Source organism: Eubalaena glacialis, chromosome 3 (genome assembly GCF_028564815.1).
Source record: "Eubalaena glacialis isolate mEubGla1 chromosome 3, mEubGla1.1.hap2.+ XY, whole genome shotgun sequence".
Lineage (NCBI taxonomy): Eukaryota > Metazoa > Chordata > Mammalia > Artiodactyla > Balaenidae > Eubalaena > Eubalaena glacialis.
In genome coordinates this window covers 98,659,600-98,795,997 of record NC_083718.1, presented here as the reverse complement: position 1 = coordinate 98,795,997, position 136,398 = coordinate 98,659,600, and the positions used below count along the sequence as shown (strand labels likewise).

Genomic DNA, 136,398 nt, shown 5'->3' with positions numbered 1-136,398 from the left:
CTGGGAGCAGAATTCAGGAGGCAGGGAGGGCTGAGAGGCTGGTGGGAATTGAAAGGTGCTCAGTGACTAGGTACATCCTAACTTCATTCCTCTGGGCGGTCTCGTGTTTTTCCCCGTCGGAAACGAAGCAACTACTCATACTCTAGCCAGCTGTGTGCTCTGCCACATTACTTCTGTTCCCAAGTTTTGTGTTTTTCGAAGGTCTGTTCAACAAACTAGATAGGGAGTTCACATGGGGGCCACAGAGGGGAGTTGTTAAGAACACAAACCCTGGAACCAGACTGAGTGACTTAATCTCTCTGAGCCTTAGTTTCCCTGCCTGCAAAATGAGGATGATAATGGTTTGTGCCTAACTGAGCTTTTATGAGAATTAAATGAGTTGACACATGTTAGTGCTTAGAACAGTTCACAGTGCATAGTAAGAGACCAAGAAACCCTGGCTTCCTTCCCTGGTGCTACTGGGTGGGGGGCGTGAAGGTAGAGTGCATAAAGAGAAAAAACAGAAAGCTCGACCCAAACGGAAGGAAGTAAGCAGGCAGTGAACTAGAAGGGCAGCCATGGAGGGCAGGCCTCCTCCCCCGCGGACGCTGCCTCCTGAACGTTGCTTAAGCAGATCTGCAGTGGGACTGGAGGGGCAGTTAACGAAACCCTAGACTGACTTAGAGGGCAAAAGGAACATGCCTTGCCTTGTCCTCTTCGGCCACCAGGTGGCAACAGCACGCGGGTCTGCTGCTTGTTTTGCCTCGGAGGACCCACCGGGGCCTGGCTCACACGCAGGCCACACGAACATGCCATCTGCTGGCCACACCTAAGCGTGTGCCCGGGCTTGCCTTCTGTCAGACACCAGTGCAGGACGCGGTTGGGAGACGCACCTGAGGTCTTCTTGCCCCTGCCAAATTTTCTCCAGAGCCAGACACTCAGTGTCTGTCTCCACACACCCTCCCCCAACTCAATGCTTGGAATCCCAGAGGCTCAGGGAAAGGTGAAAGTGTAGGCAGCTGTCACTGTGATATAGGTGAATGTGTTAAATGAACCTTAAGATCAGCCATAAAAAGAAGAAAGCCACGGGGGGGGGGGGGGCCCTGGCCCAGGAACAAGGGAAGGGCCTTTTAGTGCCTCAGAAGGGGGCCTATGGGCATGTAAACATGGGGGGCGGGGCACCAGCTGGAACTCACTCCCTTGGCCCAGTTGCCTGCTGACTTCCTTAAGTCAGCCTGGCCTCCAAGGAGGAAAGTCCTCTCAAAACTCATAAGGAATTGGGCTGGTTCTGGCATTTCCAAGAATCGAAGGCTGTGAGAAAAGGGAGACCCTTAGTTAATCTGTTAAATGAATCTTTTGTCATTCATTTAACAAACACCCCCCATCTTGCACTCAAATATTTTTTCAATAAATGAATAGAACTCTCCACCACATACAAATCACAACATTAGGCACTGCAGAGGTTTACAAATCCTGGCGCCAGCCCTCAAGTCTAGTAGGGGAAAGAAGAGGAGAACACCAACAATTCTAAAGACGTAAGGCAGAACATAACAAGGTGTTCAGGCATCTTCTGCCTGAGGCAATCAGCAAACCTGAACACCAGCGTACCCACCCGAGGGCCCCCTCATCCCATAAGTACAGCAAACAAGATGCTGAATTCCTAGGAGTATCCATTCTCTTGCCAGGAAAGGACACCCACGTTTAGAATATAAATAATAATTTACCAAGACCCTGGTTTGATAGCCTCACATACTGTGAATTAAACCCTTCTTAAGTTGATCTGGACCTTCTAATAACATATGAAGCCTGGAAATGCCTAGAAAAAGGCAGCCTGTTCCCATCGAATGCCAACAAGGGGGCTAGTCATAGCCTGATTAGCTGGAATCTCAAGGGCCTAGGGCCTATTCAGATCCCTGCCTGGGAAGCCCATCCTGGCTCCCTCATTGGAATTACACAGGAGTTTACCCCAAATTTGTTAGAAATTGGAGCAGGATTTATTTTCACATGCATACAGAATATAAAAATATACTCATTTTATTTTAGAAAAATGCAGACCAATGGAGTAAGCTTATCATAAACTGGCCTGTTAGGAGTCATAGAATCCACAGGAAACAAGTTCTGGAGACCAGATGCCTGCCTCTGCCTCTCCAAACAGGCCTGAGTCCAGTAGAGGATGTTATTCAGGAGGACTGCTCCTTGGAGAGCAGGGAGGTTAGCTACAGAGGCCATTCACATGTAAATGTCCAGCGAACCAAAGCCTGGGATGAAAATCAAACTCTGTGGAGCTGGACACAAGAGCGGGGGTGGATGAGGACAAACCACTCTCGAGCATTTCTTATTTTCTGTCTAACTTCACCACTGGGAGGCAACCTCTTTTTCCTAACTTGTTTCAACTGAGAGTTTGATTCCCCTCCAGCTCAACCCTAATCCACCCTATCTCCCATGGTCTCTACTCCTGGGGCACCAGCCATGGTGGCAGCTCTTCCTTCTATCCCTGGGCCAGAATCTGCTGGAGTCAGGCCCGCCTCCAAGGAGAGGGCTTGGGAAGCTGATTACAGAGGTGAGTCCAGGCAGTGACTATGGTGGTTTGCTACTGAATTCTTGCTTGCTGTCCTGATCTCTTTACCTAAAGAGACAGAAGAAGGAACTGCTTTAAATTGCCCTTCGTTCACAAGCCCATTTGTCACCAGCTGAGTTCAAGTTCCTCAGGGTAGGAAGAAATGGGACTCCCTGCCCCTCCAGGCTCCCCTCCTCATCCCCATCAAGGGAGAAAGAGACAGCATCTCAACCTGTCTTACCTGGTAGGTCCTGGGACGGCAACTTTCCTGGGGGGCTGCAGACTGCTGCGACCGGCACCAGTGATGGGAAGATTTGGTCGCTGAGAAACAGGAACTTGATGGGTGTTAACAAAAGACATGAGTTAGCAGAAGGTTCAAGTGACCTTCTCAAAAAGAAATACTGGATGAAGGCGGAGTGAGTTTGGGATTAGTGCCTTTCTTCCCACCCAAGATAAAAAACATAAGGTATTTGAAAACTGAGGTTCAAACTCTGCCCAGGCCCACATTCTCTCCTTAACTCAGCCTCCCCATCTTCAAACAGAGCTGTAATGAGGGTGGAGGAAAGTCACTGCTACCAACTCTGGGAGGGTGCATTCATGCTGGGCAGGGGTAGGTGTTCTTCCTCCTGATTTCTTATCCTTATGGCCATTCTTCTCACCTCTGTGCCCTGCGGCACTTGGTCTTGGAAGTCCTTTCCGAGCTGGCAGGGAATCTGGAGGAAGGGCACCTTTGCTGGATGGTACACTCCGGCTGGTGAGTGGCATCCTGCTGGCAGGCCTGGGAATGGCCGACGGAACAGGCAGTCGAGTGGAAGGTTTAGCAGCTGCTCCCTGCGGCCGAGACAGGCGCTGAGAGTTGCTGGTAGAAGGCTGTGAAGCCAAGACTGGTCTGACAGAGGTAGGTGGGCCTGGTGGAGAGGAGCAGAGGAATTTTAGGGTCAGCTCTGCATCCTCCCTCCTCCCACTCACCCACAGCTTTGCTGCCCAGGTCTTCTCACTTGCTGTTGCTCTCCCACTGGGACCGGCTTTCCCCCGGACTGGAGGAGTTGATCGGGCAAGAGGAGAAGATGCTGGGCTTTTGGATGCAGGGAACAGATTGCAAGTGGGCGACTCCTGAAACACAAAGAGGGGGGGAAAAAAAGGACTAGAATGGAAAAAGAATCTGTTCTGCTGGCTGATTAAGGGACAGAGGTGGAGAGCTGCCTAGATCCCAGTAAGGAAGAGCAGAAGTTTGCTGCCAACATCATCATCATCATCAACAATGCCATTTATTGAGAGCTTACTATAAGCATTATAGAGTTCACGCACAGACGCGGTGGTAAGTGCTTTGCTTATGGTACCTCGTTTAATTCCAATAATCCTATGAGGTAGAATTTGACTATCTCTATTTTACCAACAAGGAAACTGCTCTACGCCTGTACTGAGTCAGGCACAGTGTCGGGGGCACACATCTAACCCAAACCCTCTACACTCACCCTCTTCATGCTGGAGGGCCTCTTTCCAGATGTTGCTCGAAGAGCCCTGACTGACAGCTTCCTATCGCTGCTCCGGAGTCGGGGTGTCAGGCTGCTTGGGGAGGGGGTGCTCCGAGCCAAAGAGCTCACGGTGGGCAGCAGGTCTCGGACAGGACTGTCCTTGAGCACAAAGGTCTCCCGCCGAGGGCTGGGCTTCACCCTTAGAGGCCCCGGGCCCTCACCGGTGTTCTCCCGCTCCTGCAGGGCACACTGTTCCAGATGAGTTGCCAGCCGGTTGGCTTCACTGAGGATTTCTTCCAGCTTCTCTGGGCTGAGGGGGCCTAAGCTGAGCCTCAGACTCTGGGGGGCAGGGGCCACTGCATTTGGGTCACTTCGATGGGAGAGACCTCGTCGGAGGGGTTTCTCCGGAGTCACCGACACTGCTGTATCTTCTTCCTCTCGACTGAGAAAGAAAACAAATCAGGCACCATGCCCACATGGAAGACAGCAGGAGACTACAAGGGAGACTGGGCAAAACCCCCACTACAGAGCCAGGAACACAACCCCAAACCCTGATACCCGTGCTGGCTGTGAGATCTAAGTGATGAGACAGCCGGTTCTAGGAGGCCTTCAGCACTTACTGACATTGGGAATTATGCCAGGATGAACATGAAGCAAATCCACCTACCCTTCTTCTTAACACCCTGAAATCTCGTTCCAGCTTATCCCTTCTCCCCTCCCACAGTAGTGTCATAGGGGGCGAAGTCAACCAGCCACCCAGAAGCCCCAGTGCACCCAACCTTGCTAAATTACCAATCCAGACCTGAGACCAATAATTCAGCAGTGAGGGGTTAGAGACAACCATTGTTGGAGGAAGGTAAGTAGGATAAAGAGTCTACTACCTGTCAGATGGTGACAGCCCCCCAAAGTCCAAGGTCTCATCTGCTATAAACTTTACATCTGTAGGGGAAGAAAGAAGGAATGCCAGCCTTTGGTCCCTAACACGGCTCTCAATCACAGGGCCTCATTCTTCCCTCCAGCGTTTCCTTACCTTCTTCTAAATCTTCCATGTTCCAGCCAGCAGGAGCAAAAGTCAGCTTAGACCCCGGAGCTGGAGAGAAAATACACCTTTCCTCAGGTCTCCATCCTGCCCAAGGCCTCCCAGCTAGCCTCAGGGTGCAAGCCAGGGGCTGGGAGTCACGCTGGAGGTAAAGCTAGCGTCCCAGCAGCAGCACCTGCCCCTGTTACTGAGGTACTGTTACCTCCGGGGCAAGTGCCGACAGATGCCCCATCCTCCCATCTCCTTCCGCACATTGGCCCCCGCCCCCCTGCGACCCGACCTCTTCTCGCTGGGGCGGTCTACGCGCCCCATCCTCCTCCCCGCCACCACCCTCCGGGTTCTTCCTCTCCCCAAGCCACCTTTCTACTCCCCGCGGCACCACGCCCACACCACACCTCCACACCACCCTGTTTTCACTTTCTGACTCGCCTCACCTCCCGCGGAAGGTGTTTTCCTCCCACAACCTAGTCCCGGGAACCCGCTCCGAGGGGGCGGGGCTCCTTTCGAATCTCTCAGGCCCCACCCACTCCTACCATACGCGCTCAATGATTGGTGAAGGCCAGCATCCCCCGCCCTTGTGGGGCGGGGCGGTGGAGGGGTAGCCCGCCGGAAGTCCGCAGGTGGGGGCGGAGGGGAAAGCCGTTCCAAGAAAGGCTCCATTTGGAGGGCTGAGGCGAGGAGGCCGCGAGCGCGCTTGCTTGCCCGGGAGACCTTGTTCGGTGTCCCTCCCGGAGCTGGGCCTGCGAGGGGCGGGACCTCGCGGCGGCGCGCGAGGGAACGGGCCAATGAGTGAGAGTTTCGCGCCCTGCCGCCCCCTCCTTCTCGTGCGGGGCAGAGCTGAGCTTTGACGCCCCTTGCGGCCGTCGGCCCCAGAACTAACGCTCTGCCTGAGGAAATTCGTTTTCTTGGGCTCACTCGGCTCACTCCATTCGGAAGCGCAGTGTTAGCCTGATCCCTCAGGTGTATTCACGGAAGCAACTAAACATTTATATTTTAGGTATATTGAGGTTCTCCACGACGTACATCTTCCATCGGCTTTTTAGGCGAGAACATTCGGAACCTGAGGCATCCAAGGTGTGAAGAAAACAATGGGCTTTTCAGACAAGGAGATTTGGGTTCAGATTCAACCGTAGCTCCTCTGTTGACAAGTATATTGAGTATCTTTGACCTCTCTGAGCTTATGTTTGACCCCTCGCTTATCTAAGAGGATCGTGACCGTCAGAGTACATGGTTAGGAGGATAATTATGAACATCAAGTTTTATACCGTGTGCCTTCCTCTAAATTGAAAGCTGTGGTGTAAAAAGCTTAAGCCTACTTATTAGGGATTTTCTTTGTTGTTTCCAAGGGTTGCCTGTGAATAGACTGGGCCACCAGTTAACAGAGCTTCTCAGAAATATTCTAAAATTTTTAAGTTAAAAGTCCCGAAAAGAATGGTTGAAGAGCTTTCCTGTAAACAAAGAGCCTAAGCTTTTAGTTTCCAGAGTTTATGACCATTATTTTGGCGATTTATAGGCTTTTTGTTTACTTCCTAGTTTTTAGTTGTGAAGTTGAGGTGGTGAGGTTGGCAGGAGTGAGATGTTACAGTAATAAATGCCACAGGGAGCGAAGGAGCCTTGGAATTTAGTGGTGTGATAAGGGAGAGGGTGGGGAGACCCAGGACTTGCAAGCTTATATGAGGAAGAGCCGAGAGAAGAGGACTGCCTCTTTTTCCGTAGGTTTCCTGGTGACAGTGGAATTTTAGTTGCTCTGCAGGTTTCAGATTCTTTGGAGGTAAGAAAACCGGAGCCAGTAGCTTCCCTCTCTTCAGGCAGGTAGTGGAGATCAGAGGGAAAGAAGCTGTTAATTAACTGCATTCCGTCTTCCCCTAGGAGCAGCCTGAGTAGGGAAATTCTTCAGCCACCTTCAGGTAAGTGGAAGAGGCAGTTTTAGTTAGCAAGCTGGAAGTTAATTTCTCCTAAGGAAACTCATCTCCAATTTTCTGTCACCAAATTATGATTTTGAAAGCTGTTGAAGAAAAAAAGCAATGGATCTGCTTTCTCTTCCATCAGAATGACAACAAAGCCAGAAAATATAGATTTCAGGCACAAGAATTCTTCACTCAGCATAAGGCCACTAATCTGGGAAATAATGTGTCCCCCTCAGCTCAACTCCAAAATGGTATGTATGAATAAGAGTTAAAGATTTGGGGTAAATTATGAAGAAATGAATTAATGAAGAAATTATACCCCCTCCCAGGCACATGGTAAGCCTTAGGTGAGAAGGTACTTTGAGCATAGTGTTGAGTGCATAAATGAAAAACTTAAGGGGCTTCCCTGGTGGCGCAGTGGTTGAGAGTCTGCCTGCCAATGCGGGGGACACGGGTTCGAGCCCTGGTCTGGGAGGATCCCACATGCCGCGGAGCAACTAGGCCCGTGCGCCACAACTACTGAGCCTGCGCGTCTGGAGCCTGTGCTCCGCAACAGGAGAGGCCGCGATAGTGAGAGGCCCGCGCACCGTGATGAAGAGTGGCCCCCGCTTGCCGCAACTAGAGGAAGCCTTTGCACAGAAACGAAGACCCAACACAGCCATAAATAAATTAATTAATTAATTAATAAAAAAAAAAAACAACATAAGGATTCCGGTGCAGTTCTCCTTGAATGCAGGGAAGCCTCTTGGTCACTGTGTACGTGACTGGCTGGCTCGGGACCCTGGCCCCTGCTGCCTGATGGCCCTCTCAACATTCTCAGCAGGGGTTCCGCAAGTGAATTAGACCCTACAAATGATTTGTGTGACTATTTTCTCAGTTTTCCCAAGGATGCTACATAACTAGTAACATTCTAGATGCATAGGAAGAAGTTAATTTATGACATACAATGAATGCTTTGGGGCACTGGGACTTAATTCTCATAGAACTCCAGTTGAGAAAGGCTGGAATAGATACTTGGCCTCAACTGAAAATAGGCCTTTGGTCTGAACAGAAAAGCTCTTCTTCACACTCAGCCAAACCATATCCACTTCCTCCTCAAAACCTTGCCTTATATTTACTGCCTCCTAGAAATCTTTTCTTTCTTAAACCCATGATTCCAACCCAGACCCAAACAGTGGGGGTCCCTGGGTGAAAGAGATGAGAGGAAATAGGGAAGGCCTGAAGTCAAAGAGACGTGATTCAAATCTTAGAACTTCTACTTTCCAGCTACATAACTTGGAGCAATTTATAAGCTTCAACTCACTCATTTGTAAAATGAAGATTAAAAGAGATAAAGCCTGATGTTCGGTGCCTGATGCATAGAAAGCTGTTTCAGTTCTGTATTATTGTGTAACAAACCACCCAATATTTAGTGGTTTGAAACAACAGCAACTATCCATCTGCTCATGATTTTACAGTTTGGGCAGGGCTGTGCAATGACAGCCTGTCTCTACATGAGGAGTAGATTGGGTTTGACTAGGGTTGAGGGGTCCAAGGTAGCCACACATGTCTAGGGCTGTGGTGCTGGCTGTCCGCTGGGATGCTTGGTTGTCCTCCACGTGGCCTCCCATAATTCAGTAATCTATCCTGAGATCCCTTACATGGGAGCTGACTTCCAAAAGCAAAAGCAGAGACTAGCAGACCTCTCAACTGGCATAGCATCACCTCCACTACATTCTTTTGGTCAAAGCAGGGCACATGGTCAGCCAGATTCAAGGGGGCAGAAAAAGACTCCAACTCTTGGTGGAAAGAGCACCATGACCATTCCAGGATGGGAGGAATTGTTGCTATCTTTTGCAGATTCCATCACAGAATGCCTTCAGTATCTTATTTGTTATAGAAATGAAAACATGTAAGCAAGAGCACATCACTTTTCTTCTTTCCCCAGGGCTTAATGAGACTCTGCACTGGTTTCTTCACTATCTCCCAGCCCTCACATCTTAGTGCTCTGTCTTTAATTAGCTATGTGTGTATTTATGTGTCCTGCTGTCTGTGTCTCTGTGATAGATGTGCATCCTGTTTTCCAACTTATACTGGAAAGCATAGAGAGGAAGAGAGCAGGTCATCTTGAGCATCCCTTTGAGCACCTAGTACTGTATAGAGTTGTCATAGACTGTCTAGAGAAAAGGACAGTGTTCGGAACCTCTGTGGAAGAGAATGTAGTTATGGGAAGAGAAAGAGGAGTCTGGGGGTCCGCTGATTCCATACAGTCTGGCTAAAGGATTCCAACTTTCTCAATGGTTTTCTATATAGAAAGGCTCAAACAGATGGACACTTATGCAGCGAAGATCCACACCTTTATTTAGATTAGTCCAAACAGACACTATGCTGGAGCTCCTTAAGAACACAGTCTCGCCACAGGCTTCCTGGAGGCACAGAAAAGAGAGGGTATGTTGTGGCCATAACGGCAAACAGCGAGAGCTCATCCAGGCTGCTGAGGTGACCTCCTTTCATGGTCCCTGGGTCCTGTGCTCTGAAATCTGTATTTACCCTGCTTCGTTGCTGGCACTGACTGGGAAAGATGGAAAAGGGCACTAAGAGGAACAAGGATAACACCAACACAACATGACATTAACCTTAACCTTAACCTTAATGCAGAGAGGGAATTGAGGGATGGCGAGAGAACTGGCTGTGCAAGCCAGCTGGCAGAGAGAGATCTCCTGAGAAGCTTGTACTTTTAATGCATCCCTCAAGGTTTTCACTTGCTAAAGATCAGTGAGAGGCTTAAGTAAATGGCTTCTGGGATGGAATTCATTCTTGGGTTTCATTGGCCAGGAGCTGCAAGTCAGAGGAGGTGTTGGGAACCAGTTCTCTTTAATTCTCTCATGAGCTTCCTTTTCACCCCAGTCACCAGTGTGTACACAACATTTCTGCTGTGAATGATTTAGAGTCTGAAGGAGTTATCAAATTCTAAATGATGGTCTGAGTTGCCCTTTGCCAGTAACGTGCTGCTTGGGACCACATCCCCACATGTTCAGTTATTGTTGACATATAATGATAACAGTGGTTTTCTTCTCTTGGAAGGGAAGGAATCCAAAATCTTCAAAGTAAAAAGGAAGCAAACTCGTCTGGTTTTCACCATGCTTAAGATACTGAGGTAGAAACACTTAATTGATAGGAACATCTTCCTCTCTCTTTTTCTGCCATGTGGTGGTGGTGGTGACCTCGGCCATCCTCCACTCCTGATTGTTTTCCTTGACACCTTTTCTTACAGCACCTGCTCACTCCCTCCCGCAAAACCCCCTTACAATTAGGTAGATGCTATCACTCTTCTTCAGAGGACCGCTAGGTTTAATTCCTGTCATCAACTTGAGGAGTACAGATAGATAGAGGATGTGACAAAAGTAGACCTCATCTCTGGTAAATTCCCTCCACAGGGATGATAGTATTCACTTACAAGAAAAAAAGTGGTTAAAAGAAAAGTGGTTGCCAGTGAGTGTATGGTTGAAAGGCTCAGGAATACATATCTGTCTCAGACTCAACAACACTAGCCATAAACATGAAATACTCCATTCAGATCGCCTGTCCCTCTTTCCTTACCTTCCTCAGAGTTGCCCATGTCCGCTTAGGGTGCCTCGATTAGGAGCTGCAAAATTCAGACATCTCTCCGTGTTAACATCTCAGAAATCTCTGGGAAACCTTTCAGAGAATTGAGAAGGGATATACTTCCAGGTCTGGGGGTAGTCCATGGTGCTAATTAGGAGTCTATGCGGAGGGAAGAACAGGACATGTAATGGCCCATTCATTCCTGAGTCATGCCGCACATGCTCAGAAAGTGCCCACTGTGTGCCAGAAACTGGGCTGGACACTGGGGGACAAAGGCGAATAAGATGGTCCCTGCCCTCACAGTGCTCACAGTGTATGGGGAAACAGATCAGTAAACAGATAATTATAAAACAATATTCTAAGTGCAGTGATGGCAATCTGAGCAAGGGGACAGGAATGGATAAATGAATGAATACTTTAAAAGCGGTAGAGAGGATGTGCAATATTCCCTTTTAACCAACTAGAGACGAAAGTCCTCTGGTTTGTTTAAAAGCCCAATAAAAAGCTACAGCTTTCCTGGATTGAGTCAGATTGTATAGTTTAATGAAAAATGATCTGGGTGAGGTCCAGCAGACTTGGCCTCTTTTCCACCATAGCGCCAACTCTTCAATTAACCAGCACTGGAAACCGCAAGTAAACTGATCAGTCACCTCCCTGCGCTTCAGGTTTCTCCTTTGCAAAGTGGAAATAGTGATTCTTCCTGTATTACAGAATTATGATGGAGAGAAATGAGGAGTGGATGATAAAAATGGCTCCTCAAATACATCCTGATGATGACAGTGATGAGAAGTCCTGAAGGGGAAGCAACCCGAGCCCTTCTCCATCTAGGCTTGTGTCTCTGCCCTCGACTTTTCCACCTGTGGAGAGAGGAGGTGATTGCACCCTAAGGTACGAGTTCTGCCCTTACCTTTCACATCCACCTGACAGTCCACTGACGCCTCCCCCAGGGGGTTAACGGCCTTGCAGGTGTAGATGCCCCCGTCAAAGGGGCCAGGCTTGTGGATTTCTAGGGAGCAGATTCCCAGGTGAGTGAGGGCTCTGTACTTGGGGTTGCCTTGGATATCCATCTTGTTCTTTAGCCAGATGGTCTTTGGCTGGAAGATAAAGATGAGGGGGTGAGTCAGGAGCAACCAACAGGACTCCAACCCCCGTGCCAGAGAGACAGCTTTGAATCTCATGCCCAATTGCCAGCAGGTCATTAAGTGATATCTTCATATATGAGGAACAAACACTAAAAGCAAAACTGGAAACATTATCCACATCAGCCTGTCTTGGACACCAGTGCCCTGAGTGTTCCTACATAATGTGCTGTGGAAGAGGCAGATGATGGTGACGGGAGCAAATGTTTTGGTTAGAATGTTCTTCGACACAGCTAAGGTTAGAGCAGAAGCAGGAAGCAGCACAGCCACCCACAGACCTCCCTGCTCACCTTGGGGGAGGCATGGACGCAGCAGAAGAGCTGGGTGTCACAGCCAATGCCCGTAGTGCAGTCTGCCAGAGGCTGGGTGAACTTCGGGGCTTCTGAGAAATCTCACTGGACAAACCCCTCGGTCTTGTAAACAGTAGCTGAGGGGACCAAGAGGGGCCTTGCTGTAGTGCCTGAGAGCCCCATCCCTCTTCAACTCTTTCTCCTTAACTCTTCCCAGCTCCGAGTCTCGGTGCCTTACCTGCTCTCTGGATGTGGGCCAGGTCAGCAGTGACAGAGGCTGTCTGGCTGAGCCCACACTGGTTCTCAGCAAAGACTCGAAGTGCATAGGAGTTGCCGACGATGAGGTTGGAGACTGTGCAGCTGGCGCGGTGATAGCGCTCCAGCGCCGTGAGCCACAGCTGTGGGGCCCCGGAAGATGCCTGGAATGAAACCCCTGTTTTGGCAACTCACTCCGCCCCAGCCTACTGCGTGGAGCTACCAGAGCCCCATTCCAGAACGTGCTGTTCCTCCCTCCCTCCATCCCAGCTGGGCCTCACCCCAGATTTGGTGTCAGCCTTCTGCACCGTGTACCCCAGGAGTGCGTTCCCGTGTCTTGGGGCGGAGTCCACTCCAGGGTAGCGCTGGAGCCCCAGACATCCACCGACTGGATACTCTGAGGAGAGCCTGGCCTCTCTGAAAGGGCCAAGCATGGCAGCGGGCATGGCACGCCTCACACGCCAGGACATCACTCCAGGAGGGGCCCCTCCGCTTCTGCTCGGCCACCCCTCTCTTCACCCACCGCTGCATCCCACAGCCCCGCTTCCCCGGCTCTCTGTGCTGATTCCTCTTCAGGCTGGGGTGGGAGCCCCCGAGGACCACGTCGTCTCCCATTCCCCTAACTGTACCGATCACCAGGGTGTCAATGGTGGTGGTGGCCTCCAGCCTGCCCAGCTGCACACGGAGCTGGTAGTGACCCGAGTCAGCACGCTGGGCCTCTTGGATGAAGAGGATGGAGTCCCACTCCCCATTCCACATGCTCACATGACTGGCGTCCAAGGCACAGCCGTCATGCGTGCAGATGGCTTGAGGTTGGGGTTTGCCCTGAGAAATGGGGAGAAGGCTGTGAGCTGCCCCGAGAGGCCTCTTGCCCCTCCCAGCTGCAACAGGGGTCAGATCCACTAGGTCCACGTGGTGACTTGACTCGCAGCTGCAAATTCCTTGAGTGAGAGGTTGGTGGACTGTCCCAGCGGACTTCCATCTCTCAACAACAGCCTCAGGATCATGGGAAAGGGGGATGGCTTTGAGTCTCCCCACCTCTGAGAGTCTAGGTCATGGACACTCAGGGCAGCTGGGACTAAAAATAGCTGCCCAAACTCCTGAGAGCCCTCCAAACTGAGAGCTCCCAGACCCCTGCTGACTGAAGGGCATGGATTAGCCTCACATCATCACCTGGGCATGCCCGACCTGACCTGACCCCAACACCCCGCAGGAGTGCTGATGGAAGGGCTGTTTGGCCTCACACTTGGTGACATGCCCCTTCCATTCAAGGCTAGGACGACTGTCCCACTGCTAGCAGGACTCTTGTTTTTTGTTTCCAAATCAAAACCCTGGCCTGGCCCCAGTCATGGACTCAACGTGGGGCTGGCATGATCACCTGGAACGGGATTAGTAGATTCAGAGTGTCTCCAACCTTCTGGACGTAGGTCTGCCTCAGGGCCTGAGGTAGCCAGATCTTGGGGTGCTCTGAGTGATGGAAAGAGAGAGAACAGGGGGTGGTGAGCCTTCCTGGGGGGAAGAGGAGAGTTTAGAGGAAGTAGAAGTGGATGCTGCGTCTAGCTGTGCTCCATGGCCAGGTGACCCAGGCAACACTCAGCAAATTAAGCCCTCTCTCGGGGAATGGAAAGATAGCTCCCATTGTCTCACTGGGATTTAGGGATAAGCAACCAGCTGTGGGATCCTCTAGAGAGAGTTAAAGTCTCCGCAGAAAGAGCACTGAAGCGCGAGCCTGACACCTACTTCTTTTAATTGGTAACTCTCCACCATCGACTTTTCATCAACTGAGATTTCTTTTTTGTTTGTGCACAGACCAGTCCAGTCCGAGTGGTCTGTCTTTCCACTCCTTTTCTACATTTGTCCTCAACAACACTCCTTTTATCAAGGCCACTTTCAATGTCAATTCTGACCCCCAAGTGTCCGCCCCGCTCCCCAGTTTGGTGCCAGACCCCGAGGAGAAAGCTTTATATTCTGCAGGCAGAGTCAACACCCTGGCCCCACCAGGACAGCACTGATGTCACTGCAGAGGGAGCTGGCGTCTGGTCCCTTCTCTGCAGGGCTGCCCTGTTCAGGGGCCTGCACAGTGTCTTCCAGTCTGTGGAGGATCACTTTGTACAGTCAGAATCTGGGAAAGATTAGGTCCACTGCTTACTCCCCCTTGATGTTCCAGGCGTGTTCCAGTGAGAAGAGAGATTAGATTATGTTTATTGGTTTCCAGGATGAAGACAGGAGATGCTCAGGAAAGTGCTGAGTGTAAGTTTGGGGAATGATCAGGTGTAACTTCCTCTCAGGATGCTTCCGGCAGCCTTGGCTGAGGAAGTGCAAACAACCCACCTGGGTTCCTTTGGGGTCCTGGCTGAAGTCTACTCCATTTTCCAGGCTTCTGGTGCTACTGCCTCCTCCTTTCTCAGGCAGAGACAGTCCCCCGCTGCTGTAGTCTTGCAGGGAGTGTGACAGTCTCAGTTCCCACCAACTCCCCAGCCTGCCCGCTCCTTCATTCTTAGCAGTTGGAAGAACTCCACCCCAGCACACAACTGTGGCAAACAGCTCGATAGCAGATTCCGAACTTTTTGATAACACACATTTCCCTGTAAATACATCCCTGAACGTTCACCCCAATGTATGTATGTTTACTTAACAAATTGAACTGTTTAAAATGTACATTACATAATGCAGAATTTGAATGGTGAAATTGAAAATAAAATAAACGAAGGGTCTATGAAGCTCTTCCTACACCTCAGTTTGTAGATCGTTGTTTAGAGACCAGGAACTTCCGTAGTCCGCCCCGATTAGCATCTTGAGATTACTTGGGCTTTGTGGATGAATATAGACAGAAATATTCAGTGCACGCTGTCCATTTTATTTACCTAGTTTCCTTTTTCACCGTGTGGCTTGCGTTTTAACCTGGGTTGTGCTGTCTTAGGCTGCGCCTCACCCCTCTACCCTGACAGAAGTGGGAACTGCGTGGTATGGGGCCTCCAGTACTCTGAGCGCTGTCCTGCCCGTACGGCCCAGGGCCTGAGGCCTCAGCAAGGACTCAGCTCAGAGCCCAGGCAGCTGAATGACCCTGCTCGGCTGCCCTCTGTTCGACTTTGGCAGTTTGGGTGGAGGCGGGGCATGAAGAACAGAAGAAGTGTTGTGTGATGTGTTCCTCTCCTGTGGCCATCTTGGCAAGCGACCAAGGAGTTGAGAACAGGCGGATATGACTTCAGGGTTTTCTGCAAAAAGAGGGCGGCAATTGAAAAGGAGGGTCAAAACCTCATCTTGTTGGGCTTGGTTCCCCACTGCTGAGTGGGGACCTAACCCTTCATGCTTGCCGGGGAGAGGGCTGGGGAGAAGCCGGCTCTGCTGTCCCTTGCGCTGCCTACAGAACCTCTGAGTTAGGAAGGACCTTGGTGCGCACCCAGAGCAAGGAGAAGACTGGAAGGAAAGGGCTGGGAGAGAGAAACAGCTTTGCTGTTGACCTCACGGCCGGTTGTGAAGTCGTGCTGGCACCAGGACTCCCGCCTCCGCATCTAGGAATGTGTGTCTGAAGGACCGGTTCTCTGAGCATGACAGCATATCTGTCCACTTACCTACCCTTCAGTGTCCACCTTCACACATCCACAGTCAAGCGAGGTGTTAATTGTACTGACCTTGGAGAAACATGGCTTGCCCTGACGCCCAAGGTCTTTCTTCTCCTCATATGCCAGGAGGGGTGTGAACCAAAGGCTACAGCCCTAAAGCAGAACCTCGGTTTTCTAAGACCAGGTCTGAGACAGCCGCAGTTTGTCTATGAGGTTTTCTCCCTTCATAGAGTCTTAGGTAAAAGACATTTTGAAAAGTCTTTTGAGAGCCCTTGGCTTCTGAGCTGTGTTGCTCTCAGCACTGAATTTCTCTCAGACAGAATACTGTCTTAAAAAGGAGTGGAGAAGGAAACTACTTAAAGTCTAGAGATCTCGACTTCTCTTGATTAGCAAATCCTTCCTAATTCTACCGAATTTCATCCTGCTGAGGTTTATGCCCATTTCCTTATTCTCTGCTCATGGGAAATAATTGTTCCCATCCTCTCATAACTTGGTTTCACATGGCTAAAGACTTTCTGCCAGCGATTCCCTAAGGACTGTGTAGTTCAGATTGATGGTATTAATTATGGCCCAGAGAATGAAGGAACAAGATAGACACATTGAAAGAGTGGAGGAGTGTGTGCGTGTGTGAGTGTGCAAGACTGCGAGTACGTGTGCGTGTGTGCACACACATGCACAGGCCTGTGTGAGTGAACGGTTAGCAAAAGAGGGCAAATGCACAAGGCAAGCTATGGCTCCCAAAAAACCCCAGAGATTTCCAGGGATCCAAAAAGTGCCAGCATTTCTTACAGAAACACTAGCAGATGCATAGGGTGTGGCCTTGACCTTATTAGAAACTTGTCTGGAGGAGTGTGGTGGGAAAGAAATGTGGTGACTTCAAAAAAACCCCCAAAAAACCTTGTGAAGGACAAGAGTGTCACCTCCTTGAAGGCCATGAAACTAAGATCAGAAAAAATAAAAGAACATAGAAATAGGCAACACTTCTCTGAGGAAAAGACTCCATCACCCTCTCCCCTTGTGGCAGTCTCCCCCTCATGCTGATGACGGTAGCCCTGGCTCAGTGTCACTTTCTCCAACACTTCTCCAGTCATGATTCCTGATCATCTCAACACCCAGACTTCCAGTTCCTGCAGGGCCCCTCCCAGCCTTGCCTGCCACTCCTCCAATGAGTTCGTCCTCCCCTGCTTCAGCCCATGGTTCCTTTGGTCATTGTCTAGACCAATAACTATAGCCACTCTAGAATCTGAATTTCAAGCGTCCCACTCTCTCAGCACCACCTCCATGACAGGGATGGCTAATTGCTCACAACAATTTGTACATATTATCTCTTCCATAGTATAGTGATCTCTGAGAAGGAGCTGCCCCACTTGCTGTATGACAATGAGACTAGTTCTTGCCAGTGAAATGTGAGTGGAAGTGATGATAATCACTTCTGAGTCGAGGCTTTTAACGAATGAGTTCTCTATTTCCCGTCTGCTAGCTGCATGCAGATGATCACGGGGCCGTAAGGCATGGCAGAGCCACAAGATGGAAGAGGCCCGGGTCCCTGAATTAGTGCTGGAGAACTATCTGCTGAGTAGGAACGCTTGCTTTTAGTTGTTTTGCTAGTAAGGAATAAACATCTATTGTATTTGAGCCTTAAATTCTGAGGCCTGTTTTATCAACTCGCATGACCTAATGAACAGTCTCTATCCCTTCAGCTCCCTCCCTCTAAAGCTCCGCCAGCAGTGATCCTTCAGCCCACTGAGACCTCTGACCCGTTATCTTCCCACCCCTTCACTCTCCATCACCCCTTCATGTTATCAGTTTCTTTCCCACCCAAATTAGATTCCGTGGTCATCGTTAGACTCACTCCCTTGCATACCCACTCAAAGCCCTAATCCTTTTCCACTTCCTAGCAATACCCAGCCCCAGTTAAATACACCCCCTCAGTGTCTGCATCCACACAGCCAAACATGACTGGGGAAAAATATTACAAAACTATGCTGACTTTAAATTGATGGCCATTGCCTCCAAATGGACCCTGGCAGATCTGCCAGACTTCCCTAATTCACTCAATCTCCTGTTCTCCTGGGTGACTGTTGTACACCCTCTTCTAAAACTTCCATACATTCTCCTGAATCCTCATTCTCAGTTGACAATCTTGCTAGTGTCTAAAGCCTGCCTATAGCCTATTCTTTTTTTTTTTTTAAAGGATGCTTTCTTGATCTGCAGATATAGCCTATTCTTAACTCAGCAGCCATAAAAGTCTTAAAACCTACACCTGATCATGCCAGATCTCACCTAAAACCCTGCGCTGGCTGCCCATCTGTCTCAGGGTTGAACCAGTGTTCACAATGGTCCTGCTACCTCTTTGACCCCAAACCTGCTCTTCTCTCCCTCACTCTGCTACAGCCACAGTGGCCCCAATCCATAACACACACTCCTGCTTCAGGGCCTTTGCACTTACTGTTCTCTCTGTGGAAAACCTTCACTCTCAATATCTGCATGCATTGTTCTCTGGTCTCCTTTAAGTTGCTGCTCAAATCACCTTATTAACAAGACTTTCACTGAATATCCTGTTTGAAACAGCAAGTACACTTCCCACCCCAGCACTTTATACCCTCCTCTTACTCTGCTTTATTTTTCAGCATAGCAGTTATCACTTTCTGATATTTTATATATTTTATTTGCTTATTTATTATCTATCTCCTTACTAGAATGTAATCTCCACAAGGGAAGTTATTTTTGCCTATTTTGTGCATTTTTGTAACAGCGCCTGGCACATAATAGACACAAAGTAAATATTTGTAGAAGGAAGAAAGAGGATAGGAAGGGACAGTGGGAGGGTGGGAGGGAGGAAGGAAGGATGGTCACTTCAAGGCTAGGAATTCAGCTTCCCAAGCCTGGAAGACACAGAACAGTCCAGATTGAAAGAGGACAGAGGGTCAGTTGGAAGCAATCGAGCTGAGATCAGCAGACGGGCCCTCCTACTGGGTCTCAGAGTCCCGTCTTCTCCGTGTCAGGGTGCAGTCTGTCCCATGGCTCTCACTCTTCCGAAAGCTCTCCTCTGGCCCCTGCCCAGCGTTGCCTCCAGGACACAGTGCCTTTGTGTAGTGTTGAGAGTGACAGAGGATGGTTTCCCAGTGCCAAACACCTACTTCTGCTTATTTAGCCATGGAGCAGTCTTTCTTGACTAAAAGCTCAGTGTCGGCCAGTTGCAGTTCATTTTAATGTCACAAATATTTTGACGCCTGCTCTATTTCATGTGCACTCACATGCTAGCCGCTGTGCCCTTCTATGTCCCATAGAGCTCCCCATAAGGAAGAGGAGGCGTTAAGAGGAAGGAAAAGTGCTTGGTGCTCACAGGGAACTTGGGGGCCATCTAGTCCAGCACCATAGCACCCCCTCTGAAGACCTCTGGTTAGGCTTCAGTGATTCTATGAACTCCCTGAACTTTGTTGAGTATTTTTCTTGGAGCAAGAATCCACAGCTTTCATCAGATTTTCCTAGGGATCCGTATCCACCAAAGGGTTAAGAACTCTGATTTAGTTCAACCTCTCAATTTACAGATGAGAAAATAGAAGCCCAGAGGGGTGGATTGACTTGCCTTGGGTCACAGGACAGAGCTAGGGTTTGAACTCGTGTCTTCTTTTCCCAACCGGATAACAGATGCAAACACTTTGCACAATGTCACAAGGAGTCCTTGCTGCTAGTGACCTCTGGGATGCCGGTGGGTTGAGTCGCTGGGTGCTGGTGGCCCTGAGGCCACACACAAGATCAGGGCCCTTCAGGCCGCACTTGGGGGCTGTGGCCAGGGGCTGTCAGGAGGCAGGAGTGTGGGAGGGATGAGCGCCCTCCCCCAGGGTTTTGTGGAGACCAGTGGTCAGAGAGTCAGCAGTCCTGGCTCTCATTCTCCCTCTGCCTGTGACTTATTCCCTGGGCCTTTTGGGGAAGAAACTGGTTTTCTGCCTCAAGACCATTCCAGCCTAGTATGTTCCCAATAACTTCTGCTCTCTTTACCTGTTTTTCAGTGGGGCAAACTCGGTTGGCTCTCTGCCCCTGACATTCAAATAGCTTCTGAAGACCCAGCATCTTCCATCAGGATGATAAGAGGCAGCAAACTTTCCCTCCACAACCCTATTTGCAGGGAGAACTCAGTCTTTATCCCTGACTTGGAAATAATTTATTATCTATTCACGTCTTTGTTTGGCCTCTTCCAAGGCACTTTGGATTATCTCAACAATCCTTTCGACTACCTTACCAGGTAGATACTATTACTCACCATTTTACAGAGAGGAAACTGAAACTGAGCAGTCCATTGACTTGGCCAAGGTCACGGAGCTGCTGGAGGTGGCCCTGGGAATTGAGTCTAGATGCTGTCTTCTTTTCCTACCTCTCCCTACCCAGGGATTCCACGGTGTCTCGTTTGTGGTCTTTGCATCCTCTGCACTCAAGACTCCAAGGGGCCAGAAGTGGGGACTTTGCGCAGGGAACTGTCTTAAATGTTTCGTGCAGCCCCCGTAGTTGCTTCCGCCGATTACCTCGCAGGAGAGGGGAAGAGCCAGGCTCCCGTCTTCCACTTCCGTCGGCTGAGCCAGGTGCAGTGGGAGCCACCCAGGGTAAATGTCACAGAGCTGGTAGCTACAAAGGCCTCAGCCAGGGGCAGTCTGGGAGGTGGGCAGCAGGGCTGCTGGCAGGGAACTCTGGGGCTGGAAGGGGCACCCACCACCTCCTAGCTCGAAAATGCCTTTATGCTGAGAGGCTCACAGAGACCACAGAGAGGGAGCCAAATTCTTCTTCCGGACGGTCTCTGCTTCCGTGGAGCTCAGGCTCAAAGAGGCTAGGGTTTCCCGTGGGAGCCAGTGGAGATGTTGGGGTAGGTGGAGGACCCACGGCTCTACCGAGGGCGAGGCGGAGCGTCACATACTGTTCACCACTTAGCCTCCCGGTGGCTCTAAGCTTTCTGTTTCTTTCTTCTCCAAATCCAGATGGACACCATCTCACCCCTCATTCCCTTCCTGACTGGCGTTGGTATATCAGGTCCCTGTGACAGACATATTTTAAAGGTAAAAATACAAACCTATCATTATTAGTCACTGTAAATTGCCACAAACATCATTCACTGACTTTTCAGGTAAAAAGCAAAAACCCAGCAGAGACATTTGAGCAGCAAGCGAGAATCCACCAAGGAAGGGGGTGGGGGCTCCGATGGATGCTCCCCCATCCTAAGTACCAATCCCATGAAACCATTTAGATCTGCAAAACCTACGGAGGTGCAGTCAGGGCGGTAGCGCATCCTCCCAACTCCCACCGCTCACTCCCCATCCCCATGGGTCACCTTCTGTGGGGGGCAGGAGCTGGGGAATGGGGCTGATGGCCCCCCGCCGAGGTGAAGCCTGGGCTCCGTCAGCATCGGCTAGGCTGGCTTCTTTCACCCTCGGTGTGGATCCCGAGGCCACCTCCAGAGCTGTGGCTGCCTCCATGCTGGGCCACCCCAAGGCTGGGCTCCAGAGGAAGATTTTCACTGTTGGTGGTGAGGGAGGGGCTGAGCACCTGCTCTCCAGCCCGGCCTCCCCAGGGTCCCAGCCACAGGGTTATGTAACAGGGCTGGCCTGTTCCCACCCAGCTACTCCCAGAGGGCTGAAGGAGGGGCTAGGGGAAGAGTGGGGAGCAGACCGCAGCCCAGAATAGCTGCAGGAGGAGGAGCCGGTAGTCCTGTTATCTTGGAAGAGAGACGACACCTCTCTCACAGCACCAGGGAGGGAGGGGAGCGCTTGAGCTTCAAACAGCCCCTCCCCACCCAGACCATCCAAATGGGGCCTCTGGCTTCTGGCAGGAGGATTGGGTGACATCTCGGCTCCTGACCTCCAGCTCATCCGAGGGTGTCCAGGTCCAAAGGAAGGGGCCCCAGGATTAGCTGATTCACAGGCACACCTTTAGGTGGTCTCTCCCTCTCTGCTCCCACATTCGCTGAGTTGTAAAGTCTCGTCAGCTCGGCCTTTATGGGGGCGGCCCCATCCTCTCCACTCCCCCCGTGGCAGTGCAGGGCAGAGCCTGCACCCTGGAGCCAGACCCCCCGGCTCACTTTGGCTCCATCACCAATTGGCTGTGTGACTTGTAACCACACATCACAGTCTCTCTCAGGTCTGTTTCCTCATCTGTGAAGTGGAGATAACAGCCATAGGGTTGCTGTGAGGATTCAAAGGGGTAATCTGGGTCAAGTGCTTAGCAGAGTGTAGCCGACTAAGTGCTCCATAAATGTAAGCTATTTTTAGATTGGGCCAGCACTTGTCCCTTTCAAAGCTCCCTTGCCTATGAGATAAAGTACAAATTAAGTGAGAGGCAGCAGTGATGGAGGGGAGAGCCAAGAGCATAAGGTTAGAGGACTTGAGTGTGACTCTGGGCTCTACTACTCACTCATTTGCTAGGTGACCCTGGGAAAATCACTTACTCTGGACCTCAGGTCCCTGGTCCATGAAACGAGGGATGATGATGCCACAATTGTGTTGAAGATAAAATGGTAAAAGTATATGAAAGTGGCCAGAGCACAGTAGGTGTTACATACTAAAGGTCCTATGTGATTTCTAGGCTCACCAGACCATCATTTATATGTTCCATGCACTCCATCCAATCAATCTGGTTTCCTATCATACTCTACTTTCTCATCTCCAGAAGCTGGCATCCCCTCTGTGAAAATATATACATATATATATATATATATATATATATTTTTTTTTTTTTTTTCTTTAAGTAGACTTAAAGAGCAGTTTTAGGTTCACAGCAAAGTTGAGTGGAAAGTAGAGTTCCCACATTCCCCCCTTCCCCTCCTCTCCTTTATTTTTTATGGAAACAAATGAGTATGGTTGAATGAATGAGCTCCTTACTCATTTTTCCCCTTTAGCCCTCAAATTGGGGGCAGTCATTAGGATCCTGGGAGCCTGTTACTATCTTGGGGTGTGGGACAGAAGCCCAGAACTCATCTTCGTAACCTGTATAGGGACTGAGGGCTAGGACAACCTGTAGACACGGTTGGTGCCCAGGAAGCTGTTTATCAGGAGCTAGGACGACTGAAGAGGGTGACCGTGGAGCTTGACCTTGGGCTGGTGGTGAGAGGCTGCACTGTGTCATGTCAGGATTTGTGTAAAGGCCTCTTGGACCTATTTCTCTCGTCTGACCCAGCCAAGGCCCTTACAAGTCCAGACAGTACACCAGGGGACTCCCAACACCCCCCCTTACACCCCACTTAATCCATGCTTTGATGAGGAGATTGGCCCAGGCTTTTGGTCTTAGCTCCTTGTTGCAACTGAAGAATCAAATAAAAAAGGCAGACTCCTAGGGTCTTATGCATTGGAAAAGCTAATTTAATAGGTCTAGGTGGGATATGCATTTTAAAAAAACCACCTACTGATTCTGTTGCAGGAAGTCTTAGAACACTACGTTAGATAGAATTCCCGAAAATAAACCACCTTGGATAACCTCCTGGGGGAGGACTCTTCCAGCAGACATGGGCTCCTCAAGGGCAAGGTCTCTGCCTGGTCATCTTTAGACCATGACGCCAGAGTAAGCGTTAAATGGAAATACCCGCCAGGACGGAAGGCTTAGCAGTCGTCAGGCTTGGCTAAAGGCTCAGTGGGGGTGGGCAGGAACCTCCCCTAAAAGAAATATTTTGGGGGAGAGGAAAGTTGCAACTCTTTGAAGGTCCTTAAATGAAATGGGTCAGGAAGGACTACGAGTAAGAGCAGCAGGAGAAACGTTAAGAGGGGCAGATGGAAAGGTGCGGAAGGTAAACTCCTTGGTGTTATTCATCAACCTGCTAGAAGAACATGGAATTCATGAGAGTAATGACATGTTGCTGTGTGCAGAAGGAAGAGTGTAGCGGTTGAAACTGAGAAGCTGTATGGGGTGGCTCAGCTAGACTTTCGCGGGGTAAGAACAAGAAAACTGCTTTTACAAACACCCGTGGGAGGTAGATCTTTGTGAGCATAAAGCAGAAAAAGGTGAGTAGTTTTTCCCATAAATTATCTAATACCTTACATGCTATAAATGAATAGTCCTGGCTCTTTAACTGACTTATTCTCTGGTTGCTGGAGATTGATTTTTGAAGCTAGAAAACTGGAAAAGCTTTCATATTAACAAACTGTAGCTTAGTCATTTTAGTAGGTCAGGTTACAAAGTCCAGTCTGTTTTATTTCTAACCCAAATACTGCAAATATACAGAAAATTACCAGTACAAAGTTAAACACACCCAGATTTATTTACACAATGCTAAAGAAATTTGAGTTTTATTTCCGTTTTGTGGAATTTTATTCTAGGGTCTGGCTTTTTTGTGTAACCGACATTGGTCATTGAAACTTGATTATCCCACCTCACATGCAATTTTCTGTCCCAAGCGAACAGAAAACTTGGGTTTTTGGCATACATGCAGTAACGATCTTAATACTGCTTTACACTTTTGTACCGACAGCTTGGGGTGGAGGCAGAGAAGTTACAGAGCAAGGAGGGACCACATGCTGATAGGGAACAAGAGACAAGACAGGGCTGGACAACAGGCACACGGGGACCCTGAGCATTTCTGTGCACGAGGATAAGGAGGGCGCCATCAAACCCCTCCTCCCTAGACGTCCAAACACAGGAGGTGGGCAGAATCATCAGGAACATTTAAGTCACCCAACCACAAACTGAGGGCATGCGGAGGATGAGAACTGCATTAAAGACTTGGAACATATCAATAAATCATTAACATGTACACTATACAGTTTATACATGTATATATGTACACACACACATATATATATAGAAAGGTACAGATTAGTTTAAGTTATCCTATAAAAACAAGGACGCTTAAAAATGTACCAGTGTGAAAAAATGCGTACAGTTAAGTTGTTGAAGACAATTTCTAATTAATGTTCTGATTCTTATTGTTATAATGCAAAGTAGCCAAGAAATCAACATGTTCCTGCTATTTTAATCATCCTCCATGAGGGTGAGGCCTGGGCTCTGCTAGGGCAGGACGGCACTCCCAGAGCTGCCTGAGCTGGGCGAATCAGTGGCAGATGGAACAAAGTCTGGCACCTGCTGAGTGCCAGTGCTGAAAGTCTGGCCCTCCCTATCACTCCATCATGTGGCAAATCTTAAACTTTGGTTTTTGTTCAAAGGACATGTAAGTCCATGTTAATCTTCCTGCTTGAGGGAAGGTAGTAGCAAAGCTGAAAAGCTGAATCTCTTCCTATTTTAGCAGTTCCAAGTATCTGGGCTTCATGTGGGGCAAGAGGGCGGTACCAAAAATGAGCAGGGCGAGCTCTAAGCCATTGCATACAGGAGCGGGGCTCTTTAAAGCTCTCCGAAAAGGAAAGAGAGAATCTCTCTACCTGAATCATTTGCCTAGAAAATAAAGAAATGACTCAAGTCAGGCCAGTCCTGCCACCTGGGGTGGATGTGAACTGCCCTGCACTCCTCTCTCTATCCTTGTACCGTGACGAAGGCCATGGGAGAACCAGCAATGGTTTACAGAGCCAGCGGTGGCCAGCTCATTACTTATCTGTCAGGGATGAAAGGCCAGCTTGGGCATGTAGGGGCCCAGAGGCAAACCTAAGAATTAGAGAGACACACACTGGAAAGCCTATTCAGAGGCAGACGGCAAATTCTAAGTTTTAGTTACAGCTAATCTGTTGAATCTCTTGAGCCCAGCCTAGAACTGCCACAATCCTCCAAACACTTTCATTCTTCTAAGGGGCATTCCCATTCGATGAACAGCCTAGGTGTATGCATCCCTGGTCTCTGGTCTCACTAAAAACCAAGAGCCCCCTTACGTCCAAGACACCTGTCCACAGAGCACGAAGGATGATGAGTTCTCTGCCTGGATTTTAGAGCTCAGATCACTTTGGACGGTCTAATATGTCCAACCTACCTTACAGTGCTAACTTCTATTGCTGAAATACTCTTTTGCTGTCAAGCCTGAGACTTTACACAACTTTACTTTCAAAGATAATTCTCCTAACCTAACATCGATAGGACAAATTGGAAATCTTCTTTTCTTAGAAGCTGTCACGGATTTAGGCCGTTTTCCTCTCTGGCTGAGGGCATACACTTGTGAGAGAGCAGGCTGACACAGAAGGCTAACTAGCCAGGCTTGTTAGCAGTCCTCAAACCAACTGAGCTCGCTAGCCAGCCAGGGGTGGGAGGACAAGAAGAATGAAGAGGGTGACTCATCAATGGAGATTCCATTCCTGCACTCTTGAACAGTGACCCTCAACAAGGTGAGGGGCGGTTTCTAAACACATATTCAAAATTACCATTACTTTTGTTTTCAGCCATGAAAAACAGGAGAATAAACTCTTCTCTTTACTAAGGTGGCAAAAAAGAGCTAAATACTGCTCTGAAAGAAATGTCACTGATCCGCGTCCTAAAGAATAGCAAGTCATCTATAAGAAAGCAGCTCTGCTCCAGGTGTTCAGCACTGGCGCGCATCAAAATGTATACGAGATCTGAAGACAACCACTGGCGTTGCTCATAACACACAGGGACCCTGGCGACTTGCTCCATTTTTGTACCTCAGCTCCATCTCTAATGGGGATTACAACCCCCGCCTTTTTTTTTTTTTTTAAATCTCACGAGAATGTTGTAAGGTTCAAATGACATAATGCAAGAGAAAAAGTGCTGTGAAAACTGTCAAGTTCTACAGAAATATCATTATAGGCAAAGAGCCCTAATCTTATACGGTTAGAGAAGAATATTAACTTTCCTACATCTTAAAACTAATCAGAGAATTACCATATATCGGCACACCTACCCCAGGGGGTATATGCGGGGAGAAGAGGTGTATGGTGTAAGTAGGTCTTTTCTGGACATCAAATTCATTTTGGGCAGGAGGTGAGGGCGACCGGGACAAAAGCTGATACTTAATCATTTGTGAGCTGGTATATCTTTGGAATTACTTTTAATTTAAAAACCTTGTAAAAGGAATGGGCTTTTCCTAAAAGACTAGTGTTCTCTGGCTCTAACAAGTATTAACTCTCTTTACAAAAACTGCCCTAACTTTATAGCTCCCTGACTCATTTAAGTTTACTGCAGTTTCAAAGTCTCTAGAATTCTCCATCCATTCCCTCCCCCACTTTCCCTGCGGCTGTGAATTCTGGTGAGGCCAGAACTCAGCCATCTGCTCATGCATTCTGACAAAAGTTAATTTGGCACATTTACTTTTTCCTGACTTTCTAGCCATAAAGTGAACTAGCAGCAAAACGGCAGTTTAGCAAACAATGTCCCCATCATAATTATCGGGAGAAACTGTGACGGGCACAGCAGGTATGCTGAGACTGAAAACGTACTACTATATTCCTGTACAGCAAATAGTCAAGCTGTATTAAAACTAACGATTGCAGCTTTCCATCACTACATGGCCACCCCCCAAATCCATCTTGCTACATTTTCTAATTTATTTCATTTTTTAAAATGTCAAAAGGAAAATTTTTTAAAATTTAAAATACGAACTTAACGTATCAAACGAAACATCATCTACACTAGAAGTGTGTTTTTTAGTTGGTTCAGCCAAAAGTTTCATGCCAACAAATTACTCGGCAAAGCTGGGGAAAAGGGCAGAGGAGGAGAGTCTGGTAATAAAATTCTGATTTTTTAAAAAAAGCCTAAATCTGAAAACATGTCTAGTCATGGCTCCACGCAGAGCAGCAACCTAAGAGGAAGCAAATAAGCAGCCATTCTAATGATTCACCAAGGAGCTAGCACAGCAGGCAGGAGGGGACGCAGAAGACTGTGACGTGCCATCCTCAGGGGCTGCACGGCCCATGCCACCAGCCACTCCAGCGAAGAGCTCGCTCAGCCTGGGCACACAGCCCGGGCAAGCCTGAACCCAGACCCTGAGCAAGTCCACTGGCACACACACAAAGCATGGCTTGAAAGATCTCGGAAGAAGCAAGAGTTTCTCCTTTAATAGGTGCTAAATCTAGTCAATTCTCTGATGCTCCCTTTTTCCTGCCCCAAGTTAAAAATATTGCCCTTTAAGTTTTCCTGATTTAGTGTCTTGGAAGCACATGTAAGTTAGTTGCCAAAGGGCAATTAATGAGGGTATTGCCTAATTAAACAGGGGAAAAGAAAAATCACTGTGGCCTATGGTCCCTGAAAAAAACAACAGCAACAACAGAAAGCAGGGATCTGTGTGAGGAGCTGGTGCGCAATGTTCTTGGAGTGGGGCTGTCCCCAGATGGAGGAAGGCTGCCCAGGCTGTGCCAGTCATCGCAGCCTCTGCGACTGCTTCGTGTTGCCAGCACAGCCCAGGGACGGCACCAAGTGCTTTGTGAGAGTTGATGCTGAAGCTGGCAGGTGCCCTGGGGCAGGCGCCATGCAAAACATGCAACAGTGGGGTTAGTGAAAAGTTCCCTTCAATTCCATTTCATTTCCCTTAAAAAACAAAAACAAAACCGAAAAGGGCCCGTACCTTGCAAAAAGACAGAACTTGAAATGAAAAGTTAAAGAATTAAAAATTTTCCCTCTCTTCTCAGGGCCAATTGTAAGAGTGTTTAGGGTCCCCACCCCCCATTTCTTTAGTGTAGGTCCTTTTGGCTTTGATGGAAGCAGCAGAAACAGAGCTGGGTCCCTCGCAACGGGAAATTTATTTCCCCAAGTCGGAGCCACAGGGAGTGTAAGAGGTACTGCGGTTCCATCATCCGTGCTCAGTCCCAGCTCCTTTGAGGAGCTATTCCAGGAGGTCCTGAAAAGAAAGACATAGGCCATATTATTTACAGACCAAAAAAATCCCTATTTTGAAAGCCATTACCTAGTTTCTGGGCTGGCCAAGTCTTACAGTCATTAAATTGCTGCTTCTAGCTTATACCCTCCTTTGCTTCAATCATTATCTTGATCATGAGTAAGAAAAGATCACCCTTTTAAAAAATTTCTGGACCACCCCTCAAGAAGAAATAGTCTCACCTCATCTGAGTCATCATGATAACCACTTTTATGAGTGTGGGAGGTTGTGTCCAAAGCATCCACACCATCCACACCATTGGCCTCCGCATGTTGCTGGAGCACAGAGTATCGATGCACCAGGAACCTGTGGGTGGAAACCACCGTCAACCCTCACATGGTGAGGAGGGGTGCATTTCTTATAGGACGGTGGATTTTCCAAGTTTTACACACTTGCAGAATGAGTCACACATATAGGAAGCACAGCCCGTAGCTGGCATATGGAAAATGTAAGGAAAGATTTGGGCCTGATGTTTCAGGAACATCACTTCAACTAGTTAGTTTTTGCCAGGGGCAGACTCAACCGTCTACCCTCAGAGGACTTTCTGGTTTGATTGATTTCCGTTCCTTACCTTCCCCCACAGACGTATTTCTTCACAATGAGCACTCCTGCTACGACTGTGACCAGCATCAATCCCACAGTAGCCAGGATAATCGGAACAGAATTTGACTTGGAATTCTTGATAAATTAAAACACAAACACAAACAATTTTGGGTGTGCATATTCTAGGACTGAATTCAAAGAGGCTGCTCATTACCCTATTTCTCTGTTGAATGATCTGCAGTCTCTAGGCACCTAATGATGATACTTTCCCAACCCCAACCCCCGCCCCCAAGATGAACCATCTCAGTGCTACCAGGAGAATATCACAGCTGGCAGAGGGTAACCAGAACTTCAACTGCCTTAAAGCTGTCAGAATGGTGCAAACTCAGTGGCTTCCACATCAAAGTTACACTGGAAGCCGTAGCAACTACCTAGATCAAATGGTAATTGTGACTGTTCCCCACTACCACTGTTTATAAGTCTTGGAGCTTTTAAGGGTGAAGCAGTAAAGGGAGACTATGATAATAAGTGGGCTGAATGAATCTAAAACAGGGCCACCACCTGGGAAGGAGCTGTGCCAATGGTACGTTAGGCAAGCCATCCTATGACACCAAGATTTATTTTTTACTTAAGTTGTGGTATGTTTTTACAAATAAGCTTTCCGTATCATTGTTTGAGTGTGACCTACCTGCTTTTGGGTGGGAGATAGGGAGTGTGTGTTTTCAATGTATCCAAGAGGAGGCGGAGCTGGATTCTGGGACAAGTTGTGTCCCTGTGGGCGGGAGTCCTGTGCAATCACACACACAAACACTCTGAGGACAGCCACCAGGAGTGCAGGGTGGGGATGCAGAGAAGGAGGAACTTGCCCCCAACAAGTACACACACCCACACATTTTTCTCCCACTGCCTTCTTAATCCCACCCCTTGTCAGGCCCTCATCCCTTAGAAGGTTAGATAGGAGGGAACTGCAGACTGTCCACCTCTCAATTTCCAGATTAGGAACCTGGAGCCCACAGTTTACTGCCCCAAGTCTCACTGCTGGGCCAGTGCTTCTTTATCAAGAGGCTTCCTCTTTACCATATCCCCATATCCTAGCCAGATAGTTCAGTGCTACAGAACTGTAATCAGCCCTAAAACTCGCTTCTACATCAAAACCAGCCCCTTATCACCATAGTTCAGTTTCTCATTCTGAACACACTTGACATGACTCGGCACAGAGATCCACCCTACCTATGGTCCAGTGCCCTTCCCTTCCACATGTGTAGAACTCCAGCCCTTTACAGCCGAACTTCTTGAGTCTTTTTCCCAAATGACTCTGAGCCTCAGAAATTTCCTCAACCGTATGCATCTAAGACTTGGAAAAACTTTACTGAATACCATTTTTTTCCCCCCAAAAAAACGTTTTCAGTAGATGAGCTTATCGTTGGGTTATGTGACCATCCCTCATCCTGACAGTTTCCTGTACGAAGGGAAACCTGACAGAAGTAGTCTGGCCACTTGTACTCAGTAATAGAGTTCTTGACACTGTAACTTTGACTATTCCTGGCAGAACTTGAAACCCCACTTGTATCTAAACCAGATCTACTTTAACATACCTGCTTCTCGGGACTCAGAAAGTTGCTTGTGCACTTCTTTTTCAAGTCTTTCACTTCTCGAACAGGATTCACTCCGCCCTGGCATCTGTCTCCTGGAATTTTCCGGTACCTGAGAGGCAGAGAAAATTTGTTAACAGAATACAAGGATGTACTTCTGGATTCTTGCTTACTTCCTGAAAACAAGATTTTAAAAGTTGCATAACAACTTCTGGTCATTACACCATCTTTCAGGCCTTGGGGGAGATCTGCAGGGATGTTTTGGGGATATTCTGTGTAGTTTCAGTCCTTGGACAGACCACACATCCCTTGCCTTGCTGCAGGGACATGCCGCCTTTCTGCCTTAAGAGACTGTGTCAAAGAACTGTGACCAGGGAAAGCACGTCAACACGCGGTACATAAACCACAGGGGAGGGGAGTGTTTATCAGGGAAGGAGGCGGTGAGCCTCTTCTAGAGCAGCGCTCTCTACTGTGGTGGCTATTTACACTTAATTAAAATTACTTCAGTTCCTCACTCACACGAGTGTCAACAGCCACACAGGGCTAGTGGCGACCGCATCAGACACAGCAGATTACAGAACATTTCCCCCATCACAGAAAGTTTTAGTAGACAGTATTTTTCTAGAGTGCTCTCAAATACTGCTCAGAACTAGGCGGAGAGACGCAGCTTTCACTCTGCACAGTGGAGACTCAGTCCCGATACGGGAGAAGCAGCCATCTCACCCATTTGTCGTCAGGTGCTCTTCTCTCCCGTACAAACAAAACTCTAGGTCGTGGCCCTTCAGTTCTGGCTGTTCCACACACTTGGAGTCATTTTCTGGACGGAAGTAGCCAAAATCACTGTAAGAATCAGCAAATAAGGTATCTTTCAAAGTTGCTGAAAGACAGGAAGCGACTAGCAATGAAGGCTTTATATGGGGCAGTGGATGGTCAATATTCCAGTCTTGGGTTGCCAGAAAAAAGCTAAGGAAGCCTGTGACATATAAAGAGGTCTGTTTAGGAAAAAAAAGCACATGGCGAGGGCTGAACTGAGGGAAAATAGCTTATGGATTGGGCCTGGTGGACTTCAGACTCAGTAGCTAGGAGTCCCGCACAGACAGCTCAGGCTCCGGGAAGGGAAGGAGGGCAGCCTGCAGGGGGTGGGGACTCACGTGACTAAGACACAGAGAAATAGTACATCAGCAGCAGATCTAAACTCAGGGACACTTAGCAACTCTTTTACTTCTCTCCAAATAACTCATTTACCCATGTTCTACCCATGGCGGGTACGTTAAACCTTTCCTGCCTTCCCCACTCCGTGTCCCTCTTAGTTTCTTAGATGGTCCTGGCCGCCAATGTGAATGCCTGTTCCTGCCCTCCATTCCATCCCATCTCTCCATAGCGCCACCCATCTGCTCTCCTTTCTCTGCTTTCCCCAAAGAAATGACATGAGCGGCCTCGGCCCCATCCTTCCTACCGCCCCTGGGCGGGGGCTCGCTTCATGGACAGCGTGGCAGTGACCGCTAGTCCCACTCACCTGGAGGCTTCTCCTTAGCCTGAACCTGTCCTCTTCCTTCACCATCCTCTCCTTTACTGGCCAGATTTCTTAAAAAATATTTTTTCCTTGTTCTGTTTTACTCATTTACTTTTTATTCTATGCATTTGGGCTTCGACCCCCCTCTGCAACCTTGAAAATGAATGTCTGAGGCCCCCCAGGGCTCACCAGTCATCCAACCTAGGGGGCTCTCTCTGTCTCGTTCACTCTGACCACCTATTCTGGGGCACCTGCCACACTGCTGTGCCCCACCCACTGAGGCCCTGAGAGCTGCACTCGTCTGTTTCTTTGGTCACTGCTTGCTCTGCTCTCTTCCTAACCCATAAGTGCAGATGTTTTCCAAGATCCTATAATTCATTCTCTTACTCTGTATTTGCTCCCCCTTCATGAGCTTAACTATTTGTTGCAACTAAAACTTCTAGGTTTTACCTCTCTTGAGCTCTAATCCTATGCATTTCCAAATACCTGCTGGACACTGCTACCTAAATCTGCTGACAGAACCTCAAGTAAACAAAACATTCGAAATACATCACGTTTCCTCCTTCGTGCCAGTCCCTCCGGTCATTTCCTCCGTTTGTCCAGGACACTACCTTCCTTCCCACCATCTAAGTTGGAAGCAGCCTGAGCACCCCCATCTGGACCCACTCACTTCTTTATCGTGACTACTGTGACTTCCCCTCATGGCCCATCTTCCAGCACACCCTTCCTGATCACGCTGTTGCGGGGGTCTAAGCCCACATCAGTCCACGGGCTTTAACGACCTGCTTCTTCCCAGACGTGCATGGTCAAATCCTACGGCTCGTCAGGGCTCGGCCCAAATGCCACCTCCTCTACAAAGCCTTCTTTGACCCACCTACCTCCTTTCAGCTCTGGATGGAATAGTCTCTCCCTTTTCTAAATCCCCAAGTATCCCACCTTCTGTTTCAAACATAATTATGTGCATCTTACCAGGAGAGTCTATAATAAACTTCCTGTTATCACTTTGCACTGCCCTGTGCATAGAAAATATTCAGTGAATGTTTGGTAATATATAGATGCTGCTTGTACTTCAAGGCTTTCTGACAAATATTTAAGGGAGAGGGTAGAGAGAACAAAAGATACAGAAGATACCACGCCTCCAATAGCAAGGAGAAATTTCTGGCAAAAATTTTATGTGTTCAATCCAAAATTTCAGGGACCATACCCTTCCCACTCACAAAGCACACATTTCTCAAGCACGTGGGGTACAGTGTGCAGGCTCTGGAGCTGAACGGCCAGGTTCACATCGCAGCTCTGCCACATGATGGCAAATTAGTCATAACCTCTCTGTACCTTCATTTCTCCCTTTGTGAAATGGAAATAACCAGAGTACCTCTCTCACGGGGCTGCTGAGGGGAAGTGTAAACAGAGGTACTGCTAAAAAACGTCAGCTGCTATCATTATGACTATGTGATTATCAAATACAATATGCGCTCAAAGAGTCTGGAGTTTAATGGTGGAAGCAAATCTATACACAATAATTAAAATATGGTAAGTGCTGTATTAGGAGCCTAGATGAGGAAAAGCTGGGGAAGGCTTTAAGAAGGCGGTATCTGAGCTAAGTATTAAAGGCCAAGTAGGAATTCACCAGGCTTGGGGGTCAAGCAGGGAAAGACTTCCAGGAAGCAGCAGCAGCGTGTACAATGGCATGGAGCTCTGAAGAAGCACAACGTGTTTGGAAAAGAGCAGAAGCTCAGGTGACCGAGAGCCACCCTGTGTGCAGTTAAGGATGGGAGACAGCCCTTCAGAGTTTGACAGTATCAATAAGCTCTAGCCCTATTACAACATCAAAGTGGTCTGAGTGATATTTTCCCCTGCGGAAATAGAGAAAGGAGGACCCCTGGCCACTCCACAGATATGAGCCACGCAGGAGGAAACACACTGGGTCAGACTGCAGTTTGCTCAGTCCTGTATTCTCTGTCACCTGCAGTTCAGGAGAATACACTGTGAGAGGACAGGACTGCTATCTGCCTGCCTTCTTTTCCAAATCCACTTCTACCTCCTGTCAGTATCTTTTGCAGGTAACAAGTTCCATAAGATTAGTACCTGTGATGTGAAGCAGTTCCTCTTATTTGCCCTAAGTTACCTTGCTTAGGCTACCTAGGGGCTCCCTCGCCCTTGTATAATCAACTAACCCTGTGCCAGTCAAGTAACTAATCCTTAAGCCTGGATGGTCCTGAACTCTAGGGAGACAACCTTGATGGCCTCTAAGCCTTGATGGGACATACAGACCATACATACTGATGTCACCTCCTCTCTCAGGACAGATCCACACTCTTTCCGCCTTCAGTCCTGCAGACGACCCCAAACCTAGTACCCTACCTGCTACACCCAGGCTGTCAGGCTGCTTGCTAAAGTCCAGTTTCCTCTTAGCTCCTGTACCACCTTTCTTGGTGTTTCTGTCCTATCATCTTCTCTCTCTCTCCTTTTTAATTCTCATCCTCCTTATGTACCTCTCTCCTTCCCACCACTGCCAAATCAGGATGTCCAGGGGTTGTTGCTGGTTCCGGCCAATAAGTAACTGATACAATGTTATCTGTCCAATTATTAACAACTCTGGTTCCCTTTCTCTGTGCCTCAATTTCCTTAATAAGAAGCAACAGTTCTCCACTCTTGAGGAAGAAGGGAAAGAAAAGGATTTAAATATTTTTGAACTGTCTTTTGCCTCCTCCAGCACGGGAAATGGCTGATAGGGATCTGAGGGATGCTGATACCAGAGGAAGTCCTCCAGGGAGCAGGGACAGACGGACGGCTGCTTGGTCACAACATAGTCCCGACCATTCTGACAGACTGACGACTTGCGTAGCCGTAGGTACTGTTCTTTATAGCCTAAAATGCAGCCATCTCCATAATCTCCAGGGTCTGTGGAGTGAGCCAGCCATATGGTATAGTCCTTCTCTTCACCTAAAAGAAAGACAGGCTGTTCAGGAAACTGCATGGGACAGAACCCACCCATGTGAGGCAGCTGCCAGGCAATAGGAAGAACGAGGAGAAGAAAAGTAGGGATGTCTGACTCAACCTATTGCTTCACTTTGGAATTGCAAATGAAAGTTAACATTAGTGGGAGTCTACCAGCAATTGACTTTTCTTCATGCCAAGGGAGGAGTCTTTGCATCTCACGGCCCATTTGAGTTCTAGGAAAAACCTTATTTTTGAAGTGGGGAGCTGGATGGAGAACCTCTAAGGTTCCTTCCAGACTGAGAAGCTGCTGTCTTTAAGTCTTGCACACCTGTGCCCTTGGTCAGCAGGAGCTGTCAGAGGTAAGCAACCAGATGCTTGCCTTTAGGACAAGACACCAATTAGCCAAAAGCATGGGTTTAATTTCACTATGGGTTAGTTTGCTTCAAACGGAAGGGGAAACATACTTTCTAGACTTTTAACTCTTGTTGACTGGCTTTCAAATGAAGACTGTGATGACAGTCAACCTGGCTTAGTTTGTCATATCATCCACTCCTGGAAAAATGACTCAAAGGCTGTGGCCTAAAGACTGTGGATTAGGTTTTTCTCTTTTGGGATGTGAAGACCAGCACAGGGCCTGTTAAAGAGCAGGGGCTTAACAAATCTTTTAATGATGTTAAACTTCAGGGATAACTGTAGAGCTGCCTGCTGAGGGGAAAACTCATAAGCCAGCTCCTTTACAGCCTATTTAGTGAATTTAGATTATAATGACTCTCCGATTTTAAATCATTGAAACATCTTGTAGAAAAGTAAGGTCCAAACTGAGTGCTTCTGCTTCCTGCAGGACTCACACTAAATTAACATGCTGAGGAAACGGGCCCCTAACACAGCCTAATAACAGTCAGGACCAAATTTAACCAGAGCTTCTTGAAACTTAAGTCTTCTATCATATTATGCCAGAAAGCAACTACGGGTCACGGGTGGTCACTTTTTCTCCAGTTTTTTCTTGTATCCTCCATGTTTTCAGGACAATGTCAGCATCTTTGGTACTGGGGGCCTGGGTTTGCTTGTGATTCTTTAGGAACACCTTGCAATGAATATTTTAACTTCTCTGAAGCCATTTTCTGGGCCTTTAACATGCCTTCCAGTTTGAAGTCACAGCATTCTGAAATGGTCAAGCCAAACTCTTTGCATGAAAACTTCCTCACTTCAACATTTTGATAAGTGACACAATCAGTTAGATGCTCTTTGTAACACACTTTCCTCTAGAGTTTCCTCTACAGTTTTGCTGTAATCAAGTGTGAAAAACCCTGAAGTGTTATGAAATAATTTTAGACAAACATAAACATGCATTATCCTTACAAGCAGAAAAAACTCTCAGAAAATGCTACAGAGATCTAAAGTGCAAAACTATACTCTCCTAGATGTCCACATGCGGCTGGTCTGAATTGAGATTTACCATAAGGGTGAGTGTAAAATATGCACTGGATTTTGAGGTCCTAGTTAGAAGAAAAAGAATGTAACAGATGGCCAAAAATCACATGAAAAGATGCTCAACATCACAAATTATCAGAGAAATGCAAATCAAAACTACAATGAGGTATCGCCTCACACCGGTCAGACTGGCCATCACCAAAAAGTCTACAAATAATAAACGCTGGAGAGGGTGTGGAGAAAAGGGAACCCTCCTACACTGTTGGTGGGAATGTAAATTGGTACAGCCACTATGGAGAACAGTATGGAGGTTCCTTAAAAAACTAAAAATAGAACTACCGTATGATTCAGCAATCCCACTCCTGGGCATATATCCAGAGAAAACCATAACCCAAATGGATACATGCACCCCAATGTTCATTGCAGCACTGTTTACAATAGCCAAGACATGGAAGCAACCTAAATGTCCATCAACAGAGGAATGGATAAAGAAGATGTGGTACATATATACAATGGAATATTACTCAGCCATAAAAAGAATGAAATAATGCCATTTGCAGCAACATGGATGGACCTAGAGATTATCGTACTAAGTGAAGTAAGTCAGAGAAAAACAAATACCATATGATATTGCTTATATGTGGAATCTAAAAAAAAGGTACAAATGAACTTATTTACAAAACAGAAATAGAGTCACAGATGTAGAAAACAAACTTATGGTTACCAGGGCAGAAAGGGGGGAGAGGGATAAACTGGGAGATTGGGATTGACATATACACACTACTATATATACAACAGATAACTAATAAGGACCTACTGTATAGCACAGGGAACTCTACTCAATACTCTGTATTGACCTATATGGAAAAAGAATCTAAAAAAGAGTGGACATATGTATATGTATAACTGATTCACTTTGCTGTACAGCAGAAACGAACACAACATTGTAAATGAACTATACTCCAATAAAAATTTTAAAATATCTTAAAGAAAGAATGTAAAATATTTCATTAATAATTTAAAAACCTTGCTTACACGTTAAAATGATAATATTTTGGACATACTGAAATAACTATTATTAAAATAAATTTTGCCTCTTTTACTTTTATAATGTAGCTAGCTGACAGAATAATTTAAATTATATATGTGGCTCTCATTTTATTTCTCTTGGACAGTGCTAATCCAAAGAGGGAAGTGCTTTTCTGGTACCATCCCTTTGCCTGCTAACCCACATGGAACATCCTTCAGTCCTCTTTCACACACATGATTTTCTTATTCCAGCTAGAAGAAATTAAACTGAATCGGTTATTTAGGAAAATGGGCTTAAAAGTTTCTGGTAGAAAAGTTCAAAGGAGACACTCACAGTTCCTTTCAAGGATATCTTTAAAATCGATGGTGTAGGAGACCCACTGGCGAGTCAGGAAAGATTCTGTGAAACCCCAGATGCTGATGTTCATGGACTTAGCTCCGGGTTCTGAAGCCAGGCCAGTGAAGTAGATAGGCTCCCTGGTAAACATGTAGGTTTGCCAGCACTGACCCTCGTCTGTGGAGAACCTGAAACCACAATTAGAGAAAGATCATGAGAGAGGATCAACATTTATGGGAATATCAGGAAACCACCGGCTGTTTGATCCCAAATCAGAGAAAAACTCTCATATTTAGGTGATGGCTTACTGACTATTATATTAATTTTTAATGCCTATAGTTAACGGGGAAAAGGGATTCACTCAAATATTATGGAAGAAAATGCCTTTATAAAAATTCTTCCAAAGGAAAGAGAGGATAGTGACCCACGTAAGAATGGGCTTCTAAGTCAACAAACAGAAATTATATAATAAGAACTTGTACTTAAGGAGTCGTTTCCCCTCCAGAGTGCTTAAATGCTCCCATAATATTCTTGTTGGGAGGGAGAAGAGTATTTTTTAAAAGTGACGAAAAGTGTTAGTGAGAGGGAGTCAGAGGAAAAAACAAAGCCATTTAATTTGAGTTGCTCTAAATGCAATCCTTTCAAGCACCTTCCCTACAGCTCTGTAGAATGCACAAATCTGAATCAGGGACTGTAACTTCCCCCCAACAAACATCCCACAGTTGCTCTCTATGCAGATAGTGTGGGTGGAGCTGAGCTCATGCATACTTAATCACATTGATAGGACGGCTGCTGTGCTCGATGGCTACAATGATGCCTCCGGAATCCAGGATGGTGTAATAGTGAGGTCCTTCCAGCATCTTCAGCCAGGAGTAACCCCCATCATCTGAGATGTACACATCTGGGATCATCACTGAGATGGCATCCCCCACGCTACCTACAACACAATCCACCATCTCATCAGCACACATCAGCAACGAAACAGAGAGGATTTACTGTCAAGAGAATAATTCTGAATGAGTTTATTCTGATTATTTCCCCATCATGCCTCTTGTAATTGAAAAAAAGGCCACTGACAATTTGGTAAAGGGAGAAGTCATGTTGCTCTCTGATGAGAGTCTATGAAAAACCCACAGTATCGTTATCTTGCAAGAAATTCTGCAAAGGATGGTAAAAGCCACGTATGGTGGTTTTCTCACAGGGTTCGACACTGTGACTGAGTTTCAGTGTGCTCAACCACTTCTTCCTGCGGAAGTGAGGGTGGGCTGCTTACCGTGGGCGATGACTATGCCAACAGCATTAGGCTCTGAGAGAGGGGCCACTGGAACGTTTAGTTTCTGGGAGATGCTGTAGGAAGCGTGAATATGAAGGCTGCACTGTGGAAAGAAAGCAAAGCTTAGATTAAAACCAAAGGTGCAATTTTTTTACTCATCTCACAGAGTCTTCTAATAAGGCTTTGAATGCATTAACCCAGACTTCCGTGGGATACTCTTTTTAAAAAAATTGTGGTAAAAATCACATACCATAAAATTTATCATCTTAACCATTTTTAAGTGTGCAGTTCAGTAGTGTTAAGTACATTCACACTGTTGTGCAGCCATCACCAGCATCCATCTCTGGAACTTCTGTGCCCTGCAAAACTGAAACTCTGTGCCTGTTAAACAGTAACTCCCCATTCCCCCTTCCCCCGACGCTGGCAACTACTATTCTACTTTCTATCTCTATAAATGTGACTAGTCTAGGTACTTCATATAAGTGAAACCATACGGTATTTGTCCTTCTGTGTCTGGCTTATTTCACTTGGCATAATGTCCTTACAGTCCAGCCATGTTGCAGCATGTGCCAGAATACCCTGCCTTTATAAGACTTAATATTATTCCATTGTATTTATACACCACATTTTGCTTATTCATTCATCTGTCAATGGACACTTAGATTGCTTCCATCTTTCAGCTATTGTGAATAATGCTGCTTATAAACATGCATGTTCAAATATCTCTTGAGACACTGCTTTCAATTCTTTGGGATATATACCCAGAAGTGGAGTTGCTGGATCATATGGTAGTTCTACATTTAACTTTTTGAGGAACCCTCATATTGTTTTCCATAGCAGCTACACAATTTTCATTCCCACCAGCAGTGCACAGGGTTCCAATTTCTCCACATCCAGGTCAACACTTGTTATTTTTTATTTTTTGGATAGTAGCCATCCTAATGGATCTGAGGTGATCTCTCGCAAATCAAAAATTTTGATTTGCATTTCCCTAATAATTTCCCTAATAATTGGTGATATTGAGCATCTTTTCATGTGCTTACTGGCCATTTGTATATTTTCTTTAGAGAAATGTTTATTCAAGTCCTTTGCCCATTTTTAATGTGGGTTATTCGTTTTTTTGTTATTGAGTTATAGGCTCAGTGGGATATTCTTGATTCTGAAACGCATTAGTATATTTGGGAAAAAACTATGCAATTATTTTCGCATGTGTAATCTGTCTTAGTTTACTTTATTCCTGCACTACACCAAAGCCTCTGATCAATATTTAAAGTATGATTCCACACAAATAAACTTGATGAACGCCTGACATACTTCAGATGCTGTACAAGATGTGGCGGTGATTTGAATAAGACCCAGTCCTGTCTTTAAGAAATATTTCTCAGAAACTAGTTGAGGTATAAAAGCAGGATGAAAATTAGTGCTTTACAAGAGGTTCAAATTGGTTAAAATGTTAATATTATGCCATGTATATTTTACTGCAATAAAAAAAAGCTTCAAGCAAACTGCTAATGAAACGAACAGCAATGATTAGCTCTAACTGAAGATGGGCACTAAGGATGGTTAGGATTTCCACTAACCCTAATGAACTGGGGGTAGGGGAGACAGGTACAACTTCCCCAGGAATAATGTGGGCAAGAGGCAGCTACGTGCAGGGTGTTCCGGGAGCAGCAGAAGTTACAAGGGGTGTGCCAGTGATAAAATGGGCAATGACGATGAAAAGGCAGAAGATAGCCTGACAGGGAAGGAGGGGACCTTCATTCGCCAGATCACAGGCAAAGGGGAACCACAAAGAATGTTGGGGAGGGAGAGACACAGCAGCGTGAGGGTGTCAAGGTAAGTAAAGAGGCCACTGTTCCTGCCCAGGCTTAAGGTGAGAAGGGCAGGTGCAGGGCAAGGCCAGCACGGAGGGATGGAAAAAGGGGAGCAGGAGGGGGAGAGACACTCCACAGCACTCATGAATACAGAGAAGAGAGAGGGTGTGATGGGGGTGGTGTAGGTACATTTATCTCACACTGTCTGAGGCTCTTAAAACAAAACAGAAAGCCCAGCCGGGACAGCAGAGTGCATATCAGCCACAGGTACTCTGAGGAGAGCTTGGAATTACCAACACTGTCACTTTTGAAAAAAACTCCCAGGGTTCCACTAAGCTCCTCTCAAATTCTGTAAAAGTCAGACATAAAGCTTTTTTTTTTTGTTTGTTTGTTTTTTCTTGGCTGTCAAGACCTGTCAATCATGAAACCTGGGATCTCCTGGAGCAATGCGTTTGTATTTCTAGTTCTTGGTCTCTCCTCAGAGGGCTCATCTCCTGCTTCCACATGCCACGCCGGGTGACCACCCATACCCACCGGCCACATGGAGCCTTGGCAGAGGGGAAGAGAGGCCAAGTTCTCCTTCATTTGTTTCTGGCCAGTACGGCTTTGCACTGCTCACGAATGGCTGGTCTATGGCTTTCTGTAGAATTCCTGAAGTTTCATAGCTGCCATCATGACTCCTAACTAATCACCGGCCCATCTGTCCACTCTGTTTTCATTCAGCAGTTTAGTACAACACAAATTGTTAGCCTTCAACTTTGTTTTTCTTTAAAGACAAATAAGCCATAATATTTTGGTCTTTCTTCGCCGTTCCTATTTCCTACATCCTAGTTAATTTCAACCCCTCATTTCCAAATTTTCCACCTTTATCTGTAGACCCTCATCAAGTACAAAACTTCATTATTCAAAAGCCTGGCACTAATAAGAGCAGAACAGAAAGGCTGCTTTGCTCCAAATACATATGACAGTTGGAGTAAAACAAACCTCGTTCTTATTTTTTGCAGTAGCATCGCATTCACTGTTCTCAGGCTTCCTCAGGTGCTTCCACCTTCCTCCTTGGTCAAAAGTGATCATAGTCTGGATAGAATTATCTGAATAGGAAAAGGATGATATTAAGCCTGATACACTGGAAGCACCCTATTAAATTCAGTTTATCATTGCATAACTCTCTCCTAACAGAGACTATATAACACCGTTAGAACCCTGGAGTCCCACAAGCTTGTTACCTCCAGTGAAATGGCTCAGTGCTGGTGAGTATGATATTTGAAGGAGGCTTCCCACCTGAACAGGATCCAACTGATTCCAGAAATCATCTACACTGATACTCTTGTAAAAAGATACCTTTATCTCCTTACCAGCACTAACAGGCTGACGTCTATTCTTCTTCCTTGTTTGCTTGCCTTGGAAGTAAAATCTACAGTGGGAAGGCATTCTAATCATGACTCAGACAAGGCCATGATACGGGGCTTGTTTTAGTGAATCTCAAGATTTGAATGTATCTGCATAAGTTTCAGTTAATAATTCCTAATTTTTGTCTCTCTGCCCCTCCATATCCTATCCCTCTTTTACCTTTTCCTTTTTTTTCTTCACGTGTCTTCCCCATTCTCTATTCTTAATGATATAAACTGTTGCAGGTTTAAATTCAAAGATATTATGCTTTGAGTTTCTCAAGGAAAATCAAAAAAGAAAGCAAATAAGGTAAATTTCATTTATTCAATAGATGTTTTATTGCCTGACCACTATGTGAAAATTGCTGTAAGGCTTTGGGAATATATCAGTGAACAAATCAGGAAAAAAAACTTTGTGAAATATATATTCTAGTAGGGTGAGGCAGACAAACACTAGACATTGTACACAGGTAAATTAGATAGTATGTTAGAAAATAAGTGCTATGGAAAAGACTTGCACAGCTAGAGGGGGACTCAGAGTGTGTGTGTGTAGGGGCAGGCAGACTGACATTTAAAATAGGATAGTCAGGGCAGGTCTCGTCAGAAAGTAACACGACCAAAGGCTGGGAGGAGGAAAGCGTCAGCCTTGCAGATATCTGAGGAAAGAGAGAGAACAGTCAGTGCAAATCTCTCAGCCACGAGTGTGCGATTCTGGTGTGTTTAAGGACTGGCAGAGGGCTGGAGTGACTACAGGAGAGTGAGCAAAGCAGAGAGGAGCTGGAAGTGAGGTCAGGGAGGAACTAGGGTGTCAATATCACTTGGACTTTGCAAGGTCTTTACAAAGTGAAAACAAACATCCCCCACCTCCTTCCAAAAAGTGAATACATAAATAAACAAAACCTAAACAAATCTTTGTACTTTAGAGTAATGTGTTTACTTGTACAACTGGGCCACAGTAAAGGTAAGGTCTGAGAACCACTGAAGAGAACGCAAGAGGAATCTCCGCTGGCTATCACTCCGCCCTCCACAAGGTGAAAAGCAGTAAGTGGTCTAAACTCCTTCCTTGTAGGCCTGAACCTCCCAACACAGAAGACTTATTTTATAAACTAAACAACGTAGAACCCCCCACCCCAAATCTTTCTTTCTGCCTGCTGCTGTTTTGTTCTTTCTTAGTTCTATTTACCATAACTTATTTAAAATAGAGAGCCAGAATTTACATGGATAGCCTTGTGGACTAGGCAAGCAACATTACTGGGGAGGATAGGATCATCAGTTTCCCCAAAAGCCTCCACTCCCAACATGTTCAGCTGAAGGAGAGCTGTGCCGAGACCCACCTTCTGAGAGCACACTTGTCATGTAGACCCCACGGAGGGAGGTCACGTTGGTAAAGTCTGTCTCGCCACCTGTGGTTGTGTAGAGATGTCGGTCCAAGGACTTGGAATAGACAATGCCTCGATCATCCGAGGTAAATATAGTGCCAAATCCGGTATCTGGAATAGGCAAACAAACACAAACACTAAGTCTTGGGAGGGAACAGAGAGAAAACAATAGTCTAGTCATACACATGACACATGACTGACTGACTGCACACATCAGCCAACTGTCTCTCTTCATGATGTACACGCAGACCTGAGAGTCAATCAAGGTTTGATACTCAAGATCTTCGTGGCCATCTTTAATTCTAGTACCCAGCTTAGTGCCTGAAATATAGCAGATGCTGAATTTGTTGAATAAATTAATCAGATGTTACAGAAAAGCTCTTCTCAGTTATACTCTGGTGGCAGAGGCACTGTATTTAGCTTCATATCTTACACATCTTTAAATCTTTCTCAAACTATGGTGAAGGATCAATTTTAAAATTTCAATTATGTCACAAACTGATGCTTTTGTAAATATAACAAAAATTTATCACTAGAAAAATGAAATACAAAAGAAAGAAAAAATATAATCCTCAAAATTTTTTTTTATTATTAGAGTTAACAGATACAAAATTTCTTTGTCAAAGGGCTGTAAGAGTTTCTAAATGCTCGCTCTTGCTTTCCGTACATATTTGGTAATAAAGCATTTGCAAATCAGTACCAGTCCTCCGACCATTCTTTGAGCAGCACTGCTCTAGAACACCTGGACATACTATACAAACCGCCTTAGAGGGTCAAAGCAAGTGGCCTTTTTAACAGAGGCTACATATCATCTCTAAGACAGAGTATTCAGTAGGCCACTAATAAATTCCTAGGGGTAAAAGGAAAAATTGACATGTAAGAAGGAAAGCTACTGAAGTAGGGTTTGGAGCTTAAATCTCTGTGCTTCAAGGGTGAGCCGCTGCACAGCTCTTACCTCCAGGTTCGTCTACATGCATGAACACCATGTCATCATTAGCTGCTAGAATAGAATAGAATTGTTCCTGTCCCACAGAGGGGAGCTGGGCCATGCTCCATGTGTCCCCTTGATCTGTTGACACATGAATCCTTCTTGTTGTATCCTGGAACAAATGCCAATATTTATCTTTTAAATTTCTACCAAGATGCCATGTGCAGTGACACGAATAGGTACATTATTATTAATAATTATATGTATCATTATCCATTTCCTCACTGGGTACAACTGTTAAAAATGAAAGGTCCTAGTATTAATTACCAAAGCTATTTCTAACCTCTTACAAAGATCCAGGCACTGGAACAATCCATCCTATTGTAAGTAAGGTTATCCTGGTTTCCTCTTTGGCTTCTTCATTCTGGTGTGGCCCCCTAAGATATTAACCTCCCAACTTCTGACATGCCAATTTCCTTCAACAGAGATTAGGGTTTGTCGGGACCATCATTAGTTTGGCTCTATAGCCATTCGCATATGCTTGCTCAGATAATTCTTTTTATTTTTTAATTGATTAATTAATTAATTTATTTATTTTTGGCTGCATTGGGTCCTCGTTGCTGCGCATGGGCTTTCTTTAGTTGCGGCGAGCGGGGGCTACTCTTCGTTGTGGTGCACAGGCTTCTCATTGCAGTGGCTTCTCTTGTTGTGGAGCACGGGCTCTAGGCGCGTGGACTTCAGTAGTTGTGGCACGCAGGCTCAGTAGTTGTGGCTCGCAGGCTCTAGAGCGCAGGCTCAGTAGTTGTGGCGCACGGGCTTAGTTGCTCCGCGGCATGTGGGATCTTCCTGGACCAGGGCTCGAACCCGTGTCCCCTGCATTGGCAGGCGGATTCTTAACCACTGCACCACCAGGGAAGCCCTCAGATAATTCTTAAAATGATGACTGCTGCATAGAAGTTTGGTCCCTTTGAGACAGTCCTGGCATAATCCAAAGAATTAGATAATTAAGGGTCTAGAAAATGGAGATGAAACGCAGGCTTGGGAGATCATGAGGGAAGTCAAAATGTGACATGTCTCTTTTTTTTTTTTTTAACATCTTTATTGGAGTATAATTGCTTTATAACGGTGTGTTCGTTTCTGCTGTATAACAAAGTGAATCAGCTATACATGAAATGTCTCCTCTTTAAGGAAGGCTCTCAGAACAGCCAAGATGGAGGGAACATGCCAGGCTGGGAAGAGGCCAAGGAGAGTCAGAAATTAATATAATGAAGCTGATCAGGGAGTATTTAGCTGTTAAAAGGAGTCTGTTGAGGAGGCAATTAACACGTACTGTCTGATAAATAGTTTAAAATAGCTTCTAGACACAGTTTAGCCAGGGCACAAGAATTAGTCCCAGAGCCTCCTTATGTTAAATACTCTTCAGTGACAAGTACATTTAACTTATTTTTCTAACTTACATCTTAGATGTTTACTGTGAATCTTACTGTCACTGTTATAGGTAGAAACTAGAGTTCAAAAGCACACAGCAGAATTTTAATTTTGTAGCAGTATAGTGTATAGGCGACTACCTCTGGAATTAGACAGTCTGGTTTCCACCAGGGTTCCACCTCTGGGTGACCCTAGACAAGTTACTCAATTTCCTCAAATAAAAACCGAGATAACAGTATGAACTTATAGGGTTGTTGGGAGGATTGTTATAAAACTGCTCCAGGGCGTGATCTGTAGTTACTATGTCTACTTCCCCATCTCCAATTCTCTCTGAACCCACTCCAATCAGCCTTTTAACTTCAGTACTCCAAGGAAACTGCTTTCATCGAGGTCACCAACAACCTATACTTTTCCAACTCCAGTGGATAATTCTCAGAACTCATCTAACTACACATTTCAGCTGAGTTTAACACAGCTGACCACTTCTTCCTCCTTGAAACATTTCTTTCACTTGGCTTTCATGACATCACCTGTCCTATTTCCCCCAGCTCACTGGTCCCTCCCTCTAAGTCCTCTTTGCTGACTTGAACAGTCTCTTTCCAACCTTTCCCTGCTGGGGTGATTCAGGGCACCAGGTGCTCAGCCCTTCCACCTCTTCTCAACTGACTCATTCCTCCACAAGATACCATCTAGTCACATGGCCAGATGAGATTATACCATATGATTATACCATATAATTTTGGGAGATTCATATACCCAAGTGTTTACTTGACATTTCCACCTAGATATCTAATAGGCATCTCGCATCCAAAGCTGAATTCTTGATTTTCTTCCCACAAACTTGCTTCTCCTGCGGTCTTTGCCGTCTCAGTAAATGGCACCACCATTCACCCAGTTGCTCAAGCCAAAGACTCTAAAGTTATCCTTGGTTCATCTTATTCTCTCACAGTCCGCATCTAATCCATCAGCAAACACTATTGGTGATACATTTAAAAATATATCCACAATCTTACCATGTCTCCCCTCATCCACTGTTAACAGCCTGGTCCAACGCACCATCTCTCTCACTACCGCTCCTGCTGCTTCCACTCCTGCCCCATGAGGCTACTCTATGCACACCTATTCTGTTAGAAGAGAAGGCCAGCTACGCCATTCCCCTGCATGAAACCTTTTCACAGCTTCCCAACACGTGAAGAATGGAAGCCAAGGCTTAATCACAACCTATAAAGGCCCTGTGCGATCTGGCCACTGGCTGCCCATCTTTGGACCACCCTTCCCTATGCTCCAGCCATGCTGCTCTTCTCACTTTTCTTCAGTATTCCAAGCATGCTCCAGCCTGAGGGTCTTTGCACTCACTGCTTCCTCAGCCTAGATGTCCACGCGGCTGTGCTCTCACTTCAGTCAGCTCTCAGAGAGCCCATCCAAACCACCCTATCTAAAACAGTGCTGCTCTGGGACTTCCCTGGTGGTCCAGTGGTTAAGAATCCGCCTTCCAATGCAGGGGATGCGGGTTCAATCCCTGGTCGGGGAGCGAAGGTTCCACAGGCCGCGGGTCAACTAAGCCTGTGCGCCGCAACTACTGAGCCCGTGTGCTGCAAACTACAGAGCCCACATGCACTAGACCCCGCGCGCCACAACTACAGAGAAGTCTGTGCACCACAGTGTAGATCCCACGCAGCTAAATAAATAAATAAATAAATAAATAAATAAATAAAATAGCGCTGCTCCAATTCCCGCCTCTTTCTATGTATTCACTCTGCTTTAGGTTTCTTCACAGCTTTAATCATTACCTGATATTATATCATATTTATCAGTTTATTATCTATCTCCCTACTTGAATAGAAACTCTGAGAGCAGGACATGTATCTGTTTTGTTCACTGCTACATTCCCAGAACCTATATACCTAGTATACAGCAGGTACTCAATTAATGTTACATATTTCCATTATCTTTACTGAATAATAAGCAAGTAGATTGCTTTTTTCAGAATCCATGTCTGAGTGAAGCCCAAACACTGGATCTACATATCCCAAAACAGATACCAGAATTCAGTTGGTGACATAGGTCAAAGTACAGAGGAGCCCAGAAGAGTCAATTAGCCTCTATAAAAAGAATCACCCCCAAATCTTACAGTGATATTAAATATGCAAAGGGCAAGTAACTCCATCAGTACATGCAGTAAAAGCTACCTATTTGAGGCATAATTTATTAAATATTTCAAGAGACAAGAAACTCCATCAGTACATGTAGTAAAAGCTATCTATTTGAGGCATATTTACAGAAATATCAGAACCCATAGAGAAGAGGCAAACACCCACCTTATCAGCCATCACAGAGGCAAAAAGGAAACGTCCCCCAAGACCAAATGAGTAGATTTTCACACCAATGGTTTTGAAGCTTTTTCCCAAGTCTGAAGTTCTCCGTAATTCCAGTGCCCCAAGGTCAGCTTCTTAAACAAGACAAAATATTAATTAAAATTTCACTTACTGGTGAGCCTCTAGTTCAAAACAATTGTTTTAGAATTGTTCTTAGTTTTATAGCAAAAGAATTTTTAATCCTATGCATGTTAATCAGGTAACAATATAAAAGGATATAGAATTAAACATAGGAAATTCACAGTTGGGTTTTATCTTTATACATGTGAGGTTTTATATTGGACAGAAAGAGTTTACTTAATTCCAATACAGTGTTGCATAAAAACACCACAGCATCCTGCTTTACTTTCTTCATGACACAGTTTGCAATTATCTTATTGTATTTTAAGTTGTCTTGTTTGAGTTTCGGTTTTCCTGTTGATCATCCAACATCCCTACTTGAATCGAGGCTCCATAAGAGCAGGCCCTGGGTGTCTCGTTCTCGCCGTCCTGAGAATGGTGTTTAGCATACTACTGCAGGTGCTCAAATGAACGGATAAATGAAATGAGTCTGCTGAATGAATAAATGAAAGATTATGCTTTCAGCTTTGAAACTGTGCCGCTGATTGGAAAGCCAGCGGCTTCCACCAACACAAACACAATCCATGTTCTTTGGCAGAAATCACTATGCATTTCAATTTGTTATTGTTTGTAGCCTCATATTTACTTTATGTAAATACATTGCTAAAATTAAGTATACTGTCTCTGTGTATAGGCTGCATTTTTTATTTGATCGAGGCAGAGTATAGTACTTGGTTGTTTGTACTTTCAAGATTTTAAAAATCACTAACAGCTAGCTATCTTTAGCTATTAAAATAACAAGAGAATGGAAACATCTTTGATGCTTCTACCTCTTACAACCCAGAATATTCTACTATGAATGGACACCAGGACACTCTTTTCTGGGACTAAAATATACTTACTGCAGGAGCCATTCACATAGGTGGTAAAGAAGATGGTGTTTTCTGATCCCCTACAATGAGGCAAAGACAGAGAAAAGACACGGTTCAAGACTGCTAACAGACTGCATCAACCTTAGTCACTTAGCTCCAAGCAGGTCTAATAAGGGTCACCTATGGGTACTAGCCAAAACAGCCTTCTTGGATGCTGTACGCTGATTCTTTCACAGCCTCACATCAAGGTTCCCACAGTCTGGCCCCAGGCATTTTCCACACGCCACTACTTCTTTATGTGAACTCTTCCAGCCGGTCAAACTGGTCTCCTTACACTCTCCAAACCTGCCTCTTGCATTTGCTTATATTATTTCCTTCTTAAAACACTTCTCTCTCGTGTGACCAAATCTTACCCTCACAATCTTCAGGCTCCAGGTGAAAATCTAACTCTTCCATGAAGCATTCCCTGTCACTCTAACTGGAAGCCTTCTTTGGTGCAAACTTCTAGAGCAGTGGTTCTCAACCAGGGGCGATTTTGCTCCCAAGGGACATTCTTGGTTGTCACAACTGGGGGAGGGGGATTGTTACAACTGTTTAGTGGCGAGAGGCCAGGGATGCTGCTAAACATCCTGCAATGCTCAGGCTTTTCCCCCGCAACAAAGAACTGTCCAGTCCAAACATCATTTAGTGCTGAGGTTGAGAAACCCTGTGCGATAGCCCCGTGCTACTCTGTGTCAGCCACTTGGCACTCCTTTGTCTCCTGTTTGGCTATTTTAATTGCATAGTGTTTGCCTTATCTCTCCTACTACACTACTGAGTTCTTCAAGGCAGGTACTAAGTTTTATGCTTTGTTGTTTCCCCTTAGAACCTAGTTCAGTGCTTTGCATGAACTAACTAATTTAGTTCTTTCACCTCAAATAGACAACTAGGTCAGAGGTTGAATTATTTAAATTCTAACTTGGAAAGGGAGTTTCCAGGGAACTAGATTCAGACCTTGATAGTACTTGTAGATTAGCACCAGCAAAAGGCGCTGCGTCTCAGACACAGGACAAACTAGTGGTTACCAACGGGGAGAGAGAGGAGGGGAGGGGCAAGATAGGGGTGGGAGATTAAGAGGCACAAACTACTATGTATGAAATAAATAAGCTACAAGGATATGTTGTACAGCACAGAGAATACAGCCAATGTTTTTTAACTATAAATGGAATATAATCTATAAAAATTTTGAATCACTATGTTATACACCTGAAACTAATATTGTAAATCAACTGTACCTCAATTAGAAAAGGGTGCTGGGTCTGAGCATGTTCTTTCAGAACTTTAGATTGTAAATTCCTAGAAACCAAAGATCTAAAAGGTGAGTAAATAGTTACCAGCAGCCCAGATCTTATATTTAGACACCATGCAGAGAAACAAGTTACGAAAGTAAAAAATCTTGTATAGGATACAAAATAAAATACCATTTAAAAATAACTTTTTAGTTTTAAAGATGAGTTTTCTATTTATTTCTTTTAGCTTTACTGAGGTATAACTGACAAATAAAATTGTAAGATATTGAAAGCATACACTGTGCTGATCTGATATACAGATGTAAAGGTGAGTTTTAATGATCAAAATTATTATAGTCTTATTTGAACACACCTTACATATTTTAGGTCTATCAGGAGCAAAATAATTTAACTTAGTTACTTTAAAAATTCCTTCCTGATAAGACCATATAAGATATAAACACAATTAATTAAAATACATAAAATGAAAGCAGATGTGGCACGTGTACCATAGTGGTGCTGTAAAAACCTCATTTAACCAGCATTTTCTAAAAAAGGACGCTTTACTTAAGCACCATTTTTAATAGTTTAGTTAATTTTGGTAGACATACTTGGCAATGTCTATATCACACATTTCCCTATCTCCCTAAGTAGAGGACATTAAATAGTGAACTCTTCCTTGGGATTACGGACCATCGTCATCAACATCAACCGTATGAAACGGTAACACAGTGTTCCTATTGGAAGTTACTGAGGCCTGTGTGCTCTCTTGACACAGCACTAAATCTTTTCATCCCGTTGCGTTCTCTGTCTCTGCCTACTCTGAGAGTTCTCCTGCCTCCATGTGGCTCCCAGGCAGTGGACTCTCAGGCTGGCCTGTGCTTGCTGTTCACACTCACGTGCCCCACCTCTGGCAGCAACCTGCTATCAACTGGGAAACCAGATCAACAAACTTGCTGAAATTAGTCAAAGAGAAAGAAGAAAGAGGCTCTCAACAAGGGTCTGAGCCTAATCAGAGTTTTGGAGGTATGAAGGCTCATATTTCTTGCTCAACCGTCCCCCAAATTCCCCAAACAAATCTCCTTTCACAGAAGGAACAAACTAAAGCCCAGAGAGGTTAAGCCTCGACTAGCAGCCGATCCAGGTGAGAACAAAGGTGACATGACCCCCAAGTAGGAGCCTCCTCCGCTCCATCGTCTGTAAGCCGGGGTTGGGGAGGGGCACCGAGAGAAGTGAATGGATTTTGGTGCACGGACAGTGTGACTCTGGCAGTCGGGAAGCTCTTTGAGCTTTCTTCCTGACGCCTCACTACATTCCACATAACTGAAATGGATCTCTAGAGGAGATCTCTGTGTGCAGAGAAGTATGTAAGTCCCCAAATCAAAGCTGTACTTTATGCTCTTGCAACTGATGTCACCATTTACATAAAATCAACCGTTTGCAGGCAGCAGCTACTCAGTAATGTGCCTTGTTTTATACTTTACATTCTAACACTTAGTGAGACTAAGTTTTCTTTCCCAGAAGAATCAGAAGCTCCTCCAGGTCAAGGTCTGTGGCATACCCCTCTCTCGTATCCCTTATGGCACCCTGAAGAGTACTCGGCACATAGTAAGTGCTCAATATTTATTCCTGTGACTTCTGGCAGCACCATCAGGAAAGGTTTAGGGCCCTGCACAGATGGAATGTTCTGTTACTCACCATTTGGCCAAACATACTGCTTTGTGGATTTCTTCCCATTTTCCCCCAAAATTCTTGGACACCCACAGGCCATTCTGAAAGATTATAAATGACTTATCAAAATTCCAGCTTTATCCTGTGTGCAGCTGCTTGTATGACCTTTAATAACTCACATCCAATCATTCAGGACAGTAAAAACACACACTGAAATTCCATCTAAGCTTCCTGAGCTCCATAGACACACACACGGTTTATGGGGGCCCCTTTGGGGTCTTGCAAGTTCAGAATAACAAATGTTTATGAAGTGCCTACTGTGTGCCAGGCACCATACCAGATGTTGCATTGGGGATACAAAGATGAATACGACACACGCCCTGTTCTCAAGGAGCTCACAGTTTAACAAGGGGTGCACATAGGAAAGTTCAATACATGTGGTAAGTGTTATGGAAATATGGTCTCTGGGGTAAGAGCAGGGAAAGGAGGGACACTGCATCAGAGACGGTTTGTGAAGAAGATAGCTGAGTCTTAAATGATGAGCAGTGTAACCAAAAGAAGGCAGATGGGAGATGAGATATCACTGCACAAAGATAGACTAGTACAAGCAGAGGCAGAGAGGTGATGAAACATCTCAGTGTCTGCAGGGAGCTAAAGCCTTCAGACACAGGTGGAGCACACATCCCAAGGTGAAGACAGGAGGAGCCAGTGCTGGGTTGGGTGTGCACTCCTTCTGTGCCATGCTGAGGAATCTGGTCTTCCTTTTATATGAGGTACTTGAAGTAGGTGAATGACACAACTAGTTTTACTTTTTTCAGAGGAATACTTGGACGACAATGGGAAAGATGGATTTCAGAGGGTTCAAACTAGAAGCAGGAAAAGCAGTGACTAACTGCCACATTAGTTCATTAAGAGTTAGTGAGGCCTAACCACGGCTGGCAGGAGTAGGCGCAGGAAGAATTTAGATGCTAGAGTCCGGAGAACTGGACGGCTTTTCAGTTAGGCCGGACGTAGGGCAGGACGGAGTGTGTGTGTGTGTGAGTGTGTGTGTGTGTGTGTGTGTGTGTGTGTGTGTGTGTGTGCTGAACACTCTGGGGTTCTGGGTGAGGGGAAAGTGTGTGTGTGTGTGTGTGTGTGTGTGTGTGTGTGTGTGTGTAAGCTGAACACTCTGGGATTCTGGGTGAGGGGAAAGCAGCACTGTGGAATCTTTAGCCAGCATAAGGGTGAAGGGAAGAACAACATGTCTGAGACGCAGCAAGGAAGACGTCAGCTTTAGATTGAGTTTGAGGGACCTGTGGGACATCTAGCTAGAGATACCAAAGGGACAGCAAGATAGGCATCTGCAGCCCTAGGAAGCAGCCAGGACCAGAGACAGGGATTTGAGACTCTCACGCATTACAGTGGTAGTAAAATGGTAACAGTGGAAGAGACTGTTCAGAGTAAAATGAGCAGGAATTTAAGGGGAGGTTGAAAGGAGTTTAAAAAAGAGACCAAGAAGCAACCATTAGAAGGTAGGAAAAAACCAAAGGGAATGATGTCACAGAAGCCAAGCAAGTGGAAGGATTGGTCAATACTTTCAAGTGCAGCAGAGACTGACAATTTCAGTTACATTGGCAACACGAGCCTAGTGGGCCCAGATTCAGTGGAGGTGGGACAGAGGTGTCCCGGGACAGCTGAAATTAAATGGTGCTGATCTAGGCAGAATTACCTTCAGGGCTCCTCCACCCTCACCCACCATTGTTCTTTCTTTAACTTTTCCTCCTCTAGTAATGTTCACCTCCCAGCATTTCTAATCTACCTAATTCTACTCAGAAACAGGAAAGGGTCTGGTATCACCTATTTGCACTTTAGTACAAATTGGCCCATCTTCTCCACCCTGATTATTTGTACTTCAAACTTACCCTTAATGGGAAGCAATTTCAGGTATAAAGGCAGATTGTGCCTGCCTCTTCCTGAGGACAGCCTGGTTTTAATAAGCTTAAGATACCTGATAATTGTGATGGGGTGGCCAAAGGCAGATCAATGGTTCTGTCCATTCCTATGGGGGTCTCTTTGTTCCCCTGAAGGGCCTTCAGCTCAAGCTGCTGAAAGCCAATTCCCAGGAATTGTTGCTTTAAGATCTAAAGCCTACCCAGAAGGCGAGTTTCCTTCCTCTGGCCTCCTTTGGCTAAGCTTAACTCTGACCTTCCTTGAGTCCTCCAGCCTCACCTCAGCTCAAAGATCTGCCCACAGAAGGCCCAGAACCCAGACCTCTCTTCCAAGTGCCCTTCTCCTCCTCTCCATGCCATCCGTTTGTTCAGCCCAACTTGTCTATATTTGATAATCCTATTTCTGTCCCCACAATGGTCATTACGCCAACAGCTCTCAAATTTTAGTGTGCAGGCTCAGCTGGGGAGCTTGTTAAAAACACTAGCAACCTCGCAACCAGAAGTCACCAACATACTATATCTGGATCGGGGCCGAGGAACTTGTATCTTAAACCAGCCTCCCAAGGGTTTCTATCTGATGTTGCTGGTCATTAGACCACACTCTAAGCAATACGATGAGAGACAGCCACATAAATATAGAGTGTAATTATGACTATCATAGTCTAGCAACTCAGCCACTCTGGGCCCTTAACATTCATAATAAAGGAGACTGATCCTCCAGGAAAGGAAAAGCTGGGCTGCTCCTCAGGGAACTTTCAGAAGAGAGGTAGGAGGGACACTGGTTTCTGGGAAGAGTATAGGAATGTGGTAGGGGGTGCAGGGATTTAAGACTCTGGATATTTAATACATGGGTGTCAAAGACAGAAATCAATAGGCTTTTATACCAAGGACCTAAACAAAAAAATTATAAAGATGTGGTTTGGCCATAGGAGAGGAACAATAACAACATTAGGAGTTTGACAATTTATGCTTGTCCCCTGTAGAACAAGAAGGATTACATTAAACTGTTTTCTAGTTCTTACTCCAACAGCACATATCTGTTCACTTCTTTAAAAATTGTAATGACAACTAGACATCATACTTACCTGGAATAGATAGCACAAGAAAATTGTGCCCTTTACCATATAGGAAAAAATGCAAAAAATACATACTTCATACCATAAGAAGTCACTAGAAAACAGTCCAACATAAAAAGCATTACCTACAGGGTCGTTTTAAGACAGTATATTTTGAGACTATAAAAATGCAAAAGGCAAGACAAGCTCTTCAACTAAACTTACTTCAGTGCTGAGAGCTAAAAGATAATCAGAATTCTGAGGACTATACATCATCTGAGTCAGAGGATGAAAAGGGAGATTGGTCTGAACAAAGTTCTTTGCAAAATCTGATGATCTGAAGATTCTTCCTCCATGACTTCCTCCCGACACCTCTGCTGTTAAAATCACCTGATTAGGGAGAAGGAAGTTCAGCATCAGGGTATAATACTATGAAAGTACAGGAAGTTCTTGCACCATTTTCACCAGACATTTGTTAAGAAAATTTTAGTTCCAAAAGTAAGAAGAGTTATAAAAACAGATTAATTGGTACACTCTGCTCCTCAAGTATTAGTCTTATCAAAAAATACTGTCCTGAATTGAGCCAGTACATTATATCTATGAAGTTGAGCCTGGTCAGTTTGAGATTAGCCAGTTTCCCCTAAGACTAAAATGTTGTCTTAAGATGTATACCTTATAATGCTAAATAACCACCACATAATTATGAAGAGTTTTGGTGCCTCTTGGACAGGGTCCAAAAAAAGAACCTGTGTGCTAAATTCCATTCTTTTGTGATCAGAATTAAATCATGTTTAATTTTTAAAACACAGTAATAGTAAACTAAATATATTGCTGTGTATCACTGGATCATTCAAATATCAACATCTGACAGCCCTGCATATGGTATCATGCACAGCTTTGTATATGTATGAATGAGTCTCACCTTCCCAGAGTTCTCAGGACCAATAGCCATGCCAAATTCAGTCCGAATGAAGGTGTTATTGATGAGATTTGTAATATCTTTAAAGTTCTTTCCATAGTCCTCACTGTGAGGAAGAAAAAAAAAGACAAATTTAGAATGCAGAGGTCATGGACACTGTTGGGTTCCCACCCAGCTTCCATCACTCTCGCCAACTTTACTGAAGCACTCACCCTCCTCAAGAAGTCACAGCTTCAGGGAAGTTGATTCTACCCCTACCTCCAGTGGTGGACCTGATTAGTGGAAAGAAGTTCCAACCCCTCATGGGTGATGTGGTCAGGAATGAGGGGGTGATCCAGGCTGAGCCAGTAAGGCAAAAGGGGGGAATTGGAGTCTATTAGGAAACACATTTAAGACAACCACCTAATGAAATGATCTGTCTTCCTTTAGATCAGTGGTTCTTAACCAGGGTATTTTTGCCCCATCCCCCAACCCCACCAAGTAAACATTTGGTGATGTCTGGAGACATTTTTCATTATCATAACTCAGGGTTGAGGTGCTACTGGCATCTAGTAGGTAGAGGCCAGGGGTGTTGCTAAACATCCTACAATGCACAGGACAGTCTCATAAACAAAGAATTATCTGGTCCCAAATGTCAACAGCACAAGGTTGAGAAACCCCCATGTTGTAGTATGTGAATGCAAAACAAAAAAGTGCTATAAGCATTCTGATACAATGAGAACACAACTTGAAGATGAAGCCAACATAAGTGGATAGTACTGCTGAGGTAATTCTGGAATTCCAGAGAAGCAGAACCTATGACCCTGGATTGAATCGACCCTGAAACCCATCCTTCCTCTGTATTTAGTTATGACCCATGAATTCCCTTATTATTTAAGCTAGTTTGAGTTGGGATCTCTGGTAAATGTAGCCAAAGGCTTTCTAACTAATCTACCAATGCACAGTACTCACAATGAAGCTGTAAGTTAAGTCCCCCACCAAAGTTACCATCCTTAAGCACAAGTCTCTTAATGCATGCAGCACTCAGCTAGGGAAGACAAAGAAACTTAATCTCAACTCTTGGGTTGGTAAAGCTTTTCCCAGAAGTTCATTCCAACAATATCTTTGAGAGGTATTAAATTCCATATTTGATTTCAAAAAACAAAAGAAAAAAGTCAGTATCTGTTTAATTCTGACAGGTTTAATACTATACACAGTTCTGTTACAATATATAATGCTAAATCTTAATATTCATTAAGTTTCAATGTCCACGAGTGATGACCACTATGTACTGCAAGTTAGTTGCCCAGTGATAAATGCAGTGTACAGTGGTCTTCACTGATAGTATATATGACTTAAAAGATGGTACAATTTTGGTAGCAGCCTCAACAAAGAAAGAATCACAGAACCACAGAACATGAGAGATACAAGGGACTGAAGAGAACACCTTGTCCAACTCCCTCATTTCACACATGAGGAGGTTCAAGGAGAAGCAATTCATCAAAAGTTGACCAGTTAATTAAGGGCAAAATTGAAACTACAGTCCAGTTCTCTTAACTCTCAGCCCCAAACTTGAGACAACTTTTAATTATGTGTTAGGAATTCTTCCTTTGCAACCTGTGGTCTTTCTCTTCCTTGCCAGGGCTTGTGGCCTGGCAGGAAAGATCAGCTTATAGGAAGGTGGAGAGACACAGGAGGGAAGAATCTCTCAGTGTCTGTACAGGTCCCCGACAGTACGCTAAAGCAAACTACATGTGACTTTAAGTTGTCTTCCCATCTCTTAGAACATACACAGAGAAGAGTCCTAGTTAAATAAAACAGGGATTAGGTACCACCCAACTGATTCCCGTATTACCCTTTCTTGGCTTTGGAGTACAAGAGTTCTTATCTTCCCAACAGCAGGCCAAGAGATACGCATAGGGACTTCCCTGGTGGTGCAGTGGTTAAGAATCCACCTGCCAGTGCAGGGGACACAGGTTCGAGCCCTGGTCCAGGAAGATCCCACATGTCGCGGAGCAACTAAGCCCGTGCGCCACAACTACTGAGCCTGTGCTCTAGAGCCCGCGAGCCACAGCTACTGAGCCTGCGCTCTAGACCCGCAAGCCACAACTACTGAAGCCCGCGCGTCTAGAGCCTGTGCTCCGCAACAAGAGAAGTCACCACAATGAGAAGCCCGCGCACCGCAACGAAGAGTAGCCCCTGCTCGCCGCAACTAGAGAAAGCCCGCGCGCAGCAACGAAGACCCAACGCAGCCAAAAATAAATAAATAAACACATTTATTAAAAAAAAAAGAGATATGCATAAACATGTCCTAGCTCTACAGTGCCTGTATCATCAATGGCTCAGACAACGTCTTAAGTGGTTTGCAGTGGCTCGATTATCACCCGCTTACACGTCGCCGCTCCTTCACGACATCCCGGGGACCCTCCACAACCCTGCTGACAAGTCTGCTTGCTTTTCAAGAACTTGGCACAACAAACACATCCCTGCCCTTCAGAAAAAGGAAGCGACATGAGCGAAACAAAAATCATCTGCTGCAACACTCTGACACTTTAGCCAGTTAAACAAACGGAGCACAGTGGACTAGTTTCAACCTGCTGGGATTTAAAGTAGGGTTTTGTGGAGGCCGCGTTGGGCTCGGGGATATATTTTAATACAGCACTTTATTTTAAAGTAGCTTTATTTTTTATCAGCATTATATCAGCATACATGATATATCAGGAAGAGGAAATCAATGAAACACCCTGAAAAATAAATCACTTTTCAAATTCCATATGATAATAATAGAGTTATGAACAGTAGTCAAACATTAAAAAAGCCCTATAAAACCATCTGCTTTAGAAATAAGTCTTTTTAATAACAGTTCTATACCTCAATCCTAATATCTGCTCTTTCTGGTTACTAAAAACAAATGATCACTTTTGCTTAAATCTGTGGTATAAACACGCATAATATGTACATTTATAACAAAAAATAGTGCTGGAATACAAATATTTTTGCAATAGAGCCTAATACCCCCAAAGAACATGAAAAATCTAGACATTTAAATAAATGGGGAAAAAAAGTAATCACCACATGGAGTCCTGGTAAGATATAGCATCAAAATTCCTAGTAAGTAGAGAATGGACTTGAGGACACAGGGAGGGGGAGGTGTAAGCTGGGACGAAGGGAGAGAGTGGCACGGACATATATACACTACCAAATGTAAAATAGCTAGCTAGTGGGAAGCAGCCACATAGCACAAGGAGATCAGCTCGGTGCTTTGTGACCACCTAGAGGGGTGGGATAGGGAGGGTGGGAGGGAGACACAAGAGGGAGGGGATATGGGGATATATGTATACACATAGCTGATTCACTTTGTTATACAGCAGAAACACACCATTGTAAAGCAATTATACTCCAAAAAAGATGTTAAAGAAAAAAAAATGTGTTGAATGGATAAACCAATGAATAAATGAACGGATGCAAAAAAAAAAAATTCCTAGTAAGATGAAAGACTCAGGAGGGCATTTTTCCAGAAGATTCACATGCTGACTGACACTCAACCCAAATGTCAATAGCCAAGGATTACACCCTTGCTTTTGAGCACTTTTCATTTACAGTATAGAGGAACTTGTGACACCGGGCATCTGACCTGCAGACATTTAATGAGAAGTAACAGTAAAAGAATCCTATAGTATCTCAGAGAATCTTACATTTTACCTTTCTCAACAATCAAAAAAGCACAAATATCCTTGTTTGGTTCGCTTTCAGGACTAACCATTTCTCTACTCCTTTAGTTCATTTTTGCCATGATTAAGTCACTATAAATTATTACATAAAAGCAACAAGGATGACAACTAAAAAAATGATAGTTTTATAGTTTTCACTAATGGGGAAAGCTTATACAGTTAATCTTCATGATTCACGAATTCCATATCTGCAAATTTGCCTACTCACTAAGATTTGTAACCCCATACTCTTGGCACTTTCCTAGTCATTTGCAGACATGCACAGGGCAGAGAAAAAAATTTGAGTCAAAAACGTTCCCAGCTGAGGTCCAACAAGGGGCCACTCTGCCTTCTTGTTTCAGCTCTTATACTATGCATGAGTATCTTCCTCACGGTCTATATAGTACCATGCATTTTGCATTTTTGTGCCTTTTGTTGGTGCTTTGCTGTTTAAATAGCCCCCAAGCATAGTGTTGAAGTGATGTTTAGTGTTTCTGAAGAAAACACGTGAGTTAGATAAGCTTCTTTCTGGCATGAGTTGGTTGTGAGCTCCATGTTAATGAATCGATAATACACATAAGGTATCTTTAAACAGAAACACACACAAAACAAGATTATGTACTGATCAACTGATGACAATGAATGTTGTGGTCAGAGGTTTGCAGGAACCTAATTCTGTATTTCCCCCAGGAGCAATGGTTCAGTATTCACTAATTCAGTATTCATGGAGACTGTAGAACATAACTATCGTGAATAATGACAATTAACTGGACTGAGATTTCCAGTTAAAAGATCAATAAGGAGAATGTAGTTTATTAAAATGTGCCAAAAGAATCACAGACCTGAAATCACTGCCAGGTAAAATTGGCAGAACTTGAATTTACATTAAACTAAACTCCTAATACTTCAGTCTCTTTTTTTATCCCAACTGTCTGATGCTACCTTATGTGTTTTTATTTAATATTTCATTGTGTGTTATCCTTATTGGAAAAGGATACATGTTTTCTATAGCTATTTTGAAAATATAAGTGGGAAAATAGAGGGTAAAATATTGTAAGTAAAATCACAAAACTTTTTTTATCAGAAGGAATATGAGTATGTATCTGAGGCCCTTATTTTGCTTTGATTGACAAGACAACCCTAAGAATAGGTATTTTCTTTTTTTAAAAATTATTATTTATTTATTTATTTATTTATGGCTGTGTTGGGTCTTCGTTTCTGTGCGAGGGCCTTCTCCAGTTGTGGCAAGTGGGGGCCACTCTTCATCACGGTGCGCGGGCCTCTCACTATCGCGGCCTCTCTTTTTGCGGAGCACAGGCTCCAGACGCGCAGGCTCAGTAATTGCGGCTCATGGGCCTAGCTGCTCCGTGGCATGCGGGATCCTCCCAGACCAGGGCTCGAACCCGTGTCCCCTGCATTGGCTGGCAGACTCTCAACCACTGCGCCACCAGGGAAGCCCAGAATAGGTATTTTCATGGGAATATTTCTTAAGTAACGAAAACCACTTCGTTTCATGATTTTTATATGCCCTAGGTTTGTAAAAGTGAAGTTGCAGTAAAATGCCATCATCATACATTTCAATAAACTTTTTCTTTAAGAAATAAAAAGCAGGAAAATATATTTTGTAGATGGAATTTATGCTAACCTTGTAACTAAAACATTAAGTCATTGTTAATAATCTACTGCAGTGAAAACTGAGCCAAGCATATCATTAAAAATGTTGTCATAACGATATGCCTTGGAGAAATTGGTTTACTGAAATTTGCTTTAATATCTGTTGTGTATCTTTAAGTTATCCTTTTTTTTAAAACCTCAAGTAACATCCTGAAAAACTTACATTGACTATGGAATAAACTTTAATGTGAAATCTCTCAGAGATTCCCTTATTAATTTCCAAAATTTGAACAACTCTCAACAGGAAATAGAAATCACAAGTAAAATAGCCCAGCAGTTTTCTGGTAATTTGGTACAGAATTTTGCTGTACATAATGCTTACATGTGCTTTACTAAGTAGCTAATCTTACAATGAAAGGTTAGACTCAAGGCGCCATAAAACAAAAAGGTGCAAAACATCTTTTAGTTGCCAAAAATCAAATTATCATCTTAACTGTAGCTAGTTATTTCCTTTTTAACTTCATATTTGCAAGTGAGAGGCAAATGTACTTTATAATCTATTATATGAATTAATATTCCTTAACAGAGAATCAAAATTTATACTATTCAAACATGATTCCTTTTAATTGAAGATATTAATATATTATTCAATTCTACCCAAACACTAATGCCTAGGGACTTTATTTCCCAAATCTTTCAACAATCCTCTTTCACAACCTGACGACTGAAGTACGCTCCAACTCGGCACAGGTAACAGAGACAACTTCCTTCTCCTTGTGTGCGCCTCCAAGCAGTACTACTCACGGCAGGTGGCATGTGATTAGCTGCCTTCTATTTGAATCCCAAATGAACCTTGGACTACATAAGATGTAGCAGAGAAAGATAATCCAATAAATAATACAATCATTAAAGCTGTAAAAAACAGAAGAATCTTCAGAGTAGTTTCAACAGGCTTTTATTTTATTCCTCAGTTAGGCAAGCTCAGCATATTCAAGACTCATTTCGATCAAACTGCTCCCTCCCTTTCCCATTTCTGAAGCAACATGTGCCTCTTGGCTAGTGTGTCCAACAACATGAGTCACTTCAGACCAGGCCAGGCCAGCCCAGCTGGAGAGGCAACAAGGCATATTTACAGTTTCCACCTAAACTCTGGAAGAGTTTTCACTTCACAGCAGGGAGGAAGTAATTAATATTCAAAATGACCTTTGTAAAACCAACCAACCAACCAAACAACCTGCTGTGCAAAATGAAGAAAAGGACCTTAGTAACATGATAGTATACCAGAAACAAATAGGATTACTCTCTGGTAAACTGTATGTTAGTGGTTTCTCACAAGACTAGACAAATATAGGATGGAAAAGGGCTGAGTCAGATGGTGGTAGGTATTTAAACAGTAACATAGTGATACCATTTTGTTTTGTTTGGGTTTGTCTCAAAGTAAGCACAACACTGAAAAGCAAAAGAATAGGAAAAGAAGTCGTGAAAACACATTTCACTCCCCACGGGTATGACGCAGATCTGTCAGGTCCAGTTCTAGCCACATGATTAAAGAGCACTATAGAGACTAAAAAGTGAATTCAGAAGGCAAGCAGAAAAATGGCTGAAGCAACAGATTTAGGAGATAATTCAACCAAGAGAAGTTTAGTAAAGGCTTCAAAACATGTAGAGATCAATCAGAGAGGAGGTTTTCATTTGCTACCAAAAAATAAACTGGAAATAGGCATCTTCTGTGACATATATGTGTGATATTGATCACAGCGGCATTAACAATAGTGAAAAAATTAGCTACGACTTAAGTGTCCAAGAGAATAATGATTAAATAAATTCTTACAGTCTAACAAAAATGATGGGTTACTAGCAGAGGAAATATGACAAGTATCATGGTACGAGCACTGACCAATCAGAATGGTTATAGTTTGCAATGCCAAGTGTTAGTAACCCCTGCATGTTGGCAGGGGTGGGGGGGTGGTGTGTGCATCTGTAGAAGCCATGGAGGCACCTGGTGTCAGGCACTTTTTATCAACTGGTTCGGAAGGCTTTCAATTATTTAAAAAACTGTACCACAGTGCCAGTACATGCTGGCTACATGCCATATCTGGCCGTTGGCATGATTGCAGCTAAGAGCACCAAGTTCTTACTCCGTGCCAGGCACCGCAAAGCGTAACTCGCAGCAGCTCTAAGGTGGCCGCTATGATCATCTTTCTTTTACAGACATCCAAAAAGACTCAGGGAGGTTAAATGACTTGCCCAAGTTCATTCTGCTCACAAACGACAATGCTGAGATCCAATCTCAGGCCTATATGCCACTAAAATTTGGCAACTTTACACTATACCATGTTGCTTCCTAAGACTATCTAGCCACATGGTATAACATTATAGGGGAAAAATCAAGATAATAAACTGTAAATACGATTACCTGACTTTAGGGTGAATTTTTTCTTTCTTCTAAAATTTCCAAATGTTTTATAATATGGTTGTATTGCTTTTTAAAAAATATTTATTTGTTTTATTTTATTTTTGGCTGTGTTGGGTCTTCGTTGCGGTGTGCGGGCTTCTCGTTGCGGTGGCTGCTCTTGTTGCAGAGCACGGGCTCTAGGCGCACGGGCTTCAGTAGTTGCAGCACGTGGGCTCAGTAGTTGTGGTTAGCAGGCTCTAGAGCGCAGGCTCAGTAGTTGTGGCACAAGGGCTTAGCTGCTCTGCTGCATGTGGGATCTTCCCGGACCAGGGCTTGAACCCGTGTCCCCAGCACTGGCAGGCGGATTCTTAACCACTGCGCCACCAGGGAAGCCCCCAGGCTGTACCTTTGAGAAGATAACTCTAAAGCTTTGTGAATGTCACAGGACAGACTATGGTTCCAGAACACACATTACCACATCATTACCAGGCACTTTGGTAGGTCTGACCTGAGAACCTCCTCCTGATCTAAAAATCTGTTTGGGGCTTAAAATGTTAGATAAAAAAATATTCACTTGGGGGAATTCCCTGGAAGTCCAGTGGTTAGGATTCCGCGCTCTCACTGTGGTGGCCTGGGCCTGATCCCTGGTCGGGGAACTAAGATTCTGCAAGCTGCGCGGCATGGCCAAAAAAAAAAATTCACTTGGAAGATACAGTAAGTATTGTTACTTCAGGAGTATAAAAACCATTTTGTGTTCATAATAAATAGAAAGATGGTTAAACGCTATGCTACCTCCCCACAAATATCCATTTAAATTAATATGCATACACCCCTATAGACACTTCCTTCATCTTCCTTTACTGTTTTGCCACTCAGTCAGGTCAATCTAATTCCCTTGGAATTAGATCCCTTTTCATACTTCTTCAGGTTGCTAAGTAGATAGATATTAAAAAGTGTGCTGAATGTGACAGTCTGGTGAAAATTTAAGATGGCCAGAAGATCTTTTAAATCAACTGTTAGATCCCATCATGTCTAGAAAAGCAGAGAACTTACATTCACAATGCATTACTCAGTCAAATGCCCTAATCATATGCTAGCCATCTCACCTTCGATATAGCTTGGACTGTCCGAAAGTCATAATTACCAGTGGTACATGGAAGGTAGTCAAGACGAGAATGATCTGGAGAGACAAAAGCATGTGGTCAATAAGAAACATAGTCCAATTACATGCTTGCAACATCTGACCATCTGAACGATTGCCAGTAGCCCTGCTTCGTAGTAGCCTACATTGTAATACTATATCTGAAAACCAAGAAGGACCAAGTGATTAGGGCTTACAATGATTCAAAATCTCAACTCATTTTGTTGAGATGGTCTCATCGCCTAAACTTGAAGCAGTGAGACAGAGCTAATCAACTCCACATTACAGTAAAGGAAGGATTTAACTATTTTATATCCACATTATTGTAAGATATTCTCAAGCAAGAATCATCTCTCTCTGCTTACAGAGGCTAGAATAGGGTGGATGCTCTAATAGAGGTCACTATGTCACATCTGTCCTTTTCTTCTTCTCCCTGCTGTTAGTTCTCCATGAAATCAGTTTTTTAAATAAGCATTTTTCTAGAGAAAAATATGCATGAAGATAAGATTGTGATAGATTAGAACAAGAGGCTAGGGAGTCTCAAATAGCCATATAACAAATCTTGGAGACAGCAACTGTCTTAGATAAATGGATAAATCATGGGAAATAGGGAACAACTCAAATTTTAGAAGAAAACGAGACATGCTTAAAGAAATTCTACCAGGAACTTAAAAATTAATTAATTTAGAACTTACTCTTCAGCGCCAAAATTATATTTCTTTCAGCTCTTCATACAGCCATCACGTGCCTCAGTGCTCTGATACACACATTACTGGAACACTAGAGGGGCATGAGCTATGGTCCCTGACGTTGTCAGGCAGGGTAATAACAGACACAGGTAATGCCAAGCCCTGATTCAAAACTTGAGGCCAATGAATCCTCAGCATCCCTCCTACTAGGAGATGGGCTACATACTAGGCTGGATAAGGGGGAGCTTACTGACTCTCCCATTCCCCCAATCCTGGCAGTACCTCCTCTGTGGTAGGGGAAGGGACAACAGATGGCGCTAACAGCGATAAGCCCATGGGTGCTACAATTCTTCAACATTAACTGTGGGAAAGGACACCGGAACAATACGGTTTGGAGGAAAAATGCCAAGATGTGTAATGTGCAGTTTTCCGCTTCCATACAGAAGTTTTCCCAAGTACTGTAAGTCTCCCTTTTCACACATAGCACTCTCTTTCCTCTTTCTTCTTCTTGCTCATCTTGATGCCAAGCAGCCACCAAGGACTAAAAAGGTGTTTATCTTCCTATTATGGAAGAAGGTGGTCACAAGATGTTCCTAGTTCTAAAGCAAAACAAAATCGACCACAGCTTTCTGAAAGTCTGTCCAGCAAACATGCATTTTCTACGATTGAGGTTGGAGACAATTTCAGAAGGTAAAACATTTAGCGCTTAAACTCCCCAAATCTACACCATCTTCTGGTTAGGTTGAATCAACAGACTCAAAACATTACTTACCCCAGTGGTATCTCCAACCCAGGACAAGGATACTGAGCCACTGAGATCATCAAACACATGCTATAAGGGAAAAAACACCTCAATTTAGAAATGACATCTCCTCTTCAATCTTTGACTTCTTTAAATAATACAGAACACTATTACTTTCAAAGTAATTATGTTTATAATTATAAGGGGATATGGATTCCTGGAACAAAATTTGGAAGAGATAGTATTTAACCACTTAACCTGAACTACAAATAAGTTGGAAATTTTAATTCTCTCTCATACAAAGTAAGCCAAGCAGATGAGTTTTCTTCACTGCACCAGATGGGGAGATGGGATAATCTATTTGCTTTCTCCAACAGAACTAAATATAAAGATATAGAAAGTATTCTTAGGATATTTTAAAACAAGAGATCACAGCCCACAATGACAGATATAACTGTAACCCAATCAGCATAGTTAAAATTTTTCTAAGCAGCCTTCACAGTACAGCTGAATAGCTAATAACTGGATTCCTTCTGCTTCTAGTCTAACTCACCCAAAATGACAAGGGACAGAAGCAAGAGTAAATGCCCTTGTTTCACCTTTTTATTTAATAATAATAACAACAATAATAGTATTAATAATAATAGAACAACATAATAGAGATGTGGTGAGAGTGAGGAGACAAAAACGGGAAGGCTGGTATATTATATCCAAAATATGGTAATCATATTGAAATGTAGCTATAATAATTATTGTAGGTGCTTTTGAGTTTTGGTTTTCAAATACTTTCTTCTCTATTTTTAAAATAATATACATCCATTATAGAAAATGTGGACAATAATAGATATAATAAAGAAAATATAAATCATTCATAATTCTATCACACAGAGATATTTAAGGTTAACATTATGTGTATAATCTACTAGTCTCTATCACTTTTTTAACCGATAAAGAAATAACACCAAAAAGGCAGCATTAGCACTTGGTAAAAATTTCTTACTATATATATAGAATGATATAGTAAGAAGTGAAGATCCTTCCTCTTTCCCGCCACAGCCCCACCACCCAGAGGGGTTAGTAGTTTAGTATATATTTCTACTAAATGTAGATGATTATGCTTTTCTTTTATGAAGACATATATTATTAAGATTTAAAAAATCTTAAATGTGTCCTGCCTTTCCAAATATGAGCAGTTCCTTAGGAGCTGAGGATATAATTTTATAGTCACGGTATGCCCTGTGCCTACCATGATACTTTGCATGCTCAATAAGCATTTGTTGAAAATGATTATACATCCTTCCCAAACCACAAAGTTGATCTCAAAATAGAACATGTCCATAAGCAGCTGGTGGGATTCCAGCTGCTTGGTCACTCAAGCCACCATTCCCAACAGACAAGTCTGAAGAAACAGAACTCAAAACACTAACTGTTTTGCTTATCTTTTAATTTTCTTTTGTGGTCCTCCTAAATGGGCCACTGAATTCACCTATACTATTTCCCCCTGTACTCTAGGTACCTTTGAGGTCGACAGAATCTCTTGTACAATCTCTGTAAATAGTACAATCAGTGCCACACAGACGTCTTGCTCAGTAAGTGCTGGTTAACTCTCAAAAGCTCAGAGCTTCTCACAGCCACTGCAGGACAGAAAGGCTATTCATACATGTAAGCTGGCCAAGCATCTGAGAAAAAGTAGGTCTGCTAGAGACATCTGGAACCAGAAGCTTAAAAACTGACACAGCAGCACGTCTTGTAAGATGCCACACAGAGCAAGACAGCATGTTCTCTTGAGTGAGGATACAGTGTTTGAAATTACATCAATGAGCTCCTTGAGGAGAGCAGAAATATCCAGAGCTTCCAAAAACACCAGACAGATCACATGGGCTAACAGTTATATAAACAGAGGCTATTTTTCCAAGAAAGGTTCTGGGCACAACAGCTGACTAGGATAAAAGAAAAATCCCATCCCTGGAGCTCTGGCTAGCTTGATCAAGCTTTCACTTTTCAGGCAATGCTCTACACACCTGACCCAATCAGCAGACACTGGAATTACTCACATCTTCCTACTGCTCAGTCACAGAAAGAGGATGATTATTAGATGACACTAGCAACCCTCAACTTAACCCAAACAAATCAAAGGATAGCTGACCTCATTCATCATCCAGAGTTCCTTTGGGAAAATGTAGGTGAAATTCATGAATTACAATTGTGGTCTTCTGCTACCCTTAACCTTCCCTTCCCTTCCCAACAACCAATTAAATTTTACTTTTGAAAACACACAAACTCACTGAAAAACTCATCCACCTAGAGAAAAAAGCAATTAATTTTTTATATTTCAGTTTTTACCACTCTTATACTAGAGAACGTAAAAGAGAAAAATGAAATCAGATCTAACAACAGACCAAAGCTCAGGTAGAAAGAAAAGGTCATATGGAAAGGAGACAAATCCAGGAGAATGGGGAACCAAGACCACAGATACAATCCTACCCCTTCAATGGGAGGATTACAGATGTCCAGGAAAAGGGTGGACAACCTGGTCATAGTTAGGAGATAGAATTTACAAATGTCAGCAAAAGACCATTAATTCTAATGCTTGATTATTTATCATGTTTAACACAATGTACGTCACTCTACATTATGGTAGCATCTTAGATATTTCAAAACGTGTATTACTTTTAATTATAGCAACAAGAATCTTGTCTGCTTCCCTCACTAGACCTGAAGCCCATCTGGTGCAGGGACCAAGCCTATTCATTTTGGCAACTAATATACAGCAATAGCACATGGAAGACAATAAATATTGAATTCATTTCCTAGAAGAACTACTTGCAAAGCTCTGAAAAGGAGGATAATGAAGTGAAAAGATAAGGCCAGATCCACTTAATTTCCCCAAGGCAGAAATGAGTATGAAATGTAGAAGTTCTATTCTGAGAGGACTTCTACTTCTGGCCAAGATGGAGTAACATGGATCAGATTTACCTTCCCACCTGAAACAACTAAAAAAGCACAGAATATATAAAACAACAGTCTTCAAGATATTGGACTTCTGGCAATGAAGGACAATGATCCCTGACAGAGAAGAAGCAAACGAGGGCCTACATCTGCCCTAGCTTACTGTCTGGAGATAATATTCAGGCCACGGTACAAAGAAGAGGAGCCCAGGCAGAGCCCAGAAGTCTTCCTCACTTGAAGAGATAAGCTGATAGTCTGAGGAGGCCAAAGAGGCTGGAGTTCATAGTTTAGTGTACGAAAGAGGAGAGAGCTACACAGAAAGAGAACAGTGGAGATCTATATGTGGGGGCTCCCTAACCACCCTGCCAAGTGTTCATCTGAGTACTAATCATCACATGAATGTGAGGAAACTACCTGAGGCCAGGGAAAAACACACCTGAAAAAATTGAAGGAAACAATATCTGGGCGTCACACAGGACCAGAAACAATTCCTGTTCCCAAAATTCATAGGAGAAAACTTCATATTTCACAAGGATTTGGACAGAATACTCAGAAAAGTTTTACCTTGGTAATGAAGAAAAATTAACCCTAGACTAAATGCTATACTAGCCTTGCCTAAAAAGCTTAAAAACAAGACCAAAAAGGATCAAACTATTGTCAAGTAACCTAACTACATCCCAAAACAAAGTTCAAGAATATTTACAGGCATATTAAAATATGCAGCACCCAAGAAGATAAAATTCACCACGTCCAACAGTCAGTAAAAAATAACCAGGCAGGGGCTTCCCTGGTGGCGCAGTGGTTGGGAGTCTGCCTGCCAATGGAGGGGACACGGGTTCGAGCCCTGGTCTGGGAAGATCCCACATGCCGCAGAGCGACTAGGCCCGTGAGCCACAATTGCTGAGCCTGCGCGTCTGGAGCCTGTGCTCCGCAACAGGAGAGGCCGCGATAGTGAGAGGCCCGCGCACCACGATGAAGAGCGGCCCCCACTTGTCGCAGCTGGGGAAAGCCCTCGCGCAGAAACGAAGACCCAACACAGTCATAAAAAAAAAAAAAAAAAAAAAAACCAGGCATGCAAAGAAGAAAACAGGACCCATAATGAAGAGAAAAATCAATCAAACTGACACGGAAAAAACACATATAATAAGATTAAGGACATTAAAACAGTTATAATTATACTCCATATGTTCATTCAAGAAGTTAGAGAATAAACTAACACAACAGTGTAAAGCAATTATACTCCAGTATAAAAAAAAGAATTTAGAGAATAGACTGAGCAAAGATAAGCATTAAATAAAGATACAGAAGATATTAAAAAAAGACTCAAATTGGACTTCTAGAGATGAGAATTACAACATTTGAGATGAAAATTACATTGGATAGGATTAACAGGAAATCAGACATTGTAGAAGAGAAGATTAACAAACTGGAAGACACTCCCAGGGGAAACTATCCAAAGAGAAACACACACAAAAAAGACACACACAAAAAATTAAGAGAGCATCATTGAGCTACAGAACTTCAAGCAACTATACATATATATGTATATGTACAAACACAAACACACACATATAATTGGAGTCTCTGGAAGATGTGCAGGGTGGACATAGAAAAAAAATTGAAGAAACAATAGCCACAGTTTTCCCAAATTTCATGAAACATACAAACCCAGAGATCCAAAAAGCTCACAAACCCCAAGCTCAAGAAACACAATGAAAACTACACCAGGGCACATCATATTCAAATTGTTTAAAGTCAGTGATAGGTAAAAATCTTAAAAGAATCCAGAAGAAAAAATGATTATTAAATAGAGAGGAACAAAGAATCATAGTAGACTTCTCTCCAGAAACAGTGCAAGCCAGTGTATCAACATCTTTAAAGAATAGGGAAAAAAACTGTAAAGACAGATTTCTATACCCAGTGAAAATACCTTTTAAAAATGCAGGTTTTGGAGGAGCTTCAAGATGGCGGGGAAGACACGGAGATCACCTTCCTCCCAACAAATACATCAGAAATACATCTACATGTGGAACAACTCCTACAGAACACCTACTGAACTCTGGCAGAAGACCTCAGACCTCCCAAAAGGCAAGAAACTCCCCACGTAGCTGGGTAGGGCAAAAAAAAAAAAAAAAAAAAAAAAACAGAGACAAAGAATAGGGACGGGACCTGCACCAGTGGGAGGGAGCTGTGAAGGAGGAAAGGTTTCCACACACTAGGAAGCCCCTTCGTGGGCGGAGACTGCGGGTGGCAGAGGGGGGGAGCTTCGGAGCCATGGAGGAGAGCGCAGAAACAGGGGTGCGGAGGGCAAAGTGGAGAGATTCCCGCACAGAGGATCGGTGCCGACCAGCACTCACCAGCCTGAGAGGCTTGTCTGCTCACCCACCGGGGCGGGCGGGGGCTGGGAGCTGAGGCTCGGGCTTCGGTCGGATCCCAGGGAGAGGACTGGGGTTGGCTGCATGAACACAGCCTGAAGGGGGCTAGTGCACCACGGCTAGCCGGGAGGGAGTTCGGGAAAAGTCTGGAACTGCCGAAGAGGCAAGAGACACTTTCTTGCCTCTTTGTTTCCTGGTGCGCGAGGAGAGGGGATTAAGAGCGCCGCTTAAAGGAGCTCCAGAGACGGGAGCGAGTCGCGGCTATCAGCGCGGACCCCAGAGACGGGCATGAGATGCTAAGGCTGCTACTGCAGCCAACAAGAGGCCTGTGTGCAAACACAGGTCACTATCCACACCTGCCCTCCCGGGAGCCGGTGAAGCCCGCCACTGCCAGGGTCCCGTGATCCAGGCACAACTTCCCCAGGAGAACGCACGGCGCACCTCAGGCTGCTGCAACGTCACGCTGGCCTCTGCCGCCGCAGGCTCGCCCCGCATCCGTACCCCTCCCTCCCCCTGGCCTGAGTGAGCCAGAGCCCCCGAATCAGCGGCTCCTTTAACCCCGTCCTGTCTGAGCGAAGAACAGACACCCTCAGGCGACCTACATGCAGAGGCGGGTCCAAATCCAAAGCTGAACCCCGGGAGCTGTGTGAACAATGAAGAGAAAGGAAAATTTCTCCCAGCAGCCTCAGGAGCAGCGGATTAAATCTCCAAAATCAACTTGATGTACCCTGCATCTGTGGAATACCTGAATAGACAACGAATCATCCCAAATTAAGGAGGTAGACTTTGGGAGCAATGATATATATATATTTTCCCCTTTTTGTGAGTGTGTATGTGTATGCTTCTGTGTACGATTTTGTCTGTATAGCTTTGCTTTTACCATTTGTCCTAAAGTTCTGTCTGTCCGTTTTATTGTTTTGTTTTTATTACTTAAAAATTTTTTTTTCTTAGTAATTATTTTTTATTTTTTATTTTAATAATCTTATTTTATTTTACTTTATTTTATTTTATTTTATCTTCTTTTTTCTTTTTTTTTTTTCTCCCTTCTATTCTGAGCTGTGTGGAGGACAGGCTCTTCGTGCTCCAGCCAGGCGTCAGGGCTGTGCCACTGAGGTGGGAGAGCCAAGTTCAGGACACTGGTCCACAAGAGACCATCCAGCTCCATGTAATATCAAACGGCGACAATCTCCCAGAGATCTCCATCTCAACGCCAAGATCCAGCTCCACTCAATGACCAGCAAGCTACAGTGCAGGACACCCTATACCAAACAACTAGCAAGACAGGAACACAACCCCATCCATTAGCACAGAGGCTGCCTAAAATAATAAAGCCACAGACACCCCAAAACACACCACGAGACATGGACCTGCCCACCAGAAAGACAAGATCCAGCCTCATCCACCAGAACACAGGAACTAGTCCCTTCCACCAGGAAGCCTACACAACCCACTGAACCAACCTTAGCCACTGGGGACAGACACCAAAAACAATGGAAACTACGAACCTGCAGCCTGCGAAAAGGAGACCCCAAACACAGTAAATTAAGCAAAATGAGAAGACAGAGAAGCACACAGCAGATGAAGGAGCAAGGCAAAAACCCACCAGACCTAACAAATGAAGAGGAAATAGGCAGTCTACCTGAAAAAGAATTCAGAATAATGATAGTAAATATGATACAAAATATTGGAAATAGAATGGAGAAAACACAAGAAACGTTTAACAAGGACCTAGAAGAACTAAAGAGCAAACAAACAGAGATGAACAACACAATAAATGAAATGAAACATTCCCTAGAAGGGATCAATAGCAGAATAACTGAGGCAGAAGAACGGATAAGTGACCTGGAAGATAAAATAGTGGAAATAACTACTGCAGAGCAGAGTAAAGAAATAAGAATGAAAAGAATTGAGGACAGTCTTAGAGACCTCTGGGACAACATTAAATGCACCAACATTCGAATTATAGGGGTCCCTGAGGAAGAAGAGAAAGAGAAAGGGACTGAGAAAATATTTGAAGAGATTATAGTTGAAAACTTCCCTAATATGGGAAAGGAAATAGTTAATCAAGTCCAGGAAGCACGGAGAGTCCCATACAAGATAAATCCAAGGAGAAACACGCCAAGACACATATTAATTAAACTATCAAAAAGTAAATACAAAGAACAAATATTAAAAGCAGCAAGGGAAAAACAACAAGTAACTCGTAAGGGAATCCCCATAAGGTTAACAGCTGATCTTTCAGCAGAAACTCTGCAAGCCAGAAGGGACTGGCAGGACATATTTAAAATGATGAAAGAGAAAAACCTACAACCAAGATTACTCTACCCAGCAAGGATCTCATTCAGATTTGATGGAGAAATTAAAAGCTTTACAGACAAGCAAAAGCTAAGAGAATTCAGCACCACCAAACCAGCTTTACAACAAATGCTAAAGGAACTTCTCTAGGCAGGAAACACAAGAGAAGGAAAAGACCTACAACAATAAACCCAAAACAATTAAGAAAATGGTAATAGGAACATACATATTGATAATTACCTTAAATGTAAATGGATTAAATGCTCCAACCAAAACACAAAGACTGGCTGAATGGATACAAAAACAAGACCCGTATACATGTTGTCTACAAGAGACCCACTTCAGACCTAGGGACACATACAGACTGAAAGTGAGGGGATGGAAAAAGATATTCCATGCAAATGGAAATCAAAAGAAAGCTGGAGTAACAATTCTCATATCAGACAAAATAGACTTTAAAATAAAGACTATTACAAGAGACAAAGAAGGACACTACATATTGATCAAGGGATCAATCCAAGAAGAAGATATAACAATTGTAAATATTTATGCACCCAACATAGGAGCACCTCAATACATAAGGCAAATACTAACAGCCATAAAAGGGGAAATAGACAGTAACACAATCATAGTAGGGGACTTTAATACCCCACTTTCACCAATGGACAGATCATCCAAAATGAAAATAAATAAGGAAACACAAGCTTTAAATGATACATTAAACAAGATGGGCTTAATTTATATTTATACGACATTCCATCCAAAAACAGAATACACATTCTTCTCAAGTGCTCATGGAACATTCTCCAGGACAGATCATACCTTGGATCACAAATCAAACCTTGGTAAATTTAAGAAAACTGAAATCGTGTCAAGTATCTTTTCTGACCACAACGCCATGAGACTAGATATCAACTACAGGAAAAAATCTGTAAGAAATACAAACACATGGAGGCTAAACAACACACTACGTAATAACCAAGAGATCACTGAAGAAATCAAAGAGGAAATCAAAAAATACCTAGAAACAAATGACAATGAAAACACGACGACCCAAAACCTATGGGATGCAGCAAAAGCAGTTCGAAGAGGGAAGTTTATAGCTATACAAGCCTACCTTAAGAAACAAGAAACATCTGAAATAAACAACCTAACCTTACACCTAAAGCAATTAGAAAAACAAAAAAACCCCGAAGTTAGCAGAAGGAAAGAAATCATAAAGATCAGATCAGAAATAAATGAAAAAGAAATTAAGGAAACGATAGCAAAGATCAACAAAACTAAAAGCTGGTTCTTTGAGAAGATAAACAAAATTGATAAACCACTAGCCAGACTCATCAAGAAAAAAAGGGAGAAGACTCAAATCAATAGAATTAGAAATAAAAAAGGAGAAGTAACAACTGACACTGCAGAAATACAAAGGATCATGAGAGATTACTACAAGCAACTATATGCCAAAAAAATGGACAACCTGGAAGGAACGGACAAATTCTTACAAATGCACAACCTTCCGAGACTGAACCAGGAAGAAATAGAAAATATGAACAGACCAATCACAAGCACTGAAACTGAAACTGTGATTAAAAATCTTCCAACAAACAAAAGCCCAGGACCAGATGGCTTCACAGGCGAATTCTATCAAACATTTAGAGAAGACCTAACACCTATCCTTCTCAAACTCTTCCAAAATATAGGAGAGGAACACTCCCAAACTCATTCCACAAGGCCACCATCACTCTGATACCAAAACCAGACAAAGATGTCACAAAGAAAGAAACTACAGGCCAATATCACTGATGAACGCAGATGCAAAAATCCTCAACAAAATACTAGCAAACAGAATCCAACAGCACAATAAAAGGATAATACCCCATGATCAAGTGGGGTTTATCCCAGGAATGCAAGGATTCTTCAATATATGCAAATCAATCAATGTGATACACCATATTAACAAATTGAAGGAGAAAAACCATATGATCATCTCAATAGATGCAGAGAAAGCTTTCGACAAATTCAACACCCATTTATGATAAAAACCCTCCAGAAAGTAGGCATAGAGGGAACTTTCCTCAACATAATAAAGGCCATATATGACAAACCCACAGCCAACATCATCCTCAACGGTGAAAAACTGAAACCATTTCCACTAAGATCAGGAACAAGACAAGGTTGCCCACTCTCACCAATATTATTCAACATAGTTTTGGAAGTTTTAGCCACAGCAATCAGAGAAGAAAAAGAAATAAAAGGAATCCAAACTGGAAAGGTAGAAGTAAAGCTGTCACTGTTTGCAGATGACATGATACTATACATAGAGAATCCTAAAGATGCTACCAGAAAACTACTAGAGCTAATCAATGAATTTGGTAAAGTAGCAGGATACAAAATTAATGCACAGAAATCTCTTGCATTCCTATACACTAATGATGAAAAATCTGAAAGTGAAATTAAGAAAACACTCCCATTTACCATTGCAATAAAAAGAATAAAATACCTAGGAATAAACCTTCGCAAGGAGACAAAAGACCTGTATGCAGAAAATTATAAGACACTGATGAAAGAAATTAAACATGATACAAATAGATGGAGAAATATACCATGTTCTTGGATTGGAAGAATCAACATTGTGAAAATGACTCTACTACCCAAAGCAATCTACAGGTTCAATGCAATCTCTATCAAACTACCACTGGCATTTTTCACAGAACTAGAACAAAAAAATTTCACAATTTGTATGGAAACACAAAAGACCCCGAATAGCCAAAGAAATCTTGAGAAAGAAAAACGGAGCTGGAGGAATCAGGCTCCTGGACTTCAGACTATACTACAAAGCTACAGTAATCAAGGCAGTATTGTACTGGCACAAACACAGAACTATAGATCAATGGAACAGGATAGAAAGCCCAGAGATAAACCCACACACATATGGTCACCTTATCTTTGATAAAGGAGGCCAGAATATACAGTGGAGAAAAGACAGCCTCTTCAATAAGTGGTGCTGGGAAAACTGGACAGCTACATGTAGAAGAATGAAATTAGAACACTCCCTAACACCATACACAAAAATAAACTCAAAATGGATTAAAGACCTAAATGTAAGGCCAGCCACCATCAAACTCTTAGAGGAAAACATAGGTAGAACACTCTATGACATAAATCACAGCAAGATCCTCTTTGACCCACCTCCTAGAGAAATGGAAATAAAAACAAAAATAAACAAATGGGACCTAATGAAACTTAAAAGCTTTTGCCCAGCAAAGGAAACCATAAACAAGACGAAAAGACAACCCTCAGAATAGGAGAAAATGTTTGCAAATGACAAAGGATTAATCTGCAAGATTTACAAGCAGTTCATGCAGCTCAATATCAAAAAAACAAACAACCCAATCCAAAAATGGGCAGAAGACTTAAATAGACATTTCTCCAAAGAAGATATACAGATTGCCAACAAACACATGAACGAATGCTCAACATCATTAAGCATTAGAGAAATGCAAATCAAGACTACAATGAGGTATCATCTCACACCGGTCAGAATGGCCATCATCAAAAAATCTACAAACAGTAAATGCTGGAGAGGGTGTGGAGAAAAGGAAACCCTCTTGCACTGTTGGTGGGAATGTAAATTGATACAGCCACTATGGAGAACAGTATGGAGGTTCCTTAAAAATCTAAAAATAGAACTACCATATGACCCAGCAATCCCACTACTGGGCATATACCCTGAGAAAACCATAATTTAAAAAGAGTCATGTACCAAAATGTTCATTGCAGCTCTATTTACAATAGCCAGGACATGGAAGCAACCTAAGTGTCCATTGACAGATGAGTGGATAAAGAAGATGTGGCACATATATACAATGGAATATTACTCAGCCATAAAAAGGAACGAAACTGAGTTATTTGTAGTGAGGTGGATGGACCTAGAGATTGTCATACAGAGTGAAGTAAGTGAGAAAGAGAAAAACAAATACCGTATGCTAACACATATATATGGAATCTAAAAAAAAAAAAAAAAGAAAGAAAATGGTCAGAAGAACCTAGGGGCAAGACGGGAATAAAGATGCAGACCTACTAGAGAATGGACTTGAGGATACGGGGAGGGGGAAGGGTAAGCTGGGACAAAGTGAGAGAGTGGCATGGACATATATACACTACCAAACGTAAAATAGATAGCTAGTGGGAAGCAGCCGCATAGCACAGGGAGATCAGCTTGGTGCTTTGTGACCACCTAGAGGGGTGGGATAGGGAGGGTGGGAGGGAGGGAGATGCAAGAGGGAAGAGATATGGGGATATATGTACATGTATAACTGATTCACTTTGTTATAAAGCAGAAACTGACACACCATTGTAAAGCAATTATACTCTAATAAAGATGTTTAAAAAAATAAAAATAAATAAATAAAAATAAAAATGAAAATTGATTGTAGTTGACAACTGCATAACTCTCTGAATGTATGAAAAATCAATAAATTTTACACATTAAAAAAAATGCAGGTGAGGATTAACCAAGATGGCGGAGTAGAAGGACGTGCTCTCACTCCCTCTTGTGAGAGCACCAGAATCACAACTGGCTGCTGGACAATCATCGACAGGAAGACACTGGACTTCACCAAGGAGGATACCCCACGTCCAAGGACAGAGGAGAAGCCACAGTGAGACGGTAGGAGGGGCGCAATCAGAGTAAAATCAAATCCCATAACTGCTGGGTGGGTGACTCACAGACTGGCGAGCACTTATACCACAGAAGTCCACCCACTGGAGTTCTAAGCCCCACGTCAGGCTTCCCAACCTGGGGGTCCGGCAACGGGAGGAGGAATTCATAGAGAATCAGTCTTTGAAGCCTAGTGGGAATTGATTGCAGGACTTCGACAGGACTGGGGGAAACAGAGACCCCACTCTTGGAGGGCGCACACAAAATAGTGTGTGCATCGGGACCCAGGGGAAGGAGCAGTGACCCTGGGGGAGACTGAACCAGACATACCTGCTGGTGTTGGGGGGTCTCCTGCAGAGGCGGGGGCTGGCTCTGTTTCACCATGGGGACAAGGACACTGGCAGCGGAGGTTCTGGGAAGTACTCCTTGGCGTGAGCCCTCCCAGAGTCTGCCATTAGCCCCACCAAAGAGCCCGGTAGGCTCCAGTGTTGGGTTGCCTCAGGCAAAACAACCAACAGGGAGGGAACCCAGCCCCACCCATCAACAGTCAAGTGGATTAAAGTTTTACGGAGCTCTGACCGCCACAGCAACAGTCAGCTCTACCCACCTCCAGAGCCTCCCATCAAGCCTCTTAGATAGCCTCAACCACCAAAGGGCAGACAGCAGAAGCAAGAAAAACTACAGTCCTGCAGCCTGTGGAACAGAAACCACATTTACAGAAAGACAGACAAGATGAAAAGGCAGAGGGTTACATATCAGATGAAGGAACAAGAAAAAACCCCAGAAAAACAACTAAATGAAGTGGAGATAGGCAACCTTCCAGAAAAAGAATTCAGAATAATGATAGTGAAGATGATCCAGGACCTTGGAATAAGAATGGAGGCAAAGATCGAGAAGATGCAAGAAATGATTAACAAAGACCTAGAAGAATTAAAGAACAAACAAACAGAGATGACCAATACAATAACTGAAATGAAAACTACACTAGAAGGAATCAATAGTAGAATAACTGAGGCAGAAGAACGGATAAGTGACCTGGAAGACAGAATGGTGGAATTCACTGCTGCGGAACAGACTAAAGAAAAAAGAATGAAAAGAAATGAAGACAGCCTAAGAGACCTCTGGGACAACATTAAACGCAACAACATTCGCATTATAGGGGTCCCAGAAGGAGAAGAGAGAGAGAAAGGACCAGAGAAAATATTTGAAGAGATTATAGTCGAAAACTTCCCTAACATGGGAAAGGAAATAGCCACCCAAGTCCAGGAAGCACAGAGAGTCCCATACAGGATAAACCCAAGGAGAAGCACGCCGAGACACATAGTAATCAAAGTGGCAAAAATTAAAGACAAAGAAAAATTATTGAAGCAGCAAGGGAAAAATGACAAATAACATACAAGGGAACCCCCATAAGGTTAACAGCTGATTTCTCAGCAGAAACTCTACAAGGGAGTGGCATGATATACTTAAAGTGATGAAAGGGAAGAACCTACAACCAAGATTACTCTACCCAGCAAGGATCTCATTTAGATTTGATGGAGAAATCAAAAGCTTTACAGACAAGCAAAAGCTAAGAGAATTCAGCACCAGCAAACCAGCTCTACAACAAATGTTAAAGGAACTTCTCTAAGCGGGAAACACAAGAGAAGAAAAGGACCTACAAAAACAAACCCAAAACAATTAAGAAAATGGTCATAGGAACATACATATTGATAATTACCTTAAACGAGAATGGATTAAATGCTCCAGCCAAAAGACACAGGCTTGCTGAATGGATACAAAAACAAGACCCATATATATGCTGTCTACAAGAGACCCACTTTAGACCTAGGGACACATACAGACTGAAAGTGAGGGGATGGAAAAAGATATTCCATGCAAATGGAAATCAAAAGAAAGCTGGAGTAGCTATACTCATATCAGATAAAATAGACTTTAAAATAAAGAATGTTACAAGAGACAAGGAAGGACACTACATAATGATCAAGGGATCAATCCAAGAAGAAGATATAACAATTATAAATATATATGCACCCAACATAGGAGCACCTCATTACATAAGGCAACTGCTAACAGCTATAAAAGAGGAAACTGACAGTAACACAATAATAGTGGGGGACTTTAACACCTCACTTACACCAATGGACAGATCATCCAAAATGAAAATAAATAAGGAAACAGAAGCTTTAAATGACACAATAGACCAGATAGATTTAATTGATATTTATAGGACATTCCATCCAAAAACAGCAGATTACACGTTCTTCTCAAGTGCGCACGGAACATTCTCCAGGATAGATCACATCTTGGGTCACAAATCAAGCCTCAGTAAATTTAAGAAAATTGAAAACATATCAAGCATCTTTTCTGACCACAACGCTATGAGATTAGAAATGAATTACAGGGGGAAAAATGTAAAAAACACAAACACATGGAGGCTAAACAATACGTTACTAAATAACCAAGAGATCACTGAAGAAATCAAAGAGGACATCAAAAAATACCTAGAGACAAATGACAATGAAAACACGACGACCCAAAACCTATGGGATGCAGCAAAAGCAGTTCTAAGAGGGAAGTTTATAGCTATACAAGCCTAACTAAAGAAACAAGAAAAATCTCAAGTAAACAATCTAACCTTACACCTAAAGAAACTAGAGAAAGAAGAACAAACAAAACCCAAAGTTAGCAGAAGGAAAGAAATCATAAAGATTAGAGCGGAAATAAATGAAATAGAAACAAAGAAAACAATAGCAAAGATCAACAAAACTAAAAGCTGGTTCTTTGAGAAGATAAACAAAATTGATAAGCCATTAGCCAGACTCATCAAGAAAAAGAGGGAGAGGACTCAAATCAATAAAATCAGAAATGAAAAAGGAGAAGTTACAACAGACACCGCAGAAATACAAAGCATCCTAAGAGACTACTACAAGCAACTTTATGCCAATAAAATGGACAACCTGGAAGAAATGGACAAATTCTTAGAAAGGTATAACCTTCCAAGACTGAACCAGGAAGAAGCAGAAAATATGAACAGACCAATCACAAGTAATGAAATTGAAACTGTGATTAAAAATCTTCCAACAAACAAAAGTCCAGGACCAGATGGCTTCACAGGTGAATTCTATCAAACATTTAGAGAAGAGCTAACACCTATCCTTCTCAAACTCTTCCAAAAAATTGCAGAGGAAGGAACACTCCCAAACTCACTCTATGAGGCCACCATCACCCTGATACCAAAACCAGACAAAGACACTACAAAAAAAGAAAATTACAGACCAATATCACTGATGAATATAGATGCAAAAATCCTCAACAAAATACTAGCAAACAGAATCCAACAACACATTAAAAGGATCATACACCATGATCAAGTGGGATTTATCCCAGGGATGCAAGGATTCTTCAATATACGCAAATCAATCAATGTGATACACCATATTAACAAATTGAAGAATAAAAACCATATGATCATCTCAATAGATGCAGAAAAAGCTTTTGACAAAATTCAACACCCATTTATGATAAAAACTCTCCAGAAAGTGGGCATAGAGGGAACCTACCTCAACATAATAAAGGCCATATATGACAAACCCACAGCAAACATCATTCTCAACGGTGAAAAACTGAAAGCATTTCCTCTAAGATCAGGAACGAGACAAGGATGTCCACTCTCACCACTATTATTCAACATAGTTCTGGAAGTCCTAGCCACGGCAATCAGAGAAGAAAAAGAAATAAAAGGAATACAAATTGGAAAAGAAGAAGTAAAACTGTCACTGTTTGCAGATGACATGATACTATACATAGAGAATCCTAAAACTGCCACCAGAAAACTGCTAGAGCTAATTAATGAATATGGTAAAGTTGCAGGATACAAAATTAATGCACAGAAATCTCTTGCATTCCTATTCACTAATGATGAAAAATCTGAAAGAGAAATTATGGAAACACTCCCATTTACCATTGCAACAAAAAGAATAAAATACCTAGGAATAAACCTACCTAGGGAGACAAAAGACCTGTATGCAGAAAACTATAAGACACTGATGAAAGAAATTAAAGATACCAACAGATGGAGAGATATACCATGTTCTTGGATTGGAAGAATCAACATTGTGAAAATGACTATACTACCCAAAGCAATCTACAGATTCAATGCAATCCCTATCAAATTACCAATGGCATTTTTTACGGAGCTAGAACAAATTATCTTAAAATTTGTATGGAGACACAAAAGACCCCGAATAGCCAAAGCAGTCTTGAGGGACAAAAACGGAGCTGGAGGAATCAGGCTCCCTGACTTCAGACTATACTACAAAGCTACAGTAATCAAGACAATATGGTACTGGCACAAAAACAGAAACATAGATCAATGGAACAAGATAGAAAGCCCAGAGATAAACCCACGCACCTATGGTCAACTAATCTATGACAAAGGAGGCAAAGATATACAATGGAGAAAAGACAGTCTCTTCAATAAGTGGTGCTGGGAAAACTGGACAGCTACATGTAAAAGAATGAAATTAGAATACTCCCTAACACCATACACAAAAATAAACTCAAAATGGATTACAGACCTAAATGTAAGACTGGACACTATAAAACTCTTAGAGGAAAACATAGGAAGAACACTCTTTGACATAAATCACAGCAAGATCTTTTTTGATCCACCTCCTAGAGTAATGGAAATAAAAACAAAAATAAACAAATGGGACCTAATGAAACTTCAAAGCTTTTGCACAGCAAAGGAAACCATAAACAAGACGAAAAGACAACCCTCAGAATGGGAGAAAATATTTGCAAACGAATCAACGGACAAAGGATTAATCTCCAAAATATGTAAACAGCTCATTCAGCTCAATATTAAAGAAACAAACACCCCAATCCAAAAATGGGCAGAAGACCTAAATAGACATTTCTCCAAAGAAGACATACAGACGGCCACGAAGCACATGAAAAGATGCTCAACATCACTAATTATTAGAGAAATGCAAATCAAAACTGCAATGAGGTATCACCTCACACCAGTTAGAATGGGCATCATCAGAAAATCTACAAACAACAAATGCTGGAGAGGGTGTGGAGAAAAGGGAACCCTCTTGCACTGTTGGTGGGAATGTAAATTGATACAGCCACTATGGAGAACAATATGGAGGTTCCTTAAAAAACTAAAAATAGAATTAGCATATGACCCAGCAATCCCACTACTGGGCATATACCCAGAGAAAACCGTAATTCAAAAAGACACATGCACCCGAATGTTCAGTGCAGCACTATTTACAATAGCCAGGACATGGAAGCAACCTAAATGCCCATCGACAGATGAATGGATAAAGAAGTTGTGGTACATATATACAATGGACTATTACTCAGCCATAAAAAGGAACGAAATTGAGTCATTTGTTGAGATGTGGATGGATCTAGAGACTGTCATACAGAGTGAAGTAAGTCAGAAAGAGAAAAACAAATATCGTATATTAACGCATGTATGTGGAACCTAGAAAAATGGTACAGATGAGCCGGTTTGCAGGGCAGAAGTTGAGACACAGATGTAGAAAACAGACATATGGACACCAAGGGGGGAAAACAGCGGTGGGGTGGGGATGGTGGTGTGCTGAATTGGGCGATTGGGATTGACATGTATACACTGATGTGTATAAAATTGATGACTAATAAGAACCTGCAGTATAAACAAACAAACAAAACAACTAATACTAAACTTTCATTGGGTTATTTGTATGGAAATACGTTAATATAAATGTTTCAGACATTACATGAAATTTCTAAAAATCTTATATGTTCTGGTATAATGTTATAAGTCATGATCCTAGTTATTACTTTAAAATGTATATCTCAGAAATAACTAATTTTCTTGTCGACTGCATTATTATGAACTTTCATCAAATCTTTAACCATGGTCATTTTTAAGTCTTTTGTCATTTACAGACAGTTCTGGGTGTACTCTGATGCTTTTGTAAATATGTTCCTATAAAAGGGTTTCATCTTCAGGAAATTCATGGAAAAGACTCTGACAAGTACAGGTTTCTGGTACCTGACTGTACTGCTGAACTGATAAGCATTTTCAGAACTCTAATGAAAAACTGATGAGCTCATAAAAGTGCTAACAAAAGATCAAGATGAAAAAAAAAAATTAATTGCATGGGACTGAGTGAACTGATGAGGATGAGTATAATTTTTGTGACTTTCTGTTTGAATTTAAAAAAAGAAAAAATCCCACAAGGACTCAGAGGCAAAGAATATACAAATCAATTTTCACTGCAAAGTAAAGGAGCTGTTACAGTGGAGGATTACTGGACTGAATGTCAATATTATGACATAGTATGAGTGTGTTTCATGTTTGGTAATTGCAATCATTGTTGCTTTTGTTGTGGTCATCCATGTACAATGCTTGGTGTCAGTCTATTTATCTCTTGTAAAAATAAAATACAGTGTGTGTGAAAAAAAAAATGCAGGTTTTTAAAAAAATTTTTGTTAAGTAATTTATTTATTTATTTATGACTGTGTTGGGTCTTCGTTTCTGTGCGAGGGCTTTCTCTAGTTGTGGCAAGCGGGGGCCACTCTTCATTGCGGTGCGCGGGCCTCTCACTATCGCGGCCTCTCTTGTTGCGGAGCACAGGCTCCAGACGCGCAGGCTCAGTAATTGTGGCTCACGGGTCCAGTTGCTCCGCGGCATGTGGGATCTTCCCAGACCAGGGCTCGAACCCATGTCCCCTGCATTGGCAGGCAGATTCTCAACCACTGTGCCACCAGGGAAGCCCAAAATTGCAGGTTTTAAAGAAGAAAGGTTCTGTTCTGAACTTGTCCATCGCTCCTCAGCATTATATGGTGGGTTTTTCTTTTCTTTTCTTTAATTTTATTGAAGTATAGTTGGTTTACAAAATTGTGTTTAATTTCTGCTGTACAGCAAAGTGACTCAGTTATACATATTGGGTTGGTCAAAAAGTTAGTCTGGGTTTTTCCTTAACATTTTATGGAAAAAACCCAAATGAACTTTTTGGCCAACCCAATATATTCTTTTTCATATTCTTTTCCATTATGGTTTATCACAGGATATTGACTATAGTTCCCTGTGCTATACAGTAGAAACTTGTTGTTTATCCATTCTATATACAATAGTTTGCATCTGCTAATCCCAAAATCCCAATCCTTCCCTCACACACATACCCCACCACTGGGAACCACAAGTCTGTTCTCTGTATCTGTGAGTCTGTTTTTGTTTTGTACTTATGTTCATTTGTGTCCTATTTTAGATTCCACATATAAGTGATATCGTATGGTATTTGTCTTTCTCTTTCTGACTTACTTCTCTCAGTATGATAATCTCTAGGTCCATCCATGTCATCACAAATGGCATTACAGCATTTCATTATTTTTTATGGCTGAGTAATATTCCATTGTGTACATACATCTTCTTTATCTATTCACCTGTCCATGGACATTTAGGTTGTTTCTACGTCTTGGCTATTGTAAATAGCACTGCCATGAACACAGGAGTGCATGTATCTTTTAGAATTATAGTTTTGTCTGGGTATATGTCCAGGAGTGGGATTGCTGGACCATATGGCAAACTCTATTTTTAGTTTTCTGAGGAATCTCCATACTGTTTTCCATAGTGGCTGTACCAATTTACATTCCCACATTGTGGGTGTTTCTTTTTGAGAGCCACAAGAGAGGGACTACACCAATGCAAAAGATCTGAAAGACAGGTGAAATCCCATTTTTCCATGTAACACCAACCATTCTAGTTCCTAATTATCAGAGCTTGAACGACCTCTTCTTAGGTATTATTCTCACAGCACTTATTGATGTTGCTTGTACTATAACTATTCACATATTTGGCTACCTCTCAAATTATGTTATGAATTCTTAGATGGCAAACAGTATGATCTGGTATTTCCTGTCAGGCCTAGCACAAGGTCTTATAGATAGTAAGTTCTCCACGAACATCTCCGTAAAAGTGTATTCCCAAACCCCTGCTACCAAAATTGATCTGTGTGTAATCTCCCCTCTACCATGATTACCACCATTTCAGTAAATACTGGCTAAGTAGGGTTTCTTCCTATGCCCTTACTGCCAGCCACAACATTGTTAAACACTAGTATGTCTTCTTGGGTGTTCACACATACAATAGTGACCTTACTCCTCTCCTTCACTGTAGTTACCATCAATTCCATATAGTCAAAAATTGGTAAACACATCAAAGTGTTTAGAGGCAATGGCCAGGAGTAGACTATACAGAAGAGAAATTCAAATATTTGAGTATGAAGAAATAAAAGTCTGTCCACTAAGATTTAAGCAGGGCTGACAGAGGTGGGAGCAGTTGGGAGCAATAGCAAGGTATGGTAGAAGGGAGTTGTGCAGGCAGAACAAACACGAAGATATAGGCAAGTATTTTGAAAAATTTCAAAGGGTAACACAAATAAAATACATTAATTTCACCAACTAGTAAAGTGCTGCGTATACGGTAGATGCTATTAAGTACTTGTTAAATAAGAATTTCAAGATCAGGATAAACACAGTTACAGTGGGAACAGAAGGAAAATAAAAATAGAGAAAAGGAAATGTGTGTGAAAAGAAAGAGTACTTCTTGAAATACCCAAAGAAAGCTGAGACGAGGCCACAGGATCACTCAAACAAGGAAGGTTTCCCAGGGCAGCCTGGTTCTTACTTTCTTTTACCCCACAAGAGTCAGATCTATTCTTGGGAGAAACTAAACCCGAAAGATTCCACAGTATGTTGTGTTCATTCTGGATTGAAAATATATGGTGCTTCTCTGCTGCCTTTCTGAGCATCACAATGTACACATTCCTGGTCCTAAGCAAAAGCAAATGATACTCCTTGGTGATGGGATTAATGGAAGGGAGGTTATGTTCTACCTATGTAATGGTCAATTGGCTAGTTGGCTGCCTCCATATTCTTTTCTAGGATTTCATTTGTTTTGGTCCTTTGGAAGTAAAACTTGGAACTCTTTCTGCCTATCATACTATTATTAGATAAAGAATCCAAAACCGCATTTTCCTCCATTAACCTATTTTATTCTCCCCATTATCACTTTGGTCCTGCTATTTAAGGGAGCCTTTTCTTTTCCAGAATGGCATAAAGTTTTTTGAACAGTTGTACTGTGTGATACAAATAAAAACAAATTGTAAAAACAAAAAAAAAATGAGGAAGGTTTCCAACGGTACATACAGCTGAACATAATCAACTAATAAGTTATGGTTCAATTGCTCTAATCAAGGCAAAGTTAGATGAATAAAAGAAATAAGAGCAGAGGACAAAGCTCTGTGGATAGAAAGAACTGAAAGGCAGAATAAGCCCTTTAGGAAGAGAAAACCCCAAACCTCCAACACAATATTTCCAATGAATATTCTACAATATTAAAATACTAAACATATAAAAACATTTAGGAGTTGAGGAGTCCAGCCAATAGAAGGTAAAGTGTCTACTTCTAGCACTGTTACAAAAAAGATGTTATGTGTTAGCTGTACACATGACAAAATGGAGAAGGTGGCAGAGAGCTGAAGCCTGTTTTATTTCTGGTAAACAATAGTTGTGCTGCTCCAATGTAGCATGCTTAAGAGGTAGATTATTTAGCACAAAGAGAACATGATCTGGCCACTAAATATCACTAAGCAGTCAGTCAAATGTAGGATCTAGAAGCAGGTCAAAATTAAGGGAAACCACGTAAATATACTGTTTGTGTGATTAGCAATCCAAAACCAGCATCTAGAGGGGCCACAGAGTAAATACAGTAATTCAGATTACATAATCATACTCTATTGTAGAAAGCTCAGAAACCAAGAACTTTAAGAGTAGCTATGTCAAATGTCAGCTTGATTCTATCAGGAGCAGATGAGCATGAAACTTGCCCCATCTAGTGAGAGGTTTATTACTCCCCTAGCACAGTTACTGGCACAGGAATAGATAAGACAGATCAATGGAACAAAACAAAGTCCAAGACTGGACAAAGTTTCTTTTAGTGTATGATAAAGCAAGCATTTCAAATCCGTGGTAAAAGAGTTTTGGAAAAACCAGCTATTTGGAAAAAATAAAAAACTGGATTCCTAACTCCCTTCTTACCACCCCCCCCCCCCCGACTCCACATTAAATTCCACATATGACAAAGATTTAAATACAGAAAGTTAAACCATAAAAATCCTAGAATTATGAGTATTTTTATAATCTTAGAAATGAGAAGACCATTACAAAAAATGATACAAAACCCAGAACCCTTAATATAGCAATTACTTTGACTATTTCAAAAAAAAAAAAATTAATGGCAAAATACTGAACATAAAGTTAAAAAAAACTGGAAAAAATTATTTGCAACACAATAAAGGGTTAATATAGAGTTTTCAAATCAATAAGAAAAAGACAAAGATCTCAAAAGAAAATAGGCAGGGACTTCCCTGGTGGCGCAGTGGTTAAGAATCCGCCTGCCAATGCAGGGGACATGGGTCTGAGCCCTGGTCCGGGAAAATCCCACATTCCGCAGAGCAACTAAGCCTGTGCGCCACAACTACTGAACCTGTGCTCTAGAGCCCGCGAGCCACAACTACTGAGCCCATGCGTCACAACTACGTGCTCTAGGGCCCGCGTGCTGCAACTACTGAGCCTGTGTACTGCAACTACTGAAGCCGGCACCTGGAGCCCATGCTCGCAACATGAGAAGCCACCGCAATGAGAAGTCCGCGCACCGCAACGAAGCGTAGCCCCCGTGCGCATCAACTAAGACCCAACGCAGCCAAAAATAAATAAAATTTAAAAGAAAAGAAAATAGGCAAAGGACACAAACAAGTAATTCACAAAAGGACACAGAAATGACCAATAATGTTTGGAAAGCTATTCGATCTCACTAGTAATCAAAAGAAAATCAAAGAAAAATAATGTGATAACATTTTCCACCTGTTGGAAGCGCTTGACAAAATGTATCCAGTGAGGGGTGGAGACCAGAGCACCTGTGTGCACTGTGGGTGGGAGTATATAAACTGCTGTAACTTTTCTGGAGAGCTATTTCGTGATGTGAATCAGAACTGAAAATGTCCACACCACATGACCCAAGCAATCCCACTCAGGAATTTATTATCAGGGGATACTTACACATCTTTACAAAGTATGTTATACACCTGAAGGTTTATTGCATCCTGCAGGCCATCTACTGTGTTAAACATCTTACACACATTATCATTTAATCCACATAACAACCCCAGATTACTATATCTGTATATTCTAGACAAGAACTGAAGCTTTGTTAAATGCGTTATGTTATGCAATGAAACAATATAACAGGTGCTAATGAAAATGTTTCAGGTATTTACTGACATTGAAAGATATTCATAACATGTTGAGTAAAAAGCAGGTTTACAGAATAGCATGTAAAATCATGTGTGTGTGCGTTTATGGTTAAAAACATAGTCCTCCAAATATTAACAGCAACCATCTCTAAGTGGCAGAATTTACGGTGGTGTTTCTTCTTTATAGTTTTTCCAGAGTGACTGAATTACTCCCCACCCCATCATCTGTTGAATAGTGATTTCTAGTGTCCCAGGTGGCCCTGATAGACATATACTGACCTCTGGTAGGGGAGCTCTGGGCAGCAGGGAGTCACTGACTGGCATTTATAACCAAATTGGTTTTCAGGGACCCATTACGTTAGAAAGTAGGTGACAGCTTGTACTACCTTCTCTGAAATACAACCATCTTGACAGAGGATAATGCAAGACTCATCCACACATTTAATGCCCACCATTTAAAGCCTGAGGTCCACACATTTTAGAGACCATGAATTAACAAAAATGTCCATTTCTGTGGTCATATGGCTAATCCCTAGTTCCATCTGGAAAAGAGAAAGGCCATAAAACACAACATTCTTTATGGAAATAACTTTGTCTTCACATCTAATCAAACAAGAAGTCTAATTAAATTACTGTTACTATAGCTGGGAGAACTTAAAGTTGGTCCCGAGAGTCACCGTAGCTTGGAAAAAAATTTTGGTAAATGAGAAACCTCTGCCTATCTTTAGTTACACACCCGATCAAAAGTAAAACACTGAAAGAATTAACATCAGCACAACTGAGCCTGGATCAGTTTCATACAGCGGGCCCCAGTTTAAAAGCCACTTGCAGATGACCCGACAGTCTGGCCATCAGGAGCAACCTCTCTGGCAAGTAAACAGAGAGTGAATTCAATGATGCCATCCTTCACACACGTTCCTTCTTTCAACAAATACATCTGCTTGCTTACCATGTGCCGGACCCTCTTTGGGGCACTGCGGACACAGCAGTGATAACACATACTCTGTGCTCAGGGAGCTTATACTCTATGAACACACTTCTTAACAGAAGTCTAAAAATGAAGACTAAACATGCTAGATATTCAACCTACAGAAGACAACCTGTCACTGTGAAAATAAAACTGCAGAAGGGTGTTAAAGCCTGGTCTAGTAACTAACTGGTTAGGAAAGTAGGCACAAATCATCTTCTCTCTTGGGAATCTACTTCCTCAGGAGTAAAACTGAATTATGCTCCTTCACTCACTGGAATAATAAGAATCAAATGAAATAACAAGGCACTGGTGATCCCATAAAGGCTGGGAATTTATGATTTAGGCTTCCAAACCCCAAACAGGGAACACAGGGATAGACAGGACACAGTGATGGTGTAAGAGAGGTTTGGGACAAAACCTGGGTGAAGCTCTTGCGGGCAGGAATAAAATCTTAACAGAATACAGTTCTGTTAAATAAGGCACTGCTAGGATCATAAAACATGAGCCAAAAATAAGATCACAAATGTTCCAGTCCTCCCAGAGACTATCCTTAGAAATAAAAAGGCTAAACATAAAACAGTATACAAGTTTGCAAACCTATTCAATTATTCAGAGTTTTCTGTGAGGCAGGATGATACAGAGGAGAGCACTGGGCTAATACCTGGTCAACGTGAATTTCATTTCCGGCTCTGCCAACAGCTCTGTGAACTTGGGCAGTAAAACCTAACTTCACCACCAAGGCGAGGAAGCTGGAATGACAACATTTCTAGTCCCTATAAGCTTTAAAATTCTATGACTCATCAATAATTTCACACCTCAGTTTGCTTTTCCACTGCTCTGCCTTCATTTGGGGAAAAAAAAAAAAAATCAGCCCCTTGCTCCACAATACTCTAGTGTCAACAGGAAAGGGCAACAGCAACTCCATTATCTAGAAACCTCGACAACCTGGACACTCACTGAAAGGAAGCAAGGGAGAGAGACCTCGGATGACGCTGTCCATGCAATAAAACCCTATGCACCTGACCACTAAGAGAAACCTGCAGACCATCACTCTAAATCAATCTGCTAAACCCGTTAGATTGCCTAAAATTAGTAATCTTTTTCTTAGTTTACAGAAGCATCTTACAGAAGTAAAATTAAGCTAAGTAAAAATTCTTAGCTTACAGAAGTTAAATTTGGGGGACAGTGTATCTAGAGACAGGGACAGCAGCAAGAAGGAACAGGATATTGCAAGGGGACTATCATTTCTGCAGGAAAAAAAAGAGTAAACTTCAACAGGCAGACAATGGCACTAAGCTTATAAATCTGGGCCATTCAAAATGGGAGAAAATAGCCCCACAAATCTCAACAGACCTTGAGGGCATTAATGCCATACCACTTTAAAATATAAAATAATGTGAGTCGTGGTACAGCGTAATTTAATCTCCTTAATGAGCCAAGGTCATACTGTTGACAAAGAAGGCAGAGACGTATTTTAGAAAGATGTCCATTAAAAACAACAAAAACTGGACTTCCCTGGTGGCGCAGTGGTTAAGAATCTGCTTGCCAATGCAGGAGGCACGGGTTCGTGCCCTGGTCTGGGAAGATCCCACATGCCGCGGAGCAACTAAGCCCGTGAGGCACAACTTCTGAGCCTGCGCGTCTAGAGCCTTTGCTCTGCAATAAGAAAAGCCACGACAATGAGAAGCCCGCGCACCGCGATGAAGAGTAGCCCCCGCTTGCCGCAACTAGAGAAAGCCTGCACACAGAAACGAAGACTGAACACAGCCAAAAATAAAAAAACAAAACAAAACAAAAAAAACAACAACAACAAAAACAACAAACTTTGGCATTTAAAAGGGTAGGCTTAAATGCCTACCCTAGGCTTAGTTTTCGAAAAACTCATCTTCATGGGGTAATTCATTTCTAATCATGCCTAATAAATGAGTTAAATTTCAAACTGTTAGCATTTAATTTTTACAGCTTAGTCTCATTTCAAAGAAAAGAAAGTGATGAAAGGATATGCGCCAGTGGCCAGCTGACTGGACCATAAAAGCTCACCGGTCCCCACTGGGTGTGGGGACCAGCCCGGCCTCCCTCTGCTGCAGCCACACTGGCCTTCTTCCAGACCTCTGGGTGCACCACGCTCTTTCTAGCCCCAGGCCTGTGGACATGCTTTTCTCTCTGTCTGGGACACTCCTACAGGAAAATTTCTATTCATCTTCCAGTACCAGTTTAAATAATTTCTCAGCAAGTCCTTCCTAGTGCCCCAGACTAAAAGAACCTCTATCAATTATTCTCCTGTAGTTGCTTTTTTCCTTCTTGGTACTTACTGTATTTGTAATTACATATGTGTTTAATGTCCATTTTCTCTACTGGTCCATAAAGGCAGGGATCTTGTCTCTTGTGTTCCAAATCAGTTCCCAGGACCCAGTACAAGGCCCAACACATAGTAGGTGCTCAATAAAAAGTTGTTGAATAATAATAATAATAATAATAATAATAATAATAATAATATTGACCTTTACTGAGCGCTCATGATATATAAAGCACCACTGCTACTTTACAGATGAAGAAGGAGGGTCAGAGAGGTTAAGTAATTCTCCCAAAGTTACACAGCTGGTAAGCGGCAGAGCAAGGATTCAAGCTCATGTCTGTCTGACTCCAGACTATACATTTAACGACTACGCTTTCTCCAGCACTATGTGAGGCAAAAGGGTGAAGTCAAGGGGTCATGCTTGTACTACCTTTAAGGTGTTTATAATCTGGAGAATACCAGTTGAATAAATGAAGGTGAATACAAAATAGAATACTATAGTAAAGTGCTGGATTACATGGCGTTGTTAAATGTTGTAGGAGAGAACAGAAAAAAAACAAGCAGAGCTAGAAAGGCATTCAGACAGCAGGAATGCCATGAAAACAAAAATGGAGAAGCAACAGAGCACATGGCAAGCTAAAGGGACTGGTGAGAAGGTAACTTCAACTAGAGCAAAGTTAACGTAGGCCAGGAAGTGTTGAGATACTACCTTAAAGATATACGCGCATTATAAAAAATAATTCCATTAACATTCTGGTCTGCCATGCTCCCAAGCTAAGTTCTTGAGGAGTACCTATCACATCTCACTAATATCTCTTAAAACGTTACAGAGGTCAATAGAGTACAAAGCTAATAGTGATTGCTCAGTTAATCAATCAGGGTGAAAGAGGCAAAGTGCTATTTCAGAGCTGTCAACTTAAAACTGCATATTTAAAGCTTAATGAATGAGAAGAGAAAGTTATTGAATTATAAGTAGCCTTATTTCTTTTTAATTGTAAGTTCTTTAACACTATAAGTAAATAACTATATATACTTGAAACTATTATAACCAGATGACCAGGTATCTGATGATGGTGGGGTTATTTTCTCCTCCATCTCCCATAGCTTCAAGAAAGACACTTTGAATAGATGGTCTCTCCCTCACCATACCCAATTTTTTTTTAACTCCAAGTCCAAGGACATAACTAGCACATAATTCTTAATACAGATTTGGTTCCTGTAAGTACCCATACTAATTCTCCCGGAATATTTCAGCTATGGAAAAAAAAATTTAAGGGCATACACAAATATCTGAGCATCTAACTGGTAATGCATTAGAAGCTTTGTGTAGATAATCATCATAAAAAACATCCAATAAAGGATGAATACACACCAAATTCTACACTGTCTCATTTAATCTTCACAAGGACCCTAAGAGGTACGTATTAGTATATCCATTTTATAGATGAAAAAACTAAGGTTCACTAAGAGTCATCTGTCCCTGGTTACCACTGAAGTTTGAATCCAGGTCTAACCTGAGATCACATTCCTTCCTAACCACGACCTCAAAGAACTCCAATTAATACCACTTGTTAGTATCACTCATATTAACCAGTTAAAATTTTGATGTAATCATGAAGGTTAAAAAAAAAAAAAGAACACATATGCTTCTTACATTTCTGCCAATCTTGACTCACTCTCATTCTTGCCACCTCCGCCCAAGCCTGTCACCCATCCCTGCCAAGTGATAAAACCGAATACATTTATGCCTCATCTATCTCCTTTTATGCACATGTTCCTCTGGAGTTGGTATTTATCAGGATCATTTGGCTGACAATTGGACTCTATGGACACAGTAATATATCAACAGGCTTATTAAGAAATGACATAAATCCTATATATGTGGTAGGATTCAAGGTTTTCAAAACATTTTCTCTTCGAAGCCTTATGATAATACTCCATTTTACATGATGGGGAGCTGAGGCTTAGAAAGCCTAATTGAGCTCTGTTGAGGGAACTATGACCTCAAGGGGCAGAGAGGAATTCACAACTACATGACTTACAACTGGGGTCTATAACCTTGCCTTATCCCTAAAGCAAATGCATTGACTTAAAATATCTCTATGAAACACTTCCAAATGCAGCACCATGTTGGGACATAAATGTTCTACGCCCAGCTCTTGGCCTGTAAGCAAGTCATTTAGCCTTCTTGGTAAGAGATCTGACCAGTTAATCAACTTAACAATCTATGATTCAAACTCTTAAGCACATTATCAGCAAGAATTCAATCTTACCCTTGTTCACAAATGTTCAGAAAAATCTGTTCACGGGCTTCACTGTCTTACAGCTTCTGGGTTCCTCATGCCTGGGCTCACAACCTCCTTCAATAAGGTCCAGGAGTCCTGGATTGTTTCTTGGAATCTTGAGCACTTCAAGTATAAAAGATGGTTGGCCCTGCCCTCTATTCTGCTCTCCTGTTGGACATACTCTTCCAAGACCACAGTAACGGTCAACCTCCAAAAGGATAACTCTTCTTGGCTTCCCATTTCCACCTCTGGTTTATCCAGCTCTAGCCTCATGTCAACCACTACCTGTTAAAACACTTTCCCCAGTAAGTCCTAATGGCAGACTCCCTCCCCATACCTCCCCTCTTTTTCCATCCCCCACAAAGAGCTATCTTTTTTTACTTCTCTGTATGTTTTCCTGGAAGCCTTAGTCTTTCATACTCCTCATCAACTACTTCTCCCCAACAGAAAGTCCCCACTGATCATCCCCTGAGCATGTCTTGGACTTCCCTACCTCCATGCCTTTACAGGTCTCCCTAAGAATTCCCTCCACACCTTGATTCTCTCTTCATCCATGAGGCCTTCCCAGACCACTGCACTGCAGTGGTCATGCCTTCTTCAAAAATTCTTCCAAACTCTCAGCAGGCCGTCTCTGAACAGCTAAATCCTTAAGATGACATCAATGCGGATGTTTTTAATGTTTACCTTTTCTTACGCACAGGCCAGAACTCCAGAAGTGAAAGATATCTACACAATACATTTAACAAAACATTTTGATAAAACTTCTCATTTGACTCTCCAAATAATCCTAAAACTGATTCTCCAGTTTAAAAAAAATAAATAAATAAAGGTCAGAGAAGTTAAGTGATTGTCTGTGATCATACCATACAACTATGAAGCAGCAGAGCCAGGATTCAAATCTGAGTATTAAGATGTCTTTTTTGAATTTTGCATATAGCATATTTATGATGTGAATCTCTTTGACAAAGAGCAGGTACCAGATAAACATTTGATCTGAACTATCCTGTCTGGGAAGTACTAAAGTACAGTTAAAAATTTCCTTCCCAGTTCAATTTCTCTTGGTACTTCAGGGTGATCTTACTGTTGAACCAGATTTGCAAACAGGCTCAACTACAATATTAGAACTTAGTTTTTTAGAACATACAGGAAAAAAAAGAGCAAAACTCTTAACAAAAGCAAACATAAGAGAGATACTACTCATAAGCCTTAGAAGGAAAAAACCATACATTTTCTTCTAATGAAAATAAATCAAGCCAATTAATCACACGTAAGTTTCTAACTAGCACAGGGCTGAGTATATTAATGGAAGCTGACCATCTATTTTCAAGCACACAGGCAGCCAAGACAAAAAGAAAAAAAAAGCCCCTGTTTTGGCAGAGTACTGTAGGGAAGGAAAAGAAAAAACAAATTTACTGCTAGATATCTATTTGGTTTGCTTTTGGAATATCCAAGCTAGTAGCTTTGATTTGCATTAGATTTTTTTCAGCCAACAAGGAACAATAAAGTATTTCCCAAAAAATAAAAGTCAAATGTCTTTCACAATTATATGAAAAAAGAAATACTCCTGTTATCTTTAGGAACACTCATATTTCACTGAAGCAAGCTCTGGAGGTGGTAACAAATTACCCCCAGATGTGAAATTCAGGCTACGTTCAAGTTCAACTGGGAAGCGGAACAGCCACAATTTGCTTCTAAACTTGGAATCAACCAGTAAACGTTTGTGATCACAACCTTTGGCCTCCTCTTCTTCCATATTAATCACAGAGTTTTTTAGACATTTTAAATCTAGTCCAAAACTTCTCATGCTGTAGATGAGGAGTTGAGGGCCAGATACTGAAATGCAAAACAGAAAATAAATTACATTCACAGAAAACTTTCTCAGTAAAATACCACAGGCTCTGAATGGAAGATTTTGTTTTTGCTGTGGTTTCCTGAGACTGGGGTTGAGGACAGAGAAGGAAAAAATAGCCCCAATCTTAAAAAACAAAAACAAACAAAACAACAAAAAAACACATGTCCAGCATTCACCTAACAACCTCTAAAGGTATTAAGCGTCTATCATGAAGATTCATTCAACTCAGCTAGTTCAAAGCCACATATTACTAACCCAACTTTGACTGCAATCACCATTACAGCGTCAGTAAAAAAAAAAACCCTGCCTAGAACAGACTGAAATTGACCAGTTTGTTCCTCAAGCCCCATTACTCTCAAAACCACCTACATACAGATCAGTGAGGCCACATAGACAGTGGGAAGAACAAGTTTTCACCAAGCGTTTAAATAGAAGAGTACAAGATACAACAGAAACACTGGTTAGAAAAAGATAAAAGGGTAACTGAAAATTTTTTAGAAATTTACAAATGCAGTATCTTTTTTTGGAGCCATTGCCACACAGCCCTCTGCTAGAAAAGCTGCATTTTTAATTACATGTCAAATTTGATATCTGGTCTACCTTAACATTAGCTTCTAATCATATGAAACATCTGCACTTCATTTCTCCAGTCTCAAAGCACAGTTCACTTTCTGTAAAGACAGCTTGAGGGGTCGGAAGGGAGGAAGAAGAGGAAATGTGACTCTCCTGATCTGACCACTGCCCTCAAGCACTGCCCTTTCTGTGAGGATCACATGAGTAACAGGCCAACTAGGACAAAGTTGGGGGGCATGGTTTCTGCAGTCACCCACTGAGAACCCAACGTGTATTGGCAAGAGTTGATTTGAAATTGGCAGAGTGCAAAAGAAGCTGTTAATAGCCTATGTGAACCTAACATAAAATACCAGATCAAAACAGCAGGATGAGGAGCCTATTATTATTATCATTACAGAAAGAAAATAGTCATTAGAAATTGACCAGAACAGGAGACTCATCATAGTGATTTTTAATTTTCTAATTAAAAATCACTATGCGCAGAACCAAAAATTTGAGTCAGCAGAGAATTTACCTAATTGTTACCCTGCATTCCCTTTCAGCCACTTGTCCTACCTGGCTAGCTCTCTACCCTCACCTCAACCAAACCTCAGATGACAACTAACCTTTCCCCAGATAAATATACTTCATCAACTTTGCTGATACTTCTAACTGAAATCCCCAATACAGAATTCATTTTAACATCCCGTAGGGGTTAAAAGTCTGAAGAATATACTGTATGGGCGCAGAGTCCTCAGGAGGATTTTGCTCATTCTGCTCAACCAGGACCAGGAGGGAGATCCTACAGAATTCCTATTCCTTGACCCCAAAACGAACGGATGAAACAGGACTCAAGAAAGATTAACTAGAGGGTGACGGTGGGAGTGGCGGGGAAGGCAGTATGAAGAGAGGCTGGGTACTGGGATAAATGAGGCAGTTAGAAAGTTCCGGGGCAGTTAAATGCACTGACCTTCAGATTTCTGGGTGTGACAAAGATCCACAACAGGCTAAGTGCGGCAGCTCCCTGAAGCCTCCAACAGGCACATTCAGTCCTGTCAGCCTGGACTCAGCCCTGCCAGCACCAGCAAACAAATACACGCATTCTTCTCAGAGCTGATACCCCATACAACACAACCTCACTACAGGGCCTGTTTATATAAGAAACCAGATGTTTTGATGTTGGGGTAGAAGTTGGGAAGTTATGTGTAAAGAAGTAGTTAATGACAGGAACAGAAGGAGGACAGAGAATGAACAACATTCCTGGTTTTACTAATCGTAAATTTTAAAAGTTTTAAGGAAATTGTCAAATAGTCTGAACTCAGGAATGAGAAGTAAGGGAATTATGTCAGCCACCACCATAACTCTGACCAAGGCATTTCATCTGTTTCTTTAAGACAGAGCTTCATGCCTAACCTCAAAGGGGTGCTTACAGGAGGAATGTTTGGAAGCAATCCAACTTAGCAACCAACATTAATAAAATCTAGGCTTGCTCAACTTCTCTCACGCACAAAGGTTATACATGTCATGAACATTCCAAGCACTTAAAGGAAAGAATCAGTTAAACGTGTGGCATGAAAAGAGTTTGGGGTTAAAGGCAAAAGGAAGGTTATTCATTAGTCTAAGAAAAAATCATTTATAAATACGCACACACACATACTTGCTAGATTTCATGAGTGAAGAGACTGAGTTATATAGGTCATTAGGGCACAGGTCTCCTAAAACCAGAAGACTATAAAAGCACTATCATGCTTTAGTTCTACTTTGCTTTCTTAAGAAGATTAGTTAAACACCAACATATTCTCACAAAGCCAAATAAGCCATAGAAACAGGTCTAGGAGATTTGCTAAAACTTTCTGAGGCTTTTCGTTCTCCAGTCTGAATTATCTCTTCTTTGTATCTTGGCACCCCCAGTATCTAGCACATCTTGGACTTTTGGAGGACATTCATGTTCACTGACTACATGAAGCAATGTGGCTTGACATGAACAGCAAGTTATAACAAATAAGAGAACAATGAACTTTTCATTTTTCTTGGGAATTGAATCCTGTCATCTTATGAAAAACTACTCTAAATGGCACTTTCCCAACTGTACAAAAGTATACAACATTTCTAATAAAAAGTTGTTCTGTTATGCTTATACTTTTATTTCACACTGTTTATAAAGGCTCCCCCAACACCAGATCTCTTCAGCAGAGTTCAGGATGATTTATTATGACTTCTAAAAATACAGAATTGAAAAGCAGAACAGACAACTAGATAACAGTTCTTGGTTAAGGGGGTGCACCACTAAGAACTGCTTTATTCAACCATTTCTAAGGTGAAGATTATTAACAGTGGTTCCACTTTTACCACATACATATGCTACAAAAAGGATGGGATCTCTGAAGAAACCATGGATGATTAAGAAATGCAAAAACAGTTCTTTTAAATGAGGTCAATGAAAGAAGACAAAAAAATAAGTTTAAAAAATCAATGGAAACAATAACTAAATAAAATGAAAGAAAAAGAGGGAAGATTTTTTTATTAACATGTGGACTTCACAGAATGAGGTTTCAGATCTGCTCTTGAGTAGATCTGGCCTAAGAACCCCCTGAGCCAGTTTTTTCAACCATTGCTTTAGAAATCAATATATTACAAATGACATATAAATTCAAACCAACCAGGGAAGATTCTGACTAAAGGAATACATCCAAGAGTAGCCCCAGGTCCTAAAGGTAGATCAATCAGGAAGAGAAGAATCCAAATGTGGAGTAAGAATGCTGTGTCTGGCTGGCTCAAGGAAGGAAGTGCTCCCGTTGTAAATTAGGCACTGGTGTTGTAAAGCCTTTCTCAACTCTCCACTGTGAGATGGAAGTCTACACATTTTTTCCCCCTCATCAAACAGGAAGACTTCCCAGTTCTCATTCTGCCCTATCTGCACCCAACCCATCCCACACGTCAGCACTAGCTTGGCCACCTTTATGCAGCTGCTGCTTGGACTGCGTTTAGCAAGAGTTCTCCCTGACTGCTTATGCTTTGACTGCAATTGCCCGGGGTCCCCAGATCAGAGAATTCTGCACAGGTAACAAGTAGAGTCCAGGCAGAGGGAGAAAGATCAAGGGGAGACTGAGATTCGGCTCATACAGAATGTAGTTCAACGAAGACAAGCGCAGTTAGCCACTCACCTCTGTTCCCATGTGCAACTCTCTTTGAATGAGGAAGAGATATAAGAGAGAAAATGCATTAAATTGAAAATACATTATGCAACAATTAAACTGGTAGTTCTAGAAAAAACACGAGGAAGATGTCCGAGCTGATCTAGAGCAAGTAGCCAGGACGTTGCCAACAACTGGCTTTGTCAACACAGTAGTGTGCAGAGGTTGGGTTGCTTGTCCCCAGAAACAGAACTGCCACAATTTTTAAAGTGTCCGACTAGGACCTACCTCAAAGCAGAGTATCTGCAATGTGTTTCTTAACCATTGCAAACCTTGTTACAACAGGATCTAGACATCCTGGTCTGAGTCCAATGCCATGATAGAAGGTCAAGTTGAAGGCGTAAGAGAGATCACATATACGCTGTCACCCCATTGCCAAGCTTGTTCCTTTAACTATTAAAACACACACAGGAACCTAATCATTGCTTTGGGATTTCTGAACACCCGCCTACCCACCCTGAAAGTACTGACCCCGCGAGGACACACGTTTGTTTCTGCTTAGCCCCAACTTCTCCAACCACTTAAGAGGTAATTACTCCTCCAGCTTCCTGTTGGGGTATAGCGTTGTTGGATCCGAATTATTTATACAGACGGAAAACAACAACGCTCGAGAGAGTCTGACAACTTAAAAAAAAAAAAAAGAATGCCGTGAAAGTCTAAGCCGGCTTCCCCTGTGACGAAACACAGCTGCCCGGGCTGCGGCGTCCGGGGGCCGCTCTCCCGGCCCGACTCGGCCCGCCCGCCCGCCGCAGTTTCGGGGCCGCGGCCCAGGTGGCGCGGGTGCGGCGAGGCGGGCGAGCGGCCGGGGTCTCCTCCGCTGGGACGCGAGGCGCGCGGACAGAGAAAGAGGAGCCGGGTGCGCGGGCCGGCCGCCAGGGGCCCGCGGGTGGCACCTCGTAGTCCGGGCGGTGCCCGGGCCCGGCGCCCGCTCACCTGGTGCGTGTTGTTGGCTAGCCTGCCGACGAAGTTCCGGACCCCGCCGCAGTCCTCATCCTCGTCGAGCGCGCTGCGGCGCCAACGGCCGCCGCGGGGAGCCGGGCCCCCGGGCGCGGCCGCGCGCAGCCCCCAGCTCACCCCGACGGGGCCGGACCAGCGCGACAGCGGCGCAGCAGGCGGTGGCGGCGCGTCCAGCCGGTCCTGGCCGAGGGTCGCCGGCGGCAGCAGCTGGAGGAGGAGGAGGAGGCTGAGGCCATGGGGCCAGCGCGAGAGGTCGCCAGCAGCTTCCCAGGGCCGCTCCATCGCCGCCGAATGCCTACGCTGCCGACACCTGCCGCCCGGCGCGCCCGCCTACCCCCCGCCGGCGCCGCGCCACACCCCCGAGCCCGAGCCCGGCGCTCCTTGGATACGCGCAGCCGGGCCTCTCCGCCCCCATAGGCTGGCCGCCTGTCCTTCTTCCCCGGCCCACTGCTCATTGGCTCGCGTCGCTCCGGCTTCGGGGGTCCTGGATTAGGATGCCAAGATGCGGGACTGATTGGCTGGAACGTGGCAGAGACGGCTGAGGTCATCCCCCCCTCGCCGGCGTATCCGAGGCCGGGCTTCTAGAGTTAGCGTAGGAGCTTCCCTCCTTCACAAGAACGCCCCCGCTCCATGGCGCCCCGACGCCTCGTTGCTCCCTCTGGCACCCTCAAGTTGGGGCTGGGTTGGTCCCCTCTTCTCCCCCAGAGACGCCCCTAAAATTCCTTGGGTTGTGGCAGCGCCTGGAAAATCTCCTCGGGGAATCCCTGAGCTTGCTCAGCTGGAAAAAGGGGGCTCCGTCATGAACCGGTGCTTCTGGTTTTTAACCCCCGCACGCTGCAGCGCCCATTGTCTGCTGGAGCAGCCGCCTTGTTGACACAAGGTGAAGGAGAACTGTGTGGGCTAAGCCTCACGGAGGCAGACATCAGAACATCCGTGACTCACGCAAGCCTGGAGAAAAGTCTTTCCTCACTCACCTTCCTCTTATGCAGGGGGTTAAGCCAAAGAAGGAGTTGCTTATTGATTTTCCTGGAGTTAGAAAGTAGCTATAGGCATTAGGGGCAGGTAAAAGGGGGCAAGAGAATTGCCCCCCTTTTATAAAGTCGGCTCAGTGCCGACTTTAGACATGATCATTGCATAGATGCATATTTATCAGGGTGCCTTAACCCTGCAGTGAGTGCACTGCACAAGTTTGGTTTTCAATATATAATATCCCCTAAATTAACATCCCGCCTCCAATAAATAAAACAAAACCTCTACGCTGTTCCCTTTATCGCAGAAACTACACCCATAACTTTATTCTGGAACATGCAGTGCAGGTAAAACCAGTTCTGGATGTTCTCTTTACTGACTCCATCTCTTCAGAATGCCAGTTGTTCAGAAGAAAAGGGAACAAATAGAAAGACACAAAGTATACAACACGTTACACCCAAATAAAGAAAGCAACTAAAAATTACTTTTAACTATTAACTGCAGGTAAACCCGAATGAGAATATATTTATTGTAGAGGAAAATGAATGGTGGAGTGCACCGAACCCAAGGTTTACATTAAAATCCTCTAGTCACATTAATTTGCAAACAAAAATTTACATTTTTTACATTTACAAATTTACATTTTGCCAGAACAACCATAGTAAGACATGACAAGTGAAAAATATTTTTGAATGGCATCTGAGCAGGATGGTAAAATCACTAAAATAGTATTCCAAGTTCTCAGCTACTGAACTGGCAAGATAAAGCTCCATGAAAACTGGTGAACAATTTGTTCCTTTCCATTAACTACAGTGTGTCAGATAGTTTTTTTAATAGATTATTTCTTAATCTGTGCCAACTGTGGAGTAGATCACAAGACAGTCAGTTCCAGTAGCATGTGATTAGCCGGGGAGAGAAGAGGGGCTATACAGGATTATTTCTTTGTTTGGGTGACACAAAGATGAATGGTCTATTGTCTTACTGTCCGAAAAGAAAAACGCCAACTCAACAGTGCCATCTCCTGGAGAAATTACTAAATACACTTTTAAACTCAAATTGTTGGAATTACCAGTACCTTCACTTTTTAATATATTGCTTTTAGTTATCATTGTATGTTTACAGAATATGTTTCCTTCTTAAAACTGTATCAGCTTCTGGGGACATGGTACCTTGCATATGGAACTGAGAAAATGTTTGAGTGAATGAATTATTTTAGTATTTCACTTTTGTCGATGACACTGGCACCAAATACAAAAGTTGCACTGTCAGATCTCCTTTGTGAAATACCACACCTAAGATCTTACCTTACTTGCAAAACTAAAATATGTAAATTTATCTTATTACTAAAAACCATACGTTTCTCCAAGATAAATTCTGTGGCAGAAAGATGAATTGAAAGCAGTTACATATCACAAAACCATTGCTTTTGCTAATAAGATTATTTTTCTGATTCTATTTAAACGGACACAAAAAGAAACTTCGTAGGAAATTTTAAAACTCTACACAAAACCAAAGTCCATCTCTTTCAAGAATTCTATAATTGGAATTATAGAAGGTATGAAATTTTTTGTTTCACCGGTACAGTGTAAGCTGAAGCTAAGAGCTAATTTATTCCTTGGTATATGTTTTTTCCCTACATAATACACATGATTCAGAGACACAACTTCACCTTGCCCTAAAGCAGCATGTTTCGTCCATTTCTGCATTAATCTACATTGAGTTAAATGGGGTATTTATTGTCTAGTTCTCCCCACTAGAAGCTTCATGGGAGCACAGACCATACGTAGACCACAGCTCTATCCCCAATGCCTAATACATTACTTGGCATATAGTACACAGGTACTCAAATTTGTTAAATCTGAACAAATATTAGTTGAGATAGGATTTTTCAATGGCATTTTCTATTAGGATTTGATAAGAGGTGAACACGAGGGAAACTAATCTCATGATCACGTTATATTTAATAACAGGGTTAAAATCACTAGGACAGTCTCCAGAACATTGGTGACAATATAACTTTAGTTCCCTACCTTATGTGTGTGTGTGTCTAGAGCAAAATTCTGTTTTCCCAAATGTTTCCCATCATTGCAGTTTCCAAATGTATATAAGCACATGTTTTTTGCTGGAAATTTGGTATAAATTTAATATGAATTCAGCCTATTCAAATAATCAGAATTTGAAATCATAGAGTACAACTTCTTACAAATGTTAATGAAGACAATACACAATCAATTCTGCATTATTCACACGTGGATTAGCCATGTTGTGGATAGTACATTTCAAATCTCAACGAGATTTCCCTATTACTCAGTAGGTATCTAGGCTTCTCATGCCTGGCATTGTAAAATCAAGAGTTGATGATTTAAAACCAGAAAAATCTGAGTTCGAGTCTCAACAGCTTAATTTTCTGAGTCACACAGCCTTACAGTCTTCATCTGTTAAATATGATATAAGTAACAATATCTACTTCATATGGCCATTCCTTTTAATAGATATTGGAGTATAATTGCTTCACAATACTGTTAGTTGCTGTTGCACAACAAAACAAATCTGCCATATGCATACACATGTCCCCACATCCCCTCCCTCTTGAGCCTCCCTCCCATCCTCCCTAGCCCACCCCTCTAGGTCATCGCAAAGCACCGAGCCGATCTCCCTGTGCTATGCTGCTGCTTCCCACCAGCCAACTATTTTACATTAGGTAGTGTATATGTGTCGATGCTATTCTCACTTTGCCCCAGCTTTGCCCTCCCACCCCATGTCATCAAGTCCATTCTCTATGCCTACCTCTTTATTCCTGCCCTGCAACTAGGTTCATCAGTGCCATTTTTTTTAGATTCCATATATATGCGTTAGCATACGGCATTTTTCTCTTTCTGACTTACTTCACTCTGTATGACAGACTCTAGGTCCATCCACCTCACTACAAATAACTCAATTTCGTTTCTTTTTATGGCTGAGTAATATTCCATTATGTATATGTGCCACATCTTTATCCATTCATCTGTTGATGGACATTTAGGTTGGTTCTGTGTCCTGGCTATTGTAAATAGTGCTGCAATGAATATTGTGGTACATGTCTCTTTCTTAATTATGGTTTTCTCAGGGTATATGCCCAGTAGTGGGATTGCTGGGTCCATATGGCCACTTTTGAGGCTCCAATAGATTGATTCTTTAAATCATCTCAACCAGTCATATGCTGGCAGCTCTAATGGGGGAAGTTCATAGTATATTCCAAAGTCTAATGTAAACTACTTCTGAATTACCCAGTTCTCTCTTACTGATTTGTAATTGATTGCCAGCGAGACCAAGATCATGAATTTGATTCTTTTATAGTCCTTGACTTCATAAAAAAAAAGAAAATCTCATTCCAAATTGTCTTTTAAGGCACAAGAAATAGTACAACATTGTAGCTGGCTTATTCCAACCCATCAGTTTTGGGAAGGGCCTCAAAACATGTTCTTTTGATGGTCAATTAGTAGCATCTCCTTCATGTAAGGAAAGCAGCAAAAATAACTATTTACTCAAGAAAAACTACAGAACTGAAGTTTACAGTGGTATTAGTACCTATAACACATGAGGAGGAGTTGGACTAGTTGGGAGTTCATCTGTCAACACCAAGGAATTCATAATATAGTTGATTCTGTTGTACAGAGCCACTAAAACAATTTTAGAATAGATACTGATAGGATAGGGATATTAATACCACTATCCTTTTTGACCCCAACACAAGTATTTTATACACAAGACTGCATTAGAAGAGAATAGTCTATTAACAAATATTCAAAATTTTTCTTTATTTCAGAACTGCCTTTATGTACAGACATCATAAAAAAATGCACATACACTGGAGATTTTCCAAGGAATTGGAGCTGGAAATAAAAGTTACGGGCAACTAGGAGAACTGAAACTGTCCCCAAGAAATTGTGAGGATCAAGCTTCCTTAAATGTCCTTGATAACCTCTTCAAGTTCTTCCTTTGTGAACATGTGGAAATTCTGGCCAGGCTGCACTGTGGCTAGCTAGAAAGAAAACAGAGAAGGGTTAATAAGCTCGGCTCGATCACCCTTCTTATAGCCCCAGCGCAGTCAGGAGAAGTTGTTGGTGACGCAGCTGTTCATTAGGAACTAAGGGATCTGCTGTCCCAGGGATATCCTTTCCAGCAGCAGGTTCCTAAAATAGCTGTCTGACTCCAAAATAAAAATCTTCTTGACCAAATTTTCTATTTTGAGGTTAACCCACCACATAATAGTTAACCAAATGCCTGGCATCACTGTCACTTCTTGAGGTTACTTCAACAAGGATCACAAAAGCAGCAGCAAATTGGGGTCAGTAGTTTTTTCTGTTAAAGATTCCTTTAGAAATATATTAAAAGCATATTCACACACTTGCAAGTCGAGCTTGTGTATGAGACCTTGGTATACTTGCCCACTCTGCGCCTCAATTTCCATCAGTAAAATGGGGATAAAAGCACCTAACTCATAGGGTAGTTGTGAGGATTAAATGTGTCAATCCATGTAAAGTGCTTAGAACAGTGTCTAGAACATTGTAACAAGCACCACATAATTAACTATTATTGTTGGGTATTCTTTTCTCTAAAACTGCCCATATGGTAACTTAACAAGAAAAACATTTGTTTTGTTTTTTTAAAAGGACTGGCCATGAAAAGATCCCATTAACACTGACCATAGGAAATCAGTTGCGACTAAAGATATTAGTAATAACCAGCAGTCCAGATTATAATGTATTTAAGCAATAAAAGACTAGGGTCAGAAGATGGTTAGTTTCAAATTTAGCCAAACCACCGGGTTTTCCATCATCTCTGCTGACAACATAGTCCCATGCTTTAGGGTAATACTGAGGAATAGTTGCCACTTCACTTTTGCCTTTAGCTATTGTGTTTAATTTGTTTGAAATGTCATTTCCTTATATTATCTTTTTTTAACTTTAAAATTAAACATAGTAGGGCATTTTTTGAGTAATATTCACTACTGATATTTAGTGTAATTTGAAAACTGCCAAAATTAGCATAGCCCAGTTACATGATGTTTATTATTCTCTGCCTCAACTACAGGTAAAATTTAGAAGAAGACTACTGCACATCTTAAAACACCTGAAGATCTGGTCTGGGGACAGACTAAAAAAAATGTTCTCTCAAAGCCTGCAGTCTCCACTAGATTCTCCTAAAAGATCTATCCAATTATATGAAATATCAGAAGAGTCCCAAACATATTTGTAAAATATATGTTAAATAATTTAGTGATGTCCATATAGACCATGAGTTCTATTCCAAGGAAATTAAAATATATAAATACTTTTCTTAAGGACATGAGGACAGAGAGCTACAAAGTCAATAAACCAGAGAACAGTGAGAGCCTACAGAGTTTTTTGTCAAGTCACCCATGGCTCACAAGCTAGTCCTCCCAAACCATTACAGGGGCTAAAAACCAGAAACTGGGCAACTCTGAATTAGACCAGTCCTATAGAATCAGGCTGCAAATCAATACTAACAGGACTTAAACCAAATACTGCCTTCAGGAAGGTACCCATCACTAGATGAGTAAAAATAACCCCTTGCATTTACTTACATAATGAATATGAAAGCTACTTTTCTATTTATCTCATTTTACTTTCTTTTTTAAAAAATACATTTATTTATTTATTTATTTATTATTATTTTTTTGGCTGTGTTGGGTCTTCCTTGCTGCGCGCGGGCTTTCTCTAGTTGCGGTGAGCGGGGGCTACTCTTCGTTGCGGTGAGCGGGCTTCTCATTGCAGTGGCATCTCTTGTTGCGGAGCACGGGCTCTAGGCGCACGGGCTTCAGTAGTTGTGGCACTCAGGCTCAGTAGTTGTGGCTTGCGGGCTCTACAGCACAGGCTCAATAGTTGTGGCGCACGGGCTTAGTTGCTCCGTGGCATGCGGGATCTTCCTGGACCAGGGATCTAGCCCATGTCCCCTGCATTGGCAGGCGGATTCTTAACCACTGCGCCACCAGGGAAGTCCTCACTTTACTTTCAAAAAACCTCTGTGAGGCAGGTAAAACAGATATTTTCTTTTATTGATTTGATCAGTAATTAACTGCTAAGCACCTGTGTACTAGTTACAGTTGTACGAAGCAAAAAGATCCAAAGATGAAAAAAGTCTGTCTTATTTACTAAGAGCGCTAGACGCCAAATGCTTTTAATGTCAGGTAAGTGTTACAACAGAGCCAAGCATACATAAAGGCACAAAGGAGTAATCTAGAGGGGAGTCCAGGAAGGCTTCAAGGAGAAGCAATCTTTGAGTTGTGTCTTAAAGCACTACAAGAATGGGTCAGTCAAGGAGCAGAGGGCAGACTGAATATGCAAATACATAAATGCACGAAGCAAGATGATGTACTTGCAAAACTGAAAGTAATTTTGAATGACTAGAGCAGAGGTTGCATATGTGATGAGATGAAACGGAGAGGTAGCAGGAGTTCAGAGCTCATAGAGAGATAGTGTATTAAAGTGGTAAAAAGTACAGGACCCCAAATCAGACCTGGTTTCAAACCTTGACCCCACCATTTACCAATGCTGTTACTTTGGGCAAGGTCTTACCTTCTCAAAGCCTCAGTTTCCTCCTCTGTAAAACGGAAGTAGGAATACCTATCTCATAAGGCTATTGTGAGAATTAAAAGATAATTGCATGTAAAATTAGCAAGGTACCTCACAGGTTAAACATATGCCTTAAGAAGTAGTGAATTACCGTGACATGAAAAGAAGTTTGGAATTTATCTTGCAGACAGTTAAGAGTCAGAAAAGACTTTTTAAAAGTGGAGGACAGGGGCTTCCCTGGTGGCGCAGTGGTTGAGAGTCTGCCTGCCAATGCAGGGGACACGGGTTCGAGCCCTGGTCTGGGAAGATCCCACATGCCACGGAGCAACTGGGCCCGTGAGCCACAACTACTGAGCCTGCGCGTCTGGAGCCTGTGCTCCGCAACGGGAGAGGCCCGCGCGCCGCGATGAAGAGTGGTCCCCGCTTGCCGCAACTAGAGAAGGCCCTCGCACAGAAACGAAGACCCAACACAGCCAAAAATAAATGAATAAATAAATTAATTAATTAATTTAAAAAAAGAACGTGAATTTCTAAAAAAAAAAAAAAGTGGAGGACAATTGAGCTTAGATATGCAATTTAGAAAATCCACTTCAGTAGCACAATGGCAGGGGAAATGGAATGAAAAGGAGGAGGGCAAGGCTACAGGCAGGAAGACTAGCTAGGAAATCTCAAAACATACAAGGCAGGAGAAAAATGAGGGCCTGAACAAGAGAAGGCCCTGGGAGTAGGCATGAAGAAGAGGCACTGATATGAGAGTTATTTAAGGAGGCAAAGACACAAATCGGTGAAGGCAAAGGGAGGTCAGAGTCTTCCAGGTTTCTGCTGTGAATGACAGGTTCACTGAAGGTGTCATCAACCAGAATTAGAAATAAGGGAAGAGGAAATGGTTTTCAGGAAAAATGATGAGTTTAGTTTTACAACTGTCAAAAATTTGAGGTGTCTGCTTCAGAAAAGGTCATATAAGAAGTCTTAAAAATGACCATGAAATCTGATAAAGAGGAGTTATCTTAGCAAGGGGCAGTATCAGGGAAATAATAACAGAAACCAATGGCAGTGATTGAGAAATAAATGAGAAGCGAGGCAGTGAAGACAATGGATACAGATTCATAGTCTAGCAATTAAAGGTTAAAAAAAAGGATGAATGGAATAGCAATAAAATGTAACAAACTCCTGAATTTCAAAATTATTAAGTGAAAGAAGTGAGACACAAAAAGAATACACACTGTAAGATCCATTTATAAGAAATTCTAGAACATGCAAAACAAATCTATAGTGACAAAAAGCAGATCAGTGGGAAGGAAGCGACTAAAAAGGGGCATGAGGGAACTTTTGGGGACAACAGAAACATTCTGTATCTTGTGGTTGCGGATACAAGGGTTATACCTTTGTCAAAATTCACTGAACTGTAAACTTAAAACAGGTGCACACTACAGTATGTACGTTATGCCTCAACGAAGTTGATCTTTTAAAGAAAGGATACTAGGTAGAGAGAGGGGTTGACAAAGGTGGGTTTTGTTTTTTTGTTTCTCTAAAGAAAGATGCAACTTGGAAATTTTCCCTTTTTGAGGGGAAGTGGCTGTTGAGGAGAGGCTGGTGACGCAAGGAACAACTGGCGGAGCAGGGACCTCAAAGAGATAGAGGAGGATGGGCTCTAGAGCAGTGGCTCCCAAATGCCTGACCTTCTTAGACTGACCATCAGAGTAACCCAAGGAGATTTCAAAAATACAGATTTCTGATGGACAGCCAAAGACTGATGGACAGCCAGGTTTGGAAACCATGAGTTAGAGCTTGGAAAAGTGGAAGTGCCCCCGTTTTAAAGGGAAGAAAACTCTAGTCAGGGATTAATGATGGAGCATGGATGAGAAACACACCTGATGCTCTCTTCAAAGCAACACTGTAGTTGCACTGAAACTGAATGAGCTAAAAAATATCTTTGACGTTTTAGTTGAACCAGGCAGGCCTTAGAACCTTCCCTGTGAAATCAAAAGAGCTACATGTGAATTACTCTGAGGTAGCAAGGAGATAGTCTTAGTGGAAATGCCAAGACCCTATCTCATTCAGTACCACAGAAAACAAAGCACAAAAGGAACTGACAAAATCCCTCCTAAGGGTCAATATGGACTATCATTGCATTTTTTGTGCCTCATCATCTCAGAGACTGGCACGAAGGGGAAGCATTTTCAAATCTTTGCTGAGAAGGTGAAAAAACAACTATTTATGAAGTAAGTTTTCCATTTCCATTCCATAACCCCCTCTCTCCATGACTGCTGAAGAAGCAAGCCAAACACCCCTCCCGCAGACCCAACCTCTCTCCAACTCTTCTCGGACCTTCCCACCTTTAGGCCAGCCCCTTGTTCTGGCGCCCAATTTTGCCCCTTTCACTGCAGCCTACGGAACCAGGCTCTACTGGTGACAGATTGACAATACTCTCCAGTACTCTCTCCATTCTTCTGCCCATAACCAGTCAATCCTCTGCCAGAGATTTATCCAAATATACATTTTCTCAATCTATGCTGAGTATAGCTGAAAAGTATCCTGGTAAGTGCTGATTGGTTTAATTACTGATTTGTGATTCCAGCCTCAGTTGGCCTTTAAGATTTTTTTAATTAAAATATAATATACATACATACCATGCCTCCAAGGGTAACCACTATCCTGACTTTTTACAACTTGTTTTGTGATTTCAGCCTCAGCTAGCATATTTTAATGTGACCCAGCAATCCTTTTACTCATCCCTGTCTTCCCTTTTCCCTATCCATAATGACTTTTCCAAATATTTCCCATTCTTCTTAATTTCACTGTTGCATTCACCCACCCTCGGCAGATGATCTAACGATCACCAGGGAAATATAACACCTCTCTCCCAATTCACCTCCAAACCTGCCTTAACTTTACTCATCATTACCTCCCATCCTCCTGTCTACTCTTAGGATCCTATATAAGGGCATACAGAATCTGGTCCATGTCTCTCCAGTGTCATCTCCCTATCTTACATACATCTCACACTCCAGCATTCAGATAAATCCCTCAAAGTTCCCTTTTACGCACAGTGTTATTTTACATGTCCTGTTCCCTCTTCCTGGAATACCATTCTCTTCCCTTCTCCAAACTTCACCTCTTCCAGTAAGCGTTCCTAATGCCCCAGTATAAGTTATATGTTCCTGTGTCAATCCATTCATATTGCTATTACAGAAGTATCAACCCAAGCTGTTATTATCTGTATGTCCTCTATACTACTTAATGGGAACTGGATTTTCTGTGTCTGTATCCCTGGCATCTACATAGTACCTGGCATATAATGGGTATTCAGTATAATGTTGAATCAATTCTACTTTTCAAAACCAACTCTTTCATTTGTACCATGCCTTCTCTCTTCTAGAACTCTTCCATCATTATCTAACTTCCACTTTTAATTCTTTTAACATTTTTCTATCCACTACTTGCTTCTCAGACTATAAAAGTATTTTCAAGTCTTTCCCCATCCTTAAAAAGACAAAAATCCTTTTCTTTAATGCTGCCTGCTGCTGACATTAATTACTTCTTGAGAAGGCAGCATATTCTTGTTTTGTCCACTTCATCACTCCCTTTTATTCTTTAACTCACCAAATTCTGGCTTCTGCCATTACCACATTACTAAAGTTGCTTATTCACAGGATAATAACTTCTTAAGAACTGAGCATACAAAAATGTTACTATCTTGATCTTCAGCAATGAGAGCTATGATATCTGAATAAAACAGAAAAATACCTCTATGTTAGTTGCATTCAGCTTCTCCTCCATTACTTGTTTGAGGATTATGAGTGAAGATTTGATGGCTTCTTTCAGTGTCATAGACTTGAAACAAAGAGGGTAAGAAGAGTAGCCATTAATTGCACATAATCCCTCCTTCCTTCAAAGATTTCCCCTATATCTCCCTGAAGAAATGATTTAGCAAATATCAATAAATCAAACATCTCAATAAGTACAGTGCATTACAAGTATCTCCAGAATTCAGGTAAATGGTAAATAAGTAGAGTACCTTTATTCAGAGAAAAAAAAGTCTTATTTTGAACCAGAACAAAGTTACCAACTGTAATATGGTAAGTGATCTTTGAAGACGAGGAAAGAGCTACACTTCTTTAGTTATTGTCTTTTAATTTAGAAGCAAGATAATATTGATGATACCCTGTGAATAATAATTCCCAAATGATCTAGAAGGTAGCCCAATGGTTTAGAAAATCTGCTCTTTTCTTACTCCATTTTGTACCTGATTTCCTGCACACGTAAAAGCAATACTAGGAGAGGTTGATGTAAGCAGGCATCCCTGTATGAACCACCTGAATGACAAGTAGGGCAGCCTTCAGCCACTACAATGAGTTACCCCAAACCAAGTCTTCCCATCCCACAAAGATAAAAAGTACCAAATGCCCACTTGCTTGGAGAGCCAGACTAGGAAATATAAACTGCTAAGTAAAGCTATGAAGATAAAGGATAAACAAACTGTGGTACATCTATACCATGGTATACCACTCATCAATAAAAAGAAACTATTGAAATGTGCAAAAATACGAACGTATCTCAAAAACAGTATGTTGAACAAAAAAACGCAGACATGAAAATACAAACTGTATGATTCTATTCATAAAAAGACCAGACAAAACTAATCTACAATGGTAAATGTGCCTGAAAGGGGGAAAGAGACTGACCGGAGAGGAGGCAAGCATTCTGGGGCAGGGTGATGGAAGTGTGCTATATATATATATATGCATCTATTTTAAATTATTTATTTATTTATTTATTTGGCCGCGCCGGGTCTTAGTTGTGGCACGCGGGCGGGATCTTTTAGCTGTGGCCTGTGGGATCTAGTTCCCTGACTATGGCTCAAACCGGGGCCCCCTGCATTGGGACCGTGGAGTCTTAACCGCTGGACCACCAGGGAAGTCCCTATATTTTGTTTTAAGTGCTGGTTACAAGGGTGTATACAATTGTCAAAACTCATAGAACTGAACTCTTAGGTCTGTACATTTTATTGTATGTAAATTATACCCTGATTAAAAAAAAAGATAATAGAAGTCGTGAGAATGCTTAATTACCTTGTGGTAAACTTCTTGCAAGGAGCTCTGGGCACCCTCTGAAGCAGAGCCAATTGCTCGAGCATCACACTGTACAAAGGTTCCAGATGGGTCCATATGAAACCTGCAAAACCACCAAAAAGAAGAGGAATAAAATGCTTAAGAAGGGTGGCATTTTATGTAACAAACATCTCACTAAAAAATATAAATGCTTGGCCCTGCAGCCAGGAAATACCGAGGCACAGATCCAAAAGATGTTCTATGGCTGGAGAAACCAGGATAAAGAAGTTGTGGTACATATATACAATGGAATATTACTCAGCCATAAAAAGGAATGAAATTGAGTCATTTGTTGAGACGTGGATGGATCTAGAGACTGTCATACAGAGTGAAGTAAGTCAAAAAGAGAAAAACAAATATCGTATATTAACGCATGTATGTGGAAACTAGAGAAATGGTACAGATGAGCTGGTTTGCAGGGCAGAAGTTGAGACACAGATGTAGAGAACAGACATATGGTCACCAAGGGGGGAAAACTGCAGTGGGGTGGGGATGGTGGTGTGCTGAATTGGGCGATTGGGATTGACATGTATACACTGATGTGTATAAAATTGATGACTAATAAGAACCTGCAGTATAAAAAAACAAACAAAACAACTAATACTAAACTTTCATTGGGTTATTTGTATGGAAATATGTTAATATAAATGTTTCAGACATTACGTGAAATTTCTAAAAATCTTATATGTTCTGGTATAATGTTATAAGTCATGATCCTAGTTATTACTTTAAAATGTATATCTCAGAAATAACTAATTTTCTTGTCGACTGCATTATTATGAACTTTCATCAAATCTTTAACTGTGGTCATTTTTAAGTCTTTTGTCATTTACACAGTTCTGGGTGTACTCTGATGCTTTTGCAAATATGTTCCTATAAAAGGGTTTCATCTTCAAGGAATTCATAGAAAAGACTCTGACAAGTACAGGTTTCTGGTAACTGTACTGCTGAACTGAATGAATAAGCATTTTCAGAACTCTAATGAAAAACTGATGAACTCATAAAAGTGCTAACAAAAGATCAATATGAAAAAAAAATTAATTACATGGGACTGAGTTAACTGATGAGGATGATTATAATTTTTGTGACTTTCTGTTTGAATTAAAAAAAAAGAAAATCCCACAAGGACTCAGAGGCAAAGAATACACAAATCAATTTTCACTGCAAAGTAAAGGATCTGTTACAGTGGAGGATTACTGGACTGAATGTCAATTTTATGACATAGTATGAGTGTGTTTCGTGTTTGGTAATTGCAATCATTATTGCTTTTGTTGTGGTCATCCATTTACAATGCTTGGTGTCAGTCTATTTATCTCTTGTAAAAATAAAATACAGTGTGTGTGTGTGAAAAAAAAAAAAAAAAAGATATGCCATCAAAGAAAAAGCATTCAGGAAACAGAAGTAAAGATTTAAATGATCCTGTCATTTTTTAAAGATAGTAGCCAACAATCAGTTTCTTACAGACACCAAAAAACAATTCTTAATTTAGCATGATAATTAATCATGCCTATTGGACCTAATGGTAATACTTTAAAGAAATTTTTTTAAGTCTTCAATAACTGGTGGGAAAGCTATGTTTATTAACAATCAAAGCTGCTTGGCCAGAAACTTATACAGCCTAAAGTCTGGGAATAAACGAAAAAAAAATTTAAATATCCTTTAAAAAAAAAAAAAAAAGCCATTATACTGAAAGATGAAAAGATATTGAAAGACTGCACAAAATTATACAGAAAAAAAGAGTAAAAATAAACTATTATTTAAGCAACCCACTTCAAAGAAAAAAAAAAAAAACGTGTTTAAGAAAACTAATAATAATTTCCTCAGGGATTTAGAAGAGAAGTATATATAAGAATACTTTATATATACAGTATATATAAATATGACACTTATGTATGCCTGTCTAAATACTATTTGAGGATAGGGATCAAATCAATATTCCAAAGCAAGGCTCTAAAACACATTTTGACTACAGCAACAAAGTTACTTCTAATTTCTTTCCACAAATAGCACTGGTTCCAATAGAGGAGTTCTTCATAAAATCCCCAAATTTGTTTTTGTGTAAGCAGCATAGAATCAATGAACTTTATAGAATTAGAAGCCCTTCATTTTTACAACTCTACAATAATCTTCTCACTTGATTTAAACAACCAGTCCCATCCCAAATGAAAATAATTCTCCCAAAAAGGAAGCAGGAAAAAAATGGCCAAATGGTACTTACAGCTGGGGTCCTTTTTCATCAACTCCTCCAAATAACAGTGCTACTCCAAAGGGACGAGACTAGAACCAAAAAGCAGGAGGTATTAAGATAAATAGCTACGAAGTAGGGGGGCGAGAAGAGATGGTAAAGACATGTTCCGAGGACAAATGTCTTCAGTTCCACAGGACAGCAAGAAAGCTTGGCACAAGCATCAAACTCACCATGGCACCTGGATCTGCATCTTCTTCTCCAAACTGTAGAGCCAGATTTGACACAGCCTGAGTCACACTCTCCACTGTCATGGTCTCATTGTAGGTGAACCAGTGGTTCTAAAAGAAGAGCAAAGCATGGTCTACCTTTCGTAAGAATGGCATTAAAAGTAGCCCACCATCTCACTACACACATCCCTTTTGGTTAAAAACTGAATGCTCAAGCTCTGGTGTGTTTTCCTTAACACTAAACTCAAATGCTCGGGACTGCATGAGAGGAAGAGAAATAGCTCTGGAAATAAAGTTACACCAAAAGGACTCTAAGCAATGATGACTTTTCAAGGGAGAGGATTGCTCCCTTGAAAAACAGAGTTAACCCTTCAGAGCACCAAATCTAGTCTTTTCACAAAGTGAAAGCTAATAGCTGAGTGCCGCTTTCCCTCAAAGGCCCTATCTTATCATTCTGTTGGAGTTTAAATTAAATGACTTATTCTTACATAAGTACTGACAGCAAACCTGCAAATAAGCACAAAAAAAATGTTTACCAATCAGATATTTTTTTCCTACCAGTCTACTACTCTGCAGGCAGCAGGAGCTCAGTTAAAAAAAAAAAAATCAGTATTCCTAACCAGCATTTATCACCTGGTACATATCATTACTCACTACAGGAGAGCTGTCATTTGCAAGCCTAGCTGCAAAGGCAGTTGGGGTGAGAATTCCTTTAGCTATTTCTACCTCTTGCTATGGTGCTCCCACAGAAAGTCAATTAGGGAACAGAATGCAGTGCAATGCTTGCTTTATATAAGGCAAGTCAAAAAGAAGCAAGAGACTGTCAGCACTATTTACCAGGGCTTCCTTAAAGCTGCAATGGTTGGATGGCTAGACTCCAAGCCTCAGAAAGTTGTAACTAGGGATTCTACCCAAAATCACTCCCAAGAGCTACATCTGATATTAACACAGATACCTGCAGTACAGCCCAGGCAGTTATATCATCACTAAACAAGGAACACAAGCATCATGGTAAAAAGGAGAGATGATGCTAATTTTACCTGTGTCTCCACTCTGGCTTTATCAATTAAAGTCTTAGCATCAGCAATTAGCCCACTCATGGCACAACCTGCAATGTAAAAGCAACAGTGACCCGGTAGCCAAATCCTTGTAGAACTCTTTCATCCACTCAGGAAATACTGAAATTCTGCAGTGAAACCATGACAGCCATTCAGCAATCCCATAGCAATATACCTAAGAGATTAGATGGGAAATTATCTGCACTGAACACAAGTATAATTATATCACTAACAAATAAAAACAATTCATAATGACAGAGAAGTCCAGCTATTAAGGTAGGAGACAGAGAAGAGCAGCTAATCAAACATGAATTTCCACACGTTACATCCTCAAGCATTCCTTCAGCACTCTTTTGTAGCCCGTGATGCACTTTCAAACTAAGCAAGCACTAACAGTCCAACAGGAGAAACAAGGGAAAAAAATAACTATCTCACTATGAGCTACAATGGAAGACCCTAGAAGAAGATCAAGTCCTTTCACTTCCTGACCAAACACAAACTAGTTATATGAGTGATGGCCCAAGATGCCAAGATTATGGCTGTGACTTTACACGTCATGACTCAAATCTAAATTTCCAGCCTGGGTCTCACTCCCACATTTCAGACCTATAAAGCCAAATGACTCCCTTAATATATCTACTTGGATAGACCACAGACTCATTTCCCTTCTAGGCTCCATCTTTCTCCCTGGCCCTCACAACCAACTGAATCCCAAATTCTATCAATCGCTGTCTGATTAGCCTGTCTGGCATTAGTCCTTACCTCTCCGTTTTCTGGCCACTACCTTGGTTAAGCCTTCATCATCTCTTTATTTGGACTATTAAAAAAATTTCAGACCTGGTCTCCCTGCCTCCAGTCTCAGCCCCCTTCACTCTACCTTCAACACTACTATCAGAATGGTCTTTCTCAAATCCTAATCTGATCATATTTCCTCAGTACTTAAAACCTTGGCCATTAATGCAAAAGGATCAAGTTCAAGCTCTTTAGTGTGGTAAACAGGACTTCCACTGTTTGATCCCAGACTCGTTTCTTGCCACGTTCCACCTGCCAGTCATGCCAAACTGCGTGTGCCAGGGTATTTTATATTTTACACCACCACAGCTTTGCTCTTTTCTATTCCCTCCGACCAGAAAGCTCTCCCCTGCTACACCCAGACACTTATTCACTTGGTAAACACTTCCTTATCTTTTAGAATTCAGTTCAGCTCAAGCATCACCTTTATGGAATCCTCTTCTAAAAGCCTTACTACCACTGGCCCCAGGGAAAACTAATTGTTTCCTCCGTTGTACCCCTACTAAGCATACACTACAGCCTTTCTTAATACCTACTTCACTTAACTGCATTGACTTATTTACATATCTACTTCTGTGATTAAACTGTGTGCTCCTGGAACACAAGCGGACTATGTCTCATTCCTTTGTGTGCCTCTGGTGTCTAGCACAAAGTCTGGCACATAATAGGTTCTCAATTTGTTGAATGAAGTGACACTGACCTACCTCCAAAAGGTAGATGGCTTCAGATAAAGTAGATACAATGTTCTAATCTTAAAAGACTAAATCTCAGTTTCTATATCTATGAAAGAGATAATGTCAAGCTCCCTGCATCACTATGGCATTTGATTCTGACGCCTTCAAGCAATTAATTATTTTACCAATGTTTCAGTAATTAGATGATGAGATAGGTTAAGTAAATGTGGGCAGTCAACTAAAATGCCATGCTATAAATAAGTAGAACTACTCATCATGCTACAATGATGCCAGAAGCCACGGCAGGGGAATTTAACAGAGACCCAAAAAAGGGAGGAAGGGAAGGCAAGGGGAGATAGATTGAAATGATAAATCTGAAAACAGAGGAAGAGTACTGATCTGGGTCAAAGTCTATCATCCTTATACTCGCTGCACCTTAGCCACTCTGAAGATCTTTAAGAATTTCTCTTTCCTTAGTGGACACCCCTACCTTCCCACACAATCCTCTGCTCCAGGTGGGCTCCTAATGTTATGCATCAATGAAGACCCAGCCATCATAGGGAGCTGGCCTATGATTCAACCTTCACATATTTCAATAACCATCACATTTGCCAAGTATAAATTTGAGGGAGAAAGGAACGTCTGGGAGTAGGTGAATCCTATAACTGCTTTCTACTACCTGTATTATGCACAATGGCCTACTACCTGGAAAATGATAACTAACAAGGGATAAGATGTTCACCTAACGAACCTCTCTTGAAACATGAAAGAAGACTGATTAACCCAGGCAAGATTCTACAGAACAGCCTTCTCCTACTCCTTACCTATGTGAGCATCAATCTCTACAATTTTCTCAATGCTGCTGGGCTCCATGAGTGGAGAGGTAATTCTCTTCTCCACAGCTAGGCACACACCCTCTGACGTCTGGATCCCAATGGCTGTAGAACCAAGCTAAAGAGAAACAGGTTATGGTTATCATATAGAAGTCAAAGAACAGTCTCACATACTCACCAGCAATCTCTCTGCATATCTTCACATGATAGAAGCTTCAATCAGCCATATCTAGTACACAGAGAAAATAAGGAGCACCCTAATAATGTACTATTCCTGTCAATGGCAAGAGCACTGATTTACAGAATTTTGTGCTTCTAAAGGGGAAGTTCAATAAGGTCTTGAAAATGTCCGGAAAATGATCAACTCTAATGCCAGTTTTTTGGAGAGGGGCAGATTCTAAAGTTCTAAACATAGTGGGCAAGAAGTAATACAACTTTAATGTTTTTTCTGGACTTGGTATCTTTTTACCTCTGCTACCTTGATCTATCCCAAAAGGTGATATCCCTCAAATCTATGTGACCTCCAGAAAAGTAATTTACTTAAAAAAAAGAAAAAGAAAGAAAAAAGAAAAGAAAAGAAACACCACCACCAACATAAAAATATCTTTCAAGGTCACTAGCAGTCTACCATATAGCTTGATTTCATCTCTCCATCTCCATGCCAACATCCTAGTCACCCACCCCTCTTTGTCTCAGTTTCCTTATCTACAAAAGGGGGATAATAATAACAATACCTACACATCAAGAGGGGTAAACACACATACATAAAATGCTTAAAATGGTAACTTGCACATAATAAACAAGCAACAAATGTTAGCTATTTTTTTATATGCCAAGATTACTTCAACAGCCTCCTACTTAGTCTCCCCATCTTTAATCTCTCTCTCCCAATGTATCTTTCATGTTATGGCCTGACTGATACAATAAAATGCTATTTTCATTATACTTCTCTAAAGAACTAATATCTCTCTATACTGCCTGTAACATAAAATCCAAGTAAGCTTCCAGAGTCCTCAAAACCTAATCCTACTTTACACTTCCAACTTTATTATTTATCATTCTCCAGCAAAATCCCTCAGGTATAGCCAAATCCATTTTCTCATGCCATATTATCCGCTACCCTTGCACTTCTGCCCATGCCGTCACACCTGGAATACGCTCCTCCCTTTGCTTATCCAAATTCCACCCATCATTCATAAAGCCTTCCATGACTATACGTGCTCTCTCCTGTAAATAATCACTATATTTACTTACAGTAAATCACTATATTTACTTAGTTCTACAAAGCAATGACTATCAGTGTGAGCATCAGATTCCTGGAGTCTGTTATTGCAAAGTATTCCAAAGAATTTCATAAATCATTGTGCATAACATGCTTAAAACGCATGCAGACTGAATGATCATGTCTCATACATATATGTATTATTTTTCAAATGTGTAAAGTTGTGACTTTATTTAGAAGTGTTATTAAATATATATACCTGCTTTTCACTGTATATTTTCTTAATGGTACATGCATAACTACAGGAGATAAAATGTGAAAGAATTTTATGTAAAAAATGAGTGCTCTTACTTCTAAGTAAAGGTGTAGACTGAATACATACATTAGCTCTACTCCTTCTCCAAGCCTGAGAACAGGAGATTAAAAGGCTTAAGCGGGGACTGGATAAATCCACTAGGACAAAGACACAGACACAAAATTTTAAAGAAAGAAGATGGGTTAGTGATTACTTACTTAGCAAACCTGAGAAATCCAAATCCTAAGCCAGCAGTAAAGAAAGTCAAGAAACAACCTGATTTCTATCATAGGACCCCCCAAAAAGGGAATGGTGGCAACAAGGACCTCTGGAAATAGAAATGTAACAGCTAAAAATTATAAAATTAGTTCAACGTTTGCTTAAGAGACAGATTTCCAGATCTTTTACCCTACGTTGTAAAGCTAGATGATGGCCCCCACTCCCACTCCTGTAGAAGACTCTGGAGAGAGTAAAACAGAGGGTCTCTAGACTGGGGGATGCCACCATCGAAGGCAGAGTACTACAGGAAATTAGTAGTAGTACAGGGGAATTAAGTAAAAATTGACAAGTTTAATGTTAAGAACCCCAGCCTTCTTTCCCTGCTCAGCTCTCAGAAGAGAGCAGGCAGAAACACCTTCCAGGCATGAAATGAGAAGAGGCAGTTTTCTCTAGAGCAGTAGTTTTCAAATTTTCTGACCCAAATCTACATTAAGAAATATACTTTATATCATGACTAAAATACACAAACAGATACAAAGAAATAAATATAATAGAAGCAAAGTTTCATGAAGAAAAGAAAACACTCACCAATACTATGAGCAAGGCATTCTGAGATCTACTGCTCCAGTCTACGTAAAAAAGAAATGCTCCCATGACCTACTAAATTGATTCAGTCCCCACTAATGGGTCAAGATCTGCAGTTTAAAAATATATATCTCTAAAGAATCTAGCTTGTTCAAGGGGAAAAAGAAATCTGAAGAAAAAAATTTTTTTTAGTCCTTGAAAAAGGTATTTCATCCATAAAACAAGAACAGGACACTAATAAGAAAAAGGAAAAAAACAAAAATGCTTGGAAATTAAAAATACTTTCTTATGAAATCATTGGAGAATGGGTTCTACCAAATTGAAGGAATACATCAAAAAAGAAAATGGGGATTCCCTGGTGGCGCAGTGGTTGAGAATCTGCCTGCCAATGCAGGGGACATGGGTTCGAGCCCTGGTCTGGGAAGATCCCACATGCCGCGGAGCAACTAGGCCTGTGAGCCACAATTACTGAGCCTGCGCGTCTGGAGCCTGTGCTCCGCAACAAGAGAGGCCGCGATGGTGAGAGGCCCACGCACCGCGATGAAAAGTGGCCCCCACTTGCCGTGACTAGAGAAAGCTCTCGCACAGAAACAAAGACCCAACACAGCCATAAATAAATAAATAAATAAATAAATAAATAAAATTTAAAAAAAAGAAAATGACTTGTGATCTAACGCAAGAGGGAGTTAAAGAGAGTTCCTAGGATGATGATGATAGAAGATGCTAAGTATACAGCTGTGCAGCAGGCCCAGAGAACCAGTCCAGATTAGAGCTGGTCAAAGGCTCAAAGATTTCTTTAAGAATCTTTTACAGGATACTTAATGTGCCTGAGTGTTTTGAGAGGATATACATAACTTGGAGAGACCCTGGGGATGAATTATTGATATTTACATACTAAATTAGGCAAATTTTTTAAAGAGAATTATAAACTCCCAGGAAAACCATATTGTGCAGAAACAGAAAACCGGCTCAGGTATGAAAAGCATTTACGTAGTCTTACCAATAGAAATGTTGACTAATGATCTAACAAAATTATGATAGATATGATATACATTGAGAGGGTTGCCCTGTCTCTACCCCAGTAGGAAACTGTATATCTGTGTGTCACTGGGGGCAGAAATCTTCATCCTTCATAATGAAAAGTCTGTGGATAATACCTAGGTGAAAAAAATGTAAGTCTGTGTTCCTATCTTAGAGATATGGAAGTAAATGCCAAGAAAATTAGCTAAAAGACTTTAAAATGTTGCATCTGAGAAGCTGAAGATAAAGAGGGGCAGGCTCAGGGACTTCTGCTTTTGTTACAAGGTTTATAAAACTATTTTACCTTTTGGCTAAAACTACATGCACGTATGCCTTAAAAATACAGTTGACTCTTGAAAAATACAAGTTTGAACTGCACAGGTCCACTTACATGTGGATTTTTTTTTTCAATAGTAAATACAACAGTACTAATCTGTGGTTGGTTGAATGGGTGAATGTGGAACCACAGATATGGAGGGCCAACTATATCAATAGATTACAGGGCAATTTTAGACTGCTTGGAGGGTCGGTGTCCTTAACCCTTGCCCTGTTCAAGGGTCAACTGTAAAATAAAAAAGTCAGAAACCATTGTCAGAGAATTTAATTTGGCACTTAGTTGTCCTCTAATTGTTTTATGTATAGTGTATTGATCTTGAATTTCCAACTGAACAGAGCAGAACAGAATTCATACCTACTTTTAAAAAAATTTTATTTATTTATTTTTAGCTGCATTGGGTCTTCGTTGCTGCGCGTGGGCTTCCTCTAGTTGCAGCGAACGGGGGCTACTCTTCGTTGCAGTGCATGGGCTTCTCATTGCGGTGGCTTCTCTTGCTGTGGAGCATGGGCTCTAGGTGCATGGGTTTCAGTAGTTGTGGCATGTGGGCTTCAGTACTTGTGGCTCGCAGGCTCTAGAGCGCAGGCTCAGTAGTTGTGGCTCGCGGGCTTAGTTGCTCTACGGCATGTGGGATCTTCCCGGACCAGGGCTCGAACCCATGTCCCCTGCATTGGCAGGCGGATTCTTAACCACTGCGCCACCAGGGAAGTCCCCGTACCTACCTTAAAATTTTATCTAGCAGAGTTATTCTCAACCGGGAGCCATTTTACCCCCTAGGGGACAATTGACAAAGTCTGGAGACATGTCTGGCTGTCACAACTGGAGGAGTGAGTGCTACTGACATCTAATGGGTAGAGGCCAGGGATGCTGCTAAACAGCCTACAATGCACAGGTCTGTCCCCCACAACAAAGAATTATCCGTTCTAAAATGTCAATAGTCCCTATAATTATTTTGTGGAGGAAGTTCTCATAGCACAGGGAAAAATTTTCAACTTGTTCAATTTGGCCTCCAACTTAAATAGCTTCCTAGGACTTCCCTGGAGGCGCAGTGGTTAAGAATCCACCTGTCAGTGCAGGGGACACAGGTTCGAGCCCTGGTCCGGGAAGATCCCCCATGCTGCGGAGCAACTAAGCCCGTGCGCCACAACTACTGAGCCTGTGCTCTAGAGCCCGCGAGCAACAACTACTGAGCCCGCGCACCTAGAGCCTGAGCACCGCCACGAAGAGTAGCCCCCGCTCGCCGCAACTAGAGAAAGCCCGCGCGCAGCAACGAACACCCAATGCAGTCAAAAATCAATCAATCAATCAATTAATTAATTAAAAAATAGATTTCTATGCTTCTACTCCAAAAAAGGGTCAATATTTTGAGACAGGCTATTTTACAAAATATATCAAAATCAAGATAATTTTCTCTTATACATTACATTTATCCCCAGACACTTCAATATTGCAATTCTGACTAAACTCCACCTCCACCCAGGGTTGGGACTGGGGAGACGGAGAAGGGAAGAAAGGGAACATTTGAACTGACTATGTATTATTTATTTAATATAATTCACTAGCATAGTAACCAATGTCCAGATGCTCAGAATAATACAATAATTTTGACACTATCACAGATTTCCATTTCTTCCCCCAAACCTACTCTAAAAGTCACTTTGCCCCCACCTCAGCTGGCTATATCTCACCCATGCCATCCATACAGCACCTCTACGTGATAATTTCTATTTGTCGGCTATTTTTAGTCATTTCTCCAGCTCCTTTCATACTACTAAATCCTTATAGTTATCAAATTGCTTTCACATTGGCTAAGTTGCCAAGACAACAACAAGGTTGTTTCAACGCCCAAAAGTATGAATTTTTACACAGGTAAAGCAGCATACATTAATGGCACTACTCCATCCTAGCTCAAACTAGGGCTACAGAGATCAGATACCATCTCGTTATCTCTAAACAATGTGGAAATTACTAGCACTAAGGGGCTTAAGGGGAATCAAAAAAACTGAGAATTACTCTTGGCTTGCACATCTGGATAGAACTATTATCTTAGCTGAGGCTCAAAATAAATGCTACAGCTTGCAATTGTGATAATCTCAGACTTCACAGTAACATATGGTTTACATATAGGGCACACATGATTAGAAATAGAAAATAGGCACTTTTTGTAGCTGGCCCATCGTTTTCTGCCCACTATCTACTACAATGCTTCCACCTTCACTTCTATGTCTTCAACTAAGAATCTTCTTTGCCCTTTCCAGATTCTCATATAACTATTTCCCCCAATATACTCTTTCGAGAAGAGGTAACTTAGAGGGAAACACAATAGTTCTCTTCAAATATGTGAGGAATTGTCTTATGGAAGAGGTTTAAACATCCTGTATGGTTCAAGGGCAAAACTAGGGCCAACTGAAGGAAACTTCAGGAAGCTAGACTTTCAATTCAATATAAGGATAAATTTCTAAACCATTATGAACTATTTCCAAACAGAATGAGCTATCTAGTGAGAAAATATTCTATCACTAGATCTATAAAAACAGAAGCTGTTTGGGGATGTAGAGGTGATTGAAACAGAGTGAAGAGTTTGACTAGATCAGTGATTCTCAACCCTTGCTAGACACTAAGAATCACTGAGGTAGTCCCTAAAAATACTGATGCCTGGACCTTATCCTAAACAACCTAATTTAGATCTAAAGCAGAATTTAGATTATCCATAATCCAACAAATAGAAGATCCCACATAACTAACTTTAAGTATAAATAGCTTACTTTCTAACTAATTTTTTGAATACTGGTTTGAACTATTCGATTTTGTTGTTAGATTACAGGACACATCTCTTATTCAGACCCAAAAATGTCTAGTACAAATTGACAAATTTACCAACAAGAATACAGGTGATCAGTTAAATGATTTGTTCAAGATGATAAAATATCTCCCAGGTGCTAACTCAGGAATTCTATACCCCTTTCTTTATAGCCAAGAAGATTATATACACAAACATGTCCTTCCAACCCCACTAAGAAAAAGCTACTTACATAACTAAGAAGCAGTTATTTGATTAAAAAGTTCCAAAGTAGTTGCTAGGAATGGGATTGAAATTGTTATACAAATGGTTAATTGTGCCCAACACTGTAAATCAACTATACTTCAAAAAAAAAAAAAATTAAAAAGAAGGTTAACTGTGGTTGATTAAAGGGAGATAAAGAACATTTTCTAAAGGAGCAGCTAAAACACATTTACTCCAAATGTTCTGCCAGCAAAGTACTAAGTTGCCATGAAATTTCAAAAACTACCCCACTTATACTATACCTTGATAGCCTCAATGGCATATTCCACTTGAAATAATCTTCCTTCAGGAGAAAAAGTATTCACACCCCTATAATTAAAAAAAAAAAAAAAAAAAGGTATTAAAATTGTCAGAAAAAATAAGCATAGAGACACTAAAGTCAAGTTCCTTGACATCTAGCTCAGATGGCTACAAGATGTGCATACTGTCTTTATGCTCCTTTACCCACAACAATCTGTAGCTATTTTTTGGTACATTAACAGTTTTTCAAGAGAATGGAACCTATACATAGAACACCTCTGCCCCACTCCCATAATATCTTCAAACTGATTAAATGAAAGCAGGTGACTTTCTGCCTCAATCCTGAATCAATTTGGAATCCCTTTGGTAAATTCATGCCCCCAAACTATCAGGCAATTCCTAAGAAAATGTGCATTTATCCTTGTCCTCTTCCCATTATGTGAATTTGATGTTAATATCTTACTTTTTAGTAAAAGTCAGCCACAGGGACATTTCTCTATTTATTTGTATGAATTAGTATTGTTATCTGAACAACAGACTGAGATCTGTTGTAGTTCCTAAAGCCTAACTTAGTTAATTCACTCAATACATTATACATGCCAGACTGCTCTTCTCCCTTAAACAATTCCCAACCTTTCCTTGCTCATCTGTTAGAAATCCCTTTGGAGAAGAGGCAACACGGTCTTAGCTATAAAAGCTTTCAGCACACAATGGACACTTCAAGAATATTTGAACAAATGAATGAAAATAGTTGTGCTCCTTGGTTTATGGAGTCTGGAGTTTATAACATGTAAGATGATATAGAGCAGTGTTTTCAAATTTGTTTTATCAAAAACACTTTTTTTTAAAAGAAATATTTTACATATATATCTCAAATATAAAACAGATAATAATACAAGTTGACATTTACTGAATATGTACTATATGCCTGGCACTGTTATAAACCTTTAAATGACAACACATTTAATTCTCAAAACAACCCCATGAAGCAGTATTCTAAAGCAGATACTATTTTACAGATGAGGAAGTTGAGACGCAAAGAGGTTGAGTAATTTGCCCAAAGTCACTCAGCATATAAGAGGCAGAACTGGAATGAGAATTTAGGCAATCTAAGACCAAGCTTTCAACTATCAGGAGTCAAAAGAGAATCTCACCATTCCAGCCTCCCATTTTCCCCAGAGGTACTATCCCTAATGTCATTTAAAAGGAAATTTAGGACGCTAAGAAACAGCTTTTAAAAATCACTGAGAGGAAAGTCCGAGGGCAGAAGACCTGGGATTAAATTCTAGTTCTGCCACTTACTAACTTTAATTCACTCAAATGAAAAAAAAAAAAAAAAAAAAAAACTATCCTGCCTCTGTCATAATACAATTGGTATTGAATTGCGCAGATTATGAAAGCACTTTGTAAAGTGTAAAGTACTATGTGAATACGAATACAGTATTTTCACCCTAATTCAGGAATTTCATCCTGTTGAGGTATTGCTAAGTCTTCCCTAATGTGGGCTCTGCTCTTGGCCCTGTTTTCAAACTTTCTCCGGGTTATTTCATTTATGTCAAGCACTAACTACTTCCAAATCTCTATTACCAGTTTGACCTCTTTCCTGATTAATCTGAAAGCCTCCTGAGCATTTCCATTTGGATGTCCCATTAGTACCAAACACTTGACATTTTCCAGTCTGAAATATCTTTTTAAATCCAGTCATCCTTGCAAAATCAGCTACATCTCCTGCCATTCCTACTTCATTTTTACTTTAAAACACTTCGCATCTCCCAGTTCCCCAAACTATAAAGCTCTGAATGATCTGACTCACTCCTCCCCTTTTCCCATAATTAACCATATGCCAAGTCATATCAATTCAAATCAGTCCCCCCCACGCCCCCCCACCCCCGGCCCCTCACAGTAACTCAACACTCCCTTCCATTCTCAATGCCCTCATTACCTTTCACCTAAGTATTTTAATAGCCTCCTAACTGGTATTGATTCTCTTTCCTCTAATCCAGTCAATTAATCTCTATACAACACAATTATGATTATGTAACTTCTTAAAATGATAATTTATGCCACACAGACGCCTACAAAATAAGACCCAAACTCCTCAACCTCATATTAAAAACCATCCAGTATCTAGCACCATAGTGTTTTCCCAGATCTCCCCCCCCATTCCCATATGTGTATCATATGTGCCAGCAGACTAGAATTTTTGCAGACACGAACTATGTATGCTTTCCCACTGCCCCTCCTTTGTTCATCCTATATTCTCTGCCTCAAAACTATTCACTCTCACTCTCCATATTTATTAAAACCTTACATCTAAGACTCAGTTTATTTATGTTTCTTTAAATTTATTTATTTATTTACTTAGGCTGCGCTGGGTCTTATTTGCAGCAAGTGGGATCTTCATTGCCGAGTGCGGGCTCTTAGTTGCGGCATGCATGTGAGATCTAGTTCCCTGACCAGGGATCGAACCCGGGCCCCCTGCATTCGGAGCGTGGAGTCTTAGCCACTGAACCACCAGTGAAGTCCCTAAGGCTCAGTTTAAATATCAGCTCCTTTTGAAGTTTTCCATAATACCCTAATATTGAATGCAATCTCTCTCATCAAACTCCCATAGTGTTGATTTGAGCTTCTCTAATGACATGAACACATTTCTGAATTATACTGTAGTTACTTTTGTAAATAGTTCTTTAAAAGACAGTCTCCCATATGAGAAAAAGGATCATGATATTGTTCACTGCCGTATGACAAGCATTCAAGTACCTTAGCTAAGTGAATAAAAAAGGACTGTTTTAGGCATTCTTTAGGAAGATACAAAAATGAGTAACACAAAGCAGTTAATAAACATGTTAAGTAAATGATCACAAAAACCCTAATAAAGGCTTTCTGATAAGAATAACAATTTCCATCATACACACCCCTTACTCAAAATTATATCACACAAAGATGATTCTCGTCAATGCTCTGGAAGCTAAATATTGACTAACAAAGTCATTTTATAGGACAGTAGGAAAAAGAGTCAGTTTTTTCTTTTCTTTTTTTTAAGGAGTCAGTTTTAAAACTTCACATACATCTTCTATGAGTCAGTAAAAGGATTTTTTTTCTTAAAGTGGTAGTTCTAACTGAAAAAACTTTTGACAGGTTCAACATATACTTGACAAGAAATGCAGCTTCTCAAGCCATCTAGTACAAAGAAAACATCTGCCTTTCTTGGCTTTAAAATTTAAAAAAAACTATCTATGTGAAACGTAACTGATCAAAACAGAAACTGAAAGTAAAAATGCCTACAGCATAAGTATGTACAATTTAATATTACTTAACATTTCCAAGCTCTAAAAGATTTTTTGTTTTATACAAATACAACAATCTCACAGCTTTGATTTCAAAAACAGATCTGGTCTTCAACACACATTTAAAGTAACTTGCTTTAAACTGTTTAAAAAGTCAGAAAAGCCTAGGTCTATTTGAATCAGCATGATGACAAAACTCTTGAGAACACTCTAAATTCCAGTTCCCATAAAATCAGACTCCATACACTATATCTGGGCAAAGCTGAGCCTTCCTTCGCTCTTCTGCAGAAACTATACATCACAGCACGTCCCATTACATCTCAATCAAAGGAATGGCTGCTACTATTCCCACAGCTAAGAAACGGAAAACGAGGTTGTCCTCCTAGAAGGAAAAGGGAGCTGAAATGATCAAACCCATTAAGTGATCTCTAATTGCTTTTTCTTCCAGGCACACGTTTACATTTTTAAAAAGGCAGTCACTCTCAGCACAAATAGATGAAGGGGAGAGGGGGTGACTCCTGGCCTTTCCCAGGTTAAAGGTCGGAGTCCCGGCGCACCAGCCTTCTTTCCCCAAGCACAAAGCGGAGCTTCACGCTTCCGCACCGACTTAGGACCCAGCAGTGACTCAGCGGTAGGACAAGTGTGGCCGACAGGCGCAACTCTAGCCTGGGGAATCACAGCGGGCGGCTGGGGAAGGCGAGAGATCCCCGGGCCGGGCCAGACTCGGGATCCTGGGGCGCCCCCATGACACGGCAGAACCCAGGCCCAGACCGGGCCCCGGGCCCGCCGACCCGTAACTCCCACCCCATTTCCCCCAGCCACACAGACCTGTCGTACTCAGACCGGGTGAGAAACATGGTAAGGGCAGGAGAAAGCGGCAGCGGCCACTCGGGGATTCTGAGGGCCAAGACGAGTCCACCTGCACCCAACTCACCCACACCGCCACACAGCCAAGTCTACGTTACCAACTGCGCGTGCGCTCGCAACCCCTTCAGCCCGCCCTCCTATACCTGCCTTCTATTGGTTGGTCGGAGTTCCCGCCGAGGTGACTGGGCCAACGCGCTTCCCCCGCCCAGCCTCGGTAGTTCCAGAGAGGGCGGGACAAAGGTCGTTTTTCCGCTTTTAATCGCTGGTGGTTGCTAGGGGCGCTCGGAAGGGAAGGTGTGTGGTGAGAGTTCACGTTTTAGAGACGTTGTGAAGCCATCCCAAGATTGGCAACTGGGGAACTTGTATGGAGAGTCGGTCTGTCTGAACCCTGGTTTGATAGGTCCCTCGCCGACTCCCGCAATCCCCGCCAGAGCACGTTGGTCCCAGTCTCTCCTCGCTCTCCACCTGCCCGGCCTTTGGCGGGACTCCCCGCTTTTCCGGCTCCGGCGCGGACTTCCTCCAGGTGCTGTGTGACGGCCTCCAGGACTCGACTTGGGAGGTGATGAGGTGCGCTCCGGTGCGTCTGAGCGGGCGCCGGGGGCGAGTGCAGTCGCTTCAGCACACCCCTCCCGTGGCTCGTTTGTTGAGAAAAGTTGGTGAGTTCTAGTCGGTAGGAAAGTCTTCAAGTTTCCGCACGGTCAAGGTAATTTTACTAGCATTTCCTTCCATTCCTCCCCGCTGCCCCCAGTACAGGCTTTCGACCTGGTGACCCAGAGTTCTGGATGTGGGATTCAAATTGTTCACTGCTTTTTCTGTTATTCATGAATTAGCTGACGGTGCCGTCTTTTTTGTGCTTCATGCTTCCCTTCCCTAAGCGTAGAAGAGCAACTTCACAGCTTCATAGAAAGACTGTAAATGAATTATGTGTTCAAGAAAGATAGCCAGTTAGGAAGTCATTTAGTGGGCAGTGTATGACTGAAAGGGAAACGCCAGGGTTCCGATTCCGGTTAATGATATACCACTGGTCAAGGCCTTAACCTCTCCAGGCCTGTCTCTCTCAAGTTAAGTTCATAACTTGGCCTTAGATTAGGTTTGTAAATGACCAAGGCAATTCAGTGGTAGGGGAAAGTAGAAATAAGCCTTTTGGGTATTGACATCTGTTTTTCCCATCATTTCTTTCTTTCCCTCGTGAATTCAACAGGAATTTTGTTTTGTGGTCCCTAGCCAATAAGAAGTTTGGCACTAATAAAACTGAGGAGAAATTCCAAGTGGCAATCCTCAAGGACCTTTTAGATTTCTGAGAAAAGAATGGTATCCTTTAGGTTTCTGGTCAGCTTAGTGTGGCCTTTCTATTAAAAAATTTTAGTTAATTTCAGTATTCTCTCTCTTTTGAAGTTCTCTTGAAATTAATATATAGTAACTACCTATATACCTACATAAATATACCTATGTACCTATATAGGTACTTGAGCATAATAGTATTTCCTGAACACCCAGGGATGCAAGGTGCTCTGCAGCCCTTACTCATATCAGATATGGTGGTGAATGTCTCACAAGATTATTTGAATGTAGACTCCTCTGGGTAAATGTGTTTGTGCCCTATATATCATAAGTGAAAGGGAGCCGCAGGTAGCTCTGATTGTGGATAAGAAGGGAAATCTTGGTTTCTCCCAAGAAAGTGGACCATTATGGCATAAAAATCCAGCACCTATGGACTTCCCTGGTGGCGCAGTGGTTAAGAATCCGCCTGCCAATGCAGGGGACACGGGTTCGATCCCTGGTCCGGGAAGATCCCAGAAGATGCCACAGAGCAACTAAGCCCGTGCGCCACAACTACTGACCTGAGCTCTAGAGCCCGCAAGCCATAACTAGTGAGCCCGTGCGCCACAACTACTGAAGCCTGCGTGCCCTAGAGCCCTCGCGCTGCAACTACTGAGCCCGCGTGCTGCAACTACTGAAGGCTGCGCGCCTGGAGCCCGTGCTCCGCAACAAGAGAAGCCACCGCAATGAGAAGCCCACGAACTGCAACGAAGAGTAGCCCCCGCTTGCCACAAGTAGAGAAAGCCTGCGCGCAGCAACAAAGACCAAGCGCAGAAAAAAAAAAATTAAAAATTAAAAAAGAATCCAGCACCTAGTATAGTTTCTTGCCTATAATCAATTCCATTCAATAAATGCTTCATTAAAAGTTGAACCAGGTGTCCCTCTGAAAAAATGAGCCACAGAAGACAGAAAGGAAAGGAATGGAGTAAAGCATGAGAGAATGAGCTAGATTCAGAAACTGAGAAAGGTGTATAAACATCTTGGAGAGCTAGGCACATGGCTCCTGGAGCAAAATAAAGTGTGGCAGAATGTCAGGGTGGACTGGAGACCCTACTGGAGAAACCAGTAAGAACTGATCCCCAAACAGAATTCTTTATGTTCCTGTAACTGTCTAACTTATAAATGACTGCACATGGCTCATGTGCTTCATTGCTGTAATGTTTGGGTCTCTGATGGGCAGTTTTGGCTGGAGAACCCATCAGCCTAGCTTGAACTTTCTTCAAACTGTGCTGCGGTCTGAGACCCTGCCTACTCTCAATCCTTTCTTTTCCCTCTCCTTCATAGGTGTCAGGCCTGAGTCACAGTTTGCAGACTCTCCCACCTTCCCTTGCTCCCTTCCCTTTTATCTTTCACAGATAGTTCCCCTAAAAAATATCTTGCATGTTGTTATGAATTGTGTCCTTCCCAAAATCCATATGTTGAAGCCCTAAACCCACAATACCTCAGAATGTGCCTGTATTTGGAGATGAGTTCTTTAAAGATGTGATTAAGTTAAAATGAAGGTGTTAGGTAGGGTGAACCCTAATCCAGTTCGGCTGATTGCTTATAAGAAGAGGAAATTTGGACACGTAAGGAGACACCAGGGGCATGTTTGCAGAGGAAGGGCAGTGTGAAGACACTGTGAGAAGGTGGCCACCTGCAAGCCAAGGAGAGAGGCCTCAGAAGAAACCAAACCTGTTGACACCTTGATCTTGGACCTCTAGGCTCCAGAACTGTGAGAAATAAATTTCTATTGTTTAAGCCACCCAGTCTGTGGTATTTTGTTATGGCAGCCCTGACTAATACACATGTCAAATCCCACCTTGGCAGCTGCCTCTCAGAGGGCCCAAACTAGCACAAGTGGTGCCAGGAGAGGTCCAAGAAAACATAATAAGTCGAGGTTTCAGGACTGGCACACTCACTACCTTGTAAGCAAAGACGATGCTCTCCTGAGTAGTATAGGGGCATGGGTAGTTCCTAGCACAAGGTGGTGACCCAGTTGCTAAAGATTTAATCAGTAGTGACCTGGGAAAACATCCCAGGGGAGGAGAAAGCCCTTGCAGATAGAATTTCAGGCATGTGAAATATATGAGTGGGAACATGCCTACAAGGACAGTGGAGTTGGCTGGTTACTGCTAAGTTGTATTGACACTCTGAAAAGGAATAAGGAGAAAGCAAGGGTTCTCCCTGGGTTAATGGCTAAGTGTGAGAGACAGAAAACCTCTTTAGTAGCTTACAAAGAGGCTTCTATGTCCTATAGTGGAAGAGCTGACACAGTTAAGCCACAGACTCAGGTCGTGATAGAGGCAACAAGAGTTCCAGAGACATTTAAATGTGCAACCAAAGCAGGTCAGGGCCCTGGTTGCAAAAACCTGAAACCCTGAAACAAGGGATAGAACTTCTGGATGGACATCTGTAAAGATGTTAGTTCTGCAAACCCACATGAACTTTCAAAGTTTGCAGAGGTGGTTCACCTCTTCGTATTATTCTTTGCATGCTGAAAGACACTGCAGAGCCACTGCCCCACAAGGCAACATAGAAGTTGCCCCTACTTTCTCTCCTGGCTGCCAGGCCAGTAACTAGAGTTAAATCCTAACAAAACCCAGCTGAGGGACTTCCCTGGTGGTGCAGTGGTTAAGAATCCGCCTGCCAATGCAGGGGACATGGGTTTGAGCCCTGGTCCGGGAAGATCCCACATGCCGCGGAGCAACTAAGCCCGTGCGCCACAACTACTGAGCCTGCACTCTAGAGCCTGCGAGCCACAACTACTGAGCCTGTGTGCCACAACTACTGAGGCCAGTGCGCCTAGAGCCCGTGCTCCACAACAACAGAAGCCACCGCAATGAGAAACCCGTGCACTGCAAGGAAGAGTAGCCCCCGCTCGCCGCAACTAGAGAAAGCCTGCACGCAGCAGCAAAGACCCAACGTAGCCAAAAATAAATAAATAAATTTATACTAAAAAAAAAAAAAAAACCAGCTGAGAACATACTGGGCCTGATAACGGAGGAAAGAGATTACATACAAAGAGCTGTAAGAATTAGCTCGCATATATAGACAGAAGCCAGGGAAGTACCCTGCAATTGAATTTTGAGGTTGCTTGATCAAAGCGGCTGGAATATAAGACTAGACAATCAGGAATTCATTGAATTGGGAGCACTTTCTTGAGGCACAGGATTTAACATCCTGGCAAGAACTCTTGGGGATGAAACAAACTCACTGCTGGGAGGCTTTTAGAAACCTAGAGAAAGTGATGGCCGATGCTGAGTAAAGTAGAAATGCCTCAGTTGCCCTGGCGTATGGT

At 42.5% G+C, this 136,398-nt stretch overlaps 4 protein-coding genes across 10 annotated transcripts; all 4 read right to left on the bottom strand.

Moving 5' to 3' along the window:
• Positions 1-1,986: 1,986 nt before the first annotated feature.
• Positions 1,987-5,530, bottom strand: PSRC1 (proline and serine rich coiled-coil 1). 4 transcript variants are annotated; one of them, XM_061186220.1, is made up of 8 exons: positions 5,485-5,530; positions 5,042-5,101; positions 4,893-4,950; positions 4,012-4,453; positions 3,535-3,649; positions 3,196-3,444; positions 2,778-2,871; positions 1,987-2,264 (listed from the first exon to the last, which is right to left on the bottom strand). In XM_061186220.1, the coding sequence occupies exons 2-8, from the start codon at positions 5,058-5,060 to the stop codon at positions 2,192-2,194; spliced, it is 1,050 nt and encodes a 349-aa protein (XP_061042203.1). In that variant the 5' UTR covers positions 5,061-5,101; positions 5,485-5,530; the 3' UTR covers positions 1,987-2,191. The 4 variants fall into 4 exon arrangements, with proteins under 4 accessions (XP_061042203.1, XP_061042204.1, XP_061042205.1 ...); XM_061186221.1 differs by lacking the exon at positions 5,485-5,530 and adding an exon at positions 5,446-5,470; XM_061186222.1 differs by having other exon boundaries at positions 2,172-2,605.
• A 5,061-nt stretch (positions 5,531-10,591) lies between these two features.
• MYBPHL (myosin binding protein H like) lies at positions 10,592-21,254 on the bottom strand. Its single transcript, XM_061183879.1, is given in 9 exon segments — positions 10,592-10,635; positions 11,450-11,636; positions 11,972-12,108; positions 12,210-12,369; positions 12,508-12,554; positions 12,557-12,643; positions 12,856-13,051; positions 13,605-13,693; positions 21,110-21,254. Coding segments are annotated over 9 exon segments (1,092 nt in total).
• Positions 21,255-23,932: 2,678 nt separating this feature from the next.
• Positions 23,933-102,570, bottom strand: SORT1 (sortilin 1). 4 transcript variants are annotated; one of them, XM_061183756.1, is made up of 21 exons: positions 102,215-102,570; positions 66,572-66,631; positions 65,076-65,149; positions 56,275-56,377; positions 55,578-55,742; positions 52,397-52,470; positions 49,461-49,510; positions 48,442-48,572; positions 44,723-44,867; positions 43,723-43,878; positions 41,985-42,091; positions 39,187-39,289; positions 38,682-38,850; positions 37,911-38,101; positions 34,930-35,119; positions 31,387-31,503; positions 30,667-30,775; positions 29,760-29,858; positions 29,100-29,206; positions 28,711-28,834; positions 23,933-28,492 (listed from the first exon to the last, which is right to left on the bottom strand). In XM_061183756.1, the coding sequence occupies exons 1-21, from the start codon at positions 102,518-102,520 to the stop codon at positions 28,478-28,480; spliced, it is 2,595 nt and encodes an 864-aa protein (XP_061039739.1). In that variant the 5' UTR covers positions 102,521-102,570; the 3' UTR covers positions 23,933-28,477. The 4 variants fall into 4 exon arrangements, with proteins under 4 accessions (XP_061039739.1, XP_061039740.1, XP_061039742.1 ...); XM_061183757.1 differs by having other exon boundaries at positions 48,442-48,569; positions 102,215-102,568; XM_061183759.1 differs by lacking the exon at positions 29,760-29,858 and having other exon boundaries at positions 102,215-102,568.
• Positions 102,571-106,972: 4,402 nt separating this feature from the next.
• Positions 106,973-131,886, bottom strand: PSMA5 (proteasome 20S subunit alpha 5). Its single transcript, XM_061186219.1, has 9 exons — positions 131,760-131,886; positions 127,647-127,713; positions 120,657-120,783; positions 118,349-118,416; positions 117,312-117,419; positions 117,112-117,170; positions 114,855-114,957; positions 113,530-113,616; positions 106,973-107,228 (listed from the first exon to the last, which is right to left on the bottom strand). Exons 1-9 carry the CDS (start codon positions 131,786-131,788, stop codon positions 107,151-107,153), a joined length of 726 nt encoding a protein of 241 aa, XP_061042202.1. The 5' UTR covers positions 131,789-131,886; the 3' UTR covers positions 106,973-107,150.
• Positions 131,887-136,398: the final 4,512 nt, after the last annotated feature.

What these genes read in the sequence shown, in the direction of transcription:
- SORT1 (XM_061183756.1), bottom strand. Translation starts at nt 102,520, where the DNA reads ATGGAGCGGCCCTGGGAAGCTGCTGGCGACCTCTCGCGCTGGCCCCAT. An exon ending in CAGTCCAAGCTATATCGAAG is followed by an intron (nt 56,378 to 65,075) that starts GTGAGATGGCTA and finishes TCTTCCTCACAG; the next exon opens with TGAGGACTATGGAAAGAACT. An exon ending in CTGCAAAAAATAAGAACGAG is followed by an intron (nt 39,290 to 41,984) that starts GTTTGTTTTACT and finishes TTCTTTCCACAG; the next exon opens with TGCAGCCTTCATATTCACGC.
- PSRC1 (XM_061186220.1), bottom strand. An exon ending in GGCCCTCCAGCATGAAGAGG is followed by an intron (nt 3,650 to 4,011) that starts GTGAGTGTAGAG and finishes TTTGTGTTTCAG; the next exon opens with GAGTCGCCCACTTGCAATCT. An exon ending in AAGTGCCGCAGGGCACAGAG is followed by an intron (nt 2,872 to 3,195) that starts GTGAGAAGAATG and finishes ACACCCATCAAG; the next exon opens with TTCCTGTTTCTCAGCGACCA.
- PSMA5 (XM_061186219.1), bottom strand. Translation starts at nt 131,788, where the DNA reads ATGTTTCTCACCCGGTCTGAGTACGACAG. An exon ending in ATGCCATTGAGGCTATCAAG is followed by an intron (nt 120,784 to 127,646) that starts GTATAGTATAAG and finishes GTTTCTCTTTAG; the next exon opens with CTTGGTTCTACAGCCATTGG. An exon ending in TGAATGCAACTAACATAGAG is followed by an intron (nt 107,229 to 113,529) that starts GTATTTTTCTGT and finishes TTTTCTTTCTAG; the next exon opens with CTAGCCACAGTGCAGCCTGG.